General features: G+C 33.1%; 4 protein-coding genes across 4 annotated transcripts in view; 2 read left to right on the top strand and 2 right to left on the bottom strand.

Annotated features, from left to right (window-relative positions):
• Positions 1-7,011: 7,011 nt before the first annotated feature.
• LOC127735487 (high mobility group protein 20A-like) lies at positions 7,012-33,738 on the top strand. Its single transcript, XM_052245665.1, has 11 exons — positions 7,012-7,126; positions 7,740-7,933; positions 9,527-9,630; positions 10,490-10,671; positions 12,436-12,515; positions 13,673-13,796; positions 15,460-15,571; positions 16,215-16,267; positions 17,501-17,756; positions 28,751-28,842; positions 30,225-33,738. The coding sequence occupies exons 2-11, from the start codon at positions 7,767-7,769 to the stop codon at positions 30,360-30,362; spliced, it is 1,308 nt and encodes a 435-aa protein (XP_052101625.1). The 5' UTR covers positions 7,012-7,126; positions 7,740-7,766; the 3' UTR covers positions 30,363-33,738.
• An 11,856-nt stretch (positions 33,739-45,594) lies between these two features.
• On the bottom strand, positions 45,595-46,944 carry LOC127735493 (uncharacterized). The gene has a single exon (XM_052245674.1). The coding sequence runs from the start codon at positions 46,402-46,404 to the stop codon at positions 45,724-45,726; it is 681 nt and encodes a 226-aa protein (XP_052101634.1). The 5' UTR covers positions 46,405-46,944; the 3' UTR covers positions 45,595-45,723.
• Positions 46,945-53,929: 6,985 nt separating this feature from the next.
• LOC127735490 (protrudin-like) lies at positions 53,930-74,634 on the top strand. Its single transcript, XM_052245670.1, has 12 exons — positions 53,930-54,034; positions 55,241-55,404; positions 56,973-57,043; positions 57,484-57,667; positions 58,050-58,145; positions 59,521-59,633; positions 60,075-60,166; positions 62,915-62,986; positions 63,446-63,572; positions 65,859-65,908; positions 66,509-66,590; positions 68,178-74,634. Exons 1-12 carry the CDS (start codon positions 54,032-54,034, stop codon positions 68,264-68,266), a joined length of 1,143 nt encoding a protein of 380 aa, XP_052101630.1. The 5' UTR covers positions 53,930-54,031; the 3' UTR covers positions 68,267-74,634.
• Positions 74,635-121,379: 46,745 nt separating this feature from the next.
• Positions 121,380-128,702, bottom strand: part of LOC127735495 (kyphoscoliosis peptidase-like) — a 7,975-nt gene continuing 652 nt past the window's right edge. The window contains exon 2 of the mRNA XM_052245676.1: positions 121,380-122,146. Coding sequence (XP_052101636.1) covers positions 121,604-122,146 — 543 coding nt within the window. The 3' untranslated portion in view covers positions 121,380-121,603. The remainder of the gene's footprint in view (positions 122,147-128,702) is intronic.

The raw sequence follows: 128,702 nt of genomic DNA, 5'->3' as shown, positions 1-128,702 counted from the left end.
TCATCCGAGAAATACGGCTAATCGCCAAAGAAGGAGGTCCAAAAGAGTACTATAGAAAGTAAAATTCTGGCATTGGCTAAGGGAGAAGAAAGGACTGAACGTTGAGATGGTCTTTAATGTAAAGATTATGAATAAAAAACCATGTGACTGTAGTGAAAACGTGTCAGTACCAATACTTCAGGTCATGTTGAGCACCGAGTCATATGATGACGACGTTGAGATTGTAATCATGGTATGTAATATCAATGAAAGTTTCGAAACTTCTTACTTGAAATTAAAGGGTCGAAATTTGGCAGGCAGGATTCGAGCTCATTTAGAGATTCACCTCAAAGATGGTAAAGTTAACGTTGAAAGAAAAAAGTTAAGATCAAGTATGCTTTTACTATGCCGTCCTCTGAGCTTCAGGTCATGAAGAGCTGGATCACAGGTGTACAAGTTTCGTGAATTTCAGAAGCTGGTTGATGACCTCACATTCGACGGCATTCAGTTCCCAGTGCCGCTAAAGGCGATCGATCAGTTTGAGAACTTGAACGAGGACAACACCGTCTACGTGTTCATTCACGATGGAGCGATGAAGAATGAGGCTGAGGATGAAAGAGCACAAGAAGTATTGCCTCTGAGGATATAAGAGAACGTAGGTATAACAAATGTAGACCCTATAACACCGAGACATAACATTACTTACTCAGTGAGGAGTTTATCGACACTCTTGACTTGTGAATAGACGAAAGTAAAATAACAAAAATACCGAACTCCGAGGAAAATTCTAAACGGAAAGTCCCTAAGCAAATGGCAAAATCAAAAGCTCAAACACATCAAACGAATGGATAACAACTGTCATATTCCTGACTTGGTACAGGCATTTTCTTATGTAAAAAATGGTTGATTAAACCTGGTTTTATAGCTAGCTAAACCTCTCACTTGTATGACAGTCGCATAAAATTCCATTATATTGACAATAATGTGTGAACAAAACAAACAGACATAATAGGTAAAAATGTCAAAAATAGGGGTACAGCAGTCAACATTGAGTTATAATCTTAATCACTACAAAAACAAGCAAATATGTCAACAAAGGCGAACAAAAAGGCATATAGACAAAGCACATTAGCAAAAATGAAAGACAAGAATACAAAAATTTACCAAAGCACAACAACACAATGACGGGATGTACAAGTACCGAGCCATGGAAAATGAATCACTACAAAAACAAGCAAATATGTCAACAAAGACAAACAAAAAGGCATATAGACAAAGCACATTAGCAAAAACGAAAGACAAGAATTCAAAAATTTACCATAGCACAACAACACAATGACGGGATGTACAAGTACCGAGCCACGTCAAATGGATACTGCCAAAAAAAGGCTAAACAGCAAAAGTAATAAATTACAAGGACAAATAAAAGAATACTATAACACGTTATTAAGTTTATAAACAACGTCAGTACCTAGAATCTATACTTCAAGACCATCGTGTATTATTTGTGAAGTTGAAACGGAATATTTATTAACAAGGTCTTGGTATCTTCCGATGAACTTTTTTAGAAAAAGGACGAGACGTTCTTTGACATACCCTTGGTTCATCAAATTTCTGCTCAGACACTGGTGACGTTTTACAAAGTCTGAGTAGCAGCTGCAAGCTCTTGAATACCGAATGAGTTGGAAAATGCATATCCCATATGCAGGTGAAGTTGGTATATTGCTACTAAGTTGGGGTAAATTGATTATTTCAAAATTAAAATCGTCTCGTTTGTCATAGACGAACCACATGAAAACGGTATACCTCTGCGTTTGAATCCCTACTCCCTTAGTTTAGTATATTTTTGAATTCTATTTATCAATCATTACCATTGACGAATATTACTAATAAATATGCGTTTAGATTTAAATAAAACATGCTCCCCCTTTTGTAATTTAATTTTGCTTATGACACATACAAAAATAAACATTTTAAATTCAAATAAAATATCTTCAGTTTAAAGGAAAATATTTGTTAATACATTTGGTGCTTCGACGCTCTTTTCTGAATTTACCTTCACAGGGTACATTAACACCCCAAAAAATTGAAAGCAAAGGATATATAACAACTTGAATGCATTAGGATCTTTATGACCAAAATGAACCTAAAACATTGGCCAAATCTACCTTCGATCATGCAACTGCTGGAAACAGTAGGACAAGAACGTTCACCTAACACATACGAAAGAGTACTTAGCAAGGGTCAACAGTCTAGTAGAAATTGCAAAAAAGTTTTACCAAAGAAATTATGAAAGACAATGCATACTTTCTGCAAGGACTACATGTACGACATGGATATGCATTTTGCAGAACGTCGATCATCCCCTGTTAATAGTATACCAGTATAAGAAAAACATCATGTGAAGGAAGAGATGCCTATATTAGGAACCGGGAACAATTCATTGCAGACCTTATGTAAGGTGCTGAGATCTACCAGGATGAAGCTAAGACAAACCTCAGAAGATGAAAACAAAAGGACTGGCATATAAATCACCCGAGAGGTTATTGGATTACTACAACGGCATGAAACACATTATGGCTCAAGTCATTTAGCTTAAACCGGACCTACATAACATAACCTGCCAATCCAAACCGAAGAAAAAAGATACAATCTTTGAACGTTCATCGTCACCTTTTTTATGTGAACCCTTGAAAACCAAACATTGATGGCAGCTTTCGACTGCGTGTGAGATTTAGATAGGATCATTCGTGTTCGATTGTTTGAAGATCCATGATCTAGCTTGGCACTGCACATCACCATCTCTTGTTCGTGGCATAGCCTATAACGCAGAATCGAAGGCAACACGAATGAAATTGTTGCTAATATTTGAAGGGTATCAGAGGAGATTTCAATACCCCTCGCCCTAAAGTTTTGCACTGAAAAGTATCATAAACATGGTGAACAACCTCAGGACAAGGAGTTCAAAAATTAAGGAGATTTTTCCCTGTCATCACTAATGAGAAAGTAAACGTTTGAATCATTATACAAAATCATTATCAGAGATTTCGTTATCATTTATAAATATTTCTTGTCATCTTGTTCGAATATGTAGGTTAGCAGTTTTTATGGTCATATTTGTCATGTGTATTTGATTACCTTGTATCTGTATGGTCAGTTCCAGTCAAATTCATTCAAATTTTTCTGAAAAATAGTATGAAGATCTATTGCACAAAAAGTTTGTCGAAGTCTGTCAAAGTTTTTGATGCAAGTTTACACTATAAAAAAAACTTTGATCGTGTCAACTGACTTAAGAAAAACCTTGATGAGGGACAGTGTGTACTACATCTTCAAACCGAAGTTTCAGTTATAGGTAAAGGCTGGCATATACCACATGAAAACAGACAGTGTGGTCTTCGCCATGCAGACATCTGCCGTCAACAAGAAAGCCCTGTTTGAGGAGCGACATCAGCGGAGGAACAATCATCGATTGAGAACGCCTGGCTCAGATTTAAGATGTATGCCCATGTACAAGAATTACGGACATTTCAAGGCGAGATAACTCGTGTTACTTTTCTATTCTGGTTCCCATCTTGTTCTCATCGTCTGGTGACCAGTAGATAAGCATAGATAACTCCCCTAAACGAACACCCCGCCAATAGATGTCACTTTGACGTTATGCCTATAGGGTATATGATATTAGCAGTTATACGATAATTCCGGACGCAATGGATTTAAGAAAGAAACCCCGCGTACACTATACACAGATGAATGATGAAGAAATTGCCGATAGAAAAGAAATAATCAAAAAAAGAAAAATTTTGCATTTTGCATGATGTAGAAAGAATATTTCAGTCTGTTACAGCTATCAATGGTTTGTTTGACTTGCTTGCTTTGTTTGTATGAATGTTTGCTCAAGCATTGTAATTAAGATTGACAGCTGTAAACAATATAAGTAGGCGGAGTTAAACTTGTGTATAGGTAAATTTGATTATTTGATAATGTCCAATCAAATTTAAATATAATGTATACAAGTTTAAATCCGCCTTTTTATGTTGTTTTCATATGTCAATCTTAATTACAATGCTTGAGCAAACATTGACACAAACAAAGCAAGCAAGCCAAACAATTCTTTGTCTTGCTAGCATTATGAAAAGAGCTGTAACGATAGTTCAAAAGAGATACGTGTACATGTGATTATATTTCCTATATTTATAATATATGTATATCTGTAACAGTTGATCAATACTTTTTTAAAACTTTTTTTCTTAATCTAGTAAATTTTCTTATTGTATGATATTTGTAACCCTGTTCATACTACACACGACCTTTTCGGAAGCTTTAAGATAGTCCAAATAATTTATCATCGGTGTTTCTGATTTTAACAAGTTCAATAAAAGAAACCTTTAAAAGGTGTAATACCACCATTGATTTTCCCCTATTAGTCTTTGTTATATTTGCACTTTTCAAAAAATTGTGCAGAATTTATCTTTGTTTCAAATGAAGAAATACTTGGCATGAGTAAAGTTTTATCCTGTCCAGTACTATAGAAAAAAATTCACATAACATTTCATTGCATATAAGAAAATAACCATCACTGGAAGTTAACCAATCAAATTTTCCCACTTTTTTAACCTGTGTACAAGCTTTAGTAACCATGTAACCTCAAGTTTCCAAAATATTCTATAGAAACCCCAAATAAAAAAATAATGGTGCTTTGAAATACCCAAGATATATGTTTATGACCCAGAAATATTTTACTGCAATGAGATGTAGGACCAATTACCTACAACTGTCAAATTCAAGGGAATATTTTTTTTCGACCTATTTTCGTCTGCAACCGGATGTGACCTGCAACCGGATGTGACGTACTATGATTTGGTGGTATTACACCTAAAAGCCGCAGGCAAACTGATCTACCCCTGTATATTTCTTTTTAATTGAGTTAGATGAAAATCCAATATACAAATCCTTTCAACATCTCAAGCAGGCTTGAGTACTATCTAGATTATGTTTTATAAAAAAAAATAACATTTTACTATTCAACGTGATTCTGGAAAAGGATAGACAATTTATTAATATGACGAAGACATAATCTTTCAATCAGCTTAATTGAAGTGTGGAGCTGGCATGTCAGTTACTGCAAGGAATTGAATATTAAAAAAAAAAATGTTTTTCAGAAGTAACTTTGTTTAGGGTTGTATTTTTTGTTTATTTCATTTAAGGAATTGTATATCTAAATAGACAATTAAGAAGTTTCACTTTCAAATGCTTAGGGACAACAGTAAACATTATTTAAAATGACGATTCTTATACCATTTGATAGGAAAATTATTTGCCAATACTGTATAATTTGTTAATTTGATTTACAATAAAAAATGAATTTAATATGATTTTTTATAAAACATGTATACCTTGTAATTTGACATAACTTTATCTCAAACAGAAGAGAACCCGACGTTCAACATGATAGGGACAACAGTAAATATCAAGATAAAGTGGATTTTATGACACCATTTCAAAGCTAAAAAATTGGTGAGATCTTTATAATTTATTAATTTTATATGAGATTTATAAAATAGGCATAGTATTCGTTTATTTAGCTAGTGGTTATAATTCTCCATAGACAATAACGTTAAAATTTTTTCAATGATTACGGTTCTCTGTGTGGTAGCTGATAAAGCCATCCAGCTGAGCTGTCCGCAATTCTTGTGTATGTGCCAGGTATGTAAAAAAGAACGGTCCTAACAATGTAAGAGGTCCAATGGTGCGAAGGGAGACGTGACCAAGACATGAATCACGTTCGAAGACTACAAGAAATGTTTGGATACGGGGAAGGTGTCTTTCAAAGAGATAGATTAAATTATATCCTACAAAGGAGGACAGTCGCATGTGTCCATTTTGTAAATAGATTCGGTACAAGCGTACGACTGCATCAGATCGGTTAGAAGTTGACCATAGACGATGACATAGACATATACCATTACCGAATCGTTGTAACGAAAATATTGATAAGCACTGGGTTGCAAGGTTGGGTTCATAATCTACTGTAAGACTGCACGAACGAGATCGAAGATTACGATTGACTGTTAGCAGAGGGCCGATGGAGATGAAACGCATCGAAATGACATAACATTTATCGATAACGGAACTCTAAATGTTGCCAGACAAACTGGCTGTTGGATGTGCTTCAGCTATTACGACAGAGTTAGGACGTACAGGAACTAGATAAAACACGAGCAGATCAGGAATAGTATATATATATATACATATATAAGTCCTTGAACGCTGCTCTCTGGAACTCTAGACTTAGATAGATGGTAGATCTTCCGTTTTCGAGGACAACCTAGCTGCTGTGTTCTCTCGTGCACAAATTCACTAATAATATAGTTGTATGAATTGTCCGTATTTCATTATAGTTATGTATATATATATATACAGCTTTTATGGCTGACTATGCGGCCAGTATGGGTTTTGCTCATTTTTGAAGTCCGTACGGTGACCTATAGCTGTTAACTTCTATGTCATTTGATGTCTGGTGGAGAGTTGTCTCATTTGCAATTATACCATGTCTTCTTATTTTTATATACATGAGTTTCCAATGTGTTACCTTGTCGAAGGCATTAGAAAATTTAGAATGAAGACTGTTTGTCACTATTTGGGCTAGATCATCGATTATGGAAGCCATGTTTTGCGTCTGTCAAGATACTGTGTAGTTCTTATTGTCTCACGATGCTGCCAGAGGCCGATTTAGGGGTGGGTGAGGGGGGCAGGGGGCACGTGGAAAATAATTTTAAACATAAGCCTAATTAAGATTCTCACGCCCTGTAAGCGGCCTGTTTTTTCCGAAAAACCAATTGTTTTTCTATCGCGTACAGTTGTCTGCGTTTCCGATTGCCATTGCAATACAATATAGTTTGATATCGTGTACATAAGAATGTATCGATAGCCGTTAAGAGGGTGTGATTTTTGGAATAAAAAAGTTTCCGTTTCGGAAACTTGTTCGCACTTATTCCGTATTTTGTTTCAAGAACATCTTTTTAGAAAGGAAACTTCCGGTCCAAATAAAGCAGATGATTTTTTTGCGGTAATTATTGTATATAAAATTTCCTTCTTCGCTGCTGTCCTCATAGAAAAAGTGTAACACTTTTTGAAACTTTTTGTAAAGGTAATATACACTGACGCATGTTTTTTCTTCTTCTCTTAATTCTAAAATATTTGTTGTCAAGTTGAAATTTTGTAAAACTACTTTTTATTTAATTTTAATAATTATGCATTGTGACCTCAATTATTTGTACATAAACAGAGGGCATTTCAAGAGATCATTTGTGGATAATAGGTTACACACAAGGTAAAGAGTATCCAATGTTGCTTGGAATCTTTGATGATATTTTCGTACCTTCCAGGTTGAAACCTGAATAACAGTTCAATAATAGACAAGCATGATAGATGACTTTCACATTTAGTGCATTTCCCCCTATACATTATGACAATTGTTTAATTACGTCATTTAGGCCGATTGACCTGGGTTCGGTCATTCATTAAAAACTAGAAATTGCTTGAATTCGTAGTTAAAATACAATATTGCAAAAAATTACTCATTGAATGAGTTACAAAAGAAATGTTTTGTTATTTTCAAAAAAATCAGAAGACAGTATGTGTATTTTATATGACATGTTAGAGTTGCTGCCTACATTTGCACTGCTTTTGGAATGTGTCAAGCAAAATAATTATGAGAAGATCTTGTAAAAATAAATTGAATAATAGTTTAATCATTGCAGGGTAATAAAGAATGCTAGTGGAAGATAATGGAAACTAGTTTGACAGAACTTCATGATGGTGAAGAAAGTCTTGGATGTTTGAATGAACATGACAAACCAGAATTACCAATTGTTGGAATTTTACCAACATCTTCAACACCATATTCACTGCCCCAGAACTGTCTTGGAATAGTTTTAGTAGATACTTCCTCTCGGTAACTACATCCATGTATAAGTAATATGTATAAGTATTACATGTATTATAAATTTAGATATTAATTTGCTGTTTATTTTATTTGGAATATCGCAATGATTAAAACTGAGATTTATGTTTTTGCTAATTACTTTATACCTCTACACATTTATCAATCTTATACCGCTGAATTGACAACAACACAAGTAAACTGCAACTTTTATTGGTCGAAGTGTTTTGCCGATTAGATCAGTGTCTTCAGTTCCTGTCGACCAATAAAAGTTGCAGTTTACTTAAGTGTTGTCAATTTAGCTGTATTTAATTTTTTTATCTGACAACCCTGCATACCATCTGGTATCCACTTAAGGGAATTCTACCAGCACAAACTTTAGGAGGCATTGGTTCAGCAGTTCTTTATTTAATTATCTTTCTTTATTTATCAATCTTGCAATATGGTCAGCCGTTGAAGATTCTCAATAATAAATGCATGTATTAAATTTTGACTTTACAGTACATTTATTCTATCAGATACATAGAAGTACATCAGTAGAAAATGATTTCTCTTCAAAATATCTTATTTGCATTTAATTAGATCTGAAAAATATTTTCTCACTTTATACAATTAATTATGATATTTAACTATTTCTTGTGGATAAATATTATCATAATCAAGGGAGTATTGTGATACAATCAATATCTAAATATGAATAAGTTTATAAATGGTAAATACTGTGTAAATACTGTGTATAGGAGTGTGATTGTTCTCTTTTCAACCGAATTCTACCTGCCCATGTAATATATTCACAATGTGAACCTTTTTGGTGAATGAGGGCAGCAAACAAGCAAAAAAGCTTCACATGTGTAGAGCCGTTGATATTTTATGATATCTATATGTAGAAAACCAGATGATCTGTTTTAAAATCGTTCTAATACTGGTCTCCCCTCCCTGAGACAGTTATATGCATGACGAACGTAAGCTTGATAACGTCTCTTCACACATTGTGATGTCGCTGATAATGGCTGCTCACATCTCAAAGCTGTGATACGAGAATTATAGAGGGACTGAGCAGGGTGATATAGGGCGAAGGGATGAACGATAAAGACACATATTGTAAAGTATAAATGCTCGAGACTGAACAAACATTTTTTACTCATTCTCTGCTCTTACTTGTCAAATAAGTTTCATTTAATGACTTTATGGCTGATATTTTGTAATATTAACATGCCAAAAATTTGATAAACTAAACATATTATTTAACAGTCGTTTAGGGGCTTCGTCTCTTCCTTTCCATGTTGAGCGAGTGGTTGAAAAAATATGATGCTATCTTGCACGATTTATTCGGCAAATTAAATTCTTATAATTGATATTCAGCACTGTTGTCTTTAGGGAATTGTGATTAAATACCTATGGAACAAATATTATTTCTAGTTTATCCCGCATAATGTTGTCATGAAGACTCCTGATGAACTTTAATTGTGCAGGGATACAGGCAATCCTCATTATCTGGTAAATGACGTCATAAAGGCGCGCATAATTTTCCAGTGAAGGACATAACTCAAAAGTGGTCTATTGATTCCTTTGACATATAAACTTGAATAAATTGTTATTTTACAGGAATGTACAGTTAGCTGCTGATCTTAACGGTGTTTCTTGCAACTACAGTGATGCTACAGAACTTCCAGGGAGACAACTGGTACAGTCAACTATAGCGATTCCAGGTAAATGGAAATGATTGGTTGTTTGCTTTGGAAACTTTATTCTGAAACACAAATGCATTCCTTTGACAGTCTCACAACAACAAATTTTAACTTTTTTATGTCTTTTAACAGCTATCCACTATTGTTTGTGTAATCTTTTAATACTAGGTCATCTGAATTTTGCACAATTGTGTATTTTTAAAAGGAAAACTACAGGGACATTCTACTGTTTAGTTAAGTTTGTGAACATTTAGAAAAACAAATTCTTTCATTAAGTGTTATCTACTAACAGTCACACAACTAGAATAATAGTTCTTTATTTTCAAAGTTGCCACCTTCATTCGCAGGTTCTAAGGTTGGATAAGTAGTTTAACTGGCTAAAGTGCAGCCTGTAAAAAGATATTTGAAACTGTCATATTCCTAATTGAAATTGGCAAATCTTTAAATACAGTACTGTTATTTCTTTTCTACTGCAATAATTGTAAAATGCTCAAAAATAAATCATTTGCAATATGCCAGAAACTTCAACAGCAATGGCACAACATTGTTGCCATGGACTCCTACCACCAACTTTGGAATTGTTGACAGACCTCATCCAATAAAATTGGTGTGACATGTTATGTTGCCTTAGAATTATAAAACAGATGAAAAAGATGAGTGTTATCTTTTGATATACAGACTATCATATTACAAATGTTAGTGAAATATTTTGACATTCTTCACTTATATGTAATCTTTCGCTGTGCTTTATATGCATGACAATTATTGGGCATTCTGGATATTCTTGCTTTATTCATGATTTTTAAATCTAAGTCTAATTGTAATACAATCAAACTTTACTTTGTCTACAGTACATTTATGATAAGCTTCAACATTCCAGGTATTTTTCAACAAGTTACCCCATCAGAGATAGATGAGGAACATGTTAATAATGTTTATAGTACAAACCATGTAGGTAATGTCTGTGAGGACAGTTTAGATGGAGGAAATCTTATTCAACAGAATCAATTGACGAACACAACAAATCTTCAGAATGGAATGAAGAAGCAGGAGGGACCATTAGTAAGATATTTTTATATTCCAATAATTGCATATGGATAGGTGTGGCCACGCACTTGTTTGAACAATGACAGCTGTCAAAATATACACATTGTAATCAGCAAATGACTATTCAATAGTAAATTTTTACAGAAGAAGTTTTTAGTAAAAAAAACTTTGTATGGCGTGACGATTAATGTATCACCACATTAAATTTTGTAAAAGACATCCATCCATTTAGCATTGATTGTACACATCATTAGTTAACAGTGAAATGAAAAAAAAATATGCATTACATTACTTGTGGAGTTGTGGGATATTAAAAGTTGATGGCATCATCCTGAAAATGCAGAATTGAAAACAATCTTCATAACTGCCAAAGCCTTGGCAAAAATGGAAAGAAAGAAAAAAAACACTGCAAAATTCTGGTCTTATAAGACTTGCTTAGCTTAGTGTTATTAGAACACCCAGTGCTAACTATTGTCGTTTTCATCTTTTTCCCTTTCTCTTTGGTGGATAGTTGTCTCATTTAGCAATCATACCACGTCTCATTTTTGTCGAGCCTGCAACATTTATGTAGAATTAGTGATCCAAGATTCGGTTGTTGGCAGCAATTCTGTATTTTACTGATAAATAGACTCACTTTTTAAGTGAACATTACACTTTTACACTGACAGCAGCAATCGTAGGCCAGACAGAGGGTTCCGCGGAACCCCTTACAATTTTTTTTTATGAAGTAATTAATTGTTTTTTGATAAGAAAAGTTGTGAAGGTTCTTTTTCCTTTTTTTTTACTATTTACTGAGAAATTTATCTCAAATTAATTGAACCCTTTTGGGCTCAGATATTTTGTTTGGAATTGAATTGGTTACTGTTAAGAAAAAATCTCTGGTTGGGGAAAAAGGATTAGACAGTTGGGATGGTAACTTTATTGTAAGGGGGATGAGCTAAATAAGAGAACATTCAGAGAGTTTACATGGAAATAGCATCATATCAGATGGACAATGTTATATGGTTGTTTTGTTTTTTTTAAGTTGTTGTTGGATGATCTTCATATAAGTGCAAAAGAACTCATAGCTTATAGCAAGTCTGGGGACACAATTATCGTCCTTTGATTTTTTTTGTCTTCAAACATAGTTCCTAGTGTGGACAGTATATAACTTGCAATTTTTTTTATTCACCTTTCAAATATATTTTTTTCATATTTATTCATAAATTAGTAAGAAGGGGGATGAAATTACATGTAAAAAAAACTTCGTAAAGTAGTGATTTGGTCCAGTTGAAAAAGGTAAAAAATTGGTATGTCTGAAGCTGTCAAACTAAATTACAGAACCCTTAACATAAAATTGTCCATATATTTTGAGTGTTAGAGCTGATAGACTTTCATTAGTGTTGATATTATTTGTTCAAAAGGTAGTACACTACACTGTAAAAATCTTATTTATGGTAAGAAACACTGGTGGGATATTTTGAATTTCGTGTATTGTTCTTAGGAGATGCATTGCAAAATAACTGTGTTCTCAGGACAGGAAGATTAACAGTGACCCTACAAATAACCCAAGAGGTACTCTGTACTTCTAAATCAAAACAGTTCAGTAATAAAAAAGAAGATATTTAGTGAAAAGGTATGCAGATATTCCGAAAATCTATGAATTCTCTTGAAGGTGCATATGTCAGCTGTATGTAAAAGATTTTGTGATTTTCCTGCAAATGATACTTAGTAAGAAATTAGTTTTTGTTGTGTACTTAAAGGACAGTTTGTTTTAAATTTTATTACACGTTTTTTCAGAAAAAGAAAGGTGGATGGCCAAAAGGAAAAAGAAGGAAAGAAGTTCCTGAACTTATTACTCCAAAGGCACCTCCTACAGGGTAATATATAGTTGTGATTTAGGGGTATATGCCTATGAAATAAATAGTGTCCAAAGTTATGAGCTATAAAGAAAAAAGAGAATCTTTGGTATTCAGAAAACTGAATTTAAACCAACATATTGTACATATGTACCAAGTTCGCTAACTTTCCAGTATGTTGTCTCTCATTATGTATTTTTCATAACCTTCTCCAGTATATACCAGTTAGAATAACCCTGTCTGCCTATCCATCCCTCCATCTGTCTGTCTGTCCATGTGCCTTGTCAGCACAAACCTAAATAGCTTCCTGAAGATGTGCATAAAGGAATATAATCAGTCTTCCATGTTAAAGGGGAGATAATTGAAATTACATACTTCAGTATAATAAAAGTGTTAGAAGGTTGGATGTATCTTTTTTTGTGAAAAAAATCTAACAACTTGTTTTGGAGTTATTGCCCCTGAAATTTGATTTTTTTTTAAATTTTAGCAGTTGTCGTTTGTTATTGTGAAAACTATAGTTTCTAGTTTAAAAGTGTAAATTGCATAAAGGTTTAGCATGACAAGATGTATTTACCCTGAAAATTTGGAAAAATCAGTCAACCTGTTTTGGAGTTATTGCCCCTGAAACAATAAATTTTGTTTGCAGTTTTAGCTTAAAACAGGGAGGAGCTAGGTTAAAATTGTAAGATGCAAAAATGACCAGTATGACAAGATATAGTATTACTATATCTTGTCATGCTGATTATGTTAAACCTGAAAAATTTCAGAAAAATTTGTCAATCTGTTTTTGAGTAATTGCCCCTGAATTATACATTTTCACATTTTTTGCTGTTATTTGGAAAACTATAGGAACTAGGTTAAAACTTTGAACTGAAAAAATTATCAGCATGACAATACTCTGATATTTTTGACAACCTGTTTTGGAGTAAATGCCTTTGAAATGTTGATGTTTACAGTGTTTTACAGTTTGGCTGTTATCTCAAAAACTATAGGAGCTAGGTTAAACATGTAAACTGCAAAAGTGATCAGCAACACAAAGAGTAGAAATGTGCATATAAAAGTCCTAATTAGCCAACTTGCGATTTTTGGTCCATGTGAGCGATACAGGCACAGGTATGCCTCTTGTTTTGTATACTATATATACTATTCTGTGATAAAAAAACTTTAAAACTTTGTAGTTATGTGCTGTTTGCAATGCAGAGAAGACTTGAAATAAAAGAAGAACATCCAGAAGTAGCATTTTCACAAGTAACCAAATTGTTAGGTCATGAATGGACAGCCTTAGACTCTGACAAGAAACAGGTATGATAACTAACATGTTCATGGTGTTACCAAATCCTATTTCATCTTTTCTAGTTTTCTCATCTCTTTGATTTTTGTTTTATTTCTGTCAGTTTTTCATAAGTCTGGCTTTTTGGACTAAAAATGTTTAGTCCTTCATGGAAATGTGTATGCTTCAAATAATAGCATGTGTAGATAAATCCTGTTTTAAACTTTATGAATAGTAAAAGAGGTTAACTAAAAATGTGGTTACATTATGTACTAAATTTAAAGTGAATGCACTAGTTTCATAATGTAATGTAATATTTTCAGTCATTATATTTATAATTAAAATGGAAAAATATGAAAATCAGAAATACATTGAATTAATAACATGATGTGTAAGTCAAAAGAATGGCATATATTTTATTTTCGACTTTTCAAGATCTTCATTAAATTTGAAATATATCCTAAGTATTTTTAAGCAGCCATTTGTTTACCTTTTAGCCCAACTGATTCATCATCATCTGGAGATAATAAGATAACAAAGTCAAATGCGTCAACTGATTTTCACATGTGCAAAATGTGAGCAGCTGCTCATATCAGCAATCTGATAAAATACAAATGTGTGAAAAAAAAGCTCATGTCAGAGCATTTGCAAGTGAGATTTTTAACATGCAAATAAGGTTAGTTTCATGTGTGCAATTGTGTTTGCATACAAAATGCTCACCTAATCTGCATGTTGAAAACCTCATGTGCAGTCATGATAGTTTCTATCGTTAATTAAAATGTGAGAATCTTATGTGCAACTTGTTAGCACAATTTGGTAAGGGTAATGCTGACTGCATACTATGGATTCAATTATTAGTGCTATACTAATTTGGTGGATTTCCATTCTTTAACTTTAGTTTGCCTCAACCAAATGTTATGAAACTTATACACAATGCTTATTACCACAAAAGACCGCTCAAGTTTGAATTTTGGTGGCGTCACTTTTACCATTCTAGAGTTATGCTCCTTTACAAATGGAAAAATTGCTGAATTTTTCGTTTCCGTTCTCTAACTTAAGTTTGCCTCAACTAAATGTTATGAAACTTATAATAAACAATGCTTATTACCATAAAACTTGGATCAAGTACAAATTTGGGTAGCGTCACTTTTACAGTTCTTGAGTTATGTCCCTTTATAACGTTATATGCAAGTGGGGGCATCATCTGTGTCCCATGGACACATTCCCCATTTATTTTTAAAGTTTTACCACGAATTCAAAATTTTTAACAAAATGCAAATTTTGATAAGCTTGCTTGTATGCAAAATGTTTTATAACTTGGAAATCAACTTTCCATGAAAAAGTTTTCATAATTGGTACCTACTAAAAAAGTAAATCCACAGTGTTACAGAAAATTAAAAATGGGCATAAATGTAGATGTGTGTAGATATCCTTGGGTAGATGCTTATCTCCTCGGTGATTATATCACATCTCCTGATAAATATAAAAACGGTAAAAAATTTATACGGGGAATCCAAGGGAAGAGAAATATATGTCCTATATGAGCAGGTAGCCTTATTTCAGATGTTCATTTAACAACCTTTATACATGAAATGGATAAATTTACAGTGCTCTCCATAGGAGGAGGTTTGATGCACACGTGTATTAATAGCTTGAAGTGGATCAATTCAATAACACTTTTGAATAATTTTGCAGAAATATCTAGATGAAGCAGATGAACTAAAGAAAAAATATATTGAGGAAATGAAAATTTTCAAAGAATCTGACGCTTATAAAAATGTGATGAAAAAGAAACGGAAAGCAAGTGGTAATGTATGACAGTGAAATAGATTCTTAGACTGATATAAAACAACAGACTTATTTCAAACCAAAACCATATCTTAAGTACCTTTTATAGGTCTTTGTAGCTAGGTTTTTCTCTTTGAAATTTATCATTAAGAAATGATTTGTCAGGAATAAAAGTAAAAAAAAAGAAAATTCAAAGTAAAATTACATGTTATTGAAGGTACCTTACCTTAGAGTATCTGACGTTTTGTTTAATAGATATTAAGACTTATACATATCACTTTGATGATGGGTAGTTGCCATAGACTGATAGACATTTCTCACATATTCATCTCTTGGATAAGCCAGAGTACATGTTTTTTTTAGCAACTTTTGGACATTTTTTAATCTGATCAATTTGACCAATGCATTTCTAATGTAATATGTTGTTTCTGATGACAACATTGAAGTCCTGTTTGATTTTGACAAATTTTATTTTTGATATTCAGGGGCTATGGCCCTAAATTGCTTTCAAGGACACAAATAAATGTTATAAAAACCTAATTTGCTGTCATTTTTGACAGCCTTTTGTTAATAAATAAGTTGTGCCTGTACAAAATTTTGATTATGTTTCTTTAGTAACTAGAAACTTTCAAAAAGGTTTTTCTATCACATATTTTTTGTAGAGAATGGATTAAATGAAGGAGAACTGGAAGGTTGTACTAAAAGTTGTATTGAGGTGAGGTTTAAACAGTTTAAAACAAGTGAATTTAATTTTGCATTTTGAAACACATGTTTTGCCTCACACAGCAAACTTTTTTAGTAGAAAAAATACAGTCAATGGAATAAATTTTGTGCTGTTTGCAGATCTTCAGGAATGTATATATTTACTGACGTGAATGAATTTAAGGCTTGTTCAAACAAATGTGTTAAATTTTGTGCTGTTGGAAGATCTTAAGAATTCTATATTTACTTGCATGTATGAATGAGGGTCTGGATGGGGTTTACAGAACACAGAATAATGGGTAAAAAGTGCAGAATAAAGGCCAAAAATTATAAAGAATAGAGAATAGAGAAAAATCTACAAATATAACAAATGAATAGAGAATAATAGAGTGCTATAATATAAAAAAATAGTGAATAATGGGCAAAAAATATAAACAAAAGAGAATAATGTCAATACTTAATAGAATGGGGGTGCCGCTGGGGTTCTGTTACCTCACCCTTTTCATATAATTTTACTCTTAAAAATGTATACCTTTTCATATATTGTGTAGGTAAAAATGTAACCTTTTCCCATATTGGTTGGGTTTCGTGTAGTGCGTTGGAAAAGTGGAATATTTAGGGCTAAGATTCTGTATGTAATATTTACCTATGGGGAGATTTTCGGCGGTGAAAAAAATGACAGGGCTTTTCATACACAAGTAATTGGAACTTTATTGACCTTATCATAATTATGTTTCTGATAGTTTTCCCCACCTATTTACATATTTTCAAGCAGGAAAAAGTGACCTATTCCAGCTGCACATCCTATCACCTTGTATATAGGAAGTGGCCCCCGAGGTATGGAAAAAACTAAGAAGTCAAAATTACTTTAACATACAATCTTTTACAATGGCGAAGTCCATATCCAAGAGTTGACATGTTTATGTCATGAAAATATTAAATATTGGGCACATAATGTTCTTACCATATTCTGTATTATATATTTTAACCCCCCCCCCCCCCCCACACACACACACACACATCCGTCCTGTATCAGGTTAAAGTTTGTTAAAGGTAGTTTATGATTAAATCAAGGTCACATCAGCTTTCAATTTAGTGAAAATTTTCATTATGTTATGAACTTTTTTAAACATGTGCCAAATTAGATTTTCCTGTGGAAAAATGTTCTTGTTGTTAATGTTGTTATGTAGCTGTGTCTTTATTGTATACCCTCATATCTTCAACATATTTTTTTATTATTTTGCAGGAAGAAATGAACTGTTTATTCTGTGAGATATGTGATATGTATTTTACAAGTGCTCATAATAAGAAAGAACACATGTTTGGCCGACAACACCTTCAAAATATATCAGGAGAGATTAAAAGACAGTCAACAGAAAAAAATAAACAAAAACATGCTGAACATTTTAATACAACTGAAGATTCTGATAGTGAACAGACTATGTCAAATGGACCTGTGGATATTCAGGAATTTATAAATTCTTTTATGGCTCAAAATCATGGTAATCTGTCTTTAATTTCAGTTGGATTCATTAGTTTTCATGGGATATCAATTTTCGTTCATTAAAGGTTAAAGGTAAACCACAAATTAAAATGTTCAAGGAAATAAAATTTTTTTACTAAATGCTTCTATGCATACTTTTTCAAAATAACGAGAGAGAAAAATCCACGAAACTACAATTTTTACTCAATCAACAAAAATTGGTATCCATGAAAATAAATGAATCCATAGTATATTGATATATAATTTTATAATTTCTGTGGATTGAGAAATTAGTTTTATGTTTTTATAAATGTGAAAGGGAGAAGGTATGATTTGGTGCAAAATGTATCTAAAACCAAATATAATGCACACTATCTCTAATTTTCAAAATAAAATGTTAAAACTTTGCACATTATTGTCAGAAATATTGCAGTATTTTTAGTGAATTGCACGACCAAAATAAGCCCCAAAATGATACTTCGATCATGAGAAATTAATGTAATGTTTTAATTAATGCGAAATTAGAATCAGGATGACCTTGCAATAATAACATTGAATAGTTTATTTTTTATTAACCGGATTTCGAAAGAAAAATCGGTTATTGACTTGGGGATGTTGGGCGGGCGGCTGCCAAACAGAGTCCGTTCATTAACATGAAAACGCTTTGACGAAATCTTTTCAAATTTAGATATGTTGTTTCCTGTGACTAAATGAAGGTCAAGTTCAATTTTCACGATTTTAGCTTTTCTCGTTGTTGAGTTATAGCCCTTTTCCAGTAGCCAAAAGTGGTACTTATTATGTGATTGAGTTATTTCCCTTTGAACAGAAATGGTTAATTATATATATAAAGTTTGATTACACTTACAGATAAGTTGTACAGATTTTTAAAGGACATTGTATTAATGATAAATGACATTTTTGATTTTTTAACCGGATTTCCGATGGAAATATCCGTTATTAAAATGGTGATGTACGGCGGGCGGCTGGGCAGATCTACGGGTGGCTGCCAAACAGTGTCAGCACAATAACATGAAAACGCTTTAACAAATTTTTTTCAAATTTAAATATGTTGTTTCCTTGGACTTAATGAAGGTCTAGTTCAATTTTCAAGATTTTAGTATATCTCCTTTGTGAGTTATCGCCATTTTTGATATCCAAAAGTAGAATTTTTAGATATTTTACTCTTGTTATCATGTTATGATTTGTCTTATATCAGAATAAAAATTGGAGTGACAGATTTATTTGAAAATTATCTATTTCCTAAGTGGTAATGATTATAAGCGTTATCATTAGACATTTTGAAGATTATTACATTATTAATTATCACTAGCCAGTCAACACTGAGGTTGTGAGTTCGAACCCCTCTCGTGCGGGTGCAAACGACTCCAATCTTAATTGACTAGGATTGTCAGTTTTCATATCGAAGGTCGGTGGTTTTCTCCGGGCACTCTGGCTTCCTCCACCAATAAAAACTGGCCGCCACGAAATAGCCCAAAAGCGGTGCTTAAAAGTGGCGTTAAAACACCAAAAATCAAATCAATCATTATTAATTATGTTAGAGTACTATGTTAAACAACCATAGTTCTGTTCAATTAGATATTAGAAATATTTTAGCATATGATAATGATTTATTTTCATTATTAATTAGATCTTGGAAATATTTTAGCATATGATAATCATTGGAGTGACAGATTTATTTGAAAATTTTCTGTTTTCTGATAAGATCTGTAGGACTGTATATATAAAGTTTGAAACTTACTAGTAGGACTGTATAAATGAAGTTTGGAATTTACTGTTCATTAGTAGACATTTGGTAGATAATTAAGTGTCCATTAATCATTTATATTCTTACCCCTACCCCCCTTCAATTTGATAATGTGCTTTTATCTTGTAAATGGTCGAGATCCCTACTCCTAAACCATATATATTCTTGTATGGGACAATAAAACAAATCAAATGAAATATTGGGATAGTCCTCGGGTTCACACCTACCCTCTTTTTTTTTGAAAACTTGTAAATGTGCAAGCTCCCCACCCTGAAACCATATATATTCTTGTATGTTACAAATCAAATGAAATAAAAGGTGAGTCCCCTGGGGTCACCCCCAGCGTGTCTGTTTGAGAACTTGTAAACAGTCGAGATCCCCACCCCTAAACCATATATATTTTTGTATGGGACAATAAAAGAAATCAAATGAAATATAGGGGAAGGCCATTGTGGTAACCCCCCACCCCTTCTGTTTGAGAAATTGTAAATGGTTGAGATGCCCACCCCTAAACCATATATAATCTTTTTTGGGACAATAAAACAAATAAAATGAAATTTAGGGGATGTCCCCTTGGGTAACCCCCACCCCCTTTTTCTGGAAAACTTGTGAACAGTCAAGATCCCCACCCTGAAACCATTTTTCTTCTTGTATATTACAATAAAACAAATCAATGAAATAAAAGTTGAGTCCCCTGGGTTTACCCCCACCTTTTTCCTGTTTAAGAACTTGTAAAAGGTTGAGATCCCCCACCCCTAAACCATATATATTCATGTAAGGGACAATAAAACAAATCAAATGTAATATAGGGGAAGTCCATTGGGGTAACCCCCACCCCCTTCTTTTTGATAGCTTGTAAACGGTCAAGATTCCCACCCAGAAACCATATATATTCTTGTATGGGACAATATATCAAATCAAATGAAATATAGATGAAGTCCACGGGGGTAAATCCCAACCCCTTCTTTTTGAAAACTTGTAAACGGTTGAGATCCTCACCCCTAAACCATATATATTTTTGTATGGGACAATAAAAGAAATCAAATGAAATATAGGGGAAGGCCATTGTGGTAACCCCCCACCCCCTTCTGTTTGAGAAATTGTAAATGGTTGAGATCCCCACCCCTAAACCATATTTAGTCTTGTATTTGACAATAAAACAAATCAAATAAATTTTAGGGGAAGTCCACGAGGGTAAACCCCACCCCCTTCTTTTTGAAAACTTGTAAACGGTTGAGATCCCCACCCCTAAACCATATATAATCTTTTTTGGGACAATAAAACAAATAAAATGAAATTTAGGGGATGTCCCCTGGGGTAACCCCCACCCCCTTTTTCTGGAAAACTTGTGAACAGTCAAGATCCCCACCCTGAAACCATTTTTCTTCTTGTATATTACAATAAAACAAATCAATGAAATAAAAGTTGAGTCCCCTGGTGTCACCCCCACCTTTTTCCTGTTTAAGAACTTGTAAAAGGTTGAGATCCCCCACCCCTAAACCATATATATTCATGTAAGGGACAATAAAACAAATCAAATGTAATATAGGGGAAGTCCATTGGGGTAACCCCCACCCCCTTCTTTTTGATAGCTTGTAAACGGTCAAGATTCCCACCCAGAAACCATATATATTCTTGTATGGGACAATATATCAAATCAAATGAAATATAGATGAAGTCCACGGGGGTAAATCCCAACCCCTTCTTTTTGAAAACTTGTAAACGGTTGAGATTCTCACCCCTAAACCATATATATTTTTGTATGGGACAATAAAAGAAATCAAATGAAATATAGGGGAAGGCCATTGTGGTAACCCCCACCCCCTTCTGTTTGAGAAATTGTAAATGGTTGAGATGCCCACCCCTAAACCATATATAATCTTTTTTGGGACAATAAAACAAATAAAATGAAATTTAGGGGATGTCCCCTGGGGTAACCCCCACCCCCTTTTTTTTGAAAACTTGTAAACAGTCAAGATCCCCACCCTGAAACCATTTTTCTTCTTGTATATTACAATAAAACAAATCAAATGAAATAAAAGTTGAGTCCCCTGGGATAACCCCCACCTTTTTCTTGTTTAAGAACTTATAAAAGGTTGAGATCCCCCACCCCTAAACCATATATATTCATGTATGGGACAATTAAACAAATCAAATGTAATATATGGGAAGTCCATTGGGGTAACCCCCACCCCCTTCTTTTTGATAGCTTGTAAACGGTCAAGATTCCCACCAAGAAACCATATATATTCTTGTATGGGACAATATATCAAATCAAATGAAATATAGATGAAGTCCACGGGGGTAAATCCCAACCCCTTCTTTTTGAAAACTTGTAAACGGTTGAGATCCTCACCCCTAAACCATATATATTCTTGTATGGGACAATAAAACAAATCAAATGAAATTTAACGGAAGTCCACGGTGGTAAACCCCAACCCCTTCTTTTTGAAAAATTGTAAACGGTTGAGATCCCCACCCCTAAACCATATACATCCTTGTATGGGACAATAAAACAAATCAATTGAAATTTAGGGGAAGTCCCCTTGGGTAACCCCCACCCCTTTTTTTTTTGAAAACTTGTAAACAGTCAAGATCCCCACCCTGAAACCATATATATTCTTGTATGTTACAATAAAACAAATCAAATGAAATAAAAGTCAAGTCCCCTGGGGTCATCCCCACCTTCTTTCTGTTTAAGAACTTGTAAACGGTCGAGATCCCCACCCCTAAACCATATATATTCTTGTATGGGACAATAAAACTAATCAAATGAAATATAGAGGAAGTCCATTGGAGTAACCCCTACCCCCCCTTTTTTTTTATAACTTGTAAACGGTCAAGATTCCCACCCAGAAACCATATATATTCTTGTATGGGACAATATATCAAATCAAATGAAATATAGGGGAAGTCCACGGGGATAAACCCTACCCCCTTCTTTTTGAAAACTTGTAAACGGTTGAGATCCCCACCCCTAAACCATTTATTCTTGTATGGGACAATAAAATAAAGCAAATTAAATTTAGGGGAAGTCCCCTGGGGTAACCCCTACTCTCCTTTTTTAGCTCACCTGGCCTGAAGGGCCAAGTGAGCTTTTCTCATCACTTGGCGTCCGTCGTCCGTCGTCGCCTGTCGTCGTCCCGCGTCGTCCGTTGTCGGCGTTAACTTTTTACATTTTGAACTTCTTCTAGAGAACCACTGAATGGAATGAAACCAAACATGGCATGAATGTTCCTTATGAAGTGCTGACCAAGTGTTGTTACTTTGTAGCCGATCCATCATCCAAGATGGCCGCCAGCGGGGGACTTAGTTTAACATAGGACCCTATGGGAAATGCATACAAATGACTTCTTTTAGAGAACCACTGAATGGAATGAAACCAAACATGGCATGAATGTTCCTTATGAGGTGCTCACCAAGTGTTGTTACTTTGTAGCTGATCCATCATCCAAGATGGCCGCCAGCGGGGGACTTAGTTAAACATAGGACCCTATGGGAAATGCATACAAATGACTTCTTTTAGAGAACCACTGAATGGAATAAAACCAAACATGGCATGAATGTTCCTTATGAGGTGCTGACCAAGTGTTGTTACTTTGTAGCCGATCCATCATCCAAGATGGCCGCCATCGGGGAACTTAGTTTAACATAGGACCCTATGGGAAATACATACAAATGTCTTCTTTTAGAGAACCACTGAATGGAATGAAACCAAACATGGCATGAATGTTCCTTATGAGGTGCTGACCAAGTGTTGTTACTTTGTAGCCGATCCATCATCCAAGATGGCCGCCAGCGGGGGACTTAGTTTAACATAGGACCCTATGGGAAATACATAAAAATGACTTCTTTTAGAGAACCACTGAATGGAATGGAACCAAACATGGCATGAATGTTCCTTATGAGATGCTGACCAAGTGTTGTTACTTTGCAGTCGGTCCATCATCCAAGATGGCCGCCAGCAGGGGACTTAGTTTAACATGGGACCCTATGGGAAATACATACAAATGTCTTCTTTTAGAGAACCACTGAATGGAATGAAACCAAACATGGCATGAATGTCCCTTATGAGGTTCTGACCAAGTGTTGTTACTTTGTAGCCGATCCATCATCCAAGATGGCCACCAGCGGGGGACTTAGTTTAACATAGGACCCTATGGGAAATACATACAAATGTCTTCTTTTAGAGAACCACTGAATGGAATGAAACCAAACATGGCATGAATGTTCCTTATGAGGTGCTGACCAAGTGTTGTTACTTTGCAGTTGGTCCATCATCCAAGATGGCCGACAGCAGGGGACTTAGTTTAACAAAGGACCTATGGGAAATACATACAAATGTCTTCTCTTAGCGAACCACTGAATGGAATGAAACCAAACATGGCATGAATGTTCCTTATGAGGTACTGACCAAGTGTTGTTACTTTGCAGTCAGTCCATCATCCAAGATGGCCGACAGCAGGGGACTTAGTTTAACAAAGGACCTATGGGAAATACATACAAATGTCATCTTTTAGAGAACCACTGAATGGAATGAAACCAAACATGGCATGAATCTTCCTTATGAGATGCTGACCAAGTGTTGTTACTTTGTAGCTGATCCATCATCCAAGATGGCCGACAGCGGGGGACTAAGTTTAACATAGGACCCTATGGGAAATACATACAATTGTCTTCTTTTAGAGAACCACTGAATGGAATTGAACCAAACATGGCATGAATGTTCCTTATGAGTTGCTGACCAAGTGTTGTTACTTTGCAGTCGATCCATCATCCAAGATGGCCGCTAGGGGGGGGAGGGGGCTTAGTTTAACATAGGACCCTATGGGAAATACATACAAATGTCTTCTTTTAGAGTACCACTGAATGGAATGAAACCAAACATGGCATGAATGTTCCTTATGAAGTGCTGACCAAGTGTCGCTACTTTGTTGCCGATTTACTTTTCAAGATGGCCACCAGGATATTTTATTAAATAACGGGACCAATATTAATAAAAATTTGGCCTCAATCATTATTTGGGTATCTGTTATGATTTTTATCTATCTTTACATGATTTTTAAAACCAAAGTAGAGTCAGGTGAGCAACACAGGCTCTTGAGAGCCTCTAGTTTTGAAAACTTGTAAATGGTCAAGATCCCCACTGCGAAACCATATATATTCTTGTATGTTACAATAAAACAAATGAAATGAAAAAAAAGGTGAGTTCCTTTGGGTCATTCCCACCTTCTTCCTGTTTAAGAACTTGTAAATGGTTGAGATCCTCGCCCCTAAACCATATATATCCTTGTATGGGACAAAAAAAAAAAATCATATGAAATAAAGGGCAGGTCCCCTGGGAAAATTAATCAGTTTGTGTGTGTTATATTTCCTAAGTGGTGATGATTATAAGCTATATTATTAGACATTTTGAAGATTATTACATTATTAATTATTAATTAGATCTGGGTTATATCTTAGCATATGATAATCATTGGAGTGACCGATTTATTTGAAAAATTTCTGTTTCCTGATAAGATATGTAGGACTGTATAAATAAAGTTTGAAATTTACTAGTAGGACTGTATAAATGAAGTTTGAAATTTACTGTTCATAATTAGACATTTTGTAGATAATTAAGTCTCCCTAAACCATATATATTCTTACCCCCTCCCCCCCCCCCCCCCCCCTTTCAATTTGAGAATGTGCTTTTATCTTGTAAACGGTCGAGATCCCCACCCCTAAACCATATATATTCTTGTATGGGACAATAAAACAAATCAAATGAAATATTTGGGGAGTCCCCAGGACCATCCCCACCCCCCTTCTTTTTGAAAACTTGTAAACGGTCAAGATCCCCACACTGAAACCATATATATTCTTGTATTGGACAATAAAACAAATCAAATGAAATAGAAGGCAAGTCCCCTGGGGTCACCCCCACCCCATCCTGTTTGAGAACTTGTAAACGGTTGAGATCCCCACCCCTAAACCATATATATTCTTGTATGGGACAATAACACTAATCAAATGAAATATAGGGGAAGTCCAGGGGGGTCACCCCCACCCCCCTTCTTTTTGAAAACTTGTAAACGGTCAAGATCCCCACCCCTAAACCATATATTCTTGTATGGGACAATAAAACAAATCAAATGAAATATAGGGGAAGTCAATGGGGGTAACCCCCACCCCCTTCTTTTTGATAACTTGTAAATGGTTGAGATCCCCACCCCTAAACCATATATATTCTTGAATGGGACAATAAAACAAATCAAATGAAATTGAGGGGAAGTCCCCTGGGGTAACCCCCACCCCCCTTCTTTTTGAAAACTTGTAAATGGTCAAGATCCCCACCCTGAAACCATATATATTCTTGTATGGGACAATAAAACTAATCAAATGAAGTAAAAGGCGAGTCCCCTCGGGTCACCCCAACCCCCTCCTGTTTGAGAACTTGTAAACGTTTGAGATCCCCACCCCTAAACCATATATATTCTTGTATGGGACAAAATGAAAATATAGGGGAAGTCCATGGGGGTAACCCCCCCCCCCCCCCCCCCCCCCCACCTCCTTTTCTTTTTGATAACTTGTAAACGGTTGAGATCCCCACCCCTAAACCATATATGTTCTTAAATGGGACAATAAAACAAATCAAATGAAATTGAGGGGAAGTCCCCTGGGTAACCCCCACCCCGCTTTTTTTTGAAAACTTGTAAAAGGTCAAGATCCCCACCCCGAAACCATATATATTCTTGTATGGGACAATAAAACAAATCAAATGAAATATAAGGCGAGTCCCCTGGGGTCACCCCCACCCCCCTTCTGTTTGAGAACTTGTAAATGGTCGAGATCTTTACCCCTAAACCATATATATTCTTGTATGGGACAATAAAACAAATCAAATGAAATATAGGGGAAGTCCAGGGGGGTCACCCCCACCCCCCTTTTTTTTGAAAACTTGTAAATGGTCAAGATCCCCACCCCAAAACCATATATATTCTTGTATGGGACAATAAAACAAATCAAATGAAATAAAAGGCGAGTCCCCTTGGATCACCCCCACCCCCTCCTGTTTAAGAACTTGTAAACGGTTGAGCTTTTCATTATTATTAAGATAATACCACATTGAGGTCCAAAGGGTCCTAAATTAAACTTTTGTTTAATTTCATCAAAAATTGAATTCTTTGGTTCTTTGATATGCTGATTCTAACAATGTTTGAGTGTTAAATCATATCTAATTTTAGAGAACTTAGTCATCACTGGTTGTTGTTATTATATTATTGATTATAATTTGAAAAGTTGCATCATATCTTATTTTAGAGAACTATTTATCCAGTTGGAGTTATTTCCATTTGCACAGAAAATATTATGGATAAAATTAACCTGTGTTTCATTTCAACATAAATTAAATATATATATGGTTCTTTCAAATGCTGAATCTAAACTAGATTTTTAGGCCCAGTTTTCAAGTTGGTCCAAATCAGGGTCCAAAATTAAACTTTGTTTGATTCAACAAAAATTGAATTTATGGGGTTCTTTGAAATGCTGAATCTAACCATGTATTGAGAAATTTTGGATTGTGGGCTCCTTTATCAAATTGGTCCACATTGAGGTCCAAAGGGTCCTAGATTAAACTTTTGTCTGATTTCATCAAAAATTTTATTCATGGGGTTCTTTGATATGCTGATTCTAATATGTACTTAGATTTTGGATATTGGACCATAATAGGTATTTAAATGTCCAATTTCAAATATATCAGTTCTTTGACCACATTCATTTTGTGTCACAAACCTATGATGTGTCAAATATTCAATCACAATCCAAATTCAGAGCTGTTTTAAATTTAAATGTAGTGTCCATACTTGCTCAACTGTTCAGGGTTCGACCTCTGCAGGAAAATCCGGTTTGCTGTCTCTCTGACAGCCTCTTGTTATTTCTTTTCTTTGGTAAATTGTTTGAAGAATTTTGTGGTAGGTTTGTTTGTTTTTCTGTATTAACTAATTTTCTTAATTATTTTGGGCCCAGTTTTCAAGTTGGTCCAATTCAGGGTCCAGAATTAAACTGTGTGTTTCATTTCAACATAAATTGAATATATATAGGGTTCTTTGAAATGCTGAATCTAAACCTATATTTATTTTCATTATTAATTTGATAATACCACATTGAGGTCCAAAGTGTCCTAAATTAAAATTTTGTTTAATTTCATCAAACATTGAATTCTTGGGGTTCTTTGATATGCTGATTCTAACAATGTTTTGGTTGTTAAATCATATCTAATTTTATTGATTTTAATTTGAAAATAGATATAACATCATATCTTATTTTAGAGAACTTTTTTTTAGTGGTTAAATCAAATTTTAGAGAACTATTTGTATATCATTTATTCAGTTTGAGTTATTTCCCTTTGAACAGAAAATTAATAAGTATATGGAAAAAATTAAACTGTGTTTCATTTGAACATAAATTAAATATATATAGGGTTTTTTTCAAATGTTGAATCTAAACCTGTATTTAAATATTGGATTTTTGGGCCCAGTTTTCAAGTTGGTCCAAATCAGGGTCCAAAATTAAACTTTGTTTGATTTCAACAAAAAATGAATTGATGGGGTTCTTTGAAATGCTGAATCTAACCATGTATGTAGAGATTTTGGATTTTGGGCTCCTTTATCAAATTGGTCCACATTGAGGTCCAAAGGGTCCTAAATTAAACTTTTGTTTGATTTCATCCAAAAAATGAATTCTTGGGGTTCTTTGATATGCTGATTCTAACAGTGTACTTAATTTTGGATATTGGACCATAATAGGTAAATGTCCAGATTCGATTTTTTTAGTTCTTTGACCACATTTATTTTGTGTCTCAAACCTATGCTGTGTCAAATATTCAATCACAATCCAAATTAAACTTAAATGTAGTGTCCATACTTGCTGAACTGTTCAGGGTTTGACCTCTGCAGGAAATCCTGTTTGCTGTCACTCTGACAGCCTCTTGTTGTGATTAGTAGAGGAAATATAACATCAGTTATTACTTATTTCATAATCCTGTACAGAACAAAATATGCTGTTTAACTATGAAACATTATGATAATGGCCATTAAATCTTAATTTGGAATTTTAAGCTAGAAAAAGAGTACATATAGAACATACATCTTAAAATTTGAATTTTTTCTGTGTTTTTAACAAATTCCTCATTTTAGTATAAAATATGATTGAAATATACCACATATTCAACTAAAATCAATAAACATATACTTTTTTCTTCTTTGTAGAGCGAGAAATAGAGATATCTAGGTTAAGACATACTGTTAAATTAGCAAGAGAAGAAAATTCCTCTCTGTATAAACAAATTGAAGAATTTAAGGTAAGGATTGCTCATTTTTGAGGGTTTACTAATTAAAATAAAGGAAAAAATGCATTCAGTCAAACTATACAGATATCAAGGTCATACATAGGGAATCTTATGTTTCTCATTCTTTTTAAATTGTGGTAGGGAGACTCTTTTTACCTTACATTGCACAAATGGACATGTGGATTATTGTCATCACCTTTTTCTTTTTATCTGACATTCAAAATATATATCATATCTTGAAGATGTGAAGTCAAATCAAACATGTACTATTGTCAGGAATACAGTATGGATGGTCAGTTACAAAAACCTTTTTAGAACATAACACAACAGAATTCCATGTATGTCACTTTCAAAGTTCTGTTATGGGTGGGTGTTCAATTTGTCTTTTCTATGATTCTATCAGGGTGATAAATCATTTAATTGAAATTTGATCCATAGGCTATTTCCCTAATATTTTTGTGCAGTGTAGCATCAAACTTTTTCATCCGTTCGCTCAACATGTGTTGGAAGTGACGATGCCTACATTTTGGTCACGTGGTGATGGAAGTCACATGATTCAACTAACTACCGTATCTCTGAACTGGCGTATTGATGGAAACTTGTTTCATTTTCAAAGTGTTTTTCCTAAAGTCCTGTGTATGTTTAGAAAGAAACAAAGACGATCAACTTTTTGATGAAACTGACAGAAAATAAAAGATTAAAAAGTATTATTAAAAAAAACAAATTAAATATCTAACTGATTAACAATCAGCAATAAAATTTGGAATGCCCCCTTTTGAACATTTGAATTTCATACAAGATTAAAACTGTTGATGCTGCTGTAAAACAATGACCAGAAAGTCTAGATTTTGATTTGAAAATTACCAGATATCAACACTGAAATTGATAAGATTCTCATGCACAAATTTAGAACAAGACTGGTAATTAGATAAGATTGTGTATTTGGCTTACTTAAATTAGGAAGGACAAAACTGCTGGCCAGCAAAACATGGGTTTTAATCTTTTTTCTTGACAACTTTAACAACATGCAGAAGATCCAACAAATGAAGGTATTGATTTCGTATTGCCTTACAGCATTTAAATCAAAAGGGTCCAAAAAGAACTGCCAAAAACTGTCTTTAAGTTCACTATCATCTGAAGAAGTAATAAAGTTTTATAAGAATAACATATGTTATACAAAATGTTTTATCATACAAGTGTTAAAAGGAAATGGTTCTTTTTAGGACCGATAGTCCATAGTGACCAGTGATGTTTAAAAAACTTGGATACCAAGAGGTCCAATTTATTTGAACAGAATGCATGATTCAGGAATTAACAAAAAAATTTTAAAAAAGAAATAGCTACAGAATTATTATCTCACTCAGTATCAATTAAATTTATTTTGTATTTTTCAGATGTATGAAAACAGATTATCTAATGAATTAGAAGCTAATAAACAGTACTGTCAAAATATAATTAGTCAGACAGAGACACTTAAAATGATATCTAGTACATTTAGTGCAATGTTTGGAATCCTTAACTTTGAAGTATGACAAAGGACATGCTTAGTTTATTTCAGTACAGTTCCATAAGGATGAAAGAGTTCATTGAGGTTGTTTCTAGATATCTAACTCTTTACAGCATACCTTATGATTTCTGAGGTGATGGAAGAGGGTTCTCTTCTCCTCCCACCCCCTTTTTGTCGAGCCTTCGACTTTTGTCGAAAAAGCGAGACATAGCGATCCTACATTCCGTCGGCGTCGTCGTCGGCGGCGTCCACAAATATTCACTCTGTGGTTAAAGTTTTTGAAATTTTAATAACTTTCTTAAACTATCCAGGATTTCTACCAAACTTTGACAGAAGCTTGTTTATGATCATAAGATAATATTCAAAAGTAAATTTTGTAAAAAAAAATTCCATTTTTTCCGTATTTTACTTATAAATGGACTTAGTTTTTCTGCCAAGAAACATTACATTCACTCTGTGGTTAAAGTTTTTGAAATTTTAATAACTTTCTTAAACTATCCTGGATTTCTACCAAACTTGGAAAGAAGCTTGTTTATGATCATAAGATAGTATCCAGAAGTAAATTTTGTAAAAAAAAAAATCCATTTTTTCCGTATTTTACTTATAAATGGACTTAGTTTTTCTGCCAAGAAACATTACATTCACTCTGTGGTTGAAGTTTTTGAAATTTTAATAACTTTCTTAAACTATCCTGGATTTTTACCAAACATGGAAAGAAGCTTGTTTATGATCATAAGATAGTATCCAGAAGTAAATTTTGTAAAAAAAAAAATCCATTTTTTCCGTATTTTACTTATAAATGGACTTAGTTTTTCTGCCAGTTAACATTACATTCACTCAGTGGTTAAAGTTTTTAAAATTTTAACAACTTTCTTAAACTATCCTGGATTTGTACCAAACTTGGACAGAAGCTTGTTTATGATTAAAAGCTAGTATCTAGAAGGAAATTTTGTTAAAATTTTGTTTGATTTTTTCCGTATTTTACTTATAAATGGACTTTGTTTTTCTTCCAGTTAACATTACATACAGTCTGCAGTTTAAGTTTTTAAAACATTTATTAGATTTATAAACTATCCTGGATTTTTACCAAACTTGGACAGAAGCTACTAACAATCAAAAGATAGTATAGAGAGGAATATTTTTATTTATTTTTTTCCTCATTTTTGTTGAGCCTGCGATTAACAGCAAAAGTAGGCGAGACACTGGGTTCCGCGGAACCCTTACGAATTTTCTATTCTCCAACTCTTTTTCTTTCTCTCTCCCCTCTTCTCTTTTCTTACAAAACCTCGCCTCCCTTCTTTGTGTTGTTTTCCAATAAAACACTGGAGATACTTCATGATACAAAGTTGCTTACCTTGTGAACATTATTTTTAAATTGTAAACAAGAGTTAACCAACATCTGATCAATCTTCAATATCTGCAATATAATGTTTTTCTTTGGCCAGTTTTCAAATGACAATCATTTGTATAAAATGACTACCATATAATTTCAATGGGAACTATGTGTCACCATTGACCCTATGTTTTCCATCTTCTTACCTTAAATAAGGATTGTAGAGGTTGACGAATCATCAATCATGTAAAGTTTCAAATTAACCAGAATACCAGAGGTAATATAATACTCAGTACAACCATTTTTTGCAAATTCTGTGCACTTGTACTTTGAAACAACATTTTTGAAAATTAATCAGAATCAAAGAGTGACATGTTTTTCATCCGATCAAAACTATATCAAACTGATAAGTAACCTACAAAATAGGGAGGATATACCCTCTACATCCAACCTGAATCTTCTACTGTTCCACATAGTACATACCAAGTTTGGTAAAGATGGGGAATGAAATGTCAGAGGAGAGGAAAAAAAAGATTTACCAGGAATTATAAAAACATTGGTCACTGTAGCAAACTGCAACAATCAACTGCTACATCATCCACATATTCTAACTTTTTTTATTTGAAATGTGATGGCATGTTACAGGCATTTAACTACCCCCTTACAAACCAACATCCAGACAGGTATTTTTATAAAAATAAATCACCTTTTATTAAAAATCAATTAAATGTCTTGACTTCCTTATTTCTTACTCCTTTGTCCTTTTGCATGATAAAGCCTCATGTTTAACCGCAGCAAGTATTCATTCTTTAATAGTTTAGCTGCCAGTTTTTAATGAATTAGTAAATCTGTTGTAAATGGTACAATCTAAAGTATAAACTTTTCCAGCAAGCAAATGACTGCAATTATTTCAAAAAAAAACTAGCCAGTTTAGTCTTCATGGTTTATGATTTGAAACAAGCTTGTTTTTTTCTTTAAAGAAGATTTTGATGATTCATACAAACATTCATCAACTTATTCATCTTTAGTGTTTTGTTTTTCTTATTTTACTATTTGTATCCTTCTTCTGCTCTCCTTTCTCCAGGTCTCCCTTTACCCTTTCTATTCCTCACCTCTTAAAGTAAAGAATCAGGTCGTGCAAGACGAGCCTTGCATCCAAAAAAACTAAGCCTCCATCAAATCATTTTAAAGTTGGCAATATTGTTAAGGTTGATCATCAGTATATATTTCCTCAGATAGAATTTTCTTATACTTTGCTAAAATGAAGATTTTACTATGTTTTTTTCAAATATATGATAAAAAGTAAGGGTCACCATGCTATTTTTTAAGCTACAAGTCGTGCAATATTGCCCAAATTTGCATAGATTGTTCATGAAAAAACTCATTTTTGTGAATAAAAATAAATCTATGAGACAGAATTTTGAAATAAAATATGAGAAGATAGGTTTTATAATATGCTTTAAAAAAACAAAGAGAAAAAATGGTGTCACCAAACTTGTTTTCTTGCTACAAGTAAAAAATGAAAATTTCACTATCATTTCAGTATGAATTTTTACTATAAAATTATCTCCCCTTATTTGGCTTAATTGAAAAATTGATTCTAAAAATACAATTATTTGGTATTTATTTAAAAAATTTTGGATAATGCATTAAATCACTTATTTTTCTTTATACAAATAAACAGTCTCACAATTAAATTGCAAGTCTGTCTCAAAATTTGCAGATTTAGGCAAAGAACTAGACCAATTGTGTACTGCTATTGTACAATCAAAGATGGGGGTATACAGTAAATCTACCTTAAGAACCTCTTAACAAGAGCCAGTCAAGGTCTTTAAAAACTTCCATATATATATATATACCTCTTAACACTGATCCAGTTAGAATTTGACTGATTTCATTTTTGTTGTTGAGAATTATGCCCCTTGATAAATGAGAAAATAACTGTTATATTTTGGTTTTGGTACAAAAACTTCATTAGCATCAAAGGAATGTTTTTTTATGTTTACTAAACACATGGTAAGTTAACATATGTTGTGTACAAGTTATCATTTTGTACAAAAAAAATTGTACAGATCATAATTTGTATTTTGACTTTGTACAAATTGTAATTTGTCCAAAAAGTGCTTGTACAAATTACAATTTGTACAAAATTTGACTAAAATTCACTTATAACTTATACAATGATTTATGATATGGATTGGTTAAAAAAAATCATGGATACACACTATAGAATCTTTTTTTAATGACCACACAATAAACCTTATTTACAAAGTACGAGAATAGTTCTGTATCATTTGTTTGAGCATGTGCATGAGTGAATTATGGCATCGGAAATTGAACAACATCTTTTGCTTTTTACATTGACATTTAGAAGTGCTGCACCCCCATTTGCATTTACATGAAAGAAACCCCTGACCACTAGCTTTTAAAGGCTTTTTAACTGCTTTGAATTCAAGTAGCAAAAGTTGAAACTCAGAAACCGGTGCTGCGAATAAACATGTGTCTTTAACATCTTCAATTTGATTTCTAGACAAATATCCTGTTCAAATGACTACAGCTGTTCCACTGCGGTACCCAAAATCTTCAGATTCAACAATAACGGTCAAGATATTTTGATGGTTAGTTGGAGCAGTATCATACTGAGGAACAGGTTTAATGATATTATCCACCACTGCAAGGCCCGATAATTTTCGTTTCGTTTTATAAGCCTTACACTCTGTCTTTTGACAATTTGATATGTCCATCCACTTTCGTTTCCTCAAAGCAATTAAAATTTATTACTGTTAAAGAAACATAAAAGGCCATCTTTTCTATTATATTAAATTATCATATATCCTTTGTACAAATTATAAGTGAATTATAGTCAAATTTTGTACAAATTGTAATTTGTACAAGCATGTTTTGGACAAATTACAATTTGTACAAAGTTAACATACACATTATAATTTTTATAATTATTTTGTACAAATTATAATTTGTACAAAATGATAACTTGTACACAACATATATATATGAATGATTTCATATTTTTATGTTTACTAAACACATGGCGAGTTTATATATATATATATATATATATATATATATATATGACTGATTTCATATTTGTTATTCTGGAGTTGTGCCCTTGATAATTTGAAAAATGTTTCATATGGTTGTTTCTAAAATGGAGTTGCAATATAATTCATAGTAACTTACAAATAATAGTTTTTGTACAGTTTTTTAGCTCACCTGGGCCCAAAGGGCCCCATGTGAGCTTATGCCATCACTTGGCGTCCGTCGTCGTCTGTCGTCGTCGTCTGTCGTTGTCTGTCGTCGTAAACTATTTCAAAAATCTTCTCCTCTGAAACTACTGGGCCAAATACCTTCAAACTTTAATTAAATGTTCCTTAGGGTATCTAGTTTATAAATTGTATCCGAAGTTTTGATCCATTGACAAACATGGCCGTCATGGCTAAAAATAGAACATAGGGGTCAAATGCAGTTTTTTGTTTATATCTCAAAAACTAAAGCTTTTAGAGCAAATCTGACATGGAGTAAAATTGTTCAATTGGTCAAGATCTATCCGCCCTGAAATTTCAGACGAATCGAACAACTCATTGTTGGGTTGCTGCCACTAAATTGGTAGTTTTAAGGAAATTTTGCAGTTTTTTTTTATTATCTTGAATATTATTATAGATAGATATAAACTGTAAACAGCAATAATGTTCAGCAAAGTAAGATCTACAAAAAAGTTTAATATGACCAAAATTGTCAATTGACCCCTTAAGGAGTTATTGTCCTTTAAAGACAATTTTACACAATTTGTTCATCAAGTTTGCTAATATTTAAAAATCTTCTCCTCTGAAACTACTAAGCCAAATACCTTCAAACTTCATCTAAATGTTCATTAGGATATCTAGTTTTTATATTGTATCTGAAGTTTTAATCCATCAATAAACATGGCCGCCATGGCTAAAAATAGAACATAGGGGTCAAATGCAGTTTTCGGCTTATATCTCCAAAACTCAAGCTTTTTGAGCAAATCTGACTGGGGTAAAATTGTTCAATTGGTCAAGATCTATCAGCCCTGAAATTTTCAGACAAATCGAACAACCCATTGTTGGGTTGCTGCCACTAAATTGGTAGTTTTGAGGAAATTTTGCAGTTTTTTGTTACATGTATTATCTTGAATATTATTATAGATGGATATAAACTGTAAAACAGCAATAATGTTCAGCAAAGTAAGATCTACAGAAAAATTAAATGACCAAATTTGTCAATTGACCCCTTAAGGAGTTATTGCCCTTTAAAGACAATTTTACGAAATGTGTTCATCAAGTTTGCTAACATTTAAAAATCTTTTCTTCTGAAACTATTGTGCCTAATACTTCTTAACTTTTGAATGAATGTTCCTTTAGGAATCTAGTTTATGAATTGTATCCGAAATTTTGATCCATCAACAAACATGGCCGCCATGGCTAAAAATAGAACATAGGGGTGAAATGCAGTTTTTGGCTTAAATCTTAGAAAATAAAGCATTTAGAGCAAATCTGACATGGTGTTAAATGTTCAAAAGGTCAAGTTCTATCATCCCTGAAATTTTCACACACACCGAACAACCCATTGTTGGGTTGCTGCCACTAAATTGGTTGTTTTAAGGAAATTTTGCAGTTTTTGGTTATTATCTTGAATATTATTGAAGATAAAGATAAACTGTAAACAGCAAAAATGTTCAGCAAAGTAAGATCTACAAAAAAGTTTATATGACCAAAATTGTCAATTGACCCCTTAAGGAGTTATTGCCCTTTAAGAACAATTTAACACAAGTTGTTTTATGTTTTTTAACTTTAAAAATCTTCACAAATGAATCTAGTATAAATTTTGTATTTTATTTCCTTGTACGGCAAGAAACATAGACACTATGGGTAAAATGGAACATATGGGTAAAAAGCAAAAATAATCATTGATGAAAGATTTAAGCAAAAAAAATAACAGGTGAGCGATTCAGGCTCTTGTGAGCCTCTTGTTAGGCTTAAACTGCTTAAATCAGGCTGAATCAAATACCAAACCTTTCTTCAGAAACAACTGATTCTTCCCCTCCCTACATTATATAGTGGGACATTTGTGTCCCATGGACATATTTTGTTTTTATGATTGTTGTATCTCAAACTTTAATTAAAATATATACATTTCTATTGTGCTTAGTATATAATTGCTTGATTCTGTGGATAGAGATGTGCCAATAAAGGCTTATGTGCTATATTAAGATCTTAAAGATTCAAAGTTTGTGAACATGAAATTGACGAATACAAGTTATATTGGTATAAAAAAATGCCAACGCACAAATAAATAATAATGTGATATAAAATTGTATAAAAGAATAATTTCAGTCACTGAAAACAAGATCAAAGTATTAGATAATTTAGATATGAAATCATAGTCTTTTTATACTACTAATTGAATCACTGTACTTCAAAATAGATTTTGTCTGGCAAATGCATAAAATATTTTATGACTGGAATTCAAACAATCAACTATCAATCAATCTTTATAGCTTACATATAATTACATAAATAATGAAAGAAAAACTGGCATGATGTAATGCGTCTTTATATACCTCCTAGAGATTTATTGAATTTCCAATGTTGCTATTTTCAGGTTATATCATAATTTATCATAACTTTATAATGTATCTTAGCTACTAAACATAAGTATTTTGTTGTTTTCATACATGTACAGTGCAAATAGAACTTATTAAGTCTGAAGTTGTGAATCAGGTCATACAGTGAAGAAGATTTAGAGGATTCTTCTAACATTATAATTCCATGAATAATAAAATGCTCCGCAGGGCACAGCTTGATATGACTGCAGAGGTCGAAGCATGAACAGTTGGGACAAGTAAGGACACACCATTCATGCTTGATAAAGCTCTGAATTTGGATTGTGAATAAATATTTGATACAGCATAGGTTTCTGACACATAATAAATGTGGTCTAAGAACTTAAAAATTGGAAATTGGACATTTACCTATTATGGTCCAATATCCAAAATCTAAATACATGGTTAGGTTCAGCATATCAAAAAACCCAAAGAATTCATTTTTTTATGAAATTAAACAAAGTTTAATTTAAAACCCTTTGGACCTCAATGTGGATCTATTTGAAAACGGGGCCCAAAATCCAAAATCTAAATACATGGTTATCAAAGAACCTCATATATTCATTTTTTGTTAAACTCAAACAAACTTTAATTTTGGACTCCAAATTGGACCAACTTGAAAACTGGGTCTAAAATCAAAAATCTAAATACAGGTTTAGATTCAGAATATCAAAGAACCCTTAGAACTACATTTAAGTTAAATTTTGGACCCTTTGGACCTTAATGTGAACCAATTTGAAAACCTGCCAAAAATCAAAAACACAGTTGAATTCATCATAAATCACAAGAATTCAAGACTTTAAATTAAACCCCATCAAAACTGGTCAAGAAATAAGCAATTTATACAACTTATTAGAAATGGAACCTTGTGGTACAATTTCATAGAGATCAATACACTTATAATCAAGTTATTGTCCGAAAACCAGAAAATCCTTGTTTTTTGCCCCTTTTTCTTGGGCCACAACCCTCAAAATCAATCCCAACTATCCTTTGGAGCAAGGATTTGTACAGTGAGATAGGCACTGGCTACAGTTACCTGCAAAAAGTAACAACAAGAAATAATTATTGTTACTGCCGAGACTAATGGCCGAAATGTATTTCCGGAAAGGGACCCACTTTCTTACGGAAATTGACGGTAACAGTAAAATTATTTTGAACCGTAATTTTCGAAGGAAAAATCGGTTATTGATTTGGGGGATGTACGGCAGGTGGGCGGGCGGGTGGCTGCCAAACAGTGTCCGTTCATTAACATGAAAATGCTTTTATGAAATTTTTTCAAATTTAGATATGTTTTTTCCTGTGACTAAATGAAGGTCAAGTTCAATTTTCACGATTTTAGCTTTTCTCGTTGTTGAGTTATAGCCCTTTCCCAAGAATTCAATTTTTTATGAAATTCTTATTAGTTACTCCATTCTGTTCAAAGGGAAATAACTCATTTTTTAAAAGATTTTTAAAAGACATTGTATTGATGATAAATGACATTTTGGATTTTTTTTTCTTTTCTTTGGTAAATTGTTTGAAGAATTTTGTGGTAGGTTTGTTTGTTATTCTATATAAACTAATTTTCTGAATGCCATATATATAATTTTTTTTTGATGAAGTGAACTCCTTTAATTAGATAATAATCTTTTTTTATTAAAGGATATATTTCATTACATTACATTATGTAGATAAAGTTGTTAACATTGATAGATAAGTTGCAGAATTATATTAGTTTATGACAACTGAAAGAAAAAATATTTGGTACTATTAATTATATTTGATTATAATTTGAAAATAGATATACATTGTGTAACATTATATCTTATTTTAGAAAATAGTTGTTAAATCATTTCTAATCTTAGAGAACTATGGGTTTATAATTTATTCAGTTTGAGTTATTTCCCTTTGAACAGAAAATTATATGAATAAAATTTAAACTGTGTTTCATTTCAACATAAATTAAATATATATAGGGTTCTTTCAAATGCTGAATCTAAACCTGTTTTTAAATATTAGATTTTTGGGCCCAGTTTTCAAGTTGGTCCAAATCAGGGTCCAAAATTAAACTTTGTTTGATTCAACAAAAATTGAATTTATGGGGTTCTTCGAAATGCTGAATCTAACCATGTATTTAGAGATTTTGGATTGTGGGCTCCTTTATCAAATTGGTCCACATTGAGGTCCAAAGGGTCGTAAATTAAACTTTTGTTTGATTTCATCAAAAATTGAATTCTTGGGGTTCTTTGATATGCTGATTCTAACAATGTACTTAGATTTTGGATATTGGACCATAATAGGTAAATGTCCAATTTCAATTTTTCTAGTTCTTTGACCACATTCATTTTGTGTCGCAAACCTATGTTGTGTCAAATATTCAATCACAATCCAAATTCAGAGCTGTTTTAAGCTTAAATGTAGTGTCCATACTTGCTCAACTGTTCAGGGTTCGACCTCTGCAGGAAATCCGGTTTGCTGTCACTCTGACAGCCTCTTTTTATTGTTACCTGCAGTTATTATTATCCTCAAAATTTTTACATTTGCAAATAGTGTGTTGCATCGGAATGCTTTGTACTGTCTTCAACCTGTGTCATTTCTCTGTATACTTCGGTAAGTCCGAGGTTGCTCTGACGTCCAACGGCTATTTGCCAGACAAGCTGGGGCCGTGGGACGGCTGTTTTGCCAGACAAGCTGGGACCCTGGGACCCACGGCCCCAGCTTGTCTGGCAAATAGCCTTTGGACGTCAGAGCAACCTCGGACTGACTTCGGTTACATATTTGAAAAAAGTGTATATGAATAGATTATTGTTTAATGAACATACAATGTAGCAATGATAATTTAAACGTTTATACATAATAAGAAGTCACGATTATAGCTATTTATTTTGGTGGCACTTCTGCACAACCAGTATGTAACCTTATGTGACATTTTGAGGCCAACACATTTTAGATGGTACCACTCCAGAAATCTGTTGCAAACTATACATTCATATATATGGACGTCAATACCACACACTAAGCATTTCCAATCTGCTATGTCCTTCTTCTGTTGATCCATTACTCGTAATGAATTTGCTATTCCATAACGCGATGTGATTAAATACATAAATTTCAGTAGACGTACACATAAAACAAATGATTACATAGCTTCCGTTTTGACGGGATCCTTCCGATTCGGAGGAAAACTTCTGCCACCATGAATGCATGAATATTTCAATTCTGAATAAATTAAATTTTTATTTCTGATCTCTTTTTTGCTTTAGACGGTGCTCCTATTTTACAAGAACTCCTTCTGTATAATTGAACAAATTTTGAATTTAATTGTTGAAGTTTATCTTTTACATTTTGAAAATATATAAACTTTTCACCGACCACAAATTGGACATCTTGCTCAAAAGTGAGTTGTTTAATAAAAATGAAAGTCATATTGGTCAATATATCTGGAAGTTTAATCATGTTAATGATTTTATATCAAAATTTAATTGTTTAAATTAATTTCACAGATTGCTCGCAAATCAAACATTTTCAAAAATATTTGCGGGTAATAATAAAAAAAAATAATTATTGTTACCTGCAATTTCCGTAGGAAATCGGGTCCCTCTCCGGAAATACATCTTGGCAATTAGTCTCGAAGGTAACAATAATTATTTCTTATTGTTACTTTTTGCGGGTAACTGTAGCCTGTGCCTCTGAGGTATGGAACCTTGTGGTACAATTTCTTAAAGATCCATACACTTCAATGATACACAAGTAATTGTCCTGAAACACGGAAAAGACCTGTTTTTTTTACCACTAATTACTAAACATTTAGGAAAATAATCCCTAAAATCAATCCCAACCTTTCTTTTGTGGTACGATTTCACTTGTCTTGAAACCAAATGTCTTCGGACGACGACGACAGCATCATACCATTGTACGGCCGCAAAAATTTATGTGGTCGTATAAAAACGTATTCAAGCATCTTATCTGAAGTGTAATAAGAATTCTGATTATATCATTAAAAATATTCGACTGCAGATTAGTGTAGCATTGTGTTTATGTAATTTTTGATAGTGAAGATTTTTGCTCGTGTAGATAACACAATTTGTCAACATTTATGAGAAAAATCATTACTAAAACATAATTGGGAGACGATACCAATGGGCCAACCAAACTGAACCATAAGTTGCATAAGAAAAACCGAAATTACCATGGCCAAAAGACGAACATTTCACAAATCACTACACAGAAAACTAAAGAATAGGCTACGCGAAACCTACTAAAAACTTGCGGTTAACTCGTGTGCACATGCCCCAGAAGGATCAGTTCCTGCTCCGCTCCGCTCATGACACTCTGTTACTCCTGTTTTAAATACGTTGGATGATTCATATCCTGTGATTAGATAGACGGATGGATTGGCATTTAACACCCTATGCAATATTTGCATATCAAGACAGGAACCTGTGATTATGAATATGAATATTGACCCTGCTTTATACTAGACCGACACGCTTAGTTGAATTTTCAAGTTAGCAGGGTAAACATGACGCCTACTAGATTTATTTTTAATCCGAGTAGACTAGTCTTTGCTCTTACTTTTTAATACTGCGTGCTTTGAGACGAATCAGCAAATACCCATTTTCAAGTCCACATGTGATAATTTGATGAAAATAAAACACCTTTTTCTTGGAGGAAGCATGGACCGACTGACACTGTTTTCGGTGAAAACAACTCAAGATATTGAAAGAAGAAAAGCACAAAATACAACTCTGGAAAATAAAACCAAAAGCAACATTAACCTCTGTTTAAACAAAACTATGGGCCAACGCAGGTGCTAGATCAAAGACGGTAGCAAAGGAATTGCTATAATCCCGTTGTCGCCATATCTGATATGAGACCAAAGGGGACTTTCTTCTTTATGTATGCTACAGAAAAAAAATGTTTTGCATGCCGCGGGTCAGATATTTAATGTGTGTTTACTCATTTCATTAAACAGACATGGAATCTGTTAGTTGATGTACTACGACAAAGCAAGAGACGTTTAAGTTAATACAACAATAATATAATTTCAACGTTTTTTATACGGTAAATAATTAGAATAAGAAATACTGCTTATCACTTCTATGAATATTGTAAAAAATTAAATCAATTATTTTCATAACAATAGGTGACATTTTCTCAGTTCTTCACTAAACCTGTACCACAGCCTTAACATGTACAACTATATTTAAATGGCAGGCGATAGTAACTTCTGGAGGCGATAAAAATGAAGTCGGTCGTAGTGAATCGTTGAACGTATTGCCTGTTTAATTATTATGCCTTCACTTATTGTCTTGAGTCATGTGCGACCATCAAAAGTATCTTCTGACACGTTCGGGACAATTTTAAGTTGTACAACTTCCGTTTACTAATACATCGTTAGCTTTTCAAAAGTTGGATATGGCTTTCCTGGTGAAAGTTAATAGCAACGCATTTTTAAAGAAGCCATATTGACGTCTTCGATTTTGAACGAAATTCAGTGTTTTTAGTTCTATATATATGTGTTGGTGGTTTGCTGTCTCTTTGATATTTACCCCACAATTCCTGTTCTTTATCATTTAGGACTGGATGCATGTCCGTTTAGTATGTAATGATTAAACCAACAAAAAAGGGAGAATGGTTACAATGGAGAAAAGAGGGGATGTGATATGATACTTTTACTTTGTTCTACAACCCACACACATTAACATTAACCTATCTGTGCAAAATGTTTATATAAATAAGAAGATGTGGTATGAGTGCCAATGAGACAACTCTCCATCCAAGTCACAATGTATAAAAAGTAAACCATTATAGATCAAAGTACGGCCTTCAACACGGAGCCTGCATGGATTAGTATGTTTTTACTACGTAGAGAGTTATATACCTCAAAACTTGAAACCTGAAAATGAACATTATTTTTCTTTATTTATGTACAAGTGCAATTCATTCTACGCCGTGTGTTTGGTTTTTGTCTCGCCTGCGACGAAAATCGTGGAAAGCGAGACATAGGGATTGCTTTGACGGCGACGGCGACGGCGTCAACAATTGTTAAGTTTTCTGCTATTATTGACGACTATTTTGAGCCCATCCTCCTAGGACATGGTCCAGTGACTTTGAATTAATTAGCAATTTTTAATGCTTAAGTTAGTTTGATAGGATCTGCTTGTGATAGATCAATGATATTTTGTATGAAGTCGCGTTACTATCAGTACATATCAGTTTGGTGACTATTTTGAGGCCCTGCCCACAAAGTCATGGTACAGTGACTTTGAATTAACTTGATAAGCAATTTTCAATGTTAAGTTTTCTGCTGAAGTTAGTTTGATAGGATCTGCTTGTGATAGATCAATGATATTTTGTATGAAGTCGCATTACTATCACTACATATCATTTTGACGACTATTACGAGGTCCTGCCCCATTTTCATGGTCCAATGACTTTGATTTAATTAGCAATTTTATAAGTTTTTCTGTTTAAGTTATATTGATAGGAACTACTTACAATAAACAACGATATTTTCAATAAAGTTACATTACTGCCTGTACATCTCAGTTTGTCGACCATTTGCAGGCCCTGCCCACTAGATTATGGTCCAGTGACTGAATTGATAAGCAATGTTGCCGTCCTTCAGATTGTCTTTTTCTGAATTTTATGCCGATAGGCGAGACATATCTCTGTGTCAACAGTTTATTTTTTATTATTGTTGTTTTTGTTTTGTTTTGTTTTTTGTTTGGCTTTAAGGTTTATTGGGAAGGGGGTGGGGGTAGATATTGCATGCATTTGTTAACTGATTTCTTTCAAGCATACTCTCTTTCAGAAAGGGGTCGTAACCCATTAATAATATGTCTTAAGTTGGATTTTCACGGTTTTATAAGAAAAAATAAATATTCTTCCATTTGTAATTTAAACTCTAATCAATAAGTATTCTAATTTCATGTTGGTTTGGTCTTCTCAATTGATTTGCTGTAATATTCATATGACTAATTTTACATATAGGAAAACGTGAGTCAGAGAATAACACACCTATGGAAAATCAAAATTGTAAAAGAGTGTAAAGGTTAAGGGATCCCAAACACTTTGGAAAATGGAAATCTCATGACTCTTAAATGTATTTAATCGGACATAGCTTTTTGTATAGGTTGTTTAAAATAGCAGATTTTCTTTCTGTATCTGTATCTGTATGAATACGTTGTCGATACCAATACTGGCTTTAATACAACGGTTTGAGAGAGCGCCGCCGATTTATTGACGGGGCGTGAGAGCAGATTTGAAGCTCTCTACGCTTGATGCGCGCACTACAGTGTCGTCAAGCTGATTCCACGCGATCACTGTCTTTACAAAGAATGAGTTTGAATATTGTGGTGTTTTGCTTGGTGGAATGTCAAAACACTTTAATTTGCAAGTGTAAAGTTCATCACAGATAATTGTTGTCAATATTTAGTACATCTTTCCATTGTTCGTTGGAATCCCACTGTTTCTATAATGAAAATAGCTGGCACACATGTTTATCTATTAATCACGCTGAATAGGCACACTTGATATGTATGAGATTATCGGTGATTAACTTTATATAATGATACATTTAGTCCAACTCTCAATCTATCATTACCTGCCTAAATATTTTTCTTAACAATAAGTTATCTTTTTGCTTTTATTTTGGTATAGAAAGCTATTTTAATACGCCGGAAGTCGGCAATTGGTAGAAACAGTCCTTTGTGATTTGAACCAGCGATTTTGACCCATCATAAGTAACTTTCATTATAAATGAATAGATAACAATAAATACATCTTTAAATGCATTGTGGTAAAAATACACTGTGGGCTAAACCAGCATTCTCAGTTTTGGGTACCCATTTGTACGACTTATATATGATCCCTTAAGCATATCAATTACTTGGACCATTAATATAGATTAACGTTAATATTGCCAAATTACAAACAGTGAGTATTGGAACCGGTACATTTGAGTCTTTTAAACATTACATTTGAGTTTATAAAAAAAAAAAACAAACAAACAAACGATCATTCAAGCTACAAAAACGACAGTTATTTACTGATCATATGTGCTTGATGAGTAATGGTTGTTTTATTGTATCAAAAGTCGGATTTCGTCCGCTTTGGTTTATGCCAAAATCAAATATAGCCTGGGATCCTGGCCAACTGATCGACGAAGTATTAGATTGGGTCAGGATGCCAGGCTAAATCAAATAGTGTTGAAAGGTCACAAACTTGCAGCTGCCCTTCTCTTACTTTGTTTCTTGATGAAACGAAAATGAGTATTGACAGCATAATAAAAACAAGCAATGAAAAGATAGTTTTGTTTTATATAAATTAACTATTAAATAAAAATAAATTATTTTACATTGTGACATATCTTACCAAAAAACAAACACAAGCATATTTATAAAAAAAGTAAATAACCATATAGGTTGTCTAGATAGTATATTCCAACAAAATGTCATATTTACTGCTCCGTCCAAATTTTACATTTAATTTCACTTTCGTTCCACTTGGATATCCTTTGCTAAAATCTAAATAAGCTTCATAAATGTCAGGTTCAACCTTTTCCATTGGGTTCCAGTCGTCCCCAACTTTAATTTGGACGTCAACAGCCTTAGGAATAAAATATCGAAACTTCACTCCGACTTCTCGGACTCCTTTCAAGATCATATGTGGTTCATACACGAAACATCCCTCCTGCTTCCAGAGAGGATACTGCTTTGGAAAAGACTCTACATAGTGGTTCGCTTGTTGGACGTGTAGTATGTAGTTGTAGACATTTATCATGTTTGGTCCAGCTTCAGATGACGGCAGTGCAAAGATCTGGAATTTGTACCATCCAGTATGAGGAACAGCAATAGTAAAATGGTATTCCGATCCTTGATTTTGTGTGAACACATATTGACTACATTCCTTTTTCGGTTGAACTTGCAAAAATTTTGTAGTAAATCTTGTCTTTTCGGAAGTCCCAATAACAATTTCTAACTTGTTAGTGTCCAATATTAGAACTGGTTCTGGATGCGACAAACACGCCAATCCATACGGGAAGAATTTCGCCTGCGGCCCGAGGTATCCGTCAGTAACTTTGAACGGGAATTCAATTTCCTCAGCCATTTTGATCGTTACTGTTAGTTCCTTGCCAAAAATTGTTGTGTGTAAACAGATGCAAAGCAGACGATACTATTTATATGCTTTAGATGATAGTAATTCCACATGTTAAACAGATGAACAATCAAGCACGATAAGACAGCATTCCTGATGCTTTAGATAATTTGAAGTTGATTGCTACAGACGTGCATATACGCGTGCTGGTGATTATTATACACTTCGGTAATCAAAATATAATAATATTTATATTTACTTCGAGTGCAGCTTTATCATCGCTACATTAATTTACGAGGCCAAATACTTTCTCTTCAAATCTAAATTAGGACAACTCACACAGTTCGATGACACGTCTTTTGATCAGGTCACAATACATCCAGGTATCTCAAATGAATTCTTCTTGATGGAAGGTGCGCTGATTTCTTTATTTTAGTAAAATGTAGCAGTGTCAAAGAAAACTACTTAATATAAATGTAGATTTTTAAATTCGTATAACATTCATATTATGATAACGATTGCATATACATAACTGGTTTTTCATTTGATATCCCGGGGGTTTAATCTATTGTGTCACAAACGTCTCGCTTACTTATTGTGATGTCATGTGAATACAGATGATTGGATTTAGATAAATTGAAAAATAACAAAAGTAAGCATTGTATGTGCATAAATCTTACCTGGTTCAAGGTTGAATGTGTTCATTAAGACATCTGTTATTTCTTTCTCTTTATGCAAAACTTCTTGAAGTTATAAGTTTGTATTCTGATTTTTATTTCAGAATCACTTGAAATGTGGCTTGTATAGTATACCAAAGACAAATTAAATGGCGACTCTTTGTAAAGGGACACGCCTAGGTCAATATTTTTTTTCTTTCGACTATGCTGTGCGAAATTTAAAATAAAGCCTGCTTAGAAACAGGTTAAATTGAATATTCCGTCCGCGAAAAATGCTCATGTCCCGAATATTCCATTTTTCTACCGCCCAAAACCCCGAGAATTGGGACGTTTAATCCGAGGCCTTTCAGTTTTGTATTTATATAGAGGGCCATGCTCTCTGCTCAGCTATTAATCTTTGAATAGTCCGTATACATGTATATTGCAAGGCAACCGATATCTGTGCCCACAAAACAATCGTCTTTTCAAGTGACTAACCAAATGTCCGACCCTTATACTATACTTGATTTCACTTAGGGGACGACCATTTGATATTCTGGGGGGGGGGGGGGGGGGGGGGGGGGGGGGCAGGAGGATTTTGAAAATAAATAACTCAGCCTTGATAATCACAAAAATAAATGGTTTGTTCTGTGGTAGTGTGAAAATAAATTACCTGACTTGCAATGTATTGAAAATAAATAACTCAGCAGGTCTAATGGAAAGTATGAGATGGCAACAGATTCTTCATAAATTAATCTTTTTTCCAAAAAAAAAAATCGGGAAACACTTCCCATATCTTTTAATAATAAAAGTATAAGTATTATTTAAATATACTTGAAATGTCAGAAAATTGGTTTCATTTAACTTAAGATTAATTGTCTCAGGAACACTTACCTCACTTTTATTAAATCAGGTTCGTAACTACATTGAGACAAATGCCTCATGTAGGAAATTTCAAAACCAAACGCTTGTCTCCATATCAAATTGTGTTCACCGTGAGTGCCTTGCAATAAGCAAGTTCTGTTCTCCCTCAGATGTAGCCCCTGATTTTTCGGGATCAATGTTTCTTATTTATTTGTCTTTTGTTCATTGATTGCCCTTCTGTATTCTGTTAGTGTTGCATTCATTTTGTAATTTAGTAATTTTATTATTAACTTGATCATGAGTTTAAAAAACACAGCAGCCACAGACTTAACTATGTGAATTACATTTTTGCTTTATCATGCATATTTGTCTTTTGATGTTGTTCCTAGAAACTTAAGTCTTACACTGAATCTATAACGTGATTTTGCTTTAAGACCAAAATATTGTCATCAAATTATTAAAACAGAACTTGCATTTTCAGTTTAAGAAAGGGTCTTGGGAACACCCAGAAGGCATGATTTTGCATCATTTGTTCTATAGCTTCTTGGGCCTTCAGCGGTTCAAAAACCCTTCAAAAAAAATTTTGCCTCGCTACGCTCGGCGAAATATGTTTGCCAATACTTTTAAAAGAGCCTTAGTTACAACCAAACTTTTATACTGTGTATGTATGCAATACATGTATATGCATTGGGGAATATAGAAGATTCACTTCTGCAGAGGATAATAATTAATTCTGATTAAATGGTACATAATGACTTGACTATACATGAATTATTTATAATAAACAAATAATTTAAAAATTGTATGTTTTCGAATATTATAAATATAGTTGTGAAAATAAATAATCAGTCCCTAGCTTTAATGAAAATGTTTTGTTATATCGCATTGAAAAGAGTGAGATCAAATGCTTAGAATAAGAGAAAATATGTTGAAATATGAAAGAATGTTTTCAAATGAAAATTAAACACAAAAATAATAAACAGCTCCGCCATGAGCGCATGATACGCCTGTCGCGTTTTCAAAAAATAAAGTTTAATATAAACTTCTAAATGTCATATCAGAAATTTATGAAAAAGTAAAAGGAGGATTTCTTAATAGAAAGAAACCAGTCATTAAAGTTTAATGAAAACTGCTCAAAGCACTTTAAAGATATTGTCCGAAAACTGGAAAATCACCCTTTTTTTTTTAAATAAAATCCCATAACTGGGAAATGTAAAATGTAAAATCATTAAAAATTTGAAAGGGAGCTTACGTCAATAGAAATAACCAATTCACCAAAGCTTCATGAGAACTGATTAAAGCATTTTTGAGTTATTGTCCGAAAACTTGAAAATCCCCCTTTTTTTTAATGAATAAAACCCCATTACTCGAAAACGTAAAATCTGAAATTTATAAAAAAAATCGAAAGTGAGCTCATGTCAATAGATATAAACATTTCACCAAAGTTTCTTGCAAATTGGTGAAAGCATTTTGAGTTACTGTCCGAAAATACAAAAATCTCTTTTTTTTATATGAATAAAACCCCATAACTCGGAAATGTAAAATCTAAAATTTATTAAAAAAAAAACGAAATGGAGCTCACGTCAATAGATATAAACAATTTACCAAAGTTTCATGTAAATTGGTTAAAGCGTTTTTTAGTTCATATTCAACTTGTTGACGACAGACGGACAGACAGACGGACGGATGGACAACGGTATGCCATAATACCTCTCATAAACGGGCGTATAAAAAGGAGGGTTCTTTTTCCAAATTGTCTTTGCCTGATGAATATTCTATTAAGAATTTCTTTTAAATATTTAGGAAATTTCCTTTTATCATTAAATGACATTTTATCAAAATTAATGTGAAAATTACAAAGAATATTCATTTCTAATGAAAATTAATCTTCAAAATGACAACAGATTATGGATCTATTCTAAATTTTAAAAAAATGGAAAATTAATAAAAAAAAAATCATAACTTTATATTACATTCCTTTAACTGTATCTGAACATGATTAATAAAAAAAACACTGACTAGATTGTCGAAATCTTATGAAGAATATTTATATTTATCATGTTTATATTTCAAGTAAAGATAGAAAATGCCAAAATGTTGCCTTTCTTATCAGATAACCTATGTGTAACATCTGTGGTCAGTTTATTGGGAAGAGTGATATATAAATTACAAGGACTTCAAACTGTGAAGCTAATCAGTTGTGAAATTTGAGATTCCCTCAAATCTGAGGACATTCTTCGGGCTGTACTATAAAGTATTCAGTGTTTTACACGTTTTGTGTATTCCTGTACTGGTATTTAATGATACGTGTCTGGAAACCACGAACAATTAATCTGATATGTAGACTATGCATAGATCTGCAAAGTGGTACCATCGGTATTAGGGGTTGACAATTTTGACTGCCACTACTGGAAAATTAGGGTATTTTAATTGGATAGGCAACTCTTTTAGTGCTCAAAAAGTTGTTAGGTTTCTCTAACGTGCAGAGAGTGTGGCACTGTCCCTACATGAAATATTTGATTAAACGTACCAATTTCAAACGGACGTGGCTTTGAATTTTTTTCCCGTCCCTGTTAGCATTGATTTTACTGACAGATGGGAGAATTTCCAAGTGACCATATATTATACCCCATGCAGTCGGAACTAGAGGTTGAAATGTGTACGGACCAACAAAAATGGACAAATATACATATTGCAAGTACCTAAATTAAATGTATGCACAATACTAACACGGACAACTTCTTCTTTCTGTAGATTCTGCTTCACGTGTTTAGAAACAAATCAACCAGAAGGGATTCTAGGCATCACTCAGACAAATACGCTATTCTTTCCAAATCTGTACCTAAAAATGTCTACTTATATAATGAACGAAGGGTCCCGTCATTGAAATTTTACAGTCAATTGAACCTTTTCGTTTATTGTGGCCAGCTGCAGGAAATATCTGATATAACTCAACGTAAAATGTATGTATTGGATTTGAAAAGTAGCAACTTGTGCTTCTCGGCATGTGCTGACTTTAGTTGACGCCATACGGTGTATACACTTTAAAGAGAAGCAAAATAACAACAATTTCCTGTGACCTACATTAATTGCCTCCACTCGGTTTCCAACTAGCCTGACATCCTGACCCAATCTAATACTTCGTCGAGCAGTGAGCCAGGATCCCAGGCCAGGTTTCCAACGTTTTCTCAATTAATCAAGCTGCTACATCGCCCTCTCAGTTATGTTGTTTATATAATGACCTAATTTAAATCCTTCATTGACCGGTAAAGGGTTTGATCAAAGGTGATGTCATGAGTATTCTGTAAATACGAGAGGTAAGACGGCAATCTAAACTTGAAACCACATGACTTTAAAGTGTAGATGGAGACACATAATTTTTGACAAACTAACAGAGTGAGAGTCCAGTTCTTCATGATTTATCTTTTTGTTCTTTCTCTAATTTCCCCTGAATTTGAACCGTTCATTAATGAATATAGTTCATTAAAAGGTACAAATATACAAAAAAAAAATCATCTTGCGTCTTAGAACTGTTTATTGCAGTATTGCACTCTAAAACATTCTTATTTCACATAGATTGCAGTTTTTTTTACTAAGGTTTCTTACACAACTTTTCAATGTGATAATCATGGATAAAAGGACACAATAAGAAAAAGACATTCATTACATCAAAAGTTGTTCAGTGTTTGAAAAAGTTCAGTCTCTTTCTTCATTTGTTTACCGAGTCTGTAGACGAGAATGTTTTACAGCATTATATAAATTAACTTGCTCAAATTACGTTCCCCTGGTAAATTGATGCCAGCTGTCGATTTATTCACAAGTTTGTCCCGGTCTCATTTAACTCTTTATGATTTTGACGTTTAACATGGTTAAATTCTCTGATTTGGACCGTGCATCTTTTATAATCAGATTCCCTGTTAACTTTTGTTGTCTACCTTTGCCGGTTGTTAGTGTATTTATAAACAATTTCCCTATTTTATTACAGATGACGAGATATATTCTTCGTCGTCTAATTAAGAGTCGCATCCAAGGTCAATAACTTCAAGTTCTTGAATTTCTTCTGTTGTAACACAACTTGTTTGGCCATTAACCTTTAGAAAATGGTTGATTTTAATCCAGAGACATCTTTTTCCTCCTTTTTAAGTAATACGCTTTATGGAAATAGACTATTGGTCTCTATTGTAAACCATAGTGTTACTTAGTGTTCTTCGTGGTCCACTTTGTGCCTCGGACGTTTCTGCTTGTGTAAAACTATCCATTTTATTTAAGTGGACATACGATAATATTTATTTTTATTTTATTTCGTTCTTTCGTGCATGATTATAATTTATTTCATACATAAAGGAAAATTGGCATAATGCAAACGTGCAATTTAAACAGCTGAGAAAATTTAAGAATGTAACCAAAACCTAGCGGCAAGACAATGAAAACAAACGGAAAGTATTGCAAGTTTGTCTGCAACAATATAATTGATTATTTGAATGAGGATTTTCTTGTGTTTGGTGTGTTGATCCATAGATGGTCTTATAAAAGATGTTATATGATATATTATTTATTTACAGACAATCACACAACAAAATTCCATATAAATTCAGCAAATCAAAGTCTGCAGCAACAAGTCGACATATATCTATATGACGGCCTTAAAAAAACAGTCCATACGTGGACAAAAAGACAGAAGTTACTGTTTTTTTTTTGTCACTGAGACAGCATTTCAGATTATTTTTACATTAAATAACATGTTTTAGTTGAATAGTTACCTTTCTGGTAAATAGTTTAAGAAACCTGGACTTCACATTCATCGCTCTTTTCCACAAGTGTTGCACTTATCGTTCTTATTTTATCTCCTTGATTACTAGTAATGAGTAGTATTTTAACGTGAGGAAAGCTAAAGGATACAAAAAATTCCCGAAATACCCCAGTAACGTTGGTACCGTGGGACTGGTCCCAAATTATGGCGTTGTTACGGTAGGTTTATGAAACCTTTTAATTTTACACGTATTACGTTGAGGTCAAAATTTTAACATCTAAATTAAAAGTCAGCGTATGCTCTTACAATCAGTATAACAAACTTTATAAGAACATCAAAATTGGGTTGAATGCATTTAAAGGGCACTTGTTAAACGCCTATTTCCATGAACTATAACAGACAAACGATGAATTAGTTCGTTGATTAAAAAAAAATGAAAACAACACTTCATAAATGTCATGTGTCTGAAGCTCTTTTCTGGATTTACCTTCATCAAGAATGCTCAATGCCGAATATTTGAGAGCCAAAGATGTATAAAAACCTTTGAAACAGTTGGAGAGCCATATGACAACAAAAAAGACATCAATATAACAGCCAAATCCTTCTAAGGTCAACTTTGCCTTATAGAGAATTTTTCAGTCTCAGATATTTTACATAACAGTAAGATTTTATGGACTATTCCCAAACTTTGTAGCTTATGCATTATTATCAGATTGAGATGATGCGCCCAGAAAAAAAACTATTGGTCACATTTCATTACAGAAAAGAGCAGGTACAATCTTAATTCCACAGTAGATATATATACCGGCATATATGTCTCTGATACCGGTGATACAATCAAGTTGGCAAAAGTCATTCGACCAATCTAAAAGTTAAGATGTCTATATCCCTCCTCTGCTGGAGACTATCATCTAACATAGTCCCATGCAGTCGATCTGTTATAGGTATTTAGTAGTTAAACTATTTTGTTTTATTGCCAAGATTTAAATAGTTAAACATGGTCAAACATACTAGACAAATCATTGGTTCAACCAATCGGAAGTAAATATAAACGTCCTTGGTTCATGCCATGATCAGGCGGAACCTCTGACAAAAATTATCCTCTTCATTAGAAGGAGCCAACGGACAATCTATTGGTTATATAGTTATTATTGATTTTGTTGTCTTTGTTATTGTTTTGTGTGTTCTTTTTCGGCTTTTATTTCCGTATTTCAAAAACCTTATCCATTCCGGATTGATTTATACATACATTATTTATTATCGCCATTGAAAACGGAAGTGTTAGGAAAAATACAATCAACTTTCCCAAAGAATGTTTGATGGTTTTCGGGCTTACAGGATGCAATAACTGAATGAAAATCAGGAAGATATGGTATGATATTAATAAAATCCCAAATTCATCCGATTTTTTGCGGTAGGGGCTTGAACAACGTAAGATCGGCATGTCTTCAACACAATTCAGATGAACTACTCAAATGACATGTTTTGAAAATTGAGACCCCCTCCCACCTTTTACACACACACTTTCTTTCATTTTATCATATATTAGTAGGACAGATTTTTTATTTTAAAATTATACTCCATTCTTTATATTACTGTTCCCAGATTCCTCTCATCAGTTCATTTCTCAGTCTGTTGTTTCTTCCTCATTCTTCGACCAGCCGTAGATTACTTTAGTCTTTAGAGGTTCTTAGGCCATATACTTTAGGGCTCATTATGGTTATGGTTATGGTTCTAGGTTGATGTTAGGGTTAAGAATAGTAAGAATACTCTGAATAGCTTTATATGGGTTAGGATCTTTAAAGGAAAAAGGAAGCCCTTTGATCTTTGAATTCTAGTCACTCTGGCATCCTGGATAGTCAATTCAGTACCTAGTCAAATAGACACCTAGTAAAGTTATATTGGCACCCAAGGCCTAAACAAAAAAAATGTTTGGTTTGGGTAACATGTCCAAAAAAATTTAGGTGGGGTAGGTAGGCATTTTTTTTAGCAAGTACATTGTATTTGGACATTGATAGTACTCAGGATGACTCTCTGACAATATTTATCGCACAATGCTAAAAAAAAAATTTGGGTCAGGTTTTTTTTTAGGTAGGGTCAGGTTCCCCTTACCAAACAATTTTATTAGGCCCAAGGTTAAAATGATATTTTGAAAGTAATATATATATATATATTCTGTTTTTAATATATTTCTTTTAATTTTCACTCAAGCCACACCTACATGTACACACTTATTGGTCACTTAAAAGGTCCAGTTACAGTAAATCTTACAGATTTCATAAGAATTTGCTTACACCTGGGGTATTGTCCAGCCAACAGGAACATGTTGTTTGGTATACTTTATATGCACCAAACAAGAAGTCCCTCAAATTATATTTATTGAATGAGGGGTGTAGATAATAATACATGTATCTTTGATGAATTTTAAGATTTCATATAATGTTGATCTGAAGATAAAACAGTAATAACAAGGAGTTATTTATTAACAAAGTTACAATAAGTTTTTCAAATGATTTTAGAGAAGACCATCCATGTCTTAAATTATCATTGATTTCTCTAATATATTTAAATTTTGTAGGAGAAGATTTGCACTGATGTCAATGGAACTTCACCAAAAACAAAAAATAGTACCAGTAAATATGGCAGAGTCGACCTTGCTGACTTTGTGAAAGAAGTTGACAGATTTTCTAGATTAATTGAACCATTTGCATTTGTTTTATATTGCTTGGATGACATAAGGAAGTAAGTACAATTATACATGTTTACACAAAAACTTAATGTGAGTCTATTTATTACATACATGTACAAATGTATATGTAATTTTAGCCAAAGGGGTCTTACAGCACCAACACGTCAATTTGTGAAAGCATTAATGTGCACACAATGTGATTCATTTATCAATCACTGTAGGTCATAATTTCATAATTTTTTTAATTAATGACAATAATCTTTTGTGGTTAATTCACTTTGAAATATTTCTGTTCAAACAGGGTAGTAAATCGGCATTGTCACCCCAATCACAAGAAGCTTAAGTCACCTTGTTTTATAAGTATTCAATCAATACCAGCAAGAGTGAACCAAATCACATTGTGTATACAATTTATCATAGCTCAATGTATTGCAATTGGTGTTATAATTGCAGCAAATACATGTATTGTATAATTACAAATGTATACGTAGAATGGTATTTTCCTAAACGTGTGAAATGAGTGTTTTTAATCATGCTGATGTGAAGAAATTTGTGACTTGCAGGTTATGTAAAATTAATGTGTTTAGACTATATCTTCTGTTGCTGTGGTATTTAAAGTGCAGCTTGATATACTGACAGAGCCTTTGCTCTTGCTTATATATTTATACAACTGTGGTCACTATTATTATGATTATTAAACTTCACAGATACAGCAGGATTTCTGTCAGGTTTAACCAATGGAGAGTATTGACCTTATAATTTCATTACATGTATGTCTCACGAGAATCCGCTAGTTTGATTGGCCAACAACAATCTTGTGTCATTCAAAAATTAACCTTCATATCAAAATGAAATGTTACATTCGTGATGACATGTGCTTTCACAAAAAAGTGCACAGGTAAATAAAAGAAAAACTTGATAAAACTTTTTTTTCATGGTCTAATTAGCATAAAATTGTAATTATAAGAAATGAAGGCTTCTTTTTGTAATTTTATTGGGGTGTAAAAGTGTTGATCGTGCACACATTTTTAGAATGAAGTGCTTCAAACAAAATGTGCTTCGGTCAACACTTTAACACCCTAATAAAATTACAAAAAGAAGCATTCATTTCTTAAATAAATGATGAGTAAAGATAATGATATCAACACTTAGCGAAACTGAGAATACTACAGCCCACAAACTAATAAATTAATCTTATTGAGGATAATGACTAAGAAATTACTTAATACAGAAAATTGTTGACTACAGATCTAGAATAGTAGATTCCTTATTTGGACTCGCATAAATGCACTAAGTAACATTTGTACTTTAAAATAGAAGTCAGTTATTGCTACTTTGCATTGAAAAGTATTAATACATGTATAAGCTTAAGGGCTAACACAGGGTTATGGCTTCTTTAATTTACCGTAGAATAAAAAAAGTCAGTGTTCTGAAATTTTCAATTGATTTTTGAAGGAAAAATAAAGAATGATTTTCTTTTATTTGTACTCTATTTTTAAATATTAACATCTCATGCACATGTTTTAATATTACTTGTAAAAGGAAATCAGTCAAATTAACAAACTATAAATTGTAATACCTTGCTGTACTGCACCTTTACAGAATTTATTTGATGTTTCAGTTGGAGATATCCAAAAGTTACTTTATGTTTATGGATAATTTGCAATTTTTGCTGTATAATCCTCACAAAAGGTATGTTCAAATATGTATGTTTTTAGAGTAGATTGGCTTCAAACTATTCCCCAGGCCTCTTAAAATATAATACCGTTCAAAAAATGTACATGTAGTAAATAAAAGCATGTGTTGGACAAATTTTTCTACCAAATAGTATCAAAAGTTTTAATTTTAAAAGATATATTATGGTTTGCCTTATTAAAAAGTTACAATTTATTAATGAAGTAAATCATCTGAAATTGATCAGTATTTTCTCCTGTCAGTTGTCAACATGGGTAAAAAGGATCAGCAATTATTGTCCTAATACTTAAAGTGCCCTTGTGGATTATCATACAATATGGATGGACAGTTTTATTACCCAGAAAGACTTAAAATCAAAATTAAGTAACTGAAAAATGAATTTTGAAGAACTTGAACTTTGCCTTCGATGCTTAATTTCCAAAATGTATATATTTCAGGTGCTGTATTTGTTCTTGTGTCGTTACTGGTGGTAGTAATAGCAGCCACTGGCTTGGTACAGATACACACAAGGATTTTAGATAAAATATTGCCTGTCAATCATCTCTCTAGTCCTGATGATGAGTCCTCAGATGAAAATGATGAAGATTCAGCATACAGTACAGTCAGACAATTCAGAGTTAGGTAAGATCTGATGTTTGGAATCTAACTTTTGGTTGATTATTTTTCTGGTATAAATGTATAGAATTGCCAATTGTTCATTAAAGATGTACATGTATGATTTAAAATAAAATAAAATATAGAAGATACTTACTTCAAAATGAATGATGCTTTGTTTTGCAAATAATTAGTATATATATATTTATATAAGTTATATCTGAATAATTAAAATGTGACAAGATATTACATTTCAAAAGAAATTTTTATGTTTATTTTATAAATAGTTGTTTGTTTTTCTTGCTCTATTAGTTTTAATGTAATGTACCATGCTTAATCAGTGAAGAACAGTTTAAAATCTTTCATCACACTAAGTATATAGCTTATCATATACCTACTTTTATTTCAGCATAATACAGATGTTTGAGTTTGTTGTTAAGTGTAATGAGCTACTGGCACATTTTTATGGAATCCTAAAGTGGGATAATATATTGCCATCATTAAGGTAGGATTACTTTTAAAGGATTATTGCCAAAAATTCCTTTTTTCTATGTTGAAATCAGCTTGGTCTTCCAGTTGACATAATTTTCACTTTGTTTCTAACCAAAAGTGGAGGGGGAGGGGGTATTGTGGGTCGTCCTGTAATGGACATAAAACCCTCAACATTGATATTTTGGACTAGATAATAGAGCTAGGAATTTTAAATCATTATTTATAGCTCATTTACTAAAATTTACTCATAATTATGTAAACAGTAACCTAATCAATAATTTATACAATACCTATTGAAAAATGATTTCAAAGTCAAAACAGATCAAACAACAGTATTTGGTTATTGTAAAGAAAAAACATTTAATGATTTAATGATTAACAAACAGGTGATGATTAGAACTTACTGATGCTTTTATATTCTCTGAGGGTCACCACAGAGTGCAACTAATTTGTTCTTATTGAGAAATATTATCATGTCAACTTTTTCTGGTAAGAGTTGGTTTCTCAACTTTGTTACGTAAGTAACAGTCTTGCCAACGAAAATATTTGCTCTGACGGTACAGATGTGATGGAATGGCTAATACAAATTAGCCAAAAGTAAGCCTAATAAAGCTGCTCAAGTGCATGGCCCACCTCTTTTCTGAGAAAAAAGTGCAAACATTCGAAACATCTTTTAATTTTGATTAGTACTGTTTAATTTCCCAAGAGGTGCTCTCAATAAAAATCTAATTTATTTCAAGAAGGCAACAACCTAACAGGAAACTGATTAGTCAGGTATCATTTTAGTATTTGATACTCTGTACTAACCAGAGATACTCAAGTTTACAAGTTTCAGGGGCCAGCTGAATCCTGCCTTCAGGTGTGGGATTATCTAGCTGTGTTGAAAACCTGTTGATGGCTTTGGACTGTTTTCTGCTCTTTGGTTGGGTTGTTGTTTCTTTGACGCATTCCCCGTTTCCATTTTCAGTTTTAAGTACTTGTATAACATCCCTATTTAAGATACCTAGTTTTGTCCTGAAATGAGAAGGTCAGGCCAGAAAGGCATGTCAACCTCCCCAAACATATTTTATTGTGACTCAAAGCCAACATGTCAGTGTTCTTACTCTTTTAATGCTGCATGTTTGGCATAGAAACAATAATGATATTGAAACCTTTTGTTTGAACGAGCCAAGGAACAAACCCCTGATGTCCCACATGCAAGATGAGAACACTAACTCAAGACCAATAAGGCTGAAAGATTTGATATGAGCACTTGATTTAATATCCAAATATGTAGTCACATTTACATCTTTTTCCTAAATGTATTGTTGAGAAAGATGTTGCTTATTTTGAGATATGAATGTTATTGCAACTCATGGACTTCATTCATTGATTAATTGTTTTTGCAGATTTCACATAGAGTTTTGTACATTATTACTAAGTTTTGTTGTGTTGCCAACAAGATGGATATATATAGCCTTAGTAAACTGGGTGTTTCTGGACAATGATATTGTCATACAAGGTAAGCTATATTTTAGCTTAAGATATATATATATATATATTCTTTTCAGGATATTGTAATCTTAGTTGATGGAACATTTCTTGACGATGATAGTGTCTTTTAAGATATATATTTTTAAATAAAGGTATTGTTGAATAACCTTTGAACGTAAGTCTTTCTAAGTATCATCAGCAGTACTTTCAGAGCAAATTTTGATGTTATAAGATTGAAAATCTAGATATCTATTTTTTGATATATAGCTATATAGGTATATTATATTTTGCACTTTTTAGAAATAATATATTAAATGTAATTTTGATTTCCAGAATGTTCAGTTTTATTCAAGTTGAACATCTAGTCCATTTATTTGAACATCATCAGCTGTCATTTAACACTCTTTTTAAAATACTGTATGTTTTCCCTTTTTCATAGATTATTGATTGTTTTCTGTTTATATTCTAGTGGTTATAGATAACAGTCAGTTGTTTATTGGTTGTCTGACAGGACAGGCACTACAGTCTCCTATATCAAAAACAGTCACATCAAAGCCTAAGGTAAAAACAAATAAATATGCAATGATTGTTGGTTGTTTTTTAAATGAACAGTTATTGATAACACTATGTGTAAACAAGCATGTAAAAAAATACACATTTCAATATAATCTTTTATCCAAACACAATGAAGTTGAGGAGGGAATATTTTGTATCGTCTTTGCCGTCAAGTAAAAATTTATATAAAAGGTCCTAATCTGTACACACACGGTAATTCAGTTACAAATCACTATTAGTGTTGAATTTTCACACTGAATGCAGGTGTTTGTGGGTAATCAAAACTCCAGTCCAAAAGAAAGGAGGTTTGGGAGGGGGTGTTGTACTGGTTTATGGTCATTCATCTGTCAGTCTGTCTCTGGCAAAACTTGAAAAAAATTAAAGGTCCGTGCAAAACTCTGTATTTTTCTGCATGAATGACTGAATTCATATAGTTTTTTTTTTTATTAAATCCAAATCTGAGTGATACAGTTTTCAATCTCGTTCAAGATATTATTCAAGTATGACCAGCAATACCTCGTTATAAATATTTTTCTTGAAAACATACTTTTAACTTTCGTTATCTGGAAGTCAACTGGAAGTTTGACAGACCAAGGGACACAACTCTTGCTTATCTTGGTAAGCTAAAATAAATCCAGATGAATATAGGTTTGAGATCGATGTATCTGTATGTAATGGTCTTTTATGATTTTTCGTCTCTTATTTATTTCTTTGTACACTTTCATTTTTTTTCTGTTGTATTTGGTCGAGAGACTAATTTCCAATTGATCTTAGCATGATTTAAAGTTGACAAAATTGTTTATTCTCGTATACAAGAGATTTTTAGAAAGTTTCTTTTCGTTTTTTTGTGGAGCCTGCGACTTTTGTCGCGGAAAGCTCGACATAGGGATAGTGATCTGGTGGCGGCGGGGGCGGCATTAGCTAACTTCTTAAAAGCTTTATATTTTAGAAGCTAGAAGACCTGGATGCTTTATACTTTGTATATAGATGCCTTATGATATGAAGTTTCCGTCTGTCATATGTCCATTGTCCTTGACCTCATTTTCATGGTTCAGTGACTACTTGAAAAAAAAGTCAACATTTTTTGTAATGTTTATTTCTTTCTTATTATGAGTAATAGGATAACTATATTTAGTATGTGCGTACCTTGCAAGGTCCTCATGCCCATCAGACAATTTTCATTCGACCTCAACCTCATTTCATGGATCAGTGAACAAGGTTAAGTTTTCGTGGTCAAGTCCATATATCAGATACTATAAGCAGTAGGTCTACAATATTTAGTATATGATATGGAATGATTGTAAGGTGTACATGTCCAACTGGTAGGTGTCATCTGACCTTGACCTCATTTTCATGGTTCAGTGGTCAAAGTTAAGTTTTTTGAGTTTTGGTCTTTTTTTCTAATACTATATGCAATAGGTCAACTATATTTGGTGTATGGAAATATTTTATGATGTACATGTCAGTCTCGCAGGTTTTATTTGACTTTGACCTCATTTTCACAGTTCATTTCTCAGTGTTAAGTTTTTGTGTTTTGGTCTGTTTTTCTTCAACTATAAGCAATATATCGACTATATTTGTTGTATGGAAGGATTGTAAGGTGTATATGTCTGTCTGGCATGGTTCATCTGACCTTGACCTCATTTTCATGGTTCATTGGTCAATGTTAAGTTTTCTTGATTAAGACTGTTTCTTAGAAACTATAAGCAATAGGTCAACTATGTTTGGTTTATTGAATGATTGTAAGGTGTACATGTATTTCTCGTTTGGTTTATCTGACCATGACCTCATTTTCTTGGATCATGTTTAGTTTATGTGTTACTTGTAGTAAAGCTTTATATTTAGGACTATCAACATAAAATCAATGGTTAGTAAAGAAGGCGAGACATTTCAGCGTGTGCACTCTTGTTTTTATTTTAATCTTTTTCTGAGAAAATACAAAAAGATTAAAAAAGCTGATTGAATAGTTTTGGTTTGATCACTAAGTCTTAATCCTTACTTGATGCACAATGAAGCTCATTAATGTATGATTAGGGTTAATTGTTTTTAGACATTTTAGATAATTTTTCGTAAACTATAACATAGTATCAATGATTATTTATCATGGTGATCAAAGATAATCTTAGGTAAACACTTGTGGAAAAACAATGTCATAAATCAATACAGTGGTCAGTGAAAATTTAATTACAGTTGTATTTTCAGATGAACTCTTCAATCCTTTTAAGTACCTGAGGTCATGTATTGACATATATGTGTTAGTTCGAGAAATATAATGCAATTTGAGTGCTTTTGTTAACTTTGGGACCGTAAAAAAATTTGGTTCCAGTCAACGGAAATTACAACTCATCAGGTGGCGAAATACATATATTTATATGAAACAAAGTCTGGGCCCACAAGAAAACTTTGTCTCATCTGAAATTTGGAGTCAATTGAGTTTGAGACAACGAGAGTTAACTGTATATGATTTTCTTTTTTTTTTTTCACATTGTATTGCTTTTCACATAACATATATTGATTGGCACTGCATGCTATAAGAAAAGTGGCTTTAATATTTTGGAAGTTGTGTTTGTTGATATCTCTTAGAGTTTCAGGGGTATATATTGTTTTAAAACATAACTCGTTAGTGAACCTCAGAAGTGCAGGTATTCAGGCTAGATCTATTAATTTGCAATGCCTATATATAATGTGAGGTTTTTTGCACACATAAAATTCACTGAATGATTTTATCGTTAATCTCAAAAATCTTCATTGCAGGAAGAAATTAAATTTGAAGAAGAAGTCAAAGACAAGAAATCCAATACTAAAGATTCTGAAGATATATCTGATGTAAGCCATGCATATTTTCTTTTTTGAACAAAATAAAGTATTCATAATCTTGTAAAATTAAATATCAGGAATAAAGAAGATGTGGTAGTATATGTCAATGAGGCAGTAACCCAACACCACAAACAGAGTTCTTGATAAGTGATGGTCCTAGGGATTTGACTGCCACATTTTTGAGAAGGACCAACACAATTTTGGTAATTTGCAATAGAAATGATAGTGAGGACCTTCATATATTCTTCAAGGACCACCAGGCAAAAAAAGATTTCGAGAACTCTGCACAAATGACAAAGACATTAAAAGGTCAACGTACAGTCATGGTCTTCTGTATATGTCACTCCTGTTTTGTAATTTTATAGCTAGGGGATTCATTCCTCCCTCCCCCCCCCCCATATTTGACCAAAAATTAACAGTGATTGTTTTGAGTATTTTAGCTTATATGCTAAACCACCTATTTTTCAGCTGGATTGTGATGCTGAGACAATTGAAGTTACTATGGATGAAGATGGTAAATCACCTTCTACAAACAAACCAGGCATGGTGGCTAGATTGATGGAATTGAAGAAAAGAAGACAACATATAGCTAATGGTTAATATATTGAATATATGTTACCACATTATTTAATTAATTTTAGCTTAAAACTCTCATTTTATCTAAATACAGGCATAACATTTGATAATGTCAAGATATATACTTTTTCTTTCCACTAGAATGACTGAAAGTAAACTGTTTTAACAGTACTGAATTTATAGTAGTTGTAAAATCTTAAGTTTGACTGAGAGACTGAGCATGACTTATTAATATCTTGATAACCATTTTTAGATCAGTTCAAAGCAAAATGTCTGAGTCATTTACTTTAAATAAAACATGTCAAAGCTGAAATCTCTGAAAGCATTTTATTTCTTGGGAACCAATTGTCCTGTAGCTAATGGTCAATGAAAATCTTGACTATTTCATACCCAACAAAATGTCTACCGTAGAAAGGCTTGTATAGTCCGCGGTTTTATTGTCCAAAATTGGACCTTCCAGACGGGGTGCGGACTATAGAGTACAATAAGCAAGAAATAAGAGAAAAATTTCAATTTCGCGGTCGAGGTGGTTTGTTTACGTTCCGCCATCTTTGTTATTTCTATTGTAGAGGGCGCTCTTATCATTTTTCAAACTAATAATTTTAACTCATCCATATTAATAAGTTATTTCTATTCAATATCAAATTAATACTGATAAATATAAAAACTAAACCTTTCATTACAAATTTCTCGTTTCTTTTCAATAAACTGGTATCTGCTCGATTGAAACGATACAAACATAGTGAAAAAGACAACTGTAAACCAGCTTAGAATTTGTAAACTACAAAACGAAATCGGTTATTGTTCGTTCCGTTTTGGTGTTTCATACTGACTAATATGGTTTGTATTAGCTTAAGACCCTTCAAACATTAATGTGATAGATATATTAAAGACTGTTTTACAAAAGGATGGAACTGTTTTACTTTCAAAGTCGTATAATAGTGATATCTGTTATGTACGGATTTCGACTCTAACCGGTTAATTTCTTCTTTTACACGTGCTTTTTAAACTTCCTGTTTAAACATACACAAGTTTCTAAATTGTTTTTTAAGTAAATTAAACTTATTTTAACAATCATGAAGCGTTCTAGAATCATTAACAAGCAGTTTCAGCTTCTGTTTGATGATGGAAAACAGGTTTTTCCAAGAAAATACCGCAAACGACCGCACAGGATTTGAAATTACCGGAGTTTCATTAGACCTTTTCTAACAGTTACAAAAAGTTTTTTTACCTAAAATTTCGTGGGGAGAAGGGGGTGCAGACTATGTACCACTGCGAACTATACAAGCCTTTCTACGGTACATTCTTTTGCCTTCCCTGATGAAAAGTTTGAAGCTACACATATGATTGCCTTCACCAAATGCGACAATATGACAAGAGGGAAGAATATTTGTTTGAGGGTTATCTTCGCTTCAACTTTGTGAATTGTAAATACCATATTGGATGGATGTTTCTTGGTCAAAACCTCTTGTTACGAAATGTTTAGACAACATATAATGGTAAAAATTATGACTTTTTTGAATCCTGTTTGAATGATTAATTTTGTATTAGTTTATTGCCTTTAAAACTAAATATGATGAATTATGACATTATAATTTATAGTTCTTAATAAGCTTGTTTAAATCATGAAAACATTTCATATTTTTTCTCTTTAAAATTGTTTATTAGCTTTATATATACAGTCGAACCTGTATTAAGCAGTCACTCTCGGGAAGTATAAAAAGTGACCACTCAAGAGAGGTGACCTTTGAAACGAGATTCCAACAAATTCTGATTTTGACATCCCTTATGGGTGGGATCGGGTCAAATTGTTTTAATGTTTTCAAACGTAGAGTTATCGTACTTGCGAGCTGCACGATCTCAGTTGCAAATGGGTTTCCATCTCCATTTTGACTTCAATATTGACAACATATATTTTTCGTCATGAAGAGTTTTGGTAGTTAAAACATTAAAATGTTTGTTGGAAGTTGGTATGACGAATTCGTCGAAAATAAGGTGACCGCTGATCGCGTTAGAGGTGACCGCTGAAATGAGTTAAATTATATAGAGAAAGCGTTTGGGAGGGTCTGAAATGGTTGTGAGAGGCAGGTGACCGCTGAAACGAGGTGACTGTTAAGGCAGGTTTGACTGTACATAGTATTAAAGCCATAAAGTTCAGTTTTGATATGGTTTACAATAAATATTTCACCACCATATATCATACTATTTCATTTTGGTTAATTATGTGGGAAGTTGACATTAAAGACTTTTTTGTTTATTAGAACAGCATTAATGAATTTTTTTTAATCTTTGTTATTTATTTCAGAGAGCTGTTTTGCCTGTAAAGTGTCATTTGCATCAATTCTAAAAAGAAGAGTATGTATATTTAGAGGGAAAAAACACAATACATATATTATAAACATAACTTAAGTGTGCACATATTTAGAAAGAAAATAAAACATAAAATTACATGTTCTTTAGAAAATAATAGCTGGAACTGTGATATATTTCAAATAAAAGAGACCATATTTTTTGTTGTTTCCTCACTAAAACTCATACAACCTATGCAGTTTTAACGTTTTTCAACTGATAGATAGTTTTACAATTTGTAGTGGGAGTTGATGGAAGGTCTGAAGAAATCATTACACAAAAATATTGCATAACAATGTTGGTTCATGGAGGAGTTGTAACAGCTCTGAGAAAAAGAACCAGAATGTGAAATACTTAAAACAATCCCAGACTGAGGTAGTTTAAATAGATACACAACTTTTTCTCTTCAGCACTGGCAGTATTTGATAAAAAACACATACATATGAGTCCCTTAAAAGAAATAATTCATGATGAATATTGATAAGAAACTACTTGTATTTTTCCATTATTGCAAATCAGATTACATGTATTTTCACCTGACTGGTTAAAAAGATTTCCTTGCTATAATGATGTCTATAAAGTACTATTAATATGTAATTTTTTCAGTTTTATTGTCGACATTGTGGAAACAATTTCTGTTCTAAATGTTGTAACCAACGAGTGCCAAAATCTGTATTCGGCGCTACTGGTAAGTAAATACAAATTATTTTCAATATTAATAATAAAAAAATAGAATCTGAAAGTAAATACAAGTCACAAAAACTTATAAATCTTTTTTGAATTTTTTTTATACAACCCTATATTTTAGTGATTGTCAACAACAAAAGGAATAAATGACTCAGTTAATTAATATTAAGATAAGCATAAAAGGAGGTGTAAAGTAAACATCTATGATTCAGCAATCCGATAACACTCAAACATTTAACATAGAGGTCATTCTAATCTTCAATTATAGACAAATGGACATATTAAAGATTTAAGCAAGGTTTTAATCACTCCAATTCTGTACTAGTTTGGACTTAGGATGTAGTTAGGTGAAATTTTAAAAATCTAGAATTTAAAATTGATACTTTATATCAGAAGAGCATTAGTTGAGGAACAAAATAAGCTAAAAATATTGATAGGTTATGGAACTTCTTTTCGAGATATTTAATTTTTAAAAAATGGTGGGAAAAGGCTGACTCAGACTTTTACCTTATATCTATATTGGCATTATTTGGGTCTCAAATCGTAAGAAAATAATTCTTGAATCTGCTTAAATTTTGGTAAATGATCTTTATGAGCTATTGAAGTCTTATATGAAAAGAAAAGTGGGTGTTATGGGGCAAAATATTTTACCCTGTATCGTAGGATAAAACCCAAGGAGTCCGAACATCTGACGAAAATTCCTAAACCTGACCTGACTACATCCTTAACCAAGAGTAATGATTAAAATTTGACATCAACACCATATCGTGATAGAGGTTACTGTATTGTCTTCAACACCAACAGATTCTTTTAGAACAAAAGGAAATTCTAAAATTGCCTTCATGAGTTATTATTTTGTCTTATCTTTTCAGTGTTTCTTTAAAAGTTGTTGTCTTTGATTTTTACAAGGACTTTAATAATGACTTTTATTTTTAATGCAACTGATTGATTTGAAATGTTTTGGTTTAGGTTTCAACAGAAACATGTGTTTGTTTACATAACACATAAATTCACTGATAGACTAATCAAGTAAATAAGTAACAAATTAAATCATCATGAAATACTACAGTTTCATAAGTAGTAAAAACGTGTCATGTTGGTTGCATAATAACAAACTTTAACAAGCTAATGGAAATATACTTTATTATATTTTGCATTAAGCTGAATAGCTTATCTTTTTACATGCAACATAAACTAATGTTATAAGCTCAGATAACAAAATTTTGCTTCACCATGAGAAAATAAAAATGGAATTTGTTTAATAACTGGCTTAAAAGCATGAGAATTAATGAAACCCAGATATCACTGGCTTTATGAATTATTTTGATGCCTGATCAATTCACCTCTAAAGTCATACATCAGCTGCCATTACTGGAACAGGAATTGCTTACTACCTTCCTGAATAATTGAGTTAATTGAGTAATTACATGTACCTCCAACTTTTGAAGGATTCTTGTTGCTCAATATCAATTTTTTGTGTGGTGTTTTCTCAACTTGTTTTTCTTTTGGTCGTTGTGTTACAGTTTTGATTGTCCCCTTGTTAACTTCTCCACTTTCTTTTATTAAATAAGCAATACTTACATTTCAGCTCCCAGTGCACAGACAGAGACTGTTCTTGTATGTAACATTTGTCATAAGAATCTTACTAAAGCACCAGATAAAGAAAAGAAAAGCTGATAGATGTCACTGTGCCACATTGATATATAGCTTATATTAAAAGGTTGAAGATGGATTAGCTTCAAAGAATACTTAATATAACCACGTCTTACAGTGCTGCATGGGTTGTAAATGGAAAGAGAAAACAAAATATTTGGAAGATGTATTTTTTATTTATATGGAAGTATTACATTGTGAATTCAGTAGAGGTGGATGTGTTAAAAACTAAAATAAAGGGAAGATAATAAAAAACAAAATATGTCATGAATGTAGCTCATAGATTACCGTAAAAAACACATCTGATAAAATTGACCTTCTTAAACTCTTTTTAGCAAGAAATTTATTATTTCACCTTACTATTTCTACATTTTGTTTTAGAGATATTCACTGTAGAAAGAAAGAAGCAGAAGATTATGACCGTTACCTTCTGTATCAATGGTCCTATTTTTACTCTGATAATGACATATGTAGATATGAACCTGAAATTCTTACTGTTTTAACAAAAATTATCCACGAATGACCATACAAATTTTCAAAAATGTGAACCTAGTAGAAAATTCATGTAAAGTGTATAAGGAATCAATTAAAATTTGTCCTCTCTTTTCACAAGAAAAATCTCAATTGTTAAGTTATTCCTTAAACACTTTATAGTTTGAATGAAAACGAAATTGTTAGTATTTATACCATGATGTCAAATTTAATTATTAATTATGTTAAGTAGTTACTTTAGTGTAATGATGAACATTTTAATTGAAATAGTTAAAAACAATTCATGAAAATATTTGGTTCAATTGAAAATACTAGAAATGTTTGCTACATAAGGTGAATAGATAGATTATTATGAGTTCCTAAATATTATTGAATGTCATATTTTATTTGAAATGAATGTATGATCCTATCTGATGTGAAGGTCATATTTTATGTGTCATGAAGTTCACCTCATATCTGATATGAAGGTCATATCCTACATCTGATGTTAAGGTCAAATCCTATCTGATATGAAGGTCAATCCTACCTGATGTGAAGGTCATATCCTTTCAATGTGAAGTTACAAACTTATCTGATGTGGAGTTTGAATCTTATCTGATGTGAAGGTCATATCCTATCAGAGGTGAAATTAAAATGTTATTTAATGTGAAGGTCAATTCTATCTGATATAAAGTTGTATTATTTCTGATGAGTTTCATGTATAAATCAAAGTGATCGTGTAATATAAACCACCGTTTTATTGTTAAATCATGGATTATAAATCGTTAATGAGACTGTTAGTATGATAAACATATGTAATTTTAAACAATTCTTACAAGTTTCTTAAAATGTATATAATTGTGTAAAGTTCAATTTTATTTTTAACTACAAATTTTATGACTTTATATATTAAAAACTTTGTGTTCAATATTTGTTTATGAGAATAGTCAGTTGTTTTTGTTTTGTTTTTATTGATTTGTGCATTTTTTTTTTATCAAAATAACAATTTTATGCCATTTGTGTGAGTGCAATTTTGATTTTCAGAATAACATTATTTTGTAAATAAAAGATTAATAATTTTAGATGAAGGGATTGTGCATTAGATGTAAATGCTGTGATATGCTTTCTAGAGTATTATTTTTAGATACGACGACATAATTCTTTGATTTTCATTCTCACTATATTTGAATTAACACAAGCAAATTTATTCAAAATACGAGTAGAAATGACAATATTCTGGGCTCTAGTGAATTGAACTTTTACACATGCCATTTTAAAGTTGTTTAAACTAGTGCTTATGTTGTATGGTCTTGCCTTGTATGTTAATCTATTATCAGGCAGTAAAATTGTTCGAATAAATTTTTATACAGTTCATTCTCAGTTTTAAAGTAGTAGATCTCATCATGATTACGATCAGCATAAATGTACCGTAAATGTTTTATCATCTGCCATTTTACTGAATACACGAATAGCCAGTAAAACTGCTTTTGTGACTGTCGAATCCCCAATGAATGATGACTAGTCTTCAAATACATAACTGTTATTCCTTAATTCACAAGGCTCAACAGAACATCTGTCATTCAAATTTTGAACATACTTACTATTTCATTGCTATGTTTATACTGATTGTAATAAAAAATCAGTCATAATTGTTCAATACAATATCAAGAGGATGAAATTCAAGGTATTAGTCGTTATTGCTTTTATATTGTAGAATAAATTTCTACAAAACATAATTTTTGCTGATTATTACCTTTAATCTATTTTTGAGATAAATTGGTGGTGGACCCATGATTTTTTGTTTTGAAAACTTGTTTTTTTATTATTACTAACAAAAAATTTGTTCTACTAATGATCTGGTCTTACTCTACATGTTGTATGTTTTTAGCAACAAAGTAAATTTTATTCAACTTTCTACAAGAAAAAAGTTCAGATGCCATAACAATTTTTTTTTTGCAAAGTATTTGTAATGTACAATAATAACTATATACATACATTGTTTTAATGCCATTTCTATTGATGGGGTAAACAAGAATGACTGAACTTAACCAGTCAACATTGACGAGAAATTGACAAAGTCTATTTTATTCTAGTAGGTTGAGTATACTTCATCATTTTCATGCCAGGAGCAGGGGCATATAGTGTTATCCAAGTCCATCATTTGTTTTGTAATTGTGAATGCCAAAATTTATCCAGACTTTTTTTTAATTGTTATGCCTGATATCGAGCTGATTTTTGGTTTAAAAGTATAAACTAGTAAGTTTCAAATCGTTTCCTTTCTGTTGACCTTCTCTTTACAGAATTTCAGAACCATCACACCATTCCACCAGCTAGGGCATTCATGTATTAATCCGGACACATCTTTTCTACAAATGATTAGAAAAAGAGAACCATGCCCGACCTAAATGGTTATAAGCTGGAAGTGATCACCCATAATTTTTTTTTGAGAACTTGTAGCAGTGATGACATATATCCAACTTTATTCACAAAATATATTAAGATAAAATGCTAATGATAATTAAGTTATACCTTTAAATTTTCTCAAGAATATATTAAAATATATAAAGGATTAAAAGATTATAACTTTATTTTTGAAGACTTTATTCCCATATTTTCTTGAGATGAACATACATGTACTTTTGCAAAATGTAAATGCCAGCCCATAATTATGCTTTATATTTCATATGCTGCATGCCTTGATTTTTCATCAGCATTAAGGAATACCTCATTAAAGTATTGTTTTTTAGTTATTTATATCTTAGCTTTTTTTTTGTAAAGATTGGTTTATATTTTAGATTTGTCAAATGATAAGTTTTTTTTAAGTATTTAGAATATCAAAGTTATAAATAGCATATAAACTAGATTGAGGAAATTTAAACATATTTGTTCAACCTCTGATTGAGACAATGAAAAGTTTTCATACTTTGTAGGTACATTGTACGTATCATTTGAAAATACAAAAACTCAAAATAGCTATTTTAATCATTTACACTTACTCTTACAGCTGTTGAATAATTTTATTGCAACCATTCAGTTCAATAAGAATTTTGTTTTGTACTGCAAATTCAGAAATTTTTGTGATGTTTTTTTTTTGTCAAATTGTGAAATAGTTTTCACCATAATAAACACTAGCATTATTTGTATGCAGCATTTCCTGAATAATAAATCTCACATTTTTGTTCATTGTTCAACAATCACAATAAAATGTAATTAATGCATATGCAAATATCTCTGAAATTACAGTATATATATATTTATATATTTATAACAGTATTGCTATGGTCAAAATTGTTTCAGCATAATTAAAATGATCTACACTTGTGCAATTTGATTTTATAACCTGATATTTTTGTCAAATCTGCTCCTTTAAATATAAAATTGAAAAAGAACCTACTACTTGCTAGGCAATTGGTTAACACTTGCATGATTTTGGTTATAATCCTAGTCCTCATCCTAGTCATTCTAAGTCATTCTAAGTCAACAGACAAATGTTGGTACGGTTTTTATTCATACAGTAGTATATCTCCTGTAATATTGCTATCCAAAACTAAATGGGTTTCTTAATTGATTATAAATTACCAAGTATTATTTTGACGTTTTTTCTTTCAATTAGCCATGCTCTCTGTATGTTAAAGAACCCTTGAAACAAATTTTTGAGAGGTCTGCAGGTGGTCCTGATGCAAGGCATAATTTCTACCCCTGTTCAACATGCCCTCATTTTCAAATGGAAGTTGAAATTTCTCTCATTTGTTTTGTTCGATTCACTTTGTAGATCCTACCTATTAAATTTATAATTAAATGGAGCTTAAATGAACTCCATGAATAAAAATATTTTTTTAATTCCTAATACCATGAGTAAAATTCATTTTGAGAATTGGTCTGTTCTATTGAGTAGCACAATCTTGCAAAGAAAAGTTAAAAAAAAATTAACCTAGTTTGTTAGAAAAGGTTTAAGGTGGAAAAAGTATTTTTGTCAATGATTTCAATATGTATGCCATCTATAAACTGTTCTACATGCCCAGGTCAATTAATAAGTTTATTTCATTTAAATAGTTCATTTATATTATCTTCATATTATGGACTCAATATATAGATATAATTATTATAAGGGCTGTTCCATTTAAACATAAATGCTACCCAGGGAAGGCACTTTCAAAATTGGGTAACCCCCTTTAGAAGCAAATTTAGAATTTCAGTTACATTTTCACTCTACTTGTCACTCGCTAAGAGTTGAGATTACAAATTGTCTTCCCTGGGTCCCATGTATGCTTTAACAGAACAGTCTTGAAACTTATTGGCTTTATTTATTCCCCTTTAAAGTATCATGTTTCCAAGAACTTGCCAAAGAAATTTATGTAACAATTGGCTATAACAATATTGTCTTATGTAATATATTTTAAATCAAACTGAATCTCTTACCTCAGTAGCATTAGTTAATTCCACATTTTGTGTATTATTGCTTTTTAAAAGCCATGTATTTGTTCAGTATTCAAATTTTTTAATAGGTATATTTGTAGTCAATGAGTAAAGTAAATTTTACCGGTAAATATGTTGCAGTAAAATCATGGTTTAAAACCTGCCTTTTGATATCTGTGTCATGAAGTTAATTAAAGTTGCTCAATTCATACAATATCTTTCATGAATTTTATCTGTATGATTATAGATGCATCTGGTTTTTTTTGTGTTATTAAAAACATTTTAGTGATCATAGTTCCAAAATAGTCACAATAATTATTTTACAAGAAAGAAAAGTAAATTAGATGGTATTTTAACATTTTTCTATATCAGTTATGTTGTGAAATTCCCTGTGTTCAAGTTCAAGTTGAATATAAAACCATTTCTTTTCACTTATACTTGAGTGACTTTTATAAGTTTTCACATTGTTTATTAAAATGGAGATCTGTTTGATAAATATACAAGAAGTGCTGTGGATAAGTGATGAATCTTTGGTATGCTAATGCTTGTTTTTTTCTTTTCTTAATTACTTTTGTTTGTATAAAAGTATGTATGATAGAAAACCAATATTTGATATGCTGTTGCAATTTTAAGGCATGATGCCTTAGTACTATATTTAATTTTAAGTTACTTTATTGTTTTAATGTCAAGTTTTCTGATCCATTTAGGTCAGGAGATAGTTTCGTTTTTCCCTGCTTCCAATTTTGTTGGGACATATATCTCTATGAGCAAAGTTTTATAATTATATTTCAGCTATAGATTTTTTTGGTAGATAGAAGAAAAAGAAGTATTAAAATTAAAGTTTTTTATTATTGATTGTCTCATAATTCTTTTATTTCATATGTATGTAAAACTTTTAAAGATATGCTAGATAAAACGTTTCTTGAAACAACATTTTTGGCCTTTTTCCTGCAATGACCTATTTTACTAACCAATGCAATGTTTGTTTTGTATAGAGATATTATTGCCTGGTATCCTGCTTCTATTACAAGGGTATGGTGACATTCAAATTATTGCTGATATCACATTTCATTTTGGAGTCTTGGTGATTTTGCATTCGAGCAGTGTCAGTTTCTATGAAAAATTAAATCAATGATTGGGAATTATAAGTTTCAAAAATTGAAGCATGAGTATTAAAATTCAGAAAAAAGAGTTCAATGTTTGACAATGTACAATTAATATTTACTTTCTATGAAACAGGAAAAATAGCCCTCTTTTTTTATTGTTTTTGAAGCAAATCAATTTTGCTTTTCCAACAGTGCACTTATATTGTAAAAAACTCCTGTTTCTGATATTAATGAATGTATGATTATTTTTTTTAGTGTGGTTTTAAATGAATAGTTGTCTTTATATACCAGTCTATGGTTGTATGTGCTTCCTTTTAAGTCTATACAATGTTGTCCCTATTTTTAGCTTGATAGTAGATGTTTTAGAAATAAAAGAACATTAAATATGAATAATATAAACAGTTATATGTATTAATATTTATGCCAGTTTTCTCATCAAAGTTTATCTTAGATGATTTTGAACTTTCTTATATAAAAATAAGGAGATGTGGTTTGATTGCCAATGAGACAACTATCCATCAAAGTTTAAATGAAGAAGAAGAAAGCAATTATCAACCGTACAATGAGAAAAACCCATAGAGGAGAGTCGGCTATAAAAGGCCCCACATGAAAAATATGAAACAATTCAATTGAGAAAACTAACGGCCTAATTTATTACAAAACAATTTCTAAAAACAAATATGACAGACATGAACCAACGACAACCACTGAACTACAGTCACTTGACTTGGGACAGGCACATAAAGAATGTGGTGGGGTTAAACTTGTTAGAAGTGGCAACCCCCCTCTTACCTGGGACAGTGGTGTAAAAGTACAACATAAGATCAAACTATAAAAATCAGTTGAAAAGGGCAGAACTCATCAGATTGATATAAGCAGAAACATATTTATGAAAAACACAAACTGGATGTGGCAGGGTATTTATACATCCATTACAACAGAAAGACACAAAGTAGAGATCTGTGAGTACTCCCAGTTACTGACAGCTAGTTCAAAGTCAATAAAAACTAAAAAAAATCGTGTATCTAAGACTAAAATATCAATCAATACACATCCAACATCTAATGGATTTAGTGTAAAGATGTCATTATTGCGAACCAAATGATACTTTTCCACAGATTGACTTGAAGGTTACCTGTTGATTCAAACTTTTGCAAGTTCTTTTGTCCCATTGAATAAATACAATAGCTATTGTTCTCTGTGAAGTTTATTCACTGGGACCTTTAAATTTTTTCTAAGAGAAATCTATCACTCATTGATTAATTTACCCGAGTAAAAATTGTCTTATATATAGACAAAATTACATGATTTATACTGAAAAACTGCATGTGATGTCGTATTTATTCAATATTAATAATATATTTTCAGTCTGTTAATGGTAAACAGTGATTCAGTTGATTTCTGACAAAACTTTCATCATTGTTCCTATGTAAATTTTGGTCTTGTTTGACAAATAAAAACTGGAAAATTATGATGCTCAAATTAAGACCTTCTTAAAAGTGTTCTATTACTAAACAAAAACAAAAAATGCAAATTTTAATAGGAACAATGCTAAAAAAAATTTCAGAAAACAACTTTTTATGATTAAATCAGTGTTTATATGGAACATTGAAAATATATTATTAATACTTAATAAACACAACATCACATGCAGTTTTTGTCTCGCCTTGACAGAGTCAAAAAGCAAGACATAGGTATTCTGTTTCCGGCGTCAGCGACGACGACGGCGGCATTGGCGACGACGAAGACGACTACGACAGGGGCGTCGGCGGTGTCAACAATGTATTAGTTTGTGATTAGGTCTAGTTTATGGTGAACCACAAGTGGAAGGTCAATGATATTATGTATGCAGTTGTATAAGCATTGGCACATCTCATTTCCATGGAGATTATTTGGCCCTGCACCCTCAGTCATGGTCTATTGACTTTGAAAATTTTGCTTAGTTTACATGTATTAGTTTGTGATTAGGTCAGTTTATTGGGAACCACTAGTGGTAGGTCAATAATATTTGGTATGCAGTTGTATAAGCATTGGCATATCTCATTTCCATGGAGATTATTTGGCTCCGCCCCTTTAGTCATGGTCTATTGACTTTAAAAATTTTGCTTAGTTTACATGTATTAGTTTGTGATTAGGTCAGTTCAAGGGGAACCATTAGTGGTATGCCAATGTTAATTGGTATTCAGTTGTATAAGCATTATCACATCTCATTTCCATGGAGAATGTTTTGCCCCGTCCCCTCAGTCATGGTCTATTGACTTTGAAACATTTGCTTAGTTTATATGTATTAGTTTGTGATTAGATCAGTTTAAGATGAACTGCTAATGTTATGTTAATGATATTTGTTATGCAAATTTATTGGCATTTGCAAGTCTTTTTTCCATGCAGATTATAAAGCCCCACCCCCTCATCATGGTTCATTGACTTTGAAACTTTTGCATAGTTTACAAGTTAATGTTTGTGTTTAGGTTTGTTTAAAGGGAACGACTTATGATAAGTCAATAATATTTGGTATGCAGTTGTATTAACATTGGCACATATCATTTTCATGGAGATTGTTCAGCCATGTACCTTCAGTCATGGTTCCTCGACTTTGAATATTTGCATAACTTACATGTTAAAGTATTGCTATTCTAATTTCAACATTTGCATTATCAAAAGTACAAAAAGGCGAGACATATCTCTGTGATAACAGTTTATTGAGTATAAAACATGTAATTTTGTCTATTTATAAGAAATTTTTTTTACTCGGGTAAATTAATCAATGAGTGATAGATTTCTCCTAGAAGAAATTTAAAATAAACTACACAGAGAACAATAGCTATTGTATTTATTCAATGGGACAATAGAACTTGCAAAAGTTTAAATCGACAGCTAACCTTCAAGTGAATCTGTGGAAAAGTATCATTTGGTTCGCAATAACAGTCCGAGAAAAACATGACCTTTTGCAATGCCAAAAGATAGGTATCAACTGATTGTAGTACCATGAATGTGCATATGGTATTACAATAATATTTAGTATGGTTTTAATTTACTGATACTATTAACAAAATCAATATTTATACCAATACCTAGCCCAGAATGAAGTTGCCCAGGATATTAAAAAGGCTTGTCAACTGGTTTTCTCCAAAGCACACCAAGAGAAGTTAAGTAGTCTTGCTTATCATTGCTTTAGAGAGGCATTGACTGATGATTACGACCTTGCTTGGGCCTTTACCATGATGATGCCCTTAATTTAGCTCCGAAATATTAAGCTTTTCTTGCAAGCCGTAGAAAACCAAATTTATGGAAACTTGCTGATGTTAGTGAAGTTAATACTAGTTATACTGTGCATAAAACCCATTTTAAAGGGGCTATTCAGGAAAATGAGCATGCTATTATTGTGGGAAACCAGGACATATTAAAAGGGATTGTAAAAAACGCATTACCCACAACAAACAATTCATTCAACAAATAAAAAATGGACAATATAACAAAGATTACAACAATCAAGGTTTTAACCAACCCAAATAACAAACCAAGAAATGAAGTGTCCACAACAAATTCATCAAAACAGGGAAACTTTAGTTGCTAGCCGAGAGGGTCGCCTCCCAGCTGAACACGGTGTTGACAATGGTACCCCTATTTTGACATTTTTACCTTTTATGTCTGTCTGTTTTATTCACGCATCGTTGTCAATATAATGGAATTTGATGCGACTGTCATACAAGTGAGAGGTTTAGCGCTATAAAACCAGGTTCAATCCACCATTTTCTACATAAGAAAATGCCTGTACCAAGTCAGGAATATGACAGTTGTTGTCCATTCGTTTGATGTGGTTGTGCTTTTGATTTTGCCATTTGATTAGGGACTTTCCGTTTTGAATTTTCCTCGAAGTTCAGTATTTTTGTGATTTAACTTTTGATATTCCTTAAAGGAATCAATATCTTAAAACTAATGATCATGTTTGTTAATTCATGAAAACTGAAATTTTTAATATAAGCATTCATTGTTGAATTGATACTTAGGCATCAATTAGTGTCTTAAATCCCATTTTTTTACAGTTTGCCTGAGCATTGTAAAACTAGGTAACCACATTCCTGTTCTCTTCTCCTGAAATGTTACTACCAAATTAGACTTATCAATAGGTTTGCAGTTACACGAGCAACTCGACAGGTGCCACACGTTGAGCAGGATATGCTTACCCTTCCGGAGCACCCACGGTTTTTGGTGGGATTCGTGTTGCTCAGTTTTTAATTTTTATGTTGTGTTTTGTACTCTGTTGTTTATCTTTAGGTCGTTTTTTTTGTCATGGCGTTGTCAGTTTGTTTTTGACATATTTCTCCTCTCTTACAACCATATGAAATGACTTGAAAATGGCAGACGGGCATAATGTTTGACCATCATGTCCATCAAGCACCATTAAATTACCATTATTGCTAGATGATCAGCACATTTAAAAACATTTTATGGTTGCTGATATTGACAAACCTGTTGTACTAGGTTATGATTTCATGTATTACAATCGCTGTGTGATTGATGTACCATTTAAAACTCATTTATTGACCAATAAGACAGTGGGTTGTCAGTTAGAGAGTCAAATACCTAGTTTGTTTTAAATTTCAATGGACAAACAAGTGAAAATACACCCTTATAAAGAAACCATTATTCTTGCACAACCAAAATGAGAAACATTGTATTGTATAACCATGATTCTTTACAATACCAGTCAGTCTTTTAAGAACAAGGGTGTCCATGTTGCAATATCTATTTGCACATTCAAGGGAGATAAATTAAATGTAAGTATCATGAATGCGACTGATTTGCCCTAGACCTTATATAAAAATACTTGTGTTGGTATAGCTGAAACTCCAAATTCAGAAAACATTCTGGAAAATATAAATCGAGTCTGATTTTGTTTTACCTGAACATGTGCAAGTTTTTATTGAAAAAATATAAAGATAACCTTAAGGTTAATCAATATAAAATATGGTAACAGACCTTTTGACTGAATACTTTGGACCTTTTGCAATGTCAAACAATGACCTGAGTAGAACAGATATAAAACAACATGAAGTTAATACAGGAGATGCTCCTCCTGTAAATCAAAACCAACGACGCGACTTTACAGCTCAATGAAAGGAAGTTGTCGAAAAAATACAATGAATGCTTGGGGAGTATCAAACGTCAATCACAGTCACCATGGAACTTCCCCGTTGTGGTTGCTCGTAAGCATGATCACTCAACTCGCCTGTGTATTGATTTAAGAAAAATAATAGACCTGTCAATTAAGGACAATTTCCCGCTACCGAGAAAAAGGGACCGTCTGGGCGCACTTAGTGGAAACTAATGGTCCAATAATCTCGATTTGGGTAGTAGCTATCACCAAGTAGGAATGGACCCAAGTAAAGGCCTTTTCGAATTTAATCGTGTCTTTTGTCTTGTGTAATGCTGGTTCAACTCTTTTCAGATAAATGCAGAATATTCTTTCTTGCTTACAATGGGAGATTTGTGTAGTCTACCTTTACGATATCATTGTATTTTCTAAATCGTTTGAGGAGCAAAGTTTTTAATAGGTTCCATTTGGCTGGGTTAAACATTTCAACTTGAAAGTTTTTTATTTTCAAAAGAAAAGTATCATTTTTTGGACATGTTGTAAATGCGTATGTTATTTCACCATACCCAACCAAAGTAGAGGCTGCAGTCATGGCCACAAATTATAAGGCATTAAAATTTCTTGGAACCTGCTCCTACTACAAGATGTTTCGAAAAGTGAATGTCAATATTATGTGTCGATAGAAGGGAATTTTGTTTTATTGGCTAGTATTTTAGCAGTGAAACATTTTCACAATTATTTATACGGGTTCAATATCCCACAATGTGAACTGACCATGGAGCACTTAACTGGCTCAAGAGTTTTAAAAACCCTGAAGGTCAATTAGCATAATGGCTGGAAATACAAAAAAACTATAATTTCATTATTAAGTATCGCGCTGGTTTAAAGCATGGAAATGATGATGGCCTATTGAGATGGCCGTGTACAAATTTTAGACAATGTGATGCTAGGAATGTTACAGAAGTAAATTACCAAATAGAAATTCCAGCAATAATTGACAAGTTGGATGAAAATGAAACTGAAGATACCACTATGACTACTAACTGAATTTAAACTTTGACAATTAAACAATTCTGTCATTCTTACAGTATTGACTTGGAAAAGTCACTGCAGAAAAATCAAAATGGCCTGATATTTCACATCTCAACCAAACACATAAACCCTATTGGAGTCAATGAGATAAACTTATAGTCAAAGAAGGAATTATACTTTATTGGAAGTGGGAAAATACCACAACCAAAGTAGAAACATTACAGTATTTTCTAATCAGTGCAGATAGAAATCAAGTGTTATTTTTGTTGCATAATGTCCAATGAGGGACCATTTAAGGTTCACACGTACTTCAGCCAGTATGTTGAAAGATGGTGCAAGCGTTGCGCTGCGTATTCAACCTTCCCATAATACCAGGTGACAAATGCATACTTATATTGTTTGGGAACCATTTCACCCCTAAAGTTCAGGACTGGTGGAAAGATTAAACATAACCATTGATTTTCAAAAGGACTGGACCAGTGTTTACCCTACCTTATGATGGTATATAGATCGTGAGTTCATAAAACCATGTGGGAGAAACACCATGTTTTAGGATGGTGGATATAGAAGTAAGGCTTTCAATAGATTTAATTTTCTGGGGGTGGGGGGTGGGGGGGGGTGTTGTGGAATAAAACCAAACATATACTTTGACTACCGATGTTTAACGGTTAATGAACCAGAGAGAAAAGACACATGAAGAGGTAAGAGAACGTCTTGTGAGCGTAAATGAGAAACAAAAGAGACTTTATGACCTATCTTGCGCTTTTCTCCATTCTAAAGTTGGAGATCGAGTACTCCTGCATGACCCTAGAAAATGTAAAGGACGTTCACCTAAATTTCAAATGCAGTGGTCTGGCCCCTTTACCGTTGTTTGGGTGCTTTCGCATGTTTCATATAAAATCCAACAATATCCCCATATTGCTATATTAATTGTTGTTAATAGTTCAATTGTCTAATATCTAATGAGTATAATGAAGTATGAACATATAATTTTGACTGAAACACATATTTATGAAAACCGAGGATTTCTTGGGAGATCAGTATAAAATAGAAAACCAAAAATTATACTTGACCTATATATGGTTTAGAAAAAGTCCAAACAAAGCCGATAGTCACGATACCAGACACTAAATGATTGAATCTAATAAACTAATGAAAATTAACACAAAGTTGATGGAAATTGTTTTATATTTGAAGATGTTTTAGTAACCAGACATTTTTGTTTCTATTTATATATATAAGGATCACATTTCTTGACACCGCTACACAAGTGAAGGATGGAATCATATTTACAGATCTGTATTGCAAACCCACCCTGAGTTGTCACCCAAAACACTTCACCAAGAATATTCATACAGCCAGGCAATCAAAATAATGCATATTCGCTCCATCAATGATATTGTGAAAAAACGATTGCAAGAGTTCTTGGTCACCTAAAAACTCGGTGCTAAAAAGAAAAGATATTGAAATAGATTTCTCTCGAGGTAACATCATCAGCCGATATGAACTTTTACAATATAAAAAGAAAAAAGTCAATAAAAGTCCCGATTGAACTGACTTATCGTCTTAAATTTGACAAATTATCACACCTTATCAGCGAAAATTGGAAAAGAAATCGAAAAACATCCTAAACTATCCAAGATCTTTCCCGAGCCACCCGTACTGGCTTTCCGTAGGCTTAAAGACTTGCTGGTGAGAGCCAATTTACCCTCTAAACCAGACTCTTCGTCAGTGGGCTCTTGCAGGGTGTGTTGGATCAAACAATGTCAAGCAAACAGTGAAAACCCAGACTGATAAGAAATACACCATATTTTGAAATGTAACTTGCAAGACTGCAAAAACTGTGTATCTTCTACAGTGTAAATATGAAAAACAGTATATTGGTGATTCAGAACAGCCATTTCACAAACGTATGAATGACTATCGTAGTAAATATGAATGTAAGCCAGACCTTCCTCTCAGTCGACATGTGAGATCTCCTGGCCACACTATGGCATATCTCAATCGACTAAATATTACCATCAATGTCCACAACACTGCTTAAGAAAATTAAAAACGTTGGCACCAAATGGGATCAATGAAAAGGTGTACATGTATTTCAAATCGCGCTGTGGTAACCATCGCAGCTAGATGTGTTAATTTCATTTGGGATAGATAAATACGCAGCCTCTGTTGTAAATCTAAATTTACGTGAACTTTTAGAATTATAGAATTATACACACGTGGTTTGGTTTTTAATCTCAATTACGTTCAAGATTGATTTAGTAAAATCAGAATAGATTAGTGAGATTCTTTTTTCATGAGATACTGATAAAGGATATCTGTAATTCGAAATATTTATTGATACTTGTATTTACTGTCCTTTTTTAATATCGGTGTTGTTTTGTAAACTTTTTTTTATATTGGTGCTGTTTTAGTCCGTAATAATAATAACTATGTATAGGATAACTCCCTACCAGAACCTTGAAGGGAAATTATTCTAAAAAGAGTTGTATTTTATATTTTGTAGTAATGAGTGATATACTAAAACCAGGCTTTACATATACTGTAACGGAGTTTGGTTTTATCTTAATAATTCATTTATATTGAACCCCCCCCCCCCCCCCCCCCCTTTTGGTTTATAGATAGATTCTAAACTGCCGTATTGGCCGTAATTGGCTCTGAGGTTACCGGGCCTATCGGTCTTCCTCCGGTAGGACCGGCCCGTATCGGTCTTCGGTTATGGCGTCAGACAACGGCAGAAAGATACTTGAGAGAAACTGAAACATCACCCTTCTTCAGGTTGATATTAACTAATATTATGATTTTGTATATTTTAACAAATTTGATTCGTTCAAAATGAATCACATGTTCAACTTTATTTTCAAAAGAAAACTGAAAATGACAGATAGAAAAGTGATATTGAACATTTATTTTCAAATATCTAATAATTCAAATCTAAAAATCCAACCATAGACAACATTTAAACAAACCAATCAAATGAATTTCTGCTCTATTTCAGGTGCATTGAAAATAATTATATAACAATTGTAGCCTCAGACTACGGCTTCAGTCGATATACTTCTTTCAGGTAGATATATTCTTGTATCGACCTCATACAAAGGCTATAACTGTATAATTTTATTAATTCTTCTTTTGAAAAACCACCATTATGACTTACACATTTGGTTGTATAAAATATTTACATTATTCATTGTATATTGTACTTTATTTGGCTGACATCCAACTATTAGTAACCTTTATTTTGTTTTGTAACTCGGGAAATTTATTCCCGTTACATTCGGGGCTCGTCCGGGATATTTGAGGACAACATTTTAACAAACATTTGTTTGTTTATAATTTTAACAATATGGTTTGAATAAAAAGTATTTTTGAATCACACGGAGCGGACAAAACCTGTTGTTTGTACTAGTCCTGGTATGAGGATAAATACCGAATTAAATTTCGTTTAAAATATTGTCTCATACAATAAGATTATAAAGATTACTTGCCTTCAGACAGCAAAATAGATATCCAGCAGGGAAAATTCAATTTGGATCAAACGAGAACATATGCTGTTCGCATTAGTACAAACATGGTGTGCTTGTTTCCCTTGGAAAACTGATATATACCCGTTTCTTCTGGGTCACTAAGAAACCTCATCTGCTTCTCCTATCTTAAATACCGCACAGCAGATAGCTTCACCTTCTGTCAATTCCGCCTTGCAGATAGCTTCACCTTCTGTCAATTCAACCCAGCAGATAACTTCGCCTTCTGTCAATTACGTCCAGCAGATAGCTTCACCTCTGTCAATTCAGCCCAGCAGATAGCTTCACCTTCTGTCAATTCCGCCAAGCATATATCATCTCCAACTCTGTAACTGTCTTATCGTCAATCTTCACCTTCTGTCAATTCCGCCTTGCAGATAACTTCACATTCTGTCAATTCAACCCAGCAGATAGCTTCGCCTTCTGTCAATTCCGCCCAGCAGATAGCTTCAACTTCTGTCAATTCAGCCCAGCAGATAGCTTCACCTTCTGTCAATTCCGCCAAGCATATATCATCTCCCACTCTGTAACCGTCATATCGTCAATCTTAGCAGCAAACCCTACTGACGACGATGAGATGACTGATTTCAGTTTCAATTCCAGAAAAATTTCCCATCGGAACTTCAATGATTTCTCTTTCAGATTATCAGAAAAGACAACATCCACCTTCAACTACTTTATCCACAGACAGGAACTATAATACCTTTTTTGGGTGTTGGGCAATAACATAAGACAACAATTCTAGTCTCAGACTTCATGCACAGATGTTCCTCCAATTCAACTGCCTGCCATACCAGAGAATGAAACCGATTTAGCTTTATATTTACTTTTCTTGTCAAATAGTATGGACTAATTGGGAAGGACAAGGCTGGTTATCAAAGAAAGATTAGACACAATTAGGAAGGAAGGTTCTAAACTGGATCAGGAAAGGAAGAAGAGAAGATAATCTAAGTGGAGAACCAAAGATTGAAAACTGAACTGGATAACTTAAAATGGAATGACAAATTATTTAGAGACATGGAACCGTAAATTTTATTGTTGAACTGTATTTTATTATCTGGAACTGAACGTGAAATATATGACAATATTTTCTTTGAAATTGACAATATTTTGTTTGTGCTTACACTGCTGAGTAATTATATATTTATTATTTATTATTGATTGAATTGGTTCATTTATTTTTATTATTTTTAAATATGAAGTTAAACATGGCACATACCATTTCTTTTAATCCGTAACTGATTTAATTAATTTAGAAAAGTGAATTATAAATTTTGGCAAAATGGAGGCCATTCTAGGTTTGAATGTTTTAAATTATAATTTTTCCAAACGTGATAAAGTCAAAACATGATAAGGACTTTGTGAGTTTTATATTGTTGTATGTTTGCTGTACATTTTCTCTTAAGGGAGGGGGAGTGTAATGGTGGTTGGTTTTGATATATTGATTCACTTATATGTAACCCACACACTGATTTGATTTATATTTAGCTGCTAAACTGCCGTATTGGCCGTAATTGATTATGACGTTATCGGGCCTACCGATCTTCTTTTGGTAGGACCGGCGCGTGTCGGTCTTAGGTTATGACATCAGACAACGGCAGTTTAGCGTTTGATCTACTTACTTTCTTGATAGAGACACTAAATAATCAACTTCTTCAGGTTGCTATTAATTATAAATACTTCTTTTAAAAAAACACCAATTTGACTTATAAATTTGGTAGTCTGAAATATTTACATTATCATTATAAATTGTTCTTTATTTGGCTTATAATATTAGACTATTAGTAACTTATATTCTGTTTTCCAACTAAATTCCCGTTACAGAACATACCAGTGTGATAACTGCGGGAAATGCTTTCTGGTGAGGGACAGTCTGCAAAGACACATAAGGAGGTTCCACAGCCAAGAGTTCGATAAGTGCCAGTGTTGTCCCTATCCCAAACTTAAGTGAGACTATCGGATTAGGCAAAATGAGCCATGACATGACAAATATACCAACCTGATGACAGCAGATTATCTCATATAAGTTATGGAAGGGAAGAATACAACAATGAACCCAGACCTTTTGACATACCAACAGAAACCACCAGACATTTGACAAAAATTTTAGATGCCAGCATGACTGACTTTTCAGACTACACCATCCCCTATGAGACAACTGTAAAACGAACCACCGCCTGATGTTATTATACAATCCGATGAACCATTTACTAAGTAACTTTCGCCTTTTCAATCGATTTGGAACCGTCACAAGACATCATCCAAACTATAATTTTTCAAATACACCACCATTTTCACTCAAAAACCTTATCAAAGAAACTTTATCAACATTAGATCTCACCAGCATTCAGAAATCAACAGACCTTTCACCAATACTTACAGACACTTCAGTGATATTAGAAATTACGTGTTTGATGAACGGGAAGCCTTTGTATAGAGTACCTTAATATTTCCATTTGTTATAAACATTTTCATGGGCATCATATGTCAGAGGCTAGGAGTTGGTACTTTCAGTGTTCATTGTAAGACCTCAGATTCATAATCTTTATTTAACTATTGCATATATAAATATATATAACATTCATTTAGAATGAAAAAAAACTTAAGCTCACAGATGTAAATGACAATGGGTCTTGACAGAAATTCTTTAAAAATATTACTTTAGAATAGAATAGAATATAATAGAATATATAAAACATGTACATCGCATACCCATTATCTTTATAAAATATTTTTTTATTTAGAATTACAAAGACAAAATCAGTATTTGAATCATTGAATGCTGAATCAATATTGAGTTTTTATGTGTTTTCAAGGATGATACTTGATTCTTCTATGGAGATGTATGCATTGAAACAATTATTTCTATCAAAGTATGACAAAATAGAGGTAAACATGCAATCAGGGAAAATGCTGAAACATATTTCCCATTTATTGCTGAAAATATTTAACCTAAGCTTGGGATCAGTATTTTCCTGATAATTTACTGTTCCAAAACTTCACACTTTATGCATAAAATTTTACCACATGCTTCTGTTTATTTCTTTTGAAGCTAATTGTGTGTACTTTTTATAGTTCTAAAAACAACGTTATCCTTTTTTGAAACTGAAAAAAAAATCTTAATGATATAATTTGCAATTTCCCTATCAATTTCCATGATTTCTAGATGATTATAAGAAAAATTGGGAATATTTCGATTAATTAGTTAATTCTGTAAAACTTTCTCCTTACTGTTTAGATCCTGAAACTTGACAGGTGCCCTCATGCCAATGATTAACTATAATCTCAAAGACATTACTCATACTTACACATTTTACTACCGCATACAGATAAATTATTGGATATCATGCCTCAGAAACACTGTTTCCCTTACTAAAATTTTCACGTTTATGATCAGTCGTCCCTTGAACGAGTTATTATTCGAGTTATCTCCCTTTGGTCGGTCGCCAGCATTGGACCTATTGAATGGACACACGGCCGGTTTAACTGGCGAGATGTTAATAGCAATAAACATTTCATGTTCATTATATCAGGAGGTATCATTCCTCTTAAGGACAACACGTTACCATTTCGTGTGTCATTTCAATTTACATTTATTTACTGACACTGACGCTTAGTGTCACTGCCGCGTTTTCATCTTTGCCAATCAAATTATCAAGGAAATTCTACATTTTCATTTCTAAAAGAATAACATAGTGAAAGATTGTAACCTGCCGTATCAAATGATATATTTGGTTGAGCTTGGTAAATACATGAAATATCTTTACGCCGTCGATTTCGTGTCGTCATTGCCGTTGCTAAAAAAAATGTCATATTTGGAACTGAAAATCACGTGACCAACACTATAAAATCGACGCCATTATGAGATTTGCTGTCCGGCTGCATTTATGAAACATGTTAACCTATGATCCTAGCTTGAAATCATCGATGATGTTTAAAGATTATGACTTCTTTTACGCAAAATCTATATGAAAACCTTGAGATGAGATTTGTATTTTTTGTTGTTTTATCTAGAGTTCTCAAATTGGTGAATATGACAGTTGTTTTTCATTCGTTCCGTTCGTTGATGACGTCTGATTTTGTCAGTTTTTATGGACTTCCCCCTTTTTGAATTTACCTTGGAGTTCGGTATGTTTGTTATACCTTTTTGTTCCATGATGTTTTCATAAGATGGGTGCATCCGAATCATACACACTCCAGGTTCAGTGACGCACATAATTGTTTTGTAAATTTTATGTTGGCCATAGCACGACCGCAAAAAAAAAGCTCTTATAAAACCTGATAGTTCCAAATCCCGTCGCAGATCAGCCAATAAGCTTATTACTATTAAATCCTTTCATCGGATAATGTGCAATAACTCATTTCAAACGAGGATTGTTTCATAAACCCAAAGTCACCAAATCCTTTTAAGTTTCAGAGTGCTTTAACATGTCCAAATGTATCCTTACTTTATCCAAATTTATGAAATGTGTTGAAAGGATCGTCTGCAATATTATATTCTTGTATGGCCCTATGAGTTCAACCTGAGTTCCATCCCCAATCCTTGTACAATACGTCAGAACATTACTGTATTCCTACTCAATCTGTTGCAGCTGGTAAACACTTTACATGCGAAAATTGTCAGCTGCAAGGTAAAATTTCAGCTACTATTCCTCATACCCTTGTTTTCAGGCGCAGTTGAAAATCGCGTCACTCATCCCGGTCGACCCACTCTGCAGACTCTACGTCTGTTTGGCTGTGCAGGATGTAAAAATGTTCTGACGGTAGGAATTTTACCAATTGTACAAGGGCTATATATTAATGTTAGCTTTCTTTCATTTTTTCCTCGAGATTTTTTCACATCTTTACAGCTTAAAGTGACAACTTTCGCAGATGAAATTTTGAAAACGAGTTTGACACTTTTATGCATGTATTCACATGGTAAGTAATACATCCACTGAGTAAATCGATCATGTTTTCCGAATTTTATGTAATATTCTTGAAAAGAAAGTAACTATATAAAAATATATATATATTTTTTTTGCGTACTGAATCGAGAAATAAAAAATATCTGGATTATGTAAAAATTATAAGGGCTTTATCCAGCTTCGGTATAACGATAGGTTGGATAGGGACAGACATCTCGCCTTTCATCAGGCCACCTACAGAGTCCCAAATTGTTTTTGCAAAGGTTCTTCAAAGGTCATATAGGGTGACTTTGTAGTCTTTTGTAGACAAAACGCGAGTCTGGCGTACAAAATTATAAACCTTCTTTCTTTGATGAGTTTGTTAACAACCACTGGGTTAATGTCACTACTGGTGGAGGTTTCCTCCCGAGGGTATCACCAGCCCAGTAGTCAGCACTTCAATGTTGACATGAATTATAATTGATTTTGTCATATTTATAAATTATCTGTTTACAAAACTTTGAATTAATCGGAATAATAAGGATTTTTTACCCCATGAATAGATTAACTTAGCTGTATTTTGCTCAAGCTTTGGAATTTTTGACCCGCGATGCTCTTCAACTTGGCAGTTTAACTTTTTCGAGCGTTACTGATGAGTCTTTTGAAGACAAAACACTCCTTTGGCGTACAAAATTACAGGCCTGGTATCTTTTGTGAGTTTTTTTCCTAAACGAGTTACATATTTGTATCGGATTCACCGAAAGTGACTGCGTATTTATACATCCTGCACAGCCAAACAGACGTAGAGTCTGCAGAGTGTGTTGACCGGGATGAAGAACGTAAATTTCAAATGAACCAGAAAACGAGGGTTCGATTAATAGAAGCTGAATTTTTGCCTTGCAACTGATCGCTTATGGAACCCACAAATAGTTGCTGCAAGGCTTCTTCAACATGACACTCTCCGTTAACTAGGATTTGGATTTACCATCCCAAACTTTAAATGGACGTGGTTGCGTATTTATACATCTTGCATATTTAAACGGACGCTCATCTTCCCTAAAAGTTTGGCTCCATTATTTTATCTGTCTTTTGCCAAATGTCACCTTCTTAAACTTTAATATCCATTATTATGAATTTACATCAAAGTCATATTAACGATCAAAGCTAACATCAAAGTCATATTAACGATAAAAGCTAACATCAAAGTCATATTAACGATAAAAGCTAACATCAAAGTCATATTACCGATAAACGATAAAAACTAACTTCAAAGTCATATTAACGATAACGATAAAAGCTAATTATAAGCCTGATATTGAAGATAATTGTTTACTACCGCTTGAACGATGTCACCGCTGGTGAACATTTCGTCACCGAGGTAGCACCCGCCCAGTTCTCAGCAGTTTTGAGTTGTCATGATATATCAATGATATGTTCATTTCTGTAAATTTCCTGTTTATAAAATTTTGAGTTGTTCGAAAAACTAAGGTTTTTCTACCCCTTGGCATTAATAACCTTAACCGTACTTGGCACAACTTTATATTTAATTTGGCCTTCCAATTGTTTTAAATAGAGCGCCACTGATGAGTCTTAAATAGACGACACGCACGTCTGGCATACCCATTATAAGCCTGGTATCTCTAATGAACTTTTAAATAACACTGATGCCTTTTCATTGCATTTTAACTCGCATTTTCTATTCAAATGAGAGGAAATAGTTTTTTTCTTAATCAGTCTAAAGAGGTAGCTATTGTGATTTCCAAATCACGCGATAACGCAATTTCTTTTAGCAAATAGGGCGTTCGTTGGCTTTGTTGGATGTATAAATACGCATCCACGTTTGTTTAAAATTAGGACGCAAATATCGATACCTTGTGTAGGACTCTTCATTGAGTAGTCCAATAGGAGGCATGTTGCATTGCAAAATATCTGGTATGTCCAACATACATTTTTCTGTATGGGAGTCTAAATAATCCGCCCAATCATTCTGGTAGATCCATTTTAAATATCTTACCTATAGAATTTGTTAACTTGCTTCAGTCTTGAAAATGCCTGTAATATTTGCCACTGGAGGCCAAATAAACATCATATCTTCTTTTTGTTTAAAATCAGAACATTCCCATGCAGTAATGCATGAAGCTGTCTTCAGCTTCATCTGCCCCGTCCCCTAAAAAAAGAAACAATGAGATATTTTCGAAGACCATTTTGTTATTTTACCATAGATACAGTCAAATTTGAAAGCACGCACATAATTTACGAAACTTCATAAAACATTCCGAAGATCAGTTTTCTTGTTTGTTGTGTTTATGATTATTTTGAGGTTGGGATGAGTCCAGTTATGACCGTTTACAGTCTGACCTAGATACTTTAAATTTTGATTGAAAAAGGATTGTTGGAACAGGTTTATGGCATTCCCTTTGTGCGAAAATATAATTTGTCTTTTGAAATTATTGCAAAAATTTGAAACACACAATATGTCACAGAGTTCATTTGAACTTGTATTGCAAACTGTGTATCGTGATGAAATATCTTACATGAAAAAATCTTAACTATTCTGGTAATTAATACTTTCATCACTCAAAATTAATTATTTTAGCATTTTTTGGATTTACTAGTCTTTTCTAACAGGATCGGCTATATATAAAGGAATTATACCACAGGTACGCAGACCTTAAAGCAAGTATGCCCAGTATACATGCATTTGGTTTACTCTTCGGGTTAAAACCTTAAAGTCGCTGAAACCAAGAGGGATACAAAGAAGCTGGATTAATCAAGCTTTTTTCTATGAATTTATATCTATCAATGAAAGCGAAAGGTCAATCACAGCGATAACAAATTATTAGTCAAAGATAAATTGTTGTAAACTTTATGTTCTTCTAAAAACTCGCATTGAAGGACATACTTAAAAAATTGGATTATGGTTATGGTTAGTTTTATTTAACAATAGAAAAATAGATACTCCAAAATTGTCAAAAGGGGGAGGGACCAACTGCCTTTGAATTCATCTCACATACCCCACGCCCCCACATTGTCAGTGCAAAGGGGCATAACTCCTAGAAAAAAATGCATAATTTCCTGTCGATATGCACATCTACATAGTATATCCTTATTATCTATAAAGTCTCATGACATTTTTGTTGTGTGGTTTCAGAGGAGTTGCGATGACAAGAACAGGACTGACGGACAGACGAACGGGCCAAAAACATTATACCCGACGCAAAAATTGTGTGGGGTATAAAAAGTCTTCAATCTTTACTAACATTTATAGTATCACAAGTCCATATGCATACTTTGAGGTTCTCACAACATTATGGCCTTTTTCGCAACAGATCACCAAATTGTAATACCCAAAACTGCAATTGCAATTTTTATAGATTCTGACTAATTTTGAGGTGTTTTTTTTTTTTTACCTTACCCCAAAAGTATAGGGACATGCTTAACCAACACCAATATTCTGCTGAAAGTAAAGATATACATTGTCTTTCAAATACAAATTATTTCATTTTGGTTAAGAGACGTCCTTCGATGGAAATTTTATACAAAAACATGTATTTTTTTTTCTTTAGCATTAAAACGTCATCAACAGGAACAATTACATGTAGCGCCGAATAACTCTTTATCTTAATGGAAAACTTGTAAAATTGTTGACAAATATTTTAAGCATGTAATGTAAACTCTTCAATGTTAAAATTTAACAGGTTTTGAGAAGTTTAAGAAATTGACGCTGTGAATAAAACAAATATAAGGGAAATTGACCGTACCTCTTTATAAAATTGTTTTGAGACAACTATAAGGCATTTATGATTTGGTAGCATGTTAAAAGGTACGACATGAAAACTTTGAAAAACACAAACAAATTTGCGATATGATTTTAGGAGCGATTGAAAGAATTGCTCTACTGATGTTTACCAACAAAATTCAAATTTGAAAAGAACAAAATGAGATATATTAATTCAAATTGATTTTTTTCGTCTTCCAAATAGATTTTTAAAGGGTATAAATACCGCATATATTTTCCCCTTTCGTTCTTTCAAACTTCGACTTTTTGTCATCCTAAAACACTAAAGATCGAATATTAAATTGTGTTGATGTGATCGAAAAAAGATGGTTTTGTACCCTGTCTATAAACACTGAGTCATTCTTAACACATGTTGTTGATTGTATCTTTTGTATATTACGTATTCGATTTTATATGTGAAAATTAGACAATACATCTTTCAATAATGAGTAACACGCTTGAAATATGCTTGAAGTCTTTCTTTTGATCTTTCTGACGTTTTATACTGTAAAGAAAAGACAAATGGTTTACACACTGAGATGAGAAGATTTACAGTTCTCTCTAATATTTTTGTAAAATTATTTGCAGTTAATAGTTTTTGTGTGAAACTATCATTTGATAAACTGCTTAATGAAGGAACTAGGTATTGGCAATTCACTTTGAAAACAAAGATACGACACTTACCGCCTCATTTTTAGACTTGATTCCTCGAATTTGACATAAGCAGTCATCTCAGCACCATAATCTATGACAAACGAGACGATTTTAATTTTGAAATTATCAACTTCCTCCACCTTAGCAGCAATATACAAACTTCACCTGCATGGGATATACATTTCCCAACTCATTCTGTATTCAAGACCTTGAAGCTGCTACTCAGACTTTATAAAACGTAACCAGTGTATGAGCAGAAAGTTGATGAACCAGGTTTATGTCAAAGAACGTCTCGTCCTTTTTCTAAAAAAGAATTCATCGGAAGATACAAAGACCTTGTTGATAAATATTCCGTGGAATGTTATGCGACTGCCATACAAGTGAGAGGTTTAGCTAGCTAGAAAACTAGGTTTATTCCACCGTTTTCTACATAAGGAAATGCCTGTACCAAGTCAGGAATATGACAGTTGTTTTACATTCGTTTGATGTGTTTGAGCTTTTGATTTTGCCATTTGATAAGGGACTTTCCCGTTTTTAATTTTCCTTGGAGTTGTTATTTTACTTTTTTAACAATGATTGGAGAAAACATATTAAAAATTTTGCAAATATGTACTGGGGCTTAGTAAACAATCTGCCAATATAGCTGCAAGAGCAGAACTAGCACAGTATCTAATAGATCTATATACTAAAGTACAAAAAAAATAATATTTACTGAAATATTTAGCAATAATGTCCAGTGATAGAAATAACCCTTTATTATATGATGCGTTCTGTTAATCTAAATGGACCATCGCACACAATACAATATTATGTAAAATGTGAGGAAGTGACAATTTCTTGGAAATAGAGAGGGGTAGATATAAAAGAATTCAAAGAGAAAAATAGAATTTGTTAACATTGTGATATTAATGGGGTTTTAAATGAAATCCATTTTTTCTTGATGTGAAATTAATAAAACATGTGAAATTGATAAAAATTCACGTTAACAGCTTGAAAAAGATATAAATAATATTCACCCAGGATTTACTGAATCATCCAAAAAGATAGATTGCAATTGCGTCTGTCATTATTTATTATTATGCAGCTCACTGTTTCATCCATTAAAAAGGCATTTGCACTGAGGAGGTTGGACACCACACCTGCATTATTATTAGTACTTTTTGTAACTATCGGTATATGATGGTTCAAATTTTATTTTGTTTTGCCTTTGTGTAAATATTTGTACTGTTCATATGCCTTCAACCTCTTTGGGTATAAATGTGCAATTCTTTAATAAATTTTAACATCAAATAACTTAGCGATCGTTTGTCTAATGGCACTGCAGGGAAATTGTAAACGTTTAAGCATTCCCCATTTAATGTATTGTTACCCAATTTTGAGGTTCTTATAGAGCTTGCTATACTGATTGTCAGGGCATACGGTGACTTTTAATTCACATGTTTAATTTTTACCACAACGTAATACGTGTAAAATAAAAATCCTTCTTAGAGCTGACGTAACAAACGACCAAGGTCCGGTTGGTCAACTTGTCTTTAAGTCTAACGCTGTCGTTAAATTTTTTTACTTCATGTCTTTTTGTCTTCGTAATGGACTGAATTATAGAATATAACATCTTTTATAGGACCATCTGTAGATATGACAAATAAACACCATGAAGACTAATAAGAAAACAATCCTCATTAAAAAAACCACTAAGAATTATTTTTAATCATACACAAACAAACAATTATATTGGTGTACACAAACTTGTAATGATTTCCGTTTGTGTTCAATGTCTTGCTTCCAGCTTTTAGTTACGCTTTTAAATTTTCTCAGTTGTTTAAATTGTACGTTTGCAACCTTAATAGGTATGTAATAAATTTCACGAATGAATTAATAAAATTGAATAAACAAATATTATTTTAGGCCAACCTTTCTAAAAAGGGTGGTTTTACAGAAGTAAAAACGTCCGAGTCTCAATGTGTCCCACGAAGAACAATTAGTAAAGCTACCTTTACAATAGTCCGCTACCAGAAAGTGCACTGGTTATAGAGGAAGGAAAAGACGTCTCTGAATTTAAAACAATACAATTTTCAAACTAGTTGTGTTACATGGGAAGAAAATGGTAGTTGTTACTTTGAAAAGGGCCAAGACCTATAAGTTATTGATATCGAATGCGACTCAGCGACTCTTTTCACAAAAAATCTTTCGATTAAAATTGATTGTATGTTATACTGAAATGTGTATGACTTACGAGTAATTTTACTCTTAAGATTTTTTGTGAAAAGAGCCGCTGAATTAGACGGCAAAGAATACATTTCGTCATCTGTAAAAATGGAAGGCCGTAAGGGAGATTGTTGATAAATACACTAATAACCGACAATTGGACAACAAAATTACAAAGAAATTTGATTCTAAAAGATGCAAGGACCACATCGGAGAAATTAACCATGCAAATCGTCTAAACAGTAAAGATTTTAATGAGACATTTGACACACTTGTTCATGAAACAATAGCTGGCATTAAATTACCAGGGGAGGTAGTTTTTGAAGTGTTATATAGTGGACTATAAGGGACTTCAACACAGCGAGAAAATCCCGCACCCGGAGGCGGGCTTCAGCTGACCCCTAAACAATAATGTATACTAGTTCAGCGAAAATGGATGTAACACTCAACTCCAAAAGATATAAATGAACCAAAATTTAAAAAACAACATACAAGACTAACTTAGGCCAGAGGCTCCTGACTTGGGACAGGCGCAACAATGCGTCTGCATGTATACTCCGATATAACTTTTAACACAGCAGTTTTTTTTGGTATTTTATTTGTAATTACATTGTATAAAATCTGCGATATAAAAATGGATGTTTAAGTTGGATGATGTAACTGTACATGCTAATCTAGACGCCGTTCGTTGTTTCCAGTAGTCCATATTATAGGAATCCACTTAACGTTTAAAAGGAGGGTTAGGCAATATATATTTATGTTTCGTGTATACTAGTCGTCTTTCCATCTATTTTGATTTCAAATGCAAATTAATGAATCGAAACCGACAATATTATTGATTGATTGTTTTTTGGTTTTTTTTTACGTCTAGTGACAAATATTTCATGCATTTTATTCCAGTCAACCTAGCTCAAAATTAGCCCAACCTCAAAGTAATTGCAACAGAAACTATGTTATGCCTTCAAGGCAGTAATACTCCATATCTTTGACAGATCTTATGTCAGAACATGGGGAAATTGTAATTTTTTGGATAAAAATGTTGGCTGTTTTAGTTGAAAAATCGCTGAAAACTGGAAAACCTCATTTTAAAATCCGACATAGTTTTTATAATGTGTCTTGTAAAATTTGTAGAATCGAGCCATCTACGGTTTTAAAAGAAAAAAAACCATCAAATTCCCTCAGAAAATTGTAATTTTTGGGTTAAAAATGATTTTTTTTTTGTATAACAAAATTGAAAGTATTACAGATGTTGAAGGATCTTGTCTCTTGAGCAACAATAAATGTAACAGTAGTGAAGTTTTACATATATAATTGTTTCCTGTCCTTTTGGTCTTCCTAAAATTTATGTTCTGCGGTAGTACAAATTTGTCCTTTTTACTCAGTACATGCTGAAATACACTCAAGACCGTGTTTTCGGCATGCACACATAAATGTGTCACAATTTGTTTTACACTTGCATTTTATAATGTTTAACTTTATCCGGATCTGCTGGAATGGTAGTTTTATAGGTATCAATCTGTCATTTGTGATTGACCAACCTCAGTCCAAAGGCTTAAGATTTGCCTCGTCTGTCCACATTTTTTTGTAGAACACTATCTTAAAGTGTTCTTCCGCTGCTGCTGATGTATGAGTTAGCGTTTGCACTTGAAGAAATGTAACGGAGTTAGACAGTACGTTGTTAGCAAAGTTTCTGTAGCGAATGATGTATAAACTTCTGTGTGGGACACCACCATACAACATATTACTACTTGCACGCTACATTTTACAATATATTCTACAGATGAACAGGTGCTTAGAAATGGAAATGCTTATTTACAGCGTTTTCATTCTATAACATCTTTTTAAATACGGTACCTATCGCAATACCGACAATCCTCCAATTCACATTTCAGTGCAAAATCCACAAATCGGACAACCATGGATTTCAAGACATCAATTTCGTGAAAAATACCATAACCATCGATGATCTCCAATGTCTGAAATGTACTGAAGATTTCATCCTTCTGCTACCTCTGGTATATCAGTTCATTGGGACATCGCAGTATACATTTCATACCTATGGATCTCGGAAAACGATAAAATTCCATATAATAAAGAGAACCTATTAAAAACCTGGAGCCAAAATGGTGATAGATTTGTACCGCAAGGCCGATCAGCAAAAGAACTGTCAATGATCTTGGTCTGGTAGCTTGGATGATCATTTAGCCAATAACAGATAGTTTTAGACTGTGATTACAGGTATTAACGAGACTGTTCAAAAAACAAACTTAGACTATCAAGTAAATAGTATTATATTTAGGACGAGAACAAGTTCAATTATAAATCGGTATTTTTTCTCTCTGTAAAGTGGATCGATCAGTATTAAGGGTCGGACATTTGGATAACCACTTGCAAAGACGAATGTTGTGTAGGCACAGAAATGTTGCCTTGCGATATAGGGACTATTCAAAGATTAATAGCTGAGCATGCAGAGAGCATGGCACTAAAAACAAACTAGAAGGCATCGGATTACACGTCCTAATTCCGACCAGTTGTGGCTGCATATATACATATATTCTGCAAAGCAAATGTCTATAACTGGCAAGCGTGACCAATTTGTTATACCCCAGTTAACTATTACGCTTGAAAAATGAAAAAAAAAAAAACATTGAAAAAGGCATACATTTTCAACAGTTAATTATTTTTTAGGAACCTGGTCCAAATTGCTTACCATCTGTAGACCTACTGTCGAGCAGTGAACCAGAGTACATCAGTATGTAAACCATACGTCATCCATAACCACCTTTGAATTTGTCAGAACATTTACACTGTTGAGATGTATAGGACTAATACGACTTCGTTCCTCATTCTCAAACAGTTCCTATTCTAAGGGGAGGACAAAATGGTTTTCAGGGGGACAGAAGCATGATGAATTTTAAAAGACGGATTATTCTGGACATGAGCATTTTTTGCGGACGAAGTATATTAACCTGTCACTAAGCAAGCTTTTTAAAAAGTTTTGCACAGCAGAGTCGAAGTAAAAAAAATATTGACCCAAACGTGCCCCTTTTGGAGTCGCCATTTATTTTTTCTTTGGTATATAATACAAACCCAATTTTAAGTGTTTTGAAAAATTAATTCTTAAAAATGACTTTGAAAATAGAAAATATTAAGTAAAATGCGATCAAATGACCATTTCTTGGAAATAGAGAGGGGTAGATATAAAAGAATTCAAAGAGAAAACAGAATTTGTAAACATTGTAATATTAATGAGGTTGAAGATGAAACCCATTGTTTCTTAACATGTTCAATAAAAAGTCATTTGCACTGAAGAGCGGACACCACACCTGCATAAGTATTATGCGTTTTTTTACTACCGGTATATGATGTATTTCTATTTTTTTGCATTGTGTTTATATTTGTATTGTTCTTGTCTTCAACCCGTTTAGGTATAATAGTGCATTTCTTAATTAAACTAAACAAATTAACCTTTACACTCACATTTGTCATTTTTAACTTAATACAGAGCGAAATAAACTCATGATAGGTACCAGGATTAAAATTATGTACGCCAGACGCGCGTTTCGTCATACGACTAGCTTTTCCAGTTTGTATTTTACTTCTGTTGTAGTTTAATTTCTATTTCTTGTCTAGACTTCCATAGTCCTACAAAGATTGCAGCCAATAACTATCTCTTCTCTTCCAGTTGTTATGCTTTTTGTTGTCTTGCTCAGATTTTTTGTGTATCCATTTTGATGTTTTGTTCAATTGATAGGCGATATGGCCTAGTTCTGTGTTTAAGGAGCCAACCAATCAAAATTTCCTTTATTGACTCAATATTTGTGGCTACATCTTATAAGAATTGGTTAAGGTTGTAATAGTATGCAATTATGTCTAAAATATGAGTGTTGTCAGATTCCATTATTTTACAGAGTAGAGATGGAACGATTTAATTGCATACTCCTAAGGCCAGTAAGCGTACAATATTTTGACAACATTTCAAGTTACACAATACATCTTCCAGTAGTCCATTCAAGTTGTTAATGATGCATTCCCAAATTTTCATGAAAGCAATAAATAACTCCTCCTGTCTGGAAAAAGTAAAGTAACAAAAATACAGAATACTATATTAAACCTATTACAATGGAATGCCTTCATTTGGGAATTTAACACCTACTCTTGTAAGGTATGCTTTCAGCTCTTGCAAAGCGCCATTTTTATTGCCAACATCACAAATATGCCTTACATATTTCTCTCAGAGTTTTAAGAATTCCTATTTGCTCCCATACTTTGAAATTGTTGCTCATTAGATCTGCAATGTTGAACTAGTAGTAGTTATAACAAAAGTATGTCCATCTTAACTTCTCCCATACGGCAGTAAATTCCACAACAAAGATGGGCGTCCGTTTAGCTGTGCAGGATGTATAAATACGCAGCCACGTCTAGTAATAAACCCATCAACGATACGAGGCTTCGGTACGTTAGACGCCCGTTTCGTCTTCGGAAGACTCATCAGTAACGGTAATCTCTATCTTGCGTACAATATCCATAGTGTTTCGAATTAAAAATCTACTCTTGGAAGACATGTTTTCAGCGGAAGCTCCATTTTTTGTTGTCTAAATCAGGAAACAAATGTCTTGCATAATTCTCTACCGGTTTTTAGAATTTCTAACTCCCTAACGGCTTCTTTATTTTAAATATTTGCTCTCATTAAAAAAAAAATCATTAGAACTGCAATGTTGATCTAGTAGTAGTTTTAACAAAACACATCCAAACAAATAAGTAAACAATGGTTTCAACATTTCCGACAGCAAATTTAATTCTGTAGAATGGCATCTGTTTGGCTGTTCGGGATGTATATAATATATATGTGTTTTCAGCCGTGTATCACCTTCACTGGTGATCCAATGCATGGATCTGCCGTAGAGTTGTCACTTGTTTAGACGTACTTATATATATATATACATATTTTGCAATGTAACTGTGTATACCTCCTTCAGTGTCGATGTGGCATACAATATGTTGGCGAGACAGAACAGCCATTCAACAAACGCATGAATGGTCATCGAAGTGACTACACCTGCAAGCCCGACCTCCCCGTAAGTCGTCATTTGAGATCACCTGGGCACGCCCAAGCTGATCTCAAAAACCTTACCATCACTACCGTAGACCACAACGAGGGTTGATCAAGGGCCGACAGACTTGCTCGGGAAAGGTTTTGGATAAGAAAGCTTAGGACAGTTTCCTCAGAGGGCATAAATGAAAAAACATAGAATGTGTCACTCATTTTACCTACCATCACTTGTTTCCAGTAACTCAGGCTTCCGTTTTGGACTCTAACAGTTTTAAGAAATTCATTCCTCCTCCAAAACATCAATATTGAAAAAAATTACCAGCGTATTGCTTATTGGTAATTTGTATAGCATTCAAGATTTTTATTTCAGTTTGACTACCGCATGTCAAGATAAGATTCATTTTACATCTTACTGATGAAGGATATTAATTAGTTATCCGAAATATCTAAAATTTGTTCATGATTTAATTATTTTTTGGTGATGTTGTACCCTTTTAGACAAATTTCTTGGTAGAGTGGTCTAAATACAGCACAATCAACATTTTCCAAAAGACCAACAAAAGTGAAAAAGTATATTTTAACAAAACGCATTTGACTAGCAGGTCGAACAACGGATGTTCTTAAACCCTGCTGACTGCCATGGCGATTGCCAAATAAACGGATCACCAGATGTAAAAATGGATCTTAATTATTAATTTAATACCAAACAGAAAACAATAAACTTGCGGAAAAGATGGTATACCGTAAACATGAAGTGCAACCATATCCGGATTTGGACAATTAATGTCTCTTCGGTGATGTTAGGAATCGAAACGGTATTTGGAAGGCATATATACGCAGCCACGTCTGGTAATAAACTCACCAAAGATACTTATTTGAGGCTTAGGTACGCGTGTCTTTGTCTTCGTAAGACTCAGCAGTAACGCTAATAGTTGGAAAGCCAAACCTTAAACAGTTGAATAGTATTAAAAACCAAAATTCCAGAACGTTTTGACAAAAACGGTAACGGTAACATCTGCCTGGCGTAGAATATCCTTAGTGATTCGAATAATTAAAAGTTAAATTCGACTCGTGCAAGGAGAGTGTCGCACTTTTTACACATGGCAACCCTGGCAACAACACTTTTGAGAAATCCCAAGGTGGCCTGTTGCAAGGTGCATATTTTGCCCGTACTCAACGTGTCTTTATTTAAATTATCAGCGGCAGTCCAAAATTTACGGTCATTCACTTTTCTAGCATTGGCATTATTTGTAAACAGTCTATTTTTTCTCTTATAAGGGTAACTGCAAATATCCAATCCAATCGAAGAAACGAAATAAGAAAACCGACTGTATTGTATATCCTCAAATATAAGTCCTCTATCCTCAAATAGTAATAAAATGTGATAATTATAGGTTTCTCAACGAGTGAGAATTGGATATCTTATGGTAAACACTGTCATTGTGTTAAATCAAAAATTCCGTAAATCGTTAATCTAGTCTTTTGCACATACCAGTTTGACGTCACATGTCCTGTTCCAGCGTCTAACTTTAACATTAGAATGCATGTTAAAAAAAAATTGTACGCTTCAGAATGTAATAAAATTTGACAAAAAGATTTTCAGGTGAAAAGTGTGAATGTTTTGTATATTATTGAAAAAATCCGTGGCCATGGACGAAATGTAAATCGTTTTAACCTTTGAAAGTCATCAATTAAGCAACATAATATGTTTTCATGTCGTCCTATTGTTTAAAAACCCACTGATCAGGACTAAATCGCCAGTACAGAAAAATCTCCTACATGACAACCTTCCCCACCGTGTGTATGTAGCTTGCGAACATCCCTTTTTGATTGGTAAAAATATGTTTTAGCATGAAATCTTCCAAAAAAATATGGCGGTATATACGTGGGGGCTGGGGGCTACTTCAATACTTAATTGATGGGGGGTGTATGTAGGAATTGTCCCCCCCAACTGAGGGTATATACCGTATATATTTTATTTTCGGAAACTACGCGCCCACTTTTAAAATTTCTGGGTCCGCCCCTCATTTGCCTGTCTATTATATTTGATTATCTTCATTCGATAGTATAACATATACATAATTTTACTTGACTTTCAGATGTTAACCTGCCTATGTCGGCCGCTGCTGGTCTCAAAATCCCATGATTGTCTATGTGTATCAGGAACTGTAGTATTTGACCTCGGAATACTGTCATGATATGTAATGTAAAATATTTTCTATCATGCTAATCGATAAAAAAACTTTATTTATTGAAAAGCACGTTATGAACATATGGATCATATATAAAAGACAAAAAGGAATAAAAACGGATGAATATAATTATATGAATCATGCGATAGTATTCATATTACATATATTTAAATATAGTCCTTAATATTTATAAAATATTTGTCACATGATGTCAACATGATGTCAAACAAGCAAAAAAAAAATAGATAAAATACACTCACGGACCCTCTGGGCTCTACTTGCGACTTTTTCTTTTAAAGAAGCTTAATTTGTAAGCATCCAGTGTTATTTCATGATTAACTATTAGTTTTGTTTTTTGTATAAATTGGATAATATATTAGTATAAAAGTTCCGAAATTGAATCCCAGAAGTGTATTGGGGAATCACGGCGTTCTTCTGCGTTCGGACGAGCATTTTGAATTTTTATATACATTTAATCTCTCAAGTAATGGACACCAAATGGTTGACTGGGGAACAGAAATATGGTCATCCCTCGAGCTCTCCTGTTCCTACAGTAAAACCCTTGCTAAAGTTGGGCTTCCGTTTGGCTTTTTGGGATGTATAAGTACACAGCCACATCTAGTTGGAATGTGGACTTTAAATCCTATTTCTCGTGTAGGGAGAGTGCCACGCTCTCTACACGTGAACCATGACAACCCCTTTAGGGAGGCCTGTTGCAATATTTCTGCCCCTATCGAATATACCCTCAATTTACTTAAATCCTGTGGTAGTCCATTTTTAGTCCATGGTCCTGCTCGCCCTACCTTCAATGTTTAACGTAAACACACGTTACCTACCCTCAAGGTTCGACAGGAAATAAACTATCACGTTTTATTGTATCTGTAAGTAGGTAGATAAGTGGACTGAAGAGGATAAACAATAAAAAATGCAATTGTAATTAATTTATCATTATGGACTTTTGAAGTTTGCAAATGTATACAAATAGTTTTCATGTTGTGTAGCAACTAGACAACATCAATCTCAAGTACTTACCCTGGAGTAAAGATATATACTTATACCTTTGAAGTGAATTTAATACTCTCTACACAAACGTTAAATCTAAATTTGCTAGCTATTTTCTGATAAGTACGGGTTAACGTTTCAGTTAGTGTATGTCTCAATTTCGGGGCAGGGATGAATTACGAGTTAAGGGTACCCCTATCCTACCCTTTTCAAATTCCTTAAATGCCTTATTATAATATGTTTTGACCAAATCTGGAGGTTAATACTATTATATAAAGCTAAATCAATTTAAATATGATAGTTTAAATGGATGAGGTAAATAACAATCAATTTGTTTGACCTTTCTGGTGATGTTTGACTTACATCAACGGAGCCCTCAAGGGTGACTGGGGAATAGAAATATTTTCACCACTGCTCTTCCTCCGACTGGCAATAAAATCCTTGTCAAAGTGCTGTGTGGGATGTACAAGTACGCAGACACGTCCGGTCAGAATGGGGACATTAATTCCGATGCATCGTTAAAAGATTGTGCCACTCTAAAACTCATTCAGGGATCCGTAGGTGAACTGTTGCAAGTCAAAATTTCTGTTCCTATCCAATCTAACCTCATTTTGCCAGTGGCAGTCCAAATATACCAGACCTTCATCCCGAACGGCCTATTGTATTTATTGTTAATTTGTTTTCGTCCTAATCATTCATGAAATATTTGCCGCTGGACGATAAGCAACCAACAATCAACCCATCCATACATATTTTAACCTCATTTTTGCAAGTAATTCATCTTTAATGAAGTACCAAAAAATTGCACATCTTTTGAGCTTAAAAGACAAACCACAGAACAAATATGAATTGTGAAGTACATTGCAGCGTTTTCTTGATACTTTTTCCAATATAAAAATAAGGAGATATGGTATGATTGCCAATGAAACTATCCACCAATGTTCAAATGAAGTTGATGTTCACAATTCTAGGCAACCGTACAGTCTTCAACAATGTCTAGTCGGCTATAAAAGGCCCCGACATGAAAAATATGAAACAATTCAATTGAGAAAACTAAACACTTATTTATTTACAAAACATTATACGAACAACAAATATGACAGATATGAAACAACCAATGTTTGCTTCTGGTTAAGGGAGACGGATTTATATAATTTGTTCTTGTTTCCAATTCCCTATGTTTCTTTGGAATATTTGTCATTTGTGTATTGAAAAAACAGGTAGAACGTATGTTTTGATGATGGACAGCAAAGTAAAATTTTTCTTATCTGAACTACCTTAATTTTCAAATCTATATATGACAAAATAAAACTTCATTTTGAAAACAATTTCTTTAAGGAAGATATTACAGTGTACAAAATAGATCTGTGTAAATATTTAAGGTTGTCTGATCTTGCTTTTTTATCCCTTTTTGTTGTGAGTCCATCGGTAGTGATATCATGATGTCCTATAGAAAATCTGTAAAAACAAGTTTAGACATTATTCAGTCATAAATATGAAGTATATTTGTTTTATTAAAACAACATTTTATAAATGATTTTCTTGCAATTAAGAGGTTGAGTAAGTAGTCTAGTGGCTGACTGTAAAACGGGTGTGTGAAGTGATTTGTTTGAACTGTATTGCCATAAACTTTTGGTGTTTGGAAAGTAAGCTAACAGGAGGACAAACATGTGATCGTATAAAATCTTGTAAAAATCTTATAGGACGAACAAATGTTAAATGTGCCTGAACAGAAGTATACAATTGCAAATTAATTTTTTTAAGAGAGAAGGGACTAAGGGACAAACCATAACTGGAAGAAAACATACATCATCATTGCCACGATAATAAAAAGAAACGTCCACAGAACATTCCACAGAAAACTAAAACTGCACGAGCAACACGAGACCCGTCAATGATCTCAGATGCTCTGGACTGATAAACAGATCCTGCTTCAACAGTGATACACATGGTGTTGCTCATGATTAAAGTAAAACAAAACATTCTGTGGTATCACGATCGAAATGTGGAACATATCCGTGGTTATCTTTGCTTCCAAAACGGACCACAATTACGGAAAATTAAGTGTTGACGTTTTTTTCAATTACGAAAACAAATCCGAGAGATAAACATTGCGATACCGCTATAATTCGCACAAAGACCGTTCTATTTTTGCTGTGCGACCGGCGTGTAAAATACAGCTAGAGTTCATATCTCCATATCCGTCGCAACTTGTTAAAAGTGTGTATCACTATATCAGCATAAAAATCCCTTGCAATATCTACAAGGGACAGATTGTCGCTGTTTTCCGAAAGTCAAAATGTTTGCCCCTTCCCAACATTCCCTCTTCTTAAAGGTAGCCTAAACACTATAAAAAAAAGGCTACCCGACGGGTTTATTGCCGAGGTTACTGTAATCATGAATATACATGAGTTATTTACAACTGGACGTTAAACATAAATTCAATCGGACGTGCTATATATACACTGATCAAATAAGATGATACTTGACTGATTAGATTTCAAAGATATGAAAGCATTTCTGGAGGGATTCAAAGATTGTACCAAACTGTTGTCAACATTGTATGTAAATAAACACGCATAAATAAAAGAAGGTTTTCTCGAAAGAATATGCTGGAAATTTTGCAAGTCGCTACAGTATAACGGACACTGACTTTTCATAGATCTGATTGCCAGAAAAAATCCTAGCTGCCACTTGGGTTTGGAATACCAAATATATGAGACATAGGAAGTCAGTTATTGTTGAAATTGTAAAATTAACAATATCAAAATATTGTATAGATTAATGCCTGTTGAGACTTGTGTTTATATTGTAGATCATGCCGTCAAATAATATAAAAGATCCAGTCAGACAAAATTTCGTGAAGTAAGTAATGTCAGTAGATGGGAAGATAATTGACTATTAAACATATATTACTCTTCTGATCAAATATATGCCATAATGAAAATTGTTTCCAGGGTTCAAGGATGCCTCTTATCAGTCTGTTTTGCAATATTTATCAGCGAAATCGTACATGAGATATCAGATTCATCACATATCATTCGAAAACTGCCGTAGTGATCGTTGTTTTCTGCAGTTATAAATAACCGTTTTTCTCGATTAATCAGATAGAAAAATTTGTTTTTTCTTCAATATAATATTTTTAAGCTATCAAACATGTGAGGTATTGAATTATCCATTGTTAGTTCATCATTATGTAGGTATATTATGATTCGGTCCGCTTTAAAATTGCTTTCCATGAGGATAAGACCAATTTCTATTGTAAAAATGGTACTTGTACATTATCGTACTGCAGCTGTTCACCCTCAACTATTGTATGTGTATTTATATTGTACTTTCTATATAAACTTTTTAGTTTTAAAAAATAAAGTATCTATCTATCTACAGAAATTTTGTCTGGAAAGATTCATTTTAAATATTCTTTTAGGCCTGGAAAAGGATCCTAATTTCATTGCTGAATCTAAACTAGGTTGCATTCTTCTTTGATTAATCAAGCATTTAAAAAAATCAATTTCGTCTCTTTACATTACAGTCAGCTTTAAAGTGTACATAGTAGGCCTGTTTCAAGGCTTCTAAAATAATGTGCTAGTGTGTATGGTCCACCACCAAGCTGTAAACAAGTAAAACTTGATGTGTTTTCAGTGCTTCATTTTAACTTGCATATGTGCTTCTTCTAAACTAATAAGGTTCATCTAGCGCTGTTGATGTCTTCTTACTGTTTTTATTTGAATCGAATTGTTACTTGAAATAAATACTAGTAGAATAAATGTGTTACATGTATTTTGTTATTTACATAAGGTTCCATGAATATCACATTAGATGGAATTAACTAGTATACATTAAATTACGAATTGATGCATGCATGGTGTAACATATCTGATAAAAGGACCTGCCATCAACACCTACTTCTCCAAATAACAATTAAAAAAACACATGGATTACGAATTAATAATGTATTCCATAAATGATTTCTTATTACAAAATATGTCCTTTGACTGACTCCAAAAGATACACAAAATTTACAAACGAAAACATGCATTAAATTTAAGAAAACCTACAATAGTATATATGTAAGACTCTAAAGTGCGATGGGGACGCTAAAGTACGATGGTCACGCTAAAGTGCGATGGTATACGCTAAAGTGCGATGCCTCCATACGCTAAAGTCCGATGGTCCGCGAAAGTATAGACGTAAGAAACGTAGTTTGATTATGACGTTAACAGTCGTTTATACAAACTAAAAATGAACACGCCGGAAGATAAATTACTAATATTTGATTAACAACTGTTAAACCAAATGTCAATGACTTATTAATAATTAATTTAAACCTAACCGTGCTTTGACGTCTGAAGCAAATGTGGGTTTTTTTTTCGATAGCTGGAAGAAGAACTTGTATCCTGCAGTCGACCATTTTACTATTTTGATACAAAATAGTATTCGCATAAATATCCTGTATTGTGCTTTTATTGGAAGCGAACGGATACATTTAAATCATTGTTTATGTTTCAGTTTACTTTGCGGTCCCAGTTAAAATATTGTCGCTTTAAAAAGTTACATCGGTAAAATAAAGGTACATGTTTGCATGCGTAAATTATAAATTGTCGGCTAAAATATTAAAATACAACATGTATGTGTAGTCGCTACGAAAAAGGACCTTTTCTCTCATTTAAATTAAAGCTTAAACAAATAAATGTAACATATTCCGACAATAATCGAATTTTGTATTTGTAATTTACAATGACGACTGTAAGGGGAGGTGTTCCCATTAGTGATAGACTGTGTGAATGGCAAGCTACGCCAATTATCACAATATTTAATACGCCCGAATTGTTAAAAATTCATTTACAAGAAATATAATATTTTGTTACACCTAAATTACCTCTTTAGCAAATAGAAAGTGTTCGGTCTCCTAAATTTAGAAACAATCACTTCAGCCTACCAGTAGATTATAATGTCTATCACATATGGTATACCTTAGAATACTAGATTTTACAAAAGGACTATTTTTACATCTTATGTTCTTTAACGTTTTTAAAGCCCTTGAACCTTGCCCTATTGGTCCATCGCACTTTAGCTTGATATACCACCGTACTTTAGCAAACAAACAACCATCGCACTTTAGCGTGAGACACCATAGCACTTTAGCGTAGACCATCGCACTTTAGCGTGACCATCGCACTTTAGAGAACCATCGCACTTTAGAGTCCTACATATATATTCAGACCACTGTGACCATAGAATAAGTTGTTAATAATAAGGTTTGAAAACTCAACCGTGGAATATAAAAAAAGAATAGTTTATGGGGTGCAGATTTGTCTTGATACCGTACTATCTTTTCCGGATTCAGAAATGTATTTCACAGATGTCGAATTGTCCTGTTTTTTTTCACTCTGAGATGACAAGTTTAATGTTCATATTTTAAAAGTATGCAAATACATTCAGGAAAACGAAGTTCGATCTCAACAAATTTCAGGAATGGTTAAGTGAATTCTGTTTTTCTCCCACCTTTACTGTCAGCGGACCGCGGCTTTAATGTATAATTACACCTTATGTAAGAATCCTGGGTTTTAAATTGGTTGATATCCAGTGTATTTTTCACCAATTTACTGTTATCAAATGAATATCGTTCATTTTTTAACGCCGCCGGGGTATATGCAAAAAGGATATGCATTTTTTACCCTCTCTGCCATGGTATTTGCCAAAAAATACTCTATCCGACTGGACGCTTGTAACTTCACGATCATCAATGCGTTTTTGAACGTTAACATTCGGTGTAATTAAACAGATATAGCATGTTCTTGAGGGGTATTTGCAAAGTATACCAGTCTTGAGAATGAATTTCGCGAGCTGTCTCGCCTTACGGCTCGCGAAATTTAACATTCTCTCGACTGGTATTTTTCGCAAATACCCCTCCTTAACATGATATATCTGTTCAATATACGAGAAATGAAAATGACACTTAATAAATTTCTGGCGTCTGAAGCGCGAAAGTCGTTCATAATGAATTTTGTTTCAACTTGCCCATTTACTCGATTTGATTTTGAGCTTGAATGATGTAGCGCTCTTATAAATCCGTAAGGTAGTATGATGTCAAAATGTTATGAAATGATTGGTACTGTTCTATTGACGTTTATCCCTCCTTTCGTCTACTTGTATTTTCACGCGATTATTGTCCAAACTTGCGTAACGTGGCCCTTTATCCTCAGCCATGGTTCATCGACTTTGAATATTTTACATAACTTACATGTTAAAGTATTGCTATTTTAACTTTATCATTTGCATTATCAAAATAACATACCTCTGTGCTAACAGTTTATTATTAAATGACTATAAAAATTCTCCTTTCTCATGTTTCTTATTTGCTAATAATGTGAGGAATAGTCTTTGATAAAACCATATATTCACCACGGGAAAAGTCATGACAGATTTGAGATGGTTAAAAAGGTAATATAATAAAATAATGATTGACATTGATATCAGTTTATACAATGATTTATCAACGCATGAGATAAGACGGTCGCCCCCAGCCGTTGGCCTCCGTGAAAGTCACATCTCTGGGGTTGATAGATCCGTTGCCATGGACGAAATGTACATTGTGTTAACCTTTGAAAGTTGTCAATGACCTAAAGAATAGCTAATGGAAATGTTGTAGTATTGTCTCATGATGCTGGATAAGCCAATCAAATGAAGTCATTTTTCGTATAACTTATTTATATCACACACCGTTCAGTGTCATACGACAAATATCTTTTCGTGCAAGAAAAAGCTACAGGCCACAACCATAAGAGAAAAACCTATTGCTACCACCCTGGCTAATAATAAGACTTTTAGAATTGAGTCTTTCATAGAAGATGTATTTCACCAGTTCCCACTGCCAATTGAGGCCACTGCAGAACTATTATTCAGAATTACCAGTTCCCACTGCCAATTGAGGCCATTGCAGAACTATTATCCCAAAATTAGTATGAAATATGAATAGACACAATAAAATACTTCACAGTTTGCAGGAAAGTCTGCTTTATTTTGGGAGCAGAAGTTGAAGATTTAAAAAAGCCTCGACCAGCCTTTCTTTTTTAAAAGAGCAGTGATTATATGTAATTTTATGAGCTTTATTTAATTTCCATAAAAGACAGGATGTGATATGCTGTTTTAATCGGGTTTCCGCAAGTACAGAAAAAAAAAACATCGCTAAAAGTGTCATATAGTCAGTGCCTTGCGTATATATATGACTGATTGTATAATTTACCTCAACTTGTGATCAACAACTGCCTGAACATTTATTGCATGGTAACCTTGTCCCCTAGATATCTTTTGCCTCTTTTTTCCTATTTTCGTTTTCTTGACGATTCATTCAGATTGAACAGATGGTAAATTGAATGAAACATCAATATCACACAAGTCGATTTAACAATGATTCGATAAATGTTTAGCTTTTAATTAAATTTTTACACGACCAGTATAGATAGGTAGATAAACTCATCATAGATACCAGGATTAATAGATATTTTAACTCTCCAACCAAATACCGGTGAGCGGGATTTTTAAGTTGCTGCATATTGTTGAAACAATAAACATGACTTGAGAACAATATAATGACATATGCCGATATCATGATAAATAAAAAACATAATAAAGTGGCATTGGAAGTCTTAAGATAGGATTGTTGTGTGACAACATACAGAAGTATTGCACAATATCATGTATGCGTAATATTTTTTCATGGCATTGTACAATGTATACCGGTTTCTCCAAATCTTCTTGTAATATTGAAATGCAATACATATTGTAAATTCTTCCTGAAACCAATAATACATTTTATTGTCCCATTGTTTGCATAATCCTATACTGATTAACTTATTCCTTGTTAAATTGAGATACTGTCGTATATAACGTCATATCCAACATTACATTTTTTAAATCTACCAACTTTAAGTAATGAATACATTTATTATAATATACAGATTTATGCTGAAATATAATTCTCATTTTAAATCATTCGTTCTTCCTGAAACTGAGAAGACAGTTTATACCGACAAACTTTTCCTTATGAAACTGAAAGAATATTGAATAATAAGTATTATGTACTGCATATTTGTATAAAACACTGGAATAGAGACGGTGTGGGCGGCAACTCGTATAAATTTGGATAAAAGCTTTGTGCAACTAGTTGAAAGACTTATTGATATAAAATAAAATTGTTAATCTCACTAAACAAACACTCTCGTTTACATTAATATTTTTTCAAGTACATGTTATTCTGATTTATACACAGGAATTCAATCTTTCGATTGTCATTCGTGTTCGAAGTTATATGAAATGTATTCTTTTATTTACTTACCATGTCTCTGATAGTAAATAATCGGAAGGGCGTGATTTTACAAATATTAAACGGACCTAAGGTTGAGAGTTTAATCCTTGGTTATCACACCAGCAGAAATATGTGTGTTTTGATGAATTGTTTATTGAATGAAGTTTTTCTATAGATCTATACATATAGAACGTGGGTCATTCATATCTATTGGATGTGGGATTTCTGTTTATGAGAATTCAAAATACCACAGATTCTTTAACAAGTCAATAAAAGGACATGAGTTCACTAAAAGGGACGAATTTGACCTAGTTTTCTATTTCAAGGAATATTTGTAGTCTATTCTCTTAATTACTATCTTTATCACACGAATTATTGATGCACCTCGTAGTAATAAGAAAAGTTGATAAATTACGTAGAAAATCTTTATTCGTTTAATGGACTTAGTTTGCTTTGTATTAATTATAAAAATATACCATCACAAGCATTTGGTGTGCTTGATTGATTGTTGTTTATCTTCCAGTGGCAAATATTTCATGCATGTTTATGACGAGAACAAATTAACAATAAATACAATAAATAGGTCCTGTAATAAGAGGCCGTCCGGGATGGAGGTCGGGGAGTTTTTTTTTGACTGCCCCTGGAAAATGATGGTAAATTAGATAGGGACAGAGATTTTACCTTGCAACAGGCCACCTACGAAGCCTTAAAAGAGTTGTGACGTGCAAAGAGCATAGCACTTTCACTGTATCACGAGGCATCGGATTTAACGTCCCCATTCTGACCGAACGTGGCTGCGTACTTGTAACTCCCGCAAAGCAAAACTGACGCCCCACTTTGGCAAGGGTTTTACTGCTGGTCGGAAGAAGACCAAAAGTGGGCATATTTCTATTCTCCAGTCACTCTTGGGGCAGCATTTGGTGTGTTTTTGTCAGCTGAATTTGACATTTTTTTAATAAAATTTTTGATCGAATTTTTATTAATAAAATCCAACAGAATTTGCTCTTATATCACAAAACTAATATAAACTTAGTAAGTGTTGGGACGACTGATGATGGAATATAGTGAGTGATCTTCAATCTAATCCATTTTTTTTTCTTCCAATAATTGTTTGAAGACGCCAAAATAAGAATTTGAATTTAGAGTTTTGCTGTTTCATTTAACATATTCTTTTTATTGAAAGAAGATACATCGTACAAAGGGAGCAATAAAAATATCAAGGCTAAGGAAATAGCCACCATGATAACATAAAAACACCAAACTATACCCAGAAAAAGACAATATTAACTCGAGACAAACTAAGAGAACCAATGTGCTCCGAAAGGGTAACCAGTATTTGTGACATGTCCAAATGGGGCCTCATCGTGATGCTATTTCGGTGAAAATTTGCATTACTTTCGGTGATTTTACAATCGAAGAAAAGAGGCATGATTGTGGATACGACCAGTAAAACATAGATCTGGTAATTTGTTCACAAAGATATTCAATGCCCGTCATCCTACTCATGAGGGGAAACTGTTCCTCGTTTATACTAATTAAACGTACATGTATACTTAAATTTCTAGAATGCTAACTTGAAAACGATTGAAAACTGCCATTTACCTATTGAGGTTATTGTCACGAAAAAAAAAATGGACAGTGGTGTGATTTTTAACACTGAAATATATCCGGTTTGTCTAATGTTTAAAAGGAAATACATATAACCCCTGACGTCCAATTTTCACAAGAAGATTCAATGTAGACTGTTGTAATTCATCGACATCTTTCTCAGTGACATTCATAATTACATTATTGATAAAGTTATGGTTGATCGGGCAAATTTTAAAGACGCGACACGTAACAAAAAAACTGAGAAAAAGGGACTGGCTGTGGTATAGAAATTTAGTCACCTGGTCTCCTATTCCAACAGTAAAACCCTTGCTAAGTAGGGAAGTCTGTTTTACTTTGGCGGATTAACAAATACGCAGTCACGTCCAATCAGAAAGGAGACGTTAAATACGATGCCTCGTGCAGGGAGAGTTCCACGCATTCTAACGTTACAAACTAAAAACCCACTGCAACAATTCTTTGGGGGATTTGTAGGTTACCAATTACAAGGCATCATTACTGTCCCTGTTAAAACTATCATTTTTAAGCGGTAAGATTATATATGCACGCCTTAGTTTAAATTCAATGACAAATACCAAAATGACTGAATCCCTTAATCTGTAAAGAAAGACGTTAAATTTTTTACTTTGTACATTATTCTATTTGCAACACATATAAGCATTGAAAAATATTTAAAAAAAAAAAACAATACAAAACAAAAACTACATCTGTTCCGCTTATATTAGATAATCTGCTCTTTTTTCTAAAACCACGAAAACAGTTTTAAATGTACGTAGTTTATTATAATTCACTTTCCAGGAACCGAGACATCGTTTGATTTTTTTTTAAATAACTTTTCTCCCTGCCATATATCTCCTTTCGGTTGACATGGTATTAAACATATTCCAAACATTCCTTCGATTATAATGGAGAATAGCACAAAGGCTCCCGTGTATAGAGCAATGTTTTGAATTTCAGTATATCAATGATTGACAAAATTGAGGTGAAAAAGTTAATAAAAAAATTAACAAAAAACCCGCATTATAACAATACTATTTAACTTGAAGGCTCGTGTCAGGGTTGAATATCTACTAATATATATATATGACTTAGTTGAAGTTTAATTTTAATGGAAAACCAAAAGTAGAGGCTCAATAGAGCCTGTATTGCTCACCTGATATTTGTGCATAAAATTGATACAGTCCAACCTGACTATTTCTGTTGAATGGAAACCGCTTGGGAAAAATATTGCCAACTAAATTGGCAATAATCGCCAAAGAAGATCAATACCTCCTATAAGTTGTCAACTGATGATTTGGGCAATGTAGTAATTTGTAGATATTTTTTTTCTGGTTTACGTTTTTCTCTTTCTGCTATAATTTTCGAGACTTAGCAATAAACAAAAATCCCAACTAAAAATGGAGAAAAAATAAAAAGAGCACTTTAAAACTGCATGCGTCCGAAGCACTTTTCAGGGTTTACTTTCATCGTGAACGCTCAAAGCCTAAAATTCGAAAGTAGAGGATTTATAAAAACCGGAACAGTTGAAGAGCTGTAAAAAGTCACCATTGAATTCCAATAAGATCCAATAGGGGGTCAACGGATGATTTCAGAAATTTTACCTTTTTATACGCCCATTTACGGGACGTAATATGGTATACCGTTGTCCTTCCGTCCGTCGTCAAACACTTCGGACAATAACTCAAAAACGCTTTCACCAATTTTCATGAAACTTTAGTGAATTGTTTATATCTATTGACGTAAGCTCCCTTTCGGTTTTAAAAAATTTTAGATTTTACGTTTCCCAGTAATTGGATTTTATTCATAAAAAAATAGGTGATTTTCCATTTTTCTGACTGTAACTCAAAAATGCTTAAACAATTTTCATGAAACTTTGGTGAACTGTTTATATATAATGACATAAATACCCTTTCGACTTTTTGAAAATTTCTTGATTTTACGAATTGGAGTATTGGGACTTTATTCAAAAAAGGGGGGATTTTCTAGTTTTCGGACAATAACTCAAAAACGCTTTGAGCAGTTTTCTTGAAACTTTGGTGGCATGTATACATCTAATGAAATAAGCTCCCTTTTGTTGTCTTTTTGATTATAAATTTCTGATATGGCATTGCGTTGTTATGGAACTTTATTCGTTGAAAAATCGTCGAAAACTCCATTTTTCACACTTTGGACGGTTATACAATTTTATTCGTTCAAGGCTACAAACTTAATTAAATTTGAGGTAGCCTTAATAGTTCCAAAGTATTCATATTTTGTGTCAATGGGTACCACTGTGTGTGTGCATGTTTGTTTTTTGTTTCTGTTTCTGTTTTTTTTTTTTGTGGGCGGGGGAGGGGGGGGGGGGTCTTAATGATTCTTTTGCAGCAGTGCCCACAGTATTTCTAGTTGATCATTTAAAACATAAAGACGAGCTAAAATGGTGACGGCGTATCATGAGCTCATGGCGCAGCTTTTCATTCAATTTGAAGATCTTGTCTAGCTGGTAATTTTTTATGTTAAAGTTGCAGTTATCGAGATTATAGCCAACAATGCAAAAAATGTGTAAAAATCGCCCATTGAAGGACAAAAACTGCTATAAAGAGTCGACTGCACGACGATGTCAATCATTTTTCTTCATTGTTTGTTAATTCTATTTAAGTGTTTGCTGCTGTTTACGTTGTCTCTATATCTTCTACAGGTTACAAGAGAAACTAAAAAACTGGATTAAAATTGTCATTTAAGGAAAATGACGGAGGTGAGTGAAGATTTTGGAAATGTCACATTTTTCCTATTTAGAATTTCTCTTTATCAATAATTGTTTCTATAGCTAAAGTGTCAAAAATGAATATAAATCACAATTTACGGATAATTACTCCTTTAAGAAGTGTTCGGACAATGTTGGTCGAGATAAACAGTAGATAATTCTTGGCCTCCTGAACATTTTTCCTTGATACCCTAAGGATGAGCGTGGTCAAGTTTAATTCCTATTGGTCCAGTAGTTTCAGAGGAGCATATTTTTGTAAAAGTTAACAGCTGACAGACTCCAAGTGATGGCAATAGCTCCCATTTGACCCGATGAGCTAGAAATCTGTTAAAACTTTTTACTCGAGCACATTATTACGTGAAACACAAAAGTATTTAAAATTTAAAAAAATCTTCCAGGAATGTAACTTATATACATTAAATAATGTACCATACGTTACTTAGGGATATCTGATAACCAGTTTTATTACTATTCGTTGCGTTGTATTCTTTGTTGTATGGGGTATGATATTTTTCTTAGAAAAAGAATCGATCATTAAATTCCCCGAAACACATTTAAATGGCTCTTTATTTAATCAATATCTTTCCTGGAACCGTGGACATTTTTTTGTTAAATTGCCGTTGTTTGATACAGGTATAAATGTACCCGAGAATAAAGGGGTGGTCTATAAATATTTATTTTGCCGTCATGCACATACTTAACGAACAATCAGTCAAAAACCGCGCCTTTCAAAATGTATACTTACTGAATGATCAAATAAAAATAGGCAATTGAATTTTGTGAATATTGGATAGGCAAAAATACAGATTGTAATCCAAACCATAGTTTGCCATCACTTGGCGTCCGTCGTCGTCGTCCATCGTCCGTTAACTTTTACAAAGATCTTTTCCTCCAAAACTGGTGGGCTAAATTTAACCAAAACTTGTTCACCATCATAATTGGGGTATCTAGTTTTAAAAAATGTTTCCGATGACCCTGCCTGCCAACTAACATGGCCAACATGGCTAAAATAAAAAATAGGGATAAAATGTAAGTTTTGTATATAATATTGAAAACCTCGCATAGAAAAAACATGACGGGGCAAAAATGTTCAGAATGTTGAGATCTACCTACTGTCCATTTACATCTAAACTGTCAGACGCTATTTCCTATTATCTTAAAAAGTATAATAGATAGATAGATAGACACTTTATCACAAAATGATCAGAAAGACATGATCTCCAAGTAAATCAACATAGCCGAAGTCATCAGACGACTCCTTTTTGAAGTTTTTTCCCCTTTAATGGCACATTTCTACATCGGATGTGACCTTGAGAGGTACATAAAAATATATGATATTTTTCTTAGAAAAAGAACCGATCATTAAATACCCCGAAACACTTTTAAATGGCTCTTTATTAAATCAATATCAATTTCTTTCCTGGAACCGAGGACATTTTTTTGTTAAATTGCCGTTGTTTGATACAGGTATACATGTACCAGATAATAAAAAAAAACAAATTAAATGGACAGGTTTTCAAAGTTGGCTGAGAAGGAAATTTAGACTAACACTAACACTTCAAAAGTATGAAATGTTCGATAGGGGCAGTTTTTGCTTTCGTAGACCACCTGTGACTGCTTATTTATAATATTACACTTTGGCTTGTAAAAAGCAGTAGCTAAAATAAGCACACCAGACACAAAATATAAGTTTTACAAATGTAAATGTTAAGACTTGAATGTTTCAAATTCTATATTAAGACGATAGTTTTGCTTGCGAGCTAACACTCCCTCCATTGAACTGCTAAAGTGGATTCCATCTGAGAACAGTCATTGATCTAAAGATTAAAACATATTGTGTTCACATTGTCTACATATATAACTTTTTTCATTTAAGAAATACATATTTCGAAAGAGGCCATTCTTATTCGCTAAAATCCATGTAAAGTAGTATAATTGGTGGCATTGGTGTTATGCTGAAGTTTTTTTTTTTTTTAGGGATGTCAACTCGATGAAGATTTACTAATCGAGTACTCGCTCGGAAAAACATCTACAAAATGGAAACACAAAATTATACCTATTTTACGTATTGTGGTTCGTTGTCTTATGGACGTAAAACCCTCAACATCATTACCTAGGACTAGATAGTAGTCCCAGGAATTTTATACCATAATCAATAGCTCATTTACTACATGTTCTTATTATGTAAACTGGCAATAATCTAATCAACTAATTAATAAACATCAATAGAAAAATGATTACTCAAACAACAGTATTTGGAAATCGTAAAGAAACAATTTATGATCAACAAAGAGGTGATGATTAGAACTTACTGATGCCGTTAACCATTCTCTGAGGGTCGACACAGGGTGCAACGAATTTGTTCTTATTTATTATCTTGTCAACTTTTTCTGGGACGATTCGATTTCTCAACTTTATTCCGTAACTAACAGTCCTGCTGATGAAAGTATTTGCACTGACGGTACAGAGATGGTGGAATGACTAGGACACGATTAGCTAAAAGTGTAAGCCTTGGAAAGGTGCTCTTGTTCATAGCCTACCTCTGTTCGAAGGAATTTTAAATGACAATTAAACGCAAACATTCGAAACGTATTGATTAGTTTTGATTAATATTTGCTCTTAATAAACACTCTTTTTTGTTTAAGAAGGCAATAACATTCTATCTGGAAACCGATTAGTCGAGTATCATTTTGGTATTCGACACTCGGTACTACCGAACGATATTCGAGTACTCGAGTACTCGTTGACATCCCTATTTTTTTTTTATATAATAGCGACTTCATCTTATAAATACAACAATTAGCGGACCATTGTTTCCTACCACTATAACAAGGTGATTAAAACGATGCAATCACAATAATTTTGTGCTTTTCTTTGTGTTTTATCCTTTCTCCTTGTTTTTATACGTGTACATCTTTTTTTGTCAATACCATTCACATGACTGTTCATGATGAGTCTAATTTATATGGCGGTGTGGTATGATTGTCAATGAGACAACTATATCCAGCAGAGTCCAAATGACGTGGATGTTAGCAACTATATGTCAACGTACGGCCTTCAACAATATTCAAACCCTTGCCGTATAGTCAGCTATAAAAGGCCCCGATATGCATATCAAAATGAGAAACAATTAAAACGAATGTGACCTACCATACCGTATTAGACCTGTCACCTGTTTCCTTAGAGCATGATCTGCTTACCCTTCTTACCCGTCCGGAGCATCGAGATCATTCTCAGTTTTTGGTGGATTTCGTGTTGCTCGGTCTTCAATTTTCTATGTTGTGTTTTGTTATACTGTTGTTTGTCTTTTGGTCGTTTTTCTTTTCTTTTTTTTGCCATAGCTTGTCAGCTTGTCAGCTTGTTTTCGACTTATGAGTTTGAATGTTCTTTTGGTATGTTTCGTCTATCTTTTTCTACTAACATTTAATAATCGTTATTCTGAGATGATGAAGACCCTGACTGTGTTTGGTTAAAATATAATGCGTTTTAAATTAAATAATTAGGGAAGACAATATGAATATTACTAGCATCCTATACACAGATAAGCCACACTAACAAAACAATAAGGAGTATTCATTTGAATTTCTTTTTACTAAAAAAACACAAAATATTGAAGACATGGGTGCTCTTGGGCAAACTCTTGGCAATGCATAACATTTATCGTATCTTCTTGTAAGAAAGCTTGGTATTAAAACATATGGATTGCACTCCTAGTCTTAAATTATAGTAAATAAGGTCATTACTTTCCTTGCAAGCGGTCTTGGACCGCTTTGTTTCTAAAAAGTATCATTTATTTTGTGTCTGCAAACGTTGCTAATTTGGTTGACAAGTATTGAAGGACCAAATTTTCAGTTTGTAAAATAACATTTGTCTGTTAAAGGAACGTTTACTATACTTAAAGATGGTTATAAAATATATAAGTGATTTGAAATTCGTATACATAAGGACAATAAAATATTAAGTAAAGAAAGGTGTAACATCATAAACAGAAAAATTCTGTTTATGTTCGGTTTTCAAGATTTTTACGAGTCGTTTATACGTTTTTTTAGGTATATAAGTGTGGTATGGGTTAGAGGTAGCTTTGGTGTCAAAGGAGGTAGGGCCAATTTCCCACGAGTTAATTTTACACTAAAACCTTTACTAAAAGTATTTCAATCCTTATCAAAATTTATAGTATCACTGCTCTTGAGTGTGCATGTAAAGGTTGTAACAACATTTAGTCACTTATCAATGCCGAAAGATGGCGAAGAATTGCAATTTTCACGATTTGGGCTTTTGAGAATTTTATCTAAAAATGAATTAGACTGACATTCTTAACTAACACAGGTATTCTATCACAGGAGTATGGCCATGAGTTGCTTTTCAGATACAAATTAAATCCTTTTTTGTTATCCAGGATGTCCTTCTTGCTATTCTTTAACAAAGAACATCTCGACATTCCCTTCAACAGGAATGTCTCACTGTTCGTGTTGCTCAGTCTTTGGTTTTCTATGTTGTGTTTTGTGTACTGTTGTTTTTCTGTATGTCTTTTACTTTTTTAGTTGTCAGTTTATTTTCAACTTATGAGTATGAATGTCTCTTTGGTATCCTTCACCTCTTTTTTAACGGATGCCACTAGTGGAGCAGCATCTGCTTACCCTTCCGGAGCACCTGAGATTACTACTAGGTTTTGGTGGGGTTCGTGTAACTCAGTCTATTTTTCTATGCGTTTTGTGTTTTTTTTCTTTTCGCCGTCTTTTGTGTTTTTGCCATTGCGTTGTCAGTTTCTCTAAGACCTAGAAGTTTTGAATGTCCCCTTAGTATCGTACGACTCTTGAAATATTATTTTGATTTTATGGATCTATGGATACATCTTGACTTGTTGAAACTTATTTTCAGTAAATTATGAAGCCTCTATTATTTGAATTCTAGAAAGTTTGGCCAGCGAAACAAATACAGAGGAATCAGTTCTACCTCTTTCCATTCAAAGCGCATCCTCTGAAAATTCCTATATCAATTAAACTTTATGCTAGACTACCTTGGAATGATATTGTAGTTTACAAATGCTTCTTAAAGAGATACTAGTTTGGATATGTTATTTATTACAAATAATTTTAAAATGATTTCAAGCATTGGAACAATCGTGTATCACTAATATTATTGTATTGGTACAACCCAATTTTTATTTGCATAGACAGATTGTCTCTTCATAAAATAACAAGTTGAAAAGTTAATTTCGAACATTATTGCTGCTATAAAACATAGTAAAGCCCTATAATTGGTAAGTGAAGATTAAATAGTATTTCCTACAAAGAGTATTCCAGCAGAGTTGCGTATTTTGTATTGTCTGCACCTTTGTAATTAGCGTTCAATGTTAGTCTCTCTCCCCTCACTGCAGATGCACGTCCCTCCCAGTTGTCTTTCCCTACGTTTTCTAATTGTGTCCAGCTATCTCCAACTGTTATGGCTACCGCATGTGCACCTGGTACCAAGACCCGGAACTTGATGTCATTCAATGATCCATCAGGGTCAATGGTCAGCGGTTCGCTCAGGTAACAGCCTTGCTTCCATTGAGCATATTGTTTAGGGAACTGCAAGACCCGATGAGACAGTCTTGTGCAGTTAAGAAGATAATTGTATACTCCTGGAAGAGTTTTACTATCATCTGAAGCTTTAAGTGCGAAAATCTGAAATTTATGATATCCCACGGACGACATCTTAACGATGAAACTGACAACATCTCCCTGCGTCTGTGTAAAAATAGTGTCCGATGATTCCTGTTGGGTGATAGTGTTTACTAGGTTTGCTGTCACCTTCACAGGGTATTTTGTTCGAAATTTGATCTCAACCTGAAATAAAAAAATGAAAATAAAGTTCGCTGCAATCTCTTACGTCGTTGTTGTAATTAACGATATAATATGTCACTGAGTGGTAGAACATTTTTTTTACAATGGGCTTGTCATTGTTTTGACAGGTTGCGTAATTAAACATTGCACCTACAATATAATGTGTTTGGCTTATCACACTTTTTCTCTTGCCTACCTGATGAAGGTGATCACAGACAACGCGTCATGCACGTGCTGTAAAACTAGACAATCCGCAGAATGTATGTCGTGTGCATTCTTAGCATGACAGGGTTTAAAAGCATTCCTTCATAGTCTCATTACCACAGTACTGTTAGCATCGATTAAACACAAAATATTGACTAAAAACAAATGATATTATTTACAACATGTAATGGAACATCGATTTTGTTTTTAGATAAGCTTATTATGACTTCAATATAATAAATGGTTTGGTAAATACCCAATAGAAAGAGATAAACCCAGCATAAACACAAATGTCCTTGTAAGAAGACCAACTGATAGTCTGGTGGATTTTAACATAATATCATGCAATATTTTCTGACAGAAAATTCACTAAACTTGAACTCTGCGTCAACACTTCATAGTATGAAGAGTATGTGGAAGGATTTCAGATTCTAGAGACACAGAATGTTTATTTATAACTACTAACCCTGTACCGTTAAATTATGTGGAATTTGTATACAAGTTCGCATTGTTACATTTGCAATTTTATGATTCACGAATCAAAAAGCTGATGGGATTTTTATTTGTTTATCATGCAATTATTGTTTTTGTTTCGTGTGTTATCTTTTAATGGATTCCGAAGAGATGCATGCAAAAACATAAGCATATCATAAAGTATATATTTTGTCAGTTCTCTGGATGATTTTTCTTAGTTAATATCTTATCTCTATACTTGCAAGTCCAAATAGGCAAATCAAGTTAGCTTAACAATCATAAGAGATGTTAATATAAATGTTAACATCAGAGATATAGTAGAATTTGTATACACAATAAAATTTATCTTTTTGTTTCCATGGAAATCGTGTGCAAATAAAAGTCACATGTAATGTTTTAATGCATTTGCAGAGTGAGCCAAATTCTAGTAGAACATGAAGCACTATGATATATAGGTATTATCTAAATGTACAAACAAATGTATATTCATTTGTTGGAGGTCCGTTTATGCCGATGCCTCGTTTTGAGAAAGTGCCAAGATATCTGCACGTATAAAAGTTCTTGATGGGTCCCGGTTAGTAAACTGCAAGGGAAAACTGTTTCAGTATCTAACATATCCCTTTTCCCTGTGATACTCCAAATTATCTGCACTCTAGCTACTTTGGAAAACTTACTGTTTAATTTGTTTTCGATAAGAATATGTATAGAAAACTGAAAATCCGTTGTGAGGGATTTAAAAAATGTGGGTTGCTGCAAACAATTGTCTTGTCCCTATCCACGATGCCCTTTTCATTGACTGGCAGTTAATATTACCCTCTCCTTTATCCAGGTATAACCTACCTATTAGATGTATCTCGTCATGTCATGAATATGTATGAAATTTCGCCATTTGATGTTAGACAAAAAAAAAAACAAAAAAAAAAACAACAACAATCAATTAATCAAAATTTCTGGCAACCAAAGTATCAAAGTGTTGAATTCTAAAAAGGACTGTATGACTAAACATTGAACATGTTTAGATTTGGATCATAGTCTTCATCAAGTCTGATTGGTGTTCTAAAATCTGAGTGCGGTTTATACAGTTCAAATAGGATAACCCTTTGAAAGGCATCCCAATACTGCACAATTACAAACATGCAAAACTTTCATTTGGATTTTAATTAACAAATTAGTTTCTCATGGAATGTGCTTGCTTTATTTATCGTTAAACGCTGAATAAATATCTGCAACGAGTGCTTGATGATTTGACTGCATTGTTAATGCCAAAATATAATTGATTGTACCGTACAGAAAATTAGACAATCTGTTTTCTCTGCTGAAAAGGTTTTTGCAGATCTAGACAATGCATGATGGTATGATATTGGATATAACTTACAGAAAGAATGTGAAAATCTGCATTGATAAGAGATTTTTTGTTTTTGCTAAATCATCAAATAACAATCGCTTTGAAACAAAAACGAAGAATGTATTATTTGTAAATTTAAACTGGCAGATTCTGAATCACATCACATGTTTTTATATTATTTATTTGCCCTTTTATTCTTTCGCCAAGCTTATAAAATTTGTCTTACTTATTGCATATACATTAGAGTGTATTGACATCGTATTGTCTTTTCATGTGCCTTTCTTTGAAACATGGTGTCTCTGTTAAATAATTCATAACTTCTCTGCTCGGGCTATTTTCATTTTGTATAGACATCTACCGCACATCTCCTTTGAATGCATACAAATCTTCCTTATATATAGAAAACGAGGACTGTCTTTGAGACTGTATCGAGTGCGTAAAGTATAACGTTAGCAAACTAAAGAAAGATACTAGAAGTCCACCCAGGAAACACGCACGCTTATATTTGTATGGACCTGTATAGTTAGTCAGTCTTCAATTGTTTATCATCATATCTTATCAGCAAACTAGTCAAGTCTATTGAAAGATCATTACTTTCCTAGACAAGTCGCTGCCATTTTCATTGGGACACAAGCGTGGGTGAACTTGATTACTCATCCATTTTTTCAACAAATTCTAATACACATACAAACTTTACAGATGTGTTGTATTCTCAAGTTTGATCACTGACAGATGTGCTGAATATTTTTAAAGTGTTGTTTATGTATCATGTCATCTAAATGGTATATACAGCATAAATCTTAAATTAAATCCTTTTCACATTACGTGAAGATATTAGGCATCATGCAGGTACACTTGAATACTTATCGCGTTTACAATAAAATTAATTGTTAGCGCCCTGTCGCGACAACCATTATGTAACGAAGGTATTATGATTTGTACCTATGGTTACATCTATTTTTGCTACCCAAAAACATAAATCAAGCGAAGCAAAATTTTTATCTTTCTGACTTGCATGTCAAAATGAGAGTAAGTGTGGTTGAGTGATGGATGATTTACGTCCAGTGGCAAATATTACATTCATATGCATATTAAACATGCTAGCGCTCACAAGGTAATAGTTTACAGGAAAACATATAAACCTTCTCACGACACATAATTTCGACTATATTTTCCCTCTTATTATAAATACAGTATACCTCGATTGAATCAATACCGGGATCGAATCCCCACGAACTCGCCTAATCATGCGTGCTTAATACGACGAGATCACCGAAGCTTTTTGAGAGTTAGGATAAGAGCCATTATCTGGCTCCTAAAATCGCTAAAAAGTAAATTCTCCAATCTTTTCAAAATCCTGTTAATTTCATTGATAAATGAATAGGATGATATATAATCTTGACACTTTAATGCATAAATGCCAGTTGTAATGTTACTATGATGTCATAAACATGTCGAAGTTGACATAATTTGACCTTGAATGTACACACACAAAAAATGCATATCTCTTGAACGGTAAATGCAACATATGCCAAAATGAAAATGGACCTGTATTTTATGGTCCATGTTATTGTGTTTTAATTTCAAAAGATTTAGTCAAGCGGTACTTTAACTATTATCCGGAAATCAAAAGTTTGACAGACGGACATGGGCAACACTATGCAACCTGCCTCAATGGGGGCGATGGTTGTTAAAAGCCAATATGTATACTAAATTTACACACTTACGGATATTCATGAGAGAATTGCTTTACCGAAGTATCAAGCAATAATTTGAAGTTTAATAAAAAATAAATTTGAGTAAAGAAAATTCAGAGCAAATGGATCTGTTATTTAATTTATCATAAATTAACTAAATACACCTTATCGCTATTCAGTCCAATCCGGAAAAAACCGTCACTTAGAAAACTTCCTGTTTTGGTCAAGTGTCGCAAAAACAAAGATCATCAGTAACGAGCTGAGGGAGGAAAAAGTTTAGAAAGCGAAAATTTTAAAACTTTGATAGATTATAATCCACTTTTTTAAAACACAAATTAAATCCATAAAGATGCTTTGTTTGAAGTGTTTACGACGGTTAAAAATGTCTCTTTGAAAAGTTTTATGCAAAATACATTGTTCAAACAGGGCCCCAGATAGGTTCAACTGGATGAAAAAGTTGTGTAATTTCAGAACTTATCCGGATTGGAATAAATAGCGATAAGGTGTATTGTCAAATGAAACTTTAAAATTACTTTTTTTAATTGGTCACATAATTAAATCTGCTTAAAATCTATTTAACAAAAAAAAGAAGGTGTCGTAATATCACTATCTACATTTTAATTTCTTATGAAGATTATTAAAGAGAAAGCCCTTTGTGGTGAAGTGTAAAAACTACAGCAATCTATAGGGTTGCAACGTTTCAAATTTATTTCTTCATATTTTGTGCATTTAAATAGCAATTAGGGGTGGGAGAGGGGGAATTACGCTATGAAACAAGTTGGGTCATGAATTTCAATGTAGAGGAGCGATTTAGGCCAGTTGAAATGATGTCAAAAATGAGCACGCCTGAACCTCTCAAACTGAATTAAAGACCCCCTTAAGTTAACATTGTCCATTTTGTAAGTTACAGCTGATGAAGATGGAAGTTTTCTATATTTTTGGTATAATTTGTCTTCAAATAGTACACTATACTGTAAATATATTTTATTGAGAAAGCGCAAGTTGGATTTTTTGAATGCATTTATTGTTTTAATGAAATGCACTTAATATTAACTGTGGTCCCGGACCAGTATATCATCCAGGGAGCTTTTGTCGTTTCGGGTACAGCGGTCTTTATCTTTTTTGTTTACTTGTTATTTTGTTGTTTCTAGAATCTCGTATTCTTAAAGGAAATGTTAGGCTCGAATTACCTCAGTGAACAAGAGGATTTGACACTATCTATGCAACATTCGACCATGATAGGTCGACATTTTAGGAGCTGGTGAATGAAATTGTGAAGGTTGCTAATTTCCAAGCAATACTAGTGCATGTAATTTATGTTGTTATTGTCAGCTGATTATACAACCAAAGGTGTAAAGCATATCATCATATTTTTTTAAAGTAAGAAATGAAATATAAATTAATTGTTTCTGGCATAACGTCAAGTGGAGAATATTTCACACTTGTTCAGAACTTGAACAAATGTGGATTATATCAAAAACCATAAATGTAGATGCCGCAAAAGGAATTGAACGGACGTGAGGACATTGTAAATTGCAACAGATCATCTGAATCCATAAGAGTATTTTACAAAGTTTCTGAAACATGCTGACTCTTCTCAGTTGAAATTAACATCCTAATTTCAACCGGACGTGGCTTTTCATTTATAAATCCCAAAATAACTAAAGGAACGCCCGCTAAGTTGGGCCTTACCATCGGACGATAGAAATCCATGTAATCAGATTTCTTAACTCAATCACCCTTAGGAGTTTGAATTGTAATATTGGTTAAATATTTATTCTTAAAAATATATGTTTGAAACTTCAATGTTTAAAAACCTTAGAATAAAAAAGAGGCGGGTGATACCACAGGGGCAATCAAAACTCACAAGTCGAAGGAAGACCAACAAATACATGGCATACAAAAGAAAAACGACGAGCGGTTAAACAACAGTCCACAAAAGTCGATATATTATCAGGTGACCCGGAAGGGTAAGCAGACCTTGATCCACACATGATACCCGTCGTGTTCATGCAAGTACAAATTCCGGGATAAGTCTCATTCGGCAATATCACAATCGGGGAAAAAAGACGGGTCGTGATATCGATTATTCAACCAACTCATAATAGCGTCATTAAAACTTTCGAAGGGATGCCCTCAAATTTACCACAAGGAACCTCTAGCTCAATAGCTTCTTTGTATGCAGCAAACCTCCATCAAGGATATCATCATAGAAAACGTAAGCTCTGGAATAGAAATCTTTCAGAAGCTGAGTCCCTACACGGAGTATATCGTTGTGTATACTGTTCTTCCGTCATGTTATAAACATGATTAATATCGACTTTCTTATTGCGATATCTCTGCTTTTCTTTTCGTCATGATTATTATTACTGATAGTTTCAGGTAGAGAATTCCAGTATCAATACACAACATCATAAACCATGCTTACGGTGATTAAGCTTGATATATAGGTTAACTATGTATATTAAACATATGTATATTGCTTTTGATGTGTGCTCTTTTGATTAACTTTATTACAATCATTATACAGTCATGCGGAAATCAACAAATATTTGATCATTTCTCGCAGAAATTGTTCGATAAATGATTACTAATATTTCAAATTTCATTAATAAAATTATCGATTATCAAATATACGTTTATGACATATGTATTCTTCCTAATAACTTAACCGTTAATTTTAAAGTATGAAATATTAATAATCGAGCATTTAAACATCACATTGCATTATGTTTCAAAATAAAGAATAAATCACCCGTACGTGAAAAATCAGAGTTCACGTTCAATATTTGAATAAGATATAATAAAGTTTCAGATACCCCTTTCCTTTTCATATAAT

This window comes from Mytilus californianus, unplaced genomic scaffold (assembly GCF_021869535.1).
Source record: "Mytilus californianus isolate M0D057914Y unplaced genomic scaffold, xbMytCali1.0.p SCAF_3, whole genome shotgun sequence".
NCBI lineage: Eukaryota > Metazoa > Mollusca > Bivalvia > Mytilida > Mytilidae > Mytilus > Mytilus californianus.
Note: the sequence above shows the minus strand (reverse complement) of the source record. Positions and strands in the feature narration are given on the sequence as shown.

Excerpts from the sequence above, each read along its gene's own strand:
- LOC127735487 (XM_052245665.1), top strand. The coding sequence starts at position 7,767 with ATGGAAACTAGTTTGACAGAACTTCATGATGGTGAAGAAAGTCTTGGA. Across the intron at positions 16,268-17,500 it reads GTACTAAAAGTTGTATTGAG|GAAGAAATGAACTGTTTATT; the intron begins GTGAGGTTTAAA and ends ATTATTTTGCAG. Across the intron at positions 17,757-28,750 it reads TTTTATGGCTCAAAATCATG|AGCGAGAAATAGAGATATCT; the intron begins GTAATCTGTCTT and ends TCTTCTTTGTAG.
- LOC127735493 (XM_052245674.1), bottom strand. The coding sequence starts at position 46,404 with ATGGCTGAGGAAATTGAATTCCCGTTCAAAGTTACTGACGGATACCTC.
- LOC127735490 (XM_052245670.1), top strand. Across the intron at positions 57,044-57,483 it reads CTGTATAATCCTCACAAAAG|GTGCTGTATTTGTTCTTGTG; the intron begins GTATGTTCAAAT and ends TATATATTTCAG. Across the intron at positions 63,573-65,858 it reads AAGACAACATATAGCTAATG|AGAGCTGTTTTGCCTGTAAA; the intron begins GTTAATATATTG and ends TATTTATTTCAG.